At 43.2% G+C, this 118,795-nt stretch overlaps 1 protein-coding gene across 1 annotated transcript; it reads left to right on the top strand.

Annotated features, from left to right (window-relative positions):
• The first annotated feature begins 18,471 nt into the window (after positions 1–18,471).
• Positions 18,472–114,624, top strand: KIF26A (kinesin family member 26A). Its single transcript, XM_039712879.1, has 14 exons — positions 18,472–18,710; positions 48,482–48,982; positions 67,314–67,474; positions 85,968–86,151; positions 98,311–98,520; positions 100,530–100,623; positions 101,116–101,378; positions 101,629–101,812; positions 102,107–102,266; positions 103,945–104,107; positions 104,663–108,050; positions 111,441–111,631; positions 112,506–112,656; positions 113,154–114,624. Exons 2-14 carry the CDS (start codon positions 48,617–48,619, stop codon positions 113,327–113,329), a joined length of 5,691 nt encoding a protein of 1,896 aa, XP_039568813.1. The 5' UTR covers positions 18,472–18,710; positions 48,482–48,616; the 3' UTR covers positions 113,330–114,624.
• The last annotated feature ends 4,171 nt before the right edge of the window (positions 114,625–118,795 follow it).

The raw sequence follows: 118,795 nt of genomic DNA, 5'->3' as shown, positions 1-118,795 counted from the left end.
TTGACCCAGTGTTTTTTCCCTCCTGCCTATCTGCAGTTGATAAGTCTGATCCTCTCAACTGGCTCTGTCCAAGTTGTCCACTGGCTTCAGCAGGAGTACTAGCCATACAAAGTAGAATTTTCTATTTCAAGGGAATCCTCATTGCTCTTAGCACAGCTCAACCATGATTCAAGATTTTTTTTCTCCCTGTGTCTGAGTGCAGTGTGCCCTGGAAAAGTTTGGAAGAAACCTGTTTGATTAAAGGAAAGAGTTTTGTTTTTTTAAGGATATTGTTAATCATGCAAACCTGTGGGGGAGGTTTTGCTTGCACAAAGATCTTAATGTCTTGTACTGGGCTGTCCATGTCAAGACAAACCTCTCCTGAATGCTTACACAAACTGATGTTTCATTGTAGTCCATTGCTGAAACTGGGGAGTGTCAGAACATTACTGAAATGTCTCCTTTACGCATGTTTTATTCTGTGACATTTTTAAGGTATGGTTATCAGGTTGACTTCTGACCATTGTTTTCCCTCTCTCAGACTGGGTGAACTCCTGATGACAGGCTTGTAGTTTTCATAAGCTGGCAGTAAGCCATGTGGATGAACAAACAAACAAACAAAAATCCCCAACAAATTCGCAATGAAAACCTCTGGGCAAACAGCCCTTCCTTGTGATATTGTCTAAGCTAAGCAGAAGCCTGAGGGGATGAAGGGAGGAGACTTTTCTGCCAAACTTAGTAAAATGTTGCCCCGCAGTTACAGAGCATGCTCTTAGCTCTTACTATTAAAGTCCCAGACAATATTTCAGTTACTTATCACTGAAATCTTGGCCTTTGGATAATAACATTTAATTTTTTTACTCCCTTTTAAAATGACTAGCAAAGGTATTACGACCAGACTGGAAGGATAGGTGGATTAAACCTTCTGGTTTTGGACTAAGCTCTGGACTAAGGATGTCTTTTTTACTGTCTGCTCTACCCAAGAAGAGGAAGTAGAAGCACATTCCTCCCTCCCCACCCTTTTCTGTAGGCTGCTTAATGCTTTGGCAGCATCCAGGAGTTTCAGTGCACACACAAATAATTGGGTGGGATGCTGATTGGTCAGAGAGTCAGGTAGCAACACCGAGTGAAGCACACATTCAAATCAAATGCACATTTGAATTAAGAAAGAGCAACCCAGAACACACCTTCCTTGGTAATCTACTGAATAATGCCCTTGTGCACAGAAGCAGTGTAGATACTGGTGCTGCTAGCTGTTGAGTAATGCAGTAATCAGGGCATCCTGGGCACCATGCTTAGGCATCATACTTACATTCTTGAACAAGAAGAGTTGTAGTAGGTAGAAGAAGGTAGTTGCATTTCTAGAACCCTTTAAGAATAACAGTAAAATAAAAATAATAGTAAAAGTTTTATGAAAAACTAATACCAAATAAACAGTATGTATAGATATCAGTAGTAAGCATTCACGGTATGGGGGAGTTTATACTTCTGGGATTGTACTTGCAGTGTTGTTTGCACAGTAATTTTCATGCAGAGAGACCACACATCTACTACTTTTAAGTATCAAAAATTCTTAGGCCTGATCTTACCATTTGCTTTATTATCTGAGGGACACAAAAGACTCACTCACTGCTGGAAGCTTCCAATCCTCTAGGCATGAATTAATGACCATTCTTTTAGCCTGTATAAATTGGTGTATGATCTTCTGTTTCTGTTTAGCTGTAACAGCTTACCCCAATTCAGGTGCAGGTCTTGAAATTATTTCTCCCTGTGACTAATTTGCTACTCAAAACTGATGATGGAAAATGTAGATAATTTTTGAAAAATGTATTTTCCAAATACAGTTAATTGCCCATATCAACACTAATAGCATCCCCATAAGATAAATGGGGTGACAAAGTCTGTGCTTGGTAACAATGAAGGCATGAATTCTTTGCTAACTGGTTTGGTTTTGGTTCTTTAACTAAAAAACTGACAACCTGTGATTTAGAATTCACATGTTGCTCATTTAAAGGCTATTCATGGTATCCAGAAATTTCTGAGTATAAAATTTTTCAGTTGCTGCAGTGTTTGTGGGAGTCCAGGTTGAGAGTGGTGGTGCTGGGTTAGCAGTTGACTTAATGGCCTCAAAGTCTTTTCCATCCTAAACAATTCTGTGATGTTGTGATCATCTCACTGACAGAGACCAGTGATTTACATCTCCCTTTACCTTACATGGGTTTGTATCATCTCTTTTATGTCTTAGATAGATCCAGCTCCCAGACAATGGTTTTTGGTTGGTTTTTTTTTTTTTTGTGGGTTTTTTTTTTTGTTTGTTTGTTTTTGGGTTTTTTTATTATTATTTTATGGTATTTGGGAATACCAAGGAACCAAAGAAGGGACAGGAAATGGCTTTTGAGAGCACTAATTTCTGCCAAACATATTGGCAGGGTATAATATCTACTGTTTGAAATTGTTTTCTTCCCCTCTTTTTTTGGTGACATACTTGAGTCCCATGAGGTGGAGGTGTAGATATATTTGTAGCTGGAGTGGTGTTCTTCCAATTTATCTATCATTGGACACTTGAATAATATCTGAAAAAGAAAGTAAATAAAATTTTTCGTTGCCCTAACGAATTACATGGTTGGTGCAGACAAATGGCTGTTCTCAGGTGTGATTCAACCCACCATCTTAAGCTGGGTGGCTGAACTAAGGGAGTCTCATTCTGCCCTAGAAGTACCTGTTTCTCTTAGTTTGCCAGAAAGTGGGGCAGCATCACTAAATCTGTTACGAGATTTGCACACTGGGGGCCGTGGCAGCTTAAACCCCCTGAGAGTCCCTCCTCAGCCTTAGTCCAGTATGAGCCCTGTAGCTGCTCTGCTCCATCAGTTATGCCCATCTAGTTCCTCAGCTGCCTAGGTTTATGTGAATCACCTTTTTTCTTGCTTCTTGGAGTGCAGCAGGAAGCAATTTTTAGAACAACGGGCACTAAAATTAGAAATAATTCAGTGACACTTTTATAGTAGCCACATGCAGGAGTACTTGTTCTGTAGTAGTTTAACCTTCACAGTATCATAAAACAGCTGTAGAGCTGGCTTTGGTGTCAAGATGACATAAATTTATAATAATGTTTGGTTACCACATTTCGAGAGCCTTACACAGAGGTATTCCTGCCAGTAGCTTTTTTTCTGACTCCATTAGATATCTAGACTGGGAGAGCTGGCATAAAAACAAAGCCCAAACTGGTTTTTTGGGGGTGGGTTTTGTCTGATAATTTTTTTCCTCTGGGAACATTGTCCATAGTTGATCTGGGTTAATATCCAAAATGTAGTTGGCCCTTTTTTCACTTCAGGCATTTTAAATCTGTTCTAGCAAATATCATCTTTTCTGGGTTTTGCAGCACAGCCAACCTTATGAACCTGTTCAATGTTGATGGTTCATTAATTGCTCTGATATTTTCATCCCAACCACCTTCTTAGCTTATTTTGTTAGGTTTTTTTTCCCCAAAGGCTGCAGCTTCATGATTTGTGTGATTTAAAGACAATGAGAATCTTTATTTAAGACAGTTCCTAGCTCCCATTGTGGCAGAAGAGTCTGAAATAGTAATCTGACGACACAGAAATGCTCAGAAACTGGTAAACAAATGGAATTAAAGCCATTTTTACTCTCGTGATTTTTGTTGAAGGGTGGGGATGAATGATTCATGATGTCCTCTTTTTTTCTTTCATTTTCCTAACACTTGGAATCGGCAATATTGCATTGTAACAAGCCTCTAAAGATGTTCTCTATTAATATTATGACATCCAAACAGAAAGCCAAATCTTTTCTCTTTCACATGGGCTTAAACCCAGAAAAACACCAGTTATTTGTATACACTGATGGAACAGAATAAACAGACACAAGATGCTAAAAGTGCTACAGTGATCTGAGGATTTGTCCTTTCAGGTAAAACCAGGGAGCCCAATCCCAAATTTTGTCTTGCCCAGTCTGTGTTTTGCTGATCTATTCCCAGGTCAGAAGGCTTGTGAAGCTCAATTGACACATGGAAAAATTACTTTTGGTGAGCTATTGAGAAAGGCAGTGTAAATTCTGGCAGCAAGAGATGTGAAAAGGGGTTCCCTGGATGACTCTGTTGCCTGGGGACAGAATTCATAAGCACCTGGCTCCAGGTAAAGGTGGATTTGTAGCAGGAATAAGTGGCTCTGTGTGCCACAGCCTTTCTCTTTCCAATGTCTAGAGCTTCCTTCTGGATTTTCTTCCCTGAAGATCAGCTTCTTCAGGTGTATGATGACTTTTGTGAGTCATGTTCCCTTTAGTCTTCCCAATAGATGGGTAAGATCTAAAAGGTGATTTAGAATTAAGAGGAGGTCAGACAGGATTTTTATTTCAGTTTGATCCTTGCCCCCTCACTGCAGCCTGTATGTAAACCTGCCTCACCAGGCCATACTCTGCTGTGCCACATTCACACACAGGTTTCTTTGGGACCACTTTTGGCTTTGTACCTGAGCAGCACAGTGCCAAGTACTAAAGGTCAAAGTGGTGGCATCCCAGGCTCCCCCTAACCAGATTCAGATGCAGAATTGTAAAAGGCTGTTTTGTGCTCATGTCAAATTAAAGAATAGTGTTTTATTGTTTTCATAGACTCAAAGTTTGTAAGGCCAGAAGAGGATAGTCACATGACACCAATTTTAGATGGCATGTGTGAGAGGCTTATCTTCCCAGACATCTCCAAAGCGAGGACAGAGGGCCTGTAGGAAGGCTCCTGGACAGAATCTCCTTTGCTATGGAGGGAGTGTAGAAGATCTGCTTACATCGAATGCATGTCAGGAGGCAGTGGGAATGCTTTCCATTGGGATAATCTAGTTCCTCCTCTTTCATAACACTGCTAATAGGATGCCCTTGGAATATTTATGGTTTAGGGTGGAACACATCTTTAACAAGGACATGTGGTCCAATTGAAAAAATGAGGCAATTTCCAGACTCTCTAAAATAAACAGGAGATTCATCACATATAATAATGTTGTTCACGTCTTCCCTCTCTATTTTTCTTTCCCTAGTAAATACAAACATATTTTTCCTGGCTCTTCTTATGCATTCCATTTGGTAATGAGGGTTTAAAGAAAAAAACAGAGTGACCACACTACTTTGAAGACAAGCACTGGATTTTAATGTTTGTGCAGACTGTGTATTAAGGACCTAATATTCCAAGGAGAGGCCAGCCTCCTGCAAAGTCATGCCTTTCCAGACCCAAAGACTAAACTAAGCTCCAAAATTAATATTTAGACTTAATTTTAAGTGGTCTAGAAAGTCAACATGGAAGATACTGCATCTTTCAGCCTCCAGGAGCTGATGTCAGCATCCGGGAACACAGGCATTTCCAGTATTCATGGGCTGTCCAATACTCATCACATCTGGGCTGAAGTCAGTCTGAACCACGCAACTGTGACTTTAGATGCTGTTTAGTGATGCTTTATCACTATATATACTTATATATACATATAAAATACATTAAATATATATTAATATATATTTAGTGATCAGTGAACAGTGTTTCTATCACACTGCCTGTGGACTTGGCTCCATGAAGTTATTTATTATTATTAATTATTTATTAATAAATAGAAACAAATCCAGAATGTGTTTGAATAAAACTGTATTTTTTGACAGAGAGAACTAACTTGGCTTCAGGTGGCTTTCTACTGGGAGCACCTATCTATAGTCTTCCATGTACCATAAGTTCCAAAAAAAGCAAAATTATTATAGTCAGCTTTTTATTTACTGTCTCTTGAGAGACTTTCTGAATATTATGGTATTAAGTTGCTGCCCATCTTCCTTTAAGAGCTGACTTTTCAGCGTGGCTGAGCATCGTGCATACACTTTGCTGCTGGTAGCAGCTGCTCTGTCCTGGGACAGAAGTTCACTCACAGACAAGGGGAGACACCTGTGGGCCCTGTGTCCCTGTCGCTCCTTTGCCACACTCAGCTGTACCAGCAGTCATATAACTGAGGCACTTAAGGGGAAAGAAAAAAACCAGACTATGAGCTGAATTGTAATGGCAAACCATCCACTCCTGTGCCTCTCCTCATATGTGGGTTGTTAGTTAAACAAGGAAGTAGCAAAGGGCTGTTTGATGGTAGCATGTGCTGGGTCACCCTATTTGTTCAAGCTGGAGAGAAGATGGAACCATTGAAGTCCCAGTGCTGTAGGCTCTAATCTGAATGCCTGAGATCTTTCAGTTGAGTGCTTTCAGTCATGACTTTTGGGTCACTGATGTTGATAAAATGGAAACTGTCATCATCTTTGCCCAGGTAGGTAAGCAGTACAACCAAAGACTTTACTGTTGTCACCATCCCAATAGGTGTGAATGGCTGGGAGTCTGGGAGAATATGTTCAGCCTTGTGTAAACTGGGGTTGTTCCTGACTGTGTACTGGAAATTGAGCAAGATCTATTAAGGAGCTGCAAATAATAGGTTATTGTGGGGCCAGGAGAGCTGCTGTGTTGCCAGAGCAGCTGACAGCTCTTGCTGTTTGTAGAGCAGATAAATGGTGGCCTGGCAGTGGGAGGATGGGTATCTCACTGCAGGATTGGTGTGGGGAGGTGCTGGCCTAGGAAAGCAGCCAGGCAATGTGTTTGTTGTGCTGCACTCAGCTCGTGTTTGATAAGAGAGGTTAAAGGAAGGCAAGAAGGGGATGGATGCCCTGGTAGGGGATTTAGGATGAATCTGTTAGCAAAGGGGTAGAAAAGAAAGTGTCTTGGGTATTCATTTATTTTGGGGTCTTTTCAACAAAGATTTATCTCTCTTCCCCAGTGGGAATGCTAACTTTTGTGCTTCATCTTTGCTTGCTTTCTGTTTCTTTCTCTTTCCCTCTTGTCTCCTTTCATCTTCATGCCTCTTCCTCCTGTGACTGTATTCCCCAAATCCCATCCCACTCTAACCTCTTCCTCCACTCCTACCTGCCAGAAGGATCACCAGAGGAGAAGGCAACCTTTGTTGCTCAAATCTCTTGCTAGATTTTCCAGGTTAGACACAGTTATGGTTTAGTTAGAAGAATCAGTGAACCAGGGAGATTGCCTCTCCCAGTTATTGTTTTGGTCTTTTGGAGATGTGTCTGAATCCTGTCCTTCCCCACTGGAAACAAACTTTTCCTTTGTTTGAATGATCAATTTGCATCTGTTATGTGATGGACTGTTTTGTTTCGATGTGTTTAGCAGAGCTGGCTATGCGGGAAAAAGAACCAAAATTTGACACATAAAAAAGGGTATTGGCCAGGTGTCTTCTGCAATAGGAAAGAAAAATACTGGAGTGGAGATTCTGGCTTGGTATCCCTATAGTTGTGGTGGAAATGTGCCTGTATGAGGGCCAAAAAGATCTTCCCTTTTTCCACAGCAGGGTCCTTACCTTCTGGCCTGGTTTTGTAGAGCTTTGGCAAAGGGAATAGAGGCTCTGGAGCTCGTGGTCATTTGGTTGCCTGCTGCTCTAGACAACTGCTTGCTTTGTCAGTGGCTGTAGCTGGTCCTGCTCTTCATTTCCCCCTGTATGTTGACTCCTGGCTCAGATGGCCCAGAGGTACATTGGTAAGGTGTAGGAGCCTCTTGTGCCAGTAGAGTATTTCTAACCTGAAAATGTCTGGGTGAGAATGGGTACAGAGGGAGAGCTTTTCCAGTTTAGGGAACCATTTGTAGTTTGAACTGTCATATTTTGCAAGAACCTGTCATCACTTTTTGTGTCATAGGCTCTCCAGCAATGTTTTCCATGTGCAAGACTGATTCTCTCACACCCCCTTTCTGCCTTGTTTCACAGAAAACTCCATCAATTCTCCTTTTCTTCCTCGGGCTGTCAGCACCCAGACAGTGATTCAGGTCTTCACCCTTTATATCCTAGGACAGAAAAAAGACAATATACAGCCAAAAATTCAGTGCCAAAGATTAATAACTAGGAAAAGAAGTTTTTTTTTTCTGAAGAAGATAAATCAATTAATTGATTAATTAATTAATCTAGCCACTTGATTTTAAAACTTCCTTTGTAAAGCACCTTCATGCAGAATGGGGTGGGGTGAGGTGGGGAGGGAAAGAACTATTGATGATCAGCTGTTTATTTATTGTGCCATTGTGGATTGAGAACTGGCTGAATGGCAGGTCTCAGAGGATTGTGATCAGTGGCACAGAATGTGATCAGCAGCACAGAATCTGCTGCTGTGTCCAGCTCTGGGTTCCTCATGGGGGAGCCGTGGAGCTCCTGGATTGAATCCAATGGAGGGCAATGACAATATTTAAAGGACTGGAGCATCTCTCTTATGAGGAAAGCCTGAGGGAACTGGGCTTGTTCTGCTTCAAAACAGAATGACTGAGAGGACACCTCACCAATGTAAGTATCTGACAGGAGGGTATCAAGAGGATGTAGCCAGGCTGTTCTTGGTACTGCTGAGCCATAGGATGAGGTGCAGTGGGCAGAAACTGGAACACGGGAACTGCCACCTGAACTTGAGGAATAATATCCTTACTGAGCAAGTGACTGACCACTGGAACAGGCTTCTCAGAAAGGCTGTGGAATCCCCCTCACTGGAAATATTCAAAAGCTGTCTGGACAGAATTTGGAGTAACTTGCTGCAAGGAACCCTGCCTGATCTGGGAGGTTGGACCAGATGGCCTCCAGTGGCCGCTTCCAACCCAAACCGTGCTGTGATTCTGCGAAATGTGCTTTTTGTGAGGACCTTTTCTAACGTGCAGAGCGCGGGGCTGCGCTCCCGCGGTGCCGTGCCGGCATTCCCGGTGTCCCTCGGGCCGTGTCCCGGAGCCCGCTCGGCGCCGCCCGGCCGTTCCTGGCGGGGCAGCGCCACCTGCCGGGAGCACCGCGGGGAGGGATGGGATGGGATGGGATGGGATGGGATGGGATGGGATGGGATGGGATGGGATGGGATGGGATGGATACTCACTCTCTGGTATGTGTCTTTCCCAGGCTTGGGAATCCAGCGCCTCCATGTAGTTCTCAGGATCACCACTGTCTTTCAATCCAAAAGTTCCTGCCTGTTGCAGCAAGTGGTGTCTGCTCTGAAGAGCCACTCAGTTGGTGAAATATAATCGCCTGCCGTGTTCTGTGCCTCTCACTGGCAAACCAGCCTCTTTTCATCTGAGAGACACAATTTTCTCTTTTCAAATAAATATATTTTAAATTTTTATTTGGGAAATTGAGTCTCTCTGCTTGGTTAAATTAATTAATTAGGTGCTTGACTTTGGTTGGGGCCGTTAGAAAAATGCATTCAAGACTTGATGGGGTGTAGAAAGTAAAACCAGCAATTTCTCCAGTAAGTAAGCTCCATTAATGTGACCTGAGAAAAGATACAAGATGAGGCCACACCGAGCTCTCTGTAGCACTTTTTTTAACTTTGTTGCTTGGGATATAATCTTCATTGTGTAGGAGAGGGTAAGGAAGGGAAAGAAACTTCACTTCCAGGCTATGCATGGCCAGCAAAGCTAAATGTCTCTGCTGTAGCTCCTTGGATATACTCATGTTTGTTGTGATGCTATTTTACCTTTGATGGAAATATGATTGTGCAGATGCTTACTTATAACGGGAGTCTTTTGTCACCAAGCAGACTGTCCTGGGAATGCCTCTGTGTGCCCTACTGGGGAGATGGGGAACTCTTTGATTAAGGCCAGAAGTCAGCGCTGGTTTGTTCCTTTTTTCTTTGCCCTCCCCCCTGCGTGAAGTCTTCCCTGGTTCCCGTTTGCTGCCCGGGATTCTCACGGCCCCACAGGAGAGTCTCCCGGCCATGCAGGATCACTCTGCTAATGTGAGGAGGAGGAAGAGGAGGACACTTGGTCAATGCCAGTTCACAGCCCTGCAGCAAAGCCGAGTTAGCCCGTGGCACCCTGGAGCTGGGCAGCGCGGGGCTGCTTCCTTGTTTAAGGAACAGGTGATTTCCCTCGCTTCTCTCGCTGTTGGTGTGGCAAACCTGTCACGGGACAGAGCAGAACAATCCTCTGACCTCCACTTCTGTCCGTCACCACCAATCCCTCGCAGCCCCGCGATCCCTCTGCCAAAGCCACAAGGACACTGAGCCACAGCGCCCAGCTGCTGTCAAAACCTCTTTTCTCTTTGTCATCCGTCCCTCACCGAGGCCGAGGGGAGCGGGCACCTCCCCGGCTCCCCGCGGGGGGAGCGGGGCCGCTCTCCAGGGTGCTGAACCCGCCCGCTCCAGCCCCCGGAGGCGCCGCGGGATTCCTGTCCCTGAATTCCCGGCAGCACGGAAAGGGGACCAGCCCTTGTGGTCACCCCCCGTACTGCACAGCCGTGCCGGGGACTCCCCTTGAGTGTCCCGCACCCCGGGGAAAGGCGGTTCTAAAGTGGCAGGCAGAGCACGGAAAAAGTAATTCTCCCTCCTACCATCCCTTTTAGAAACCACCCAACCAAACATTGAAAAGGAGGCAGTTGTGGGCTTTGGGATTTTTCGTTTTGTTTGTTGCTTTGTTTTCCACTCTTCTTACGGGCTGTGGCATCTGGGAAGAAGTCATTGGAACAGTATTAGAACCCCAAATCTACAGTGCAAGCTGGACACTACTAATGTGCCTGGGCAGGCTGTTTCACAGAGGAGATGGCAGCTAGGGCTGAGCATAACAAACACGTAGGCAAGCAATTGAGGGTTAAACTGGCATGATTAGGGTGACAAGAAATTAAACGTGAGACCACGGACCAGATACTGTCTCTCTTTATGACTTGCAAATTAGAATGGAAATTAAAAAGCTTGAACACAGAGATCCCCACGCCTCCCAGACACGGACAACTGAGCAAAAGATTGTCTGTAACTGTCTTTCATTAAGTGGTGTCAGGCATTCCTTCCCCTGACCTTCACCAGTTGTTTACAGGAGGGTTTTCCATCTCCTGTTGGAGATGGGTTATGAAGAGGCAAGAGAGCAAGACAGAGCAGACCCGAGATGGGCTCTGAGCTGCCAAGCCCAGGCAGGGACAGGAGAGCCCTTGCACCAAGCTGTTTTACCCAGCCCTCCCTACAACCCAGGTCATGACCTGGGGCTTACTAAAGCCCCTGCTTTGCTCCGGACTTGTGAGATCCACGTTGTGGCCTGCATTGCCCTAAGCACAGGTGGGACATGGTCTTGGCATGGCAGGGAGCCCCTTACTGTGGTGGGAACTGAGAAGGGGTTCTGTCGGCTGGGCTGGGCCCTGCAGGACAACAGGTGTGGTGAGGAAGCACTGCTGAGCAGTGATGAGCAGATGGGCAGAGCTCCACAAAGAGGCACCCAAGCGCAGAGCTGGAAGAAGAGCTACCCAGAGGCAGGATGGAGTTGGCTAGCCTGACTCACCTCGGGGACAGAGAGGAAATCTGCCTCTGGGGGTGCATTTAGCCGCTCTTCTCCGTGTGTTCCCCCCGCCCCTTCTGGTGCAGGCACATCCCTCCTGCGGAGTCACTGCTGAGCCATTGCAGAGTCACCCGGAGCTGGTACTGGCATGCTCCTCACTGGTGACCGGGAGAGGGCCGGGGGCTTCCCCAAACACCCTCCCGGGCCCCAGGGGTGTCCCAGCCCTGCAGCTTCAGCCGAGCATCCCCAGCTCCTCCGGGCACGAGGTGCCCACACGCTCGGGGGAAGGCGGGGGCTGTGTGTGCCTCTCACGCCGGTTTCACCGATACCATCGCTACTTTCTCCGCAGTCTGCAAGAGCTGAAGTTTCCCTTGATGGTCTCGGCTGCCCGCCCCGCAGATCAATTAAACCCAGAGCCGGCCTGATCAACATAAAGGGGAGGCCACACAGCAAACAAACAAAGCAACCCAAAACAAACGGGCGCCCCCGCGGCTCCCGGGGCCCCCCCGCGCCCCCCGGGCAGCCCGCGGTGCAGAGCGCCCGGGAACGCCCCGAAACCTGCAGCGCCCCACGGGGAAACAGCTCCCCTGCACCCGCAGGGAGCGGGTCCCGACACCCCCGGAACCCCCGGCTGCCCCAGGGGCCCCGGGATGCCCGAGAGGAACGGGGGAAGCCGCCGAGGGGTCCCCGAGGGGTCCCGCTGCCCCCTCTAAATTCCGGGCTCCGCTTGGTTTGCCTCGGGGCCGGCTTTGAATCGGGCTGTGCCCGCCTCCCCTGGCCACCGTCCCAGCCCGCTTCGCCATGGCTCTCCTTAAAGAACCACTCATTTACCGTGTTTTCCTAATGATGTTTTATTTAGCTATTCATGAGCTATTTGGTGTTACACTGGCTAGGGTTATTCCTGCTCTGCTTTCCTTTCCCTCCTCCTCTTCCCTCGCTTTGATGTCCTCTTGCATATTATACAAACAAGATCAAAAGCTACTTTTACCACCTCCGCCCACCTCATACAATATTTGTTACGGGAGAAAGTGTGTTTCGGGTCAAAACGCTGGCTTGTTAGAGAGAGGTACTACCCAGCTGAAACCGGGGGAGGGAGGGGAGAACGGGAAGGGGGGGGCACAACATCAAGTACATGAACTTTAAAGTGAGCCCTATTACCACGTTATTTAAAGGTCTGATCGTGTCAGGCATAATACTGAAGAAAAATGTTATGTTGGACAAAATGCTTATATTTTCCTGCTGTATTAATGAGAAGCTTGCCCTGGGCTATTTCCCCATCTCAGAGGGCAGCAGATGCAGAAAGTCCTTGGGGAGTAGATCTTTGAAATTTCATCAGCATTCATGGGTGACCTAGCCTTTTCAAGCACAATGATAGACATGATAAATCATCTTTGCAAGGAATTCTAATTATCCTTTATATGGCCAGGTTGCCTCTCAAAAAGCAGATATCTAACATTTTTCCATATTGCTTCCAGATTTCAGTGAGGGTGTCAAAAGTCTTCTGCAATCCTTCTTCCCTGCTGCTGACCATGTTTTGTGACATCAGCCCTAAACCCCAGTGTGTGCTGGAGTCAAACTACTCTATTAAGTTACACGCTTGCCTGTATTGAACTAAATTTAATTCCTTTCCTCTCTTACCCAATGAAATTATGTGGTGCAGTGTAAGATAGGATTAGAAGTATATCATTATAGCAATTAATACTATAATGCCTCCATGATTAGTGTGCTACATTGAATTTCATGGATTTTTGCTCACTCTTGCCTAGATTTCCCTTGGGTCCTCTAGCCCAAACCATTGTATTCTTAGTAAATTAAATGTGAAATCACAGCAATATACTTAATAAATCCACTATCACCTGTATGGTGCATTAATAAAGGGGTCCAGTGCAACCTGTACAGCGTCACCTTGCAGCCTGGGATGCAGACACTGGGAAAGCTGTTTCCCTGGAGGTGGGAGCTGCCTGCCACATCCCTCCTCTCCTGCCCAACTTTCTCTCTGCTTGCAGAGCAGGCCCAGGGGAACAGAACTGTGGGAGCCCAGCACTGCTCACCCCAAAGCAGGGCACAAGGATTTAGGCTTGTGGCTAGCAGGCAGAATGCCTTGCTCCATGGTTATTTGTGGAAGGGAATGCATTGCAATGCAGTAACCCCACACCGTGCTTGGGGACTTGGATGAAATCCCCCGCCCAGGGAGGTTCAAGCCTTTTCCCAGCTCCCCTGGGGGAAGAGGTGGGGGTCTTTAAAGAGAAGCCTGTTTGAAGTGGCCCTGCTGGAAATGGGGTTATTTCAGAGGTACAGTAATGGCTGTCTGGTTATCTGCAGCCAGGGCTCTGTGGCGGGGAGATAAGATATTTATTAAGAGACCTGTTTTAATGCTCAGGGATCGCTTTCAGAGGGCCCAAGAAAAATGGACTTTATCTAGTATATTATTATGTACAGTCACCCTGTTGATGTTTTACTTTAGTTTAGACACCATGAATAAAAGGTAATAACTTTCCCTTCAGCTTGTTTATCGGCAAGACACCTGAGGGCAGTGAGGTGGGGAGAGATTTGCTTTAATAGGGGTGATTAAAGGGAGACTCTCCAGGATTAGGGGAGAGGGTGGGGTTGCACAGGACCCTCAGTGCCTGACATTCAGGGCATATTTTAGACCCAGACCTTCCTAGGAACTTTGCCAAGAGTCAGGGAAGGGGGATAAACTGTGTTGGGGAGGGAAGTCATGGTGGGCTGTAGGTGGCATGAGGACAGGGAAGGCCTGGGCTATCTTTGAGCATGGTGTGAGTGCTTAAATTTGGTTGGTGTGAAAATGTGGGGGGTGGAGACAGGTGCCTCAGGCCTTCTCCAGAGCAGGCAAAAAGCCTTCTTGACCCGACTGAGTTTTTTCCCTGCTATTAAATGTTTCCAAGCCAAGGTGGGAAAGACTCCAGTGAAATGACATTTCATGCTTCTGGTTTTCTGGTTCTGGTGATGGACAGTGTTCTACCTCATGCTGAACAACTGAACTGAGTGCCTGGGAGGGGACGCTTTTTACCTGGACTCTTGATGTCCATACCACCATTTTGCTTGAATAGTTTTTCCTTCTGCACTCCTCTTCACCCACTTATTCCTACTCCCTTGGTAATGAGAGACCTTCCAAGCATGGGGATCTTCTGTGGCTGGGGAAAATCCCACTTGGCAGGGGAGGGTGGTGAAAGACTTTGAATGCATAGTGGTGCACAGCAAGACAGGAGGCTGAGACAGGGTTGGTGGGGGGTGAGAGGGTGAGTTTGGGCAAGGTGTCCCAGGGATTGAGTCCCTGCAGACACCATTCCCAGATGGGTTCAGGGACCAGCTAACACATTGGCATGTCTCCACATGATAGCTGGATGAGGAGCCAAACAAATCCTTGCACCTTTGCTGTAAGCATCTCACCACTCCCACCTTCCTCCCTCCCAGCACTGCTTTAGTGCCTGCCTGTTACATCGGTACACCTCCATCCTACAGAGACACCCACTAACCCACTTTCTTCATCTAACGCACAGACTCATCATGAGCTGGGAAGCCCAGAACAGACAACTGAGTAAATTCAGAAAAAAGTACAGTGTTCTTTTATGGCCATAGAGACTTAAGACTTCTTTTGTCTCTTCCTCTATTTCCTCTTCCTCCCTTCTCCTCACTTCCCTCAATTCCCCTTCCTCTTAATTTCCATCCCTCCTTTCCTCCTTCCCTCCCCGCTCCCCAGCAGCCGCCACCGTCCCGCAGCTCCCTCCCGACGTGCCGGGCTGCGGTCGGGGCCAGGTTTCGGGGCCGGACCTCAGCCCTGCCCCGGCCGCAGCTGCGGTGGGAGCAGCGGGCCCGGCTGCGCCCTGCCCGCAGCACCCGCTGTCCGGGCGGGGCGGACCGGGATAAATGGATTATTCACCTCCCTTTCACTGCGGGCCATATGAAGCGGGATAATGCTTTTGTCAGGGGGAGGATTATTTGTTTAGCGGGAAAGTTCGCGGGAAGGGATTAGCGCTTTGCCCGGAGCCCCCTCCCCGCTTCCATGCATCCCGCCCGCCCGACGGGATGGGCCGCGAGCCCTGCCCGGCCCCAGGCCGGGACACGCAGGGAGGCCGGGCCGGAGGGGCGGCCTGCAGGGAGGGCTGCCCGGTCCGGGAGCAGCCATCGGGCACCTGTGTCTCGGCCCCTCGATGAGGAGGAGCTCGCTCCCTCCCGCCGTCCGCACGCACTGCAAATACAATTAAGCAGTGGGGAGAAAAGAGGGGAAAGCTTTTTGGAGGAGTGAGAGACCGCGTCCCTTCCGAAAAGTGCTTTACTCTGCTCCCTTTTTTTTTTTTTACCTCCCCCTATTTTTTTCCCTTTATTTTTGCGCGCGTCTTTCTTCCCTCCTAAACTGACTTCCACTGGCAGCTTTTCCCTCCTTGCGCTCACCCCGGAGGAGGAGGAGGAGGATCAGGAGGAGGGAAAAAAACAACCCACCAACCCAGGCACTCAACCCACCCCGCAGTGGATGGGGGGAGGCAGGAGGCTCGCAGCGCGGGTTCCTGGCCAGCGGGCGGTGGGAGCCCCGTGGCTCGGCGAGCTGATGGCCGGCGGCGGGGGAGCAGGGCGCTGCGGGCCCCGCGCACCCGGCGCAGCGCCGGCCCCGGCCGCGGCCGCGGCGCCTGTGGGGCGCTGAGGGCTCCGCGCTCGCTGCTCAGGCAAGGTGCGCTGACAGGGGGAGAAAACGGGAGGAGGGAGAGCGGCGGAGAGCGGCAGAGAGGCAGAGACTGGCGGGTCTGCCCCGGCTGCTGGCTACCGGCTACCTCACCCCGGCGGCGCATCCTGGCAGATGACGGAGTAACTCACCCGCGCCTGGCTTTTTTTTTTTTTTCTTTTTAATTTTTAAGGGGTGGGAGGTGTTTGCTATTTTATCCTATTTTTTTCCCTCTGTGCGCGTGTGTGTATACAAATACATCGCCTCCGCTCAGGGAGCAGGATATTTCAAACCCCAAACTATGGCTTTTCAAAAATCGCCCGATGCCTCCAACGCCACGAGGAAAAATCCCAGCCTCCTGGAGATAGGAGCCTTGTGCTTGGACTCGGAGATCATCTTCGGCTTCACCAGCCACCTCCTGCGGAGGAAAGCCAGGGTAAGGGGATCTTGCCAGCAGGGGCCCGGGAGGGGGTCGGGGGCCGGCTCCCGGGCAGGGGGTGTCGAACTTGGCGATGCGAAGTTGCGGGCGGCGGTGTGGGGCAGGTTTCAGCACCACGAACAGTCCTGTTGGCTCCGCGGAGCGGCAGAGCCGCGCTGCCGGAGCGCTGCCGGGGCTTCCCCGCGGGGACCGCGGCTCCCTATGTGACCCCGGCTCCCTGTGTGACCCCGGTTTCACATGGCGAGCGGTGGCACCGCGTCCCGCTGTTTCTGGGAGGGCTTTGTACTCACTAAGAACGGGAGGTTGCTCAGCCCCGCAGCGCGGCTCAGCCCAGCGTCGGCCGGGGAGCCCACCCCTTTACCCCCCGCCCCGTCCAACCCGAGCCGCGGAGCCGCGGGAGGGTTTTCCAGGCGTTGTTTGGGCACGGGAAATTTCGGAACGACTTCCCGGAGAGCAGCATTACCCCGAGCAGGCGGGAGAGGGGAGCCGGGGCGCGGCACCCTGGTGCCCTGTCCGTGCCAGTCCCGGCTGCCCCAAGAGGGACACACGGGGTACCAGCCCGTGTCCCCGGTGTCTCCGCTTTACTCCCAACTTTTCCGGGCGGTGCGGGCAGGCGGGGGGAGCGATCACAGCGCAGGGGGGCTCTCTGCCCGTGGTGCGGGGCGCGCCTCAGCGCTGGGCTCGTCGCCCAGGGCATGCACCCTTAGGGGTGGGGCGCTTCACACACGTGCCGGGAGAGCCGGAAAAGTTTAAGCGGTGGCGGAAAGGTGCCGCATGGGGCGGGATTATTCCCCCCCCCCGCCATATATGTTTTCCCACTCTTTGTGCTGGGCGATGCCCTCTTCACCACAGACGCTGCCCCACGCGCCACCAGCACCCGCTCGCGCGGTGGCGGGGAAGGGGCCCAGCAGCCGCGTTGGCACCCGCGGGGAAGCGGCGGCCGTCACCCGGCGCGGGGCCCGGGCCCGGCGCACGTGCCGGCCCCGCCACTGCGCCCGCGCGGGCCCGGCCCGGGGCAGGCAGCGGCGCGCGCCCCGCTCTCTGGGGGGAGGAAAAAAACCTAAAAACAGGAGAAAAGTGCTAAATGTACGACCCGCGGCGGCAGCCAAGTAGGCAATTAGCTGCGAACGTTAATTTCTCCATCTGTCAGGTCAATTCTCGCGTGTGGGAGCATCCCGTCGCGCCCGCCGAGCGGCGGGACAGTCGGCCCCGCGGGGCCTGTGCCCCCCGGCACCGCATCCCAGCCCGCGGGGCGGAGCGGGGGAGCGGAGCCCGGCCGGACCCCTGGCCCCCGCACCCCCAGCGCCGCTCCTGTGGCTGCGCACCCTGCGGCGGGACCGCACCCCGCGCCCGCTTTTTTCCCGACTCCCGAGGAGCCTGGCTGTTAAGAGTGTGAAGGAAGGAACGACTTAAGTCACACTGATTTTGTCACTGCCCCGGAGGGTCACTATGAAATGGCATCTTTCTCCCCCCGCCGCTATCCCAAACCTAAACCCGAACCTCAGCCCGCCCCGCTCACCGCACCCCGCCCAGCCCAGCCCAGTCCGGTCCCTCCTCCCCTGCCCTCGGAGCACTTTCCCAGCTTTTTTTGCCGACGTGCTCCGGTGCTCTGGGTCCTTCCCCGTGCCGCCGTGGGGAGCTCACTCCTCCCTCTCCCATCCCAAACTTCGTTCCCGTCTCAATATGGGAGGTAACATCACCTAGAGCGGCAGCCCGGGCGGCGGGGACCCGATCACTGTTGGCAGCCCTGACCCCCGCCCCGCTATGGGCGCCCCGGGCCGGCCGCGCCGCCGGGCTCCGCGCCGCCCGCACTAGCGGGGCTGGGCAGCATCCCCCGCTACCATGATCGCGGCCGCCGGCAGGAAGGCTCTGGGACTCGATCCCCGGGCGCCGGGGGTAAGTTCCTACAACACTCATCTCCTCCCCGCGGTTGAGCTTTTCCTTAGTTTTTTCCTTTTTTTTTTTTTTTTTTTTTTAAATCTTCCTCACTTTTTTTTTTTTTCCCCTCGCGAGGAGGGTGGGAGCAGCGTTGCCTGCGCGCCCCGCGTTGCTGAGCTGTGCTGTCTCTCCGCAGGTGGCGGAGGGGAGCGGGGTGCGGGAGCTCTCCCCGCGGAAGAGGCCGCCGGCCGCCGCCGAGGAGGAGCGCTGCGCCAGCCGCCCGCCGCCCGAGGGAGCGGGAGCCGCCGCGGGCAGCGCTTCGGCCGCTGGAGCGGGCGGCGGCCGGGGGCTGGTGCCGCAGCTGCCAGGCGCAGCTGGCCGAGCTGAGGAGGCAGGCGGCCCGGCTGGCTGCCGGCGGCTGCCCGCCCAACGCCCCGCCGGTAAGTGCAGCGCCCAGCCCCGCCGCGGGATCGCGGGGGAACGGTGGGGGGATGGAGGGCTGGAGCCTGGCCCCGGCCCGCGCGGGGTCACAGGTACATCCCCAAAGGATTTGGGAGGGGAGCGTGACGGCAAAGCCGGTGGTTTCCAACCCTGGAGGGTTCTTCAGAAGTTCAAGGATTTCCCGTCCCGGACTTTTATCAAAAAGCGAAACTGAGCGGCTGGACGCTCAGCCGCTGCTGCAGCCACCGGCTGCCAGAAACAGTTAAAAATAAAACAGGGGGTTTGGGAACAGGAGAGAAAGAGCCGAGGCGCGGCTGTGCAGGTGCCCAGAGCCCGGGTGCCGGGGGAACTCCCCGTGTGCCCCCGCGGGACCCGGGGCTGCCCAGCCCTGCTGACACCGCCCCGGGGATGCTGCTCCGTGTTGCGACTGGGATTTGGCTTCATCCTTACTAAGAGAAGCTGCCGGTGGCAGGCGTTCAGCTCCTCCTTCCGAGAAGCCCATAAAGTGCAGCTGAGAATCAAACAGTTGTGTCTGTGGCGCTGGAGGAAACTTTGAGTAGGATGGATGATTTTTGAGTGGGCTGTGCTTTTGCCCTCTGGGTGCTTGAACGTGCCTGCCTGGCTGATGCGCTTACTCCTGTCCTTAATGTCCCTCGGGCAAGCACTGGCTGTGTCATTTTCCTCCAGTTTGTGCTTGCACGGTGGCACTTAATGCCTGGTAGGGAATGGAAAGTGCATGAGGATGCCAAGAGTTTCCCTCTTACACAGGTGCAGCTTTATTAGCATGTATTGTAATTGTCTGCACGCTTTTTCCTTTCCGTGTTTTTTTGTTTGTTTGTTTTTGGTTTTGGTTTTTTTTTTATCAAAGGCTTTTATTATCCGTGTTGCTTTTCCTTTGTCAGAGCAGGTAGAGCAAAGATTTTGAAAAGTGAAAAAAGACAGTCTTGATACAGAGTCTTGCCTAGACGTCTGAAGAGATCCTGAGAATTAGCTGATAGGGCAAAATGCAACAGAAGGCCCTGAGATTCTGTTTCAGGACACACAAAACCTGTGTTGGGGTTTTGATAACATTTGGAAGTAATGTATTGTTTTCTAAACAATGCTTATCTGGATGTTTGCAAGAATGGGGGGGAGGGTCTGAAGAGGAAGCCAAACCCTACTGACCTTCGTTTTCATTCAAAGAGTTCCTGTATGATCTACAGAATTCCCATTGAATCTAAATATAGTTTTGTTTGGAAGTGCATTGTGGAGCAGTGTCCGAATGCGCAGTGAGGTTTGCATTTTCAGGCCAGATCCAAAGGCTTTTGAAATCGACAGGAGTCTCTCTTTTGGCTTGCTGGGCTAGGAGTGGGCTCTCATTTCGGTGGTGTAAAAGGTCACATATCTTACCTCATGGGATTCAGGACCGTTGGACCTTTTGTTTTTTGGATTGCCGCAGATGGTGGAAAGAAGTTCAATTTCCCTTGTGAAGTGCCTGAGATAGGCTGCTTCAATGAGGGGCACAGAAAGCCCTGTTCCTGTGTTGGGGTGGGCCTCTGCCATAAAGAATTGGGTCCTATCTGTGAGCGGATCTCTGCCATGGGAAAAAAAATTCCCAGTGTAGGAGAGTCAGGGGCCTCGGCCAGGTGTTCAGGCGAGGAGCCCTGTGAGCAAAGGCCTGTTTGTGTGGTCTCCTTCCCGCAGGTCTCGGGGGACTTCCTTGATAAGCACTCGATGATGGGTAAATGAATCCCCCTTTTCTGCAGGGTTTCAAGGCATGCCCAGGAAGGTAATGAAATAGGAGTTATCATGGTGTCAGACCCTGGGCAGCCCCGAGCACGGAGTGACAGGTACCCGGAGTTCACCGGCTGTGCAGCATGCACTAAGGCTTGCTGGTTGAAATGTCTTGAAACCTGCATTCTGTGACGCTTGTGAGACCCAACTGCAAGCTCGGATTCCCTCTAATCCTGGTGTGGCGGCTCCTCAGGAAGGAAGATGCAATAAACAGTTGTCCTTACTGCCTTGTGAGTGTGAAGTAGGCTAGCGGGAGATAGCAGGCAGGGGTTCGGCTCCTCAGCTGCTGTGAATTGGCCGTGCAGTGGGAATCTGATGCAATATGCTGGCAGGGTGAGCACTGTGTAATGTTTGTGCCAAAAAGGCAGCTTGCTCGATCCCCCCCCACCCCCCCTTCTTGTTTAATTATATAACAAGACATCTGAAAAAGCAGCTCCTCTCCGTTAAGAGTTTCATGCCCATACAATGCAAGTCCCAAGTTTCCTACGAGCTCTTCTGATGCTCTGTCAAACTAAGCAACTACTGGATGAGTAAACACCAGAAGGCTACTGCTTGGAGCATGCTGCTCTCAAAGGATTTACCTCCTTTGCCATAATAATTAAGAGATCTTTCAGCACAGATTCAGAAAGGCTTCCACACCTGGCTGCAAACCCTTTGGAAAGGTGGGTGGGTGCCTCGGAGATGAAAGAAGGGCTAGTTTCCTGCTGTTGATATCTTTCCTGATGAAAGAGTGGAGGTGTATTCTCATGCGTGGGGCAGCTGACAAGGGGTTGAATTCACATTAGAATAGAAAACCAACGTATGTTTGCAGTCTGCAGGGATAACAAATCTAATTACTTGAGAGGGCTATGATTCATACAGTTTGTGTTGTTATCCTTTCAATTAGACGTATTTAAAATATATAAATAATTTAAAGTTTCAGTGCTCAGATGATGTGCATTGATTACAGAATACTGTTAGTTGTTTGTGTTTCTTCAAAGTCCTCCAAATCTCTGTGGACAGCTGATAAAAAGATACACCTCTTTGCTTGTGTTAAAACTCTTTAAACAGTCTCCCAAACACAAGATTTACTGCATCCTACACTCTCAGTTCCCTGCAGTTTACTGCTGCTGCCTTTACAGTTTTCTACCACAGTGAGGCCTGTGTGTGAATCAAAATGTGATTTTCATTAAGTGTGGATGGGGCCAAGTGAAGTTTAATCTGAAATTATCCCAGATTAACATTTAGGTATTGCAATGTTGGCATCAGTTACTGGGTCATGTACTGAACTAATGTAGGAGGGAAAAACAAGGTGTCTTGGTTTATCCCTAATTGAAAGTTTTGCAGGCTGTGTCCTTGGAGAGTTGGTAATGGGATACAGCATCTTCTACTGCCAGAGTTCTGGCTGGAGTGGAGGGCAGGTTGTTGCTGTTGGCAGCTGTGGGACAATCCATGGGAAATGAGTTGGTGGTCTGTGTTTCACTCCCAGTTGGCAAATAGCCTTGTCACAAACCACAATTACCACTAATTGGCATCATTGTTGGCAGTTTCAGGGAGACACTGAGGGCTGAATGGGATGTAAATTAAATTAGTAATAATATTTCTTAGCACCTAAATTCTTCATTGTGTTTCACAAATGCTAATTAATCAATTTGTGTGACTGCCCCTGTTAGGTAAAACCCAAACATGCTGTCATTTCTGCAGAGGTGTATGTCAGACTGAGGTGTGTGTCTGCACAAGGAAGGGGAGAGGCAGGGACTGTTCAATATGAGAGATGTGCTCCTGTAGCTGCATTTCTGGAGGTAAACTCTGTGCTGCCTCTGGCACAGGCAATAGCCTTAAGGATATACAGCTACTATAAAATGGTTTTAGGTAATCCCTTATGAGCAGAGGAAAAAAGCTCTCCTGCTGTTAGGAATACGCATACGGATGCAACTACATCCACAAAAGGAATTTATACTGGTGTAAATACTTTAGTTGTAGAAAAGCAATGCTTGTGCCCAGGTATACTGTATTGGAAGAATTTTTTATTGGTACTCAAAGGAGGCCTAGACCAGCAGAAGTTCACTTTGAAAAGGGTTAGCTTTGATCCTCAGCCCAGGGGTTCAGACACCGCATTTCACTTGTCCCCATCCACCTTCTCCCCAGACACCCCCAGTCTGAGCAGTTTATACTGTACCTACTGCCAGTGCAGGCAGGTGCTAGAGGCAATATTAGCAGAAACATTAATTTTGTGTTATAGCTTGAGTTCAGGAAGTTCTTGCTGTCTTAGTTTTTAAGAGCTTCTTTTCTTCCCCATTCTGTTTTGTTTTAAATTTTTACCCCTGTTGCATTATCTGCACTGTGTGTTACATGGGGCACACCACTGAACAGCTTCCAAGGGCCTGAAGGACAAAGAAGAGAGAGCGTGGCTGAATTGCTGGTGTAGATGGCAATTTTTTGTTCCTTAATACCTAAAAAGTCCTGTATTCCCAGCTGCCCAGGTGAACTGCAGTTGTGTACGAAGTAACACGCTGCCAGCTCTGAGTATGGCAGCTCAGTGACCAGGACAGCTTATGCCTTTGTTGCTGATGAGCCATGAATCATTTGAGGGAGCTAAGCAAGTCCCAGCCTGCTGTATCCATGTCACGGCTCAGTGTTACACCAGCCAGAGTTGGAGGAAGAGCTTTTCCAAGAGCTGCTGCTCTTGGTAAGGGAAGATGACAGTGGCTTTAGATGTGCTGTTTACATGTGCAGATGCCAGGCAGTGCTGGACTGAACTCCCATCACTCCTCCTTCTGCTCAAAGTGATGGTCTGGTGGTGGCACGCCTGTGTGTGCTGCTGATTGCATCACCTGAAGGGGAGATGAAGAACAGTGTTTTGGGATGGGCAGGCTCTTTCCTGTGTACTAAATAACTCCCCCCTGTTCCCACCAGCAGCAGAATGAGGGAAGGAGGGTTTGGTAGGATGGATGTTGACTGCATTTGTTCTCCCTATCCTTCTGCATTAATCCCAGCTGTTCCCTCCTTGTCCCAGATGACTCCATAAGAGGCAGCATCTTCTCTGTAGCTGCACACATTGTTTGCTTGACAGTAAGCTTGGACATCTGGTTTCTGCCAAGCTACTAACAACACGTGGGTGATAGTGCCCAATTTCTCTCATAGTTTGTGGAAGTTGTAGGAACTTGTTCTGAGCCTTCTGCCTCAATTTTAGATCATTTGACAGGTTCAAAAGCTGTTTAGAAGGGCTGTAACTATGAAGACTGGAAAGAAGGACTGTGCAGTAGTTCTTAGTGCTTTGGAAAACCAGGCTGAGAGGATAGGCATGGGATTGAGGACTGTAGCCTTGATGTGTGAGAGTCAGGGATGCTTTGTAATTCCCACCATGGCCACTCTGATGGCCTGCTATCAGCAGGGATTGAGGCAAGGAGAGCTCATGTGATCCCTGGCTGCAGTAGCTGTCTCCTCACTGTGCACTGCTGGGTGCTCCAGGAGCCTGTGCTGCATGTGGAATACCCTGGGAGAGGGCTCTGTGTCCTCAGTGTTTGCCTGCAGGGCTGTGCTTTCCCTGAAAGAACAAGGATTCAGAGCATATGGGGGCTTCTTGCAACACTCGAGGTGCATGTGGAATTGGTCTAAGCTTTTAGGAGCAGTCCCTGCTGAGTTTTCCTGCCTGTGCCCATTGTTTCCTGTTAGTGTGTCAACCCTTACTACTGGGGTAGCCCTTACTGCCTGGAATTTGGGAGTCACAATGGTGACACAGCTGAGTCTTGGCTATGTTTGGGGTCCTCTGTTATTTAGGGGCTCTTTTATTTTCATTGGAGGCCTCTCTCCATCTGGGTTGATATGGATAAGGGGAATTGAGTGGGAGAGTTGTCTTTTAAAGATTGCTCTCTAGAGGAATCAAATTTTCATGGCTCTTCACAAGCACTAAATGCACCTTAAAATGTTCTATATTTAACATTTCAAAAACGTGTAAGTCGAAAAGTAATGTCTTAGTTAATAAATATGAAACTACGGGGCATTTTTTTTAAGATGCACATTTAATATTTAATTTTGAGAGAGAGACTCTTGCAGAGACTTGGCTGTGGAGTGCTGCAGGCAATGAGCTCAGATGTGGATTTCAGGTACGTGTGCAGTCTAATAACAGGGTTAGTGACAGCACTGTGTCAGATGTGTTGACACGAGCAGTTCCTTCTTTGACGTGGCGCAGTCGTTCCCTGTGTGACAGGACAGGCTGCGGAAACTAATTGTAATGAGCTTGCTTTAGACACTTAGGATTTTCAAGCATGCCCTTTTAAAATACAGGTGAGAGGGATTATCTTGCAGTTTGGATGCTGGAGGCAAGAGACCTTCTCTCTGGGGGATCTGGAGTGGGGGAGTGGGGATTGCACAATTAGCTGAAGGTGCTGTGGTCTCCCGGGTAGCTGAGGGTAATTAGTGTTTCTCTGGCTCTTTCTCTGGCTAATTCCTTCAGCACCCTGCCCTATTAGGGGAAAGGGAGGAAACACATAAACCATTTCAAAATCCCAGGGGGTGGAAAAGAGCATCTGCTGCTAACATCTGAGGTTACTTTGAACCTGTTGAAATATGTAGTAGCTGCTTTATTGTTTTTGCCAAGAGTTTCCACCTACAGTGATCCCAACCTCTGACTTGTTAACAGTGAGGTTGTTGGAGGCAGTAGTCATCCTCCTCCTCATCCCTGGCTCACAGCAGCTGATAGTGGCTGCTGCTGTGGACCTGGCACTGCAGGGTATAGGAGTGGGGATGACTGAAACCACCGGGATTTTCCTTCTTTTTTTTTCCCCCCCTATGACCAGGATTATCCACAATGTTCACAGTTGCTGCATGTATCTCCTGCTGCTCAGGTACCCCAGACTAGCTGCACTCTTTGGGCCTGAGTTGTCCTTGCCACAATGAAGATGCTGATGTAGGGAACAGCCAATTAGTCCCTGGGTTTTCAGCTGGCAGATGGACATTTTGTCATGAAAAGTGAGTAGAGATTTTGCTTCACCCTGCTTAGACAGGGAGAACCTCTCTGAAAGCGTTTGCATGTCTTATGGAATATTTTTCCATGCCAGTGCTGTTTCCTTTCTCAGCATTGGATTACCTTCAGGAACTAGATCTGTTTGGATATTGGTCACACTGAGTATGGCAGACAGCTGTCCAGTTGGAAGTACTGTATCTGTTCTTTATTATTTACTGGAAATCAGTGGAATTTGACTTGTCTGGATTTGTCTCCTTGTCCTCTGACCGCAAACCTGCAGCACTGGAATAGTTATTTTGTATTTACGTGTCCAGTACATCCCCAGGTGGAAGGCATCATTAAGAAGGTGGGAATCTTGTCTATTGCTGGCTGTGCTTCTGATTGGGACCTGCCTGGCTTCTTTTATAAGTGTCTACTAATTTTGTATAGTGACTCAAGGGAGAAAACTTGGGCCTTTCTTCAAGGAGAATCATACCTCCTGCTGCCTCTATTAACAGGAATTGTTCCACTGCAGGGATGCAAAATCTGAATTAACCCTTGGATTTGTCACTGAGTTTGTGAATTTGGGCAAGCAGTTTAAAGGGCTTAATTTCTCCTTTGCTCAGCAAAGAGAAAATGCTTCCATCTTTTGTTCATTTGCAGTAAAAACTTTTTTTGTGGTGGGGACTCTCTCTTGCCTGCATGGCATTAAGTATCATCAACTGCTGTTAGTAGAGCTGACTGCTCCTGAAATGTGCATAACAAGAATATATAGCACAGGGATGCAGAAAATAGTGAACTCTGTGACTTCCAACTGAGCTATGAGGTCAGGTGTTGGGGAGGGGTTTCTGGGGCTGGGGTCACTGCAACAGCAGAAGGAGCTAAAAAATCTGGGGTCTTCAGGTTAACTGTAAAGGTAGTAACAGGTAGTCCTGAAAATCTGCTGGTTCACCAGGAGAGGGGTGGTGAGGCTGTGGAAGGACACTGAAGGTCTGTGGTGTGTGTTTAGTTCAGTGGAGCTTCAGCAAGCAGCAGGTGTCAGATCAGCTCTGGGAGCAGGGGTTAGAGCTGTGCTGACAGTACCCAGAAGGGTTTTATCTGCATACTGCACAATGCTTCCCTGTGATGGAACTGGAAAGCTGCCTTGTGGAAATGTGATGTGGCCTTGTTAACTGGGGGCTCTCAGTGGCTTCAGTCCCTCCTTCTGCTGTTGAAGTTTATGCCAAGGTGTATTAATTATTAGTTTTTCATTAAGCATGTTTTCTAGAGGAACTCAAGAGCAAAGCTTCAAATTATTATTGCTATTATTTGAAATATAGTGGGGATATGTCACTTAGCAGAAGTAATATATTCTTCTCAAGGATATGCTAAAGGGAATGTAAATCTTTGGCATATAGTTCTTTGGACTGACTTTGCTTTGAAGCTCCTTGAACCTTTAAGACATAGCTGGCAGATGTTCATTCTCATGCTGGACAAAAAAATGTTTGATATAAATATATCCACCTAATTTAGGCAGCATAATGCCATTGTTGGGTGCTTGTTTTATTACCAAGAGTCTGACTGCTGTGTACATTACCCTAATGTACAATGAATCAGAGAAATCTCAGCTCTTGCTCACAAAAAGAGGCTTAGGTGAGTACAACCTCCTTCTTTGAGTCAAGTCTTAAAATTTGTCCTTGATCAGCGTTCCTGGAATTTGCAAGCTGCTCAAGAGTTTTGGCTGGGGCTGGGCTGCTATTACCAAACATCAATACCTGTGCAGGACTGACTGGAACACTGGACAGACAGCTGTGGGAAGATGATAAATTTTCATTTTGCTCTTAACAAATCTTCCCCTGATGGTGCTGAGGGATTTTACACTGCTGGGTGAATGGGATGGGAGGCCTTCTGTACAAAACTGAAATGTGACACTTCTTGCTAGGCTGGGCATTAATGGGGCTTTCAGCATGAAAGGTGAAAGAGAAGCATTAGTCCTGGTTCTCACAGCATTTAAAATGTTATGTTTAAATGTGTTTCCTGTTTTATTGCAATGTATAATTTGTTACAATACGGTTTGTGTTACTGTCTGTGTGTATAAATTTATCAGTGCTGGTTATGCTGTAAGAGGGGGCAGCATTTGGCTTTGTGTTTGAACTCATTTGGGATGTTAAATATACTCAGTTTGTATTGTATTCTGGTTTTATTACCTTATGTTGTTCTCACTGTATGTTATGTTGTAGCACATATTTACTCCTTTTGGCATTGCTGCTGTTCTCCTAGATCTCAGACTAGAGCAGTTTCTTACATACGGCTATATCAAGTAAAAATTTCTTTTTAGGAGTTGCCTGGTGCTTTTGCATGGCTGTTACATGGCTCCTGAGGAGTTCAGGGATGGTGTCTCTGCCCAGGGTACATCACATGTCCTTCAGCAGAGTGGTGCTGCTGAGTGGTTTGGAGGAGGTGGGACTGCTGGAGTGGTTGAGATCAGTGGCACTATGCCAGCCTGGTGGCACGTGTCCAATTCCCACCCTAAAACAGGGCAGCAGGACCTGTCTCCAGAGACTCTGTGTAATGTGACAGTCTTTACAATTGTCAGAAACTTGAGGACTAACAAGTGGTTTGTGTGATCAGGAAATCTGGCCATCCTTGTTTGAATCCCTCTACTCCTGTTGGGTCACCCGTGGTGTTCCCATAGTACTGCATGGCCCTGGGAAACCTGGTTCCAAGGTAACTCTCGTTAATGATGACAGACAAATTTGCTCTACCAAATTCAGCCTTTGAAGGATGGAGGTGAGGGACAAATGTCTTTGCCACTGTCATTTCTGGGCAATACTTGGTGCCACTTCTCTGGTCAGTGAGCAGAAGATGAAAGGGCTGGTTTGTCCCAAATACCCTTTCTAGAAGCTGTTCCTTAGCTGTAGTATTATCTACAGGTACTGCAGAGCTTTTGTATGATATTTGAAAACTATGCTGTGGGCCAAACATGGGGCAGGATTTGGCCTACAACTATTTTGCCTGTAGCTTAAAATTCAAAGTTAAACCCAGAATCTGTAGTTAAAATGTTCAGGTGTTAGTGTAACTTGTGTAACTGTGAACTATTTGTCTTTCTCTGGAGATTTTGTTATGAAGGCAGGCAAATACATTTGACATTCCTCCAACAAGCTCTTACAAGGGTAATTTTGTGTGAATGATTGAGTGGCATGGAAACACGGTGAGATACCATCCTTTTGTGGGTTTTGTAAAGAGGAGATACAGCTGAAATAATTCATAATATGCACAGAATCTCAGCAGACTGCTGAGATAGCTTCTTTCAGCAATTACCTGTAAGAATAAAGTAAAAAGCATTTATTATTGATACTCACTTTTTACATATTAAGAAATATTTCTTCTGATACTTCTAATTTTTTTATTTGTAGGCTCCAAACGAGTGTAGAGTAAGACAAATGTGTTCAAGAAGAAAAATATATGAGTTAATACATTAAGTTTACATATTTCTCGTTTGATGGATTTATGGTTTTTAATTACATCTTCATGTCTTGCATTGGGACCCCTGGGGGCCCTTTCTGAATTTCATACTTGTACACATGAGATGCTTTAACCTGCCACCTCGTGCAGTCTTACTGCTGCTTGACTGACCTCTGCTGAAGTTGCTTGTTATTCAAGTTTAAAATCTGAGACATCCACAAAGAGCTAAAGATGAGAAGAATATTTGTGTGGTTGAGAGAGTTTCTCATGGTGACATGTTGTGAAACACAGGCTGTGAATGGGTTTCTCTGATTTTTGTGTGGAAGGTGGAGTTTGTGCTCAGCGTTTGCTCAGTTGATCATGAGGAGCAACACCCTGGCTGAGTCTTGCTGGCTCCCTGAGGGCAGTTTGGCAGTGGGAAGTAGTCATGTCTTTGGTAACAACCCTTTGGGGAGCCGTAGCTGGTTTCAGGGATGAGTATTTTCAGCAATACATCGTCCTGAATGTAGATCTCCCTACTTCTGTCTCCGCTTACATGCGGCACTGGATTTTCATTTCATAGCAGTTTGCATTGTGGTTCTTTTATTGACAGTGGAATCAATAACCTGTGTTAACAGGTGGAAAATGAAGCCTGTTTGCTCTGTGCAGTTCCAGTTGATTTACATGGGTGAATTGCAGAGGAAGCCAGACTGCAGAACTGGTCAATGTCTGTGCTCCAAATCCATCTCTCTGTGTTGGTGTCATTACCTCTGTCTGCTTTTCTCCAGCACGTCCTCTTCATTTTTCTGTTCAGTGGGAACATAATTGCCTGTTTATGTGTATGTGTGTGGAAATAGTGCCAGGATCTATTTGTTATAACTATGATATAGCTTACTGAAGAGGCAAAAAACCCTGGCTGACAATATTCAGGCTTTCCAAAAGAAACTTGCTTTTGGGACTGACAGGGAGTGTGAACAACATTCAGGCACAACTTAAGCTCCTGTTCACAGATTTGTGCTGTGTATTCTTTTATTATTCTGGTCATGGTTGCTCATAAGCACATGCAGCTCAAAAGCAAAGTAGCTCTGTGCTGTAAGAATTTAGCTGGGTTTAAGCTTCTTATTGCCAAGTCTTTTGATGACACCAAAGATGTGTTATATGCAGGGTTGGCTTTCCTGACTCACCCCGAGTTCTTCAATGAGTGTTTTATTCCTGTGGGAGGGTTTGGCTCCTGGAAGATTGGGTGCAGTGAGAAGGGGGGAGTAGATAGTTAAAGAACTGAACTGCATAACACTTAACCCTGGGAAGTGAACACAAGTGAGAACACAAAGTCCTCTGAGGTGATTCATTGGAAGTCCCTACTTTTTTGTTTTATTTTTATGATTTTTATTTTAATTTCTTGTGCTAGGATCATAGAATATCCTGAGTTGGAACCCACAAGTCCAACTCCTGGCCCTGGACAGGAGCAGTCCAAGAATCATTCCACACTGGTCCAGGCTCAATCTGATTTTACCTTCTTGGGACTGGAGCAACAGTCCTGTTTGGTAGTGTTAGAAAATTGTACATGGCCTTCTGCTCTTCCAAGAGGCTGTGCTTGTGCTTGCTTTGGGAAAGCTGTGTCACCAAGCACAATGGTAAGAAATGGTCCACCTGCTGCTAAGGAAGTGAGCCGAAAAATATCTGGTTATTCAACGAGAAAAAAGCAAATTCACTGAGTGAAAAACATACTTATTTCTGTACCTGGACAGGATTTCTGAAGTCTGTGCAACAACGGAGAGTTAAGGTAATCCTGATTTTACAGAGTGACTTAACCCAGGAGTGGTTCTTGGAGTGGTCTGTCCAGTGAGTTAACCCAGGAGTTTTGTAGCTCAGCTGAGTACAGTGCAGCAGTGACATCAGAGAGAGATTAGAATACACTTTGTTATCTTCAAAGGCTGTTTACTTAGCGGCTGGGGAATCGCTGTGTTTGTAGGCAGAGGTAGGAAATGTCCTGGGGCAGGTGGGAGCTGACAACATTGCAGAGAGCCCATAGTGTTTCTCTCTTGCATCCCTGCATTGCCTCCCAACCTGCTGGCTGCCACTGCTTTTGTGTACTCCACCCATACAGAGGTCTTTAAGAGATTGCCAAGGTTTTTGGCATTTTGGAAGCTAAACACTGAACCCAAGCAGTATCCTTAATTTCTGTGAATCCTGGAACAGTGTCACTTGCATTTTTCTTACACATACATATCTCTAAATTTTCCTTAAAAGAATGGTTATAGGTACTTGAAAAACCTCAGAGACCTCAGTTGAGTTCTGAGGATAGTTACCTACCCTGGGGTGTTTCAGCTATTGCTTGTTATCCCATGGAAGACAATTTGGATTTAGGTTTTTAGAGGATTCTTGGCCATCTCTTGGGTCTTTTCTGCAGAATTCCTTTTGACAGCAGTTAAGTTACATCTGATCTCCAGAAAGAGGACAACCTGATTTGCAGATTTATGTATAAAAACTGCTATAAACTTAATTTGGAGCCCGTTGGGATACATGTCTCACATGCAAGTGTTTTGCAAGTCCTTTTTTTCTCAGGGTGGTCTTGAAAGTGAATTTTCACCTCATTGGCATTTTTCAAAAGACAAAACACAGATGTGGTGTTCCAGCAGATATATTTTTGTTCCCAGCTGTTTTGAATGCTCATTTGATGTTAAGTCTTTGTTCAATCCAGTCCTGTGTCATTAATGACTCCGGAGTAAGTAGGTATGCAGAGCTGGAGGAAATCCTGTTTTATGCGTTCCTATTCTAGGAGAGCCTCAGAAAGACTAACAATAATGCAGCTCAGTGAGGTAATGGGTCAACATAGTGAGAAATAAAACGTGCTTGTTCCTTACTGAAGCAGAAAAATAGCTTATGAAGCATAATGTTGTCTTTGATAAGTGTAGATAATGTGACCTGCTTCAGTCTGCGGATTAAGACATTAACTGGGGAAGGTGAAACGGCTCCTGGTAAAGAACCTGTCCCTCTGGTTGGGAAGGAGGTGTCAGCAAATGCTAAGGAGGAAAAAGGAGGAGCAGGAGCCCAGCCATAACCCAGCAGGGTCACATGAAAGGCTCGCCCTGCCCTCGGTGCTCAGTGAGGGTTGTGCTGTGCATTCAGCCTTACCCTGACTCCCAGCTTCCAGTGCAAAGCTGGGTGATGCAAAGCAGAGTCTGGTGGAGCTTGGGTCTGCACGTGTCCTCTTTATGGTCCTCCCAAGATGCTGTGGGAAGGAGAAAACGGGAGCATCCTTCAGCTGTTCCTTCCCTCTGCTGAGTGAAGTTTAGAAGTGTTTGTTTCCAAGAGGAACCAGGGTTCTTGTAGGAATTTCTTCATAAAGTTCTTGAGGAAGTTAAGACTGAATTTAGAGCTTTTGATCCTGGTCAGTGGATGAATAGCAGGTTAAAAAAAAAAAATCCAACAAAAAAAGAGGATGAAATTTTGTGGACTGCTTTTTTGAGAAGAAAATGTGAAATTGTGTGGTTTTTCCATCATCCAGCTTCCACAGCAGCATGTGTGAATACGGCAAAACATTTGAGCTCTAGCCCACTCACACTGTGCTGCAGGCCTCCCTAGGGGGCCAGGGCAATTCAGCTAGCATTACATTTTTAGATAAGCCTACCCCATTTAGCACATGCATTTTGATCAGCCTGTGATTAGACTTGTATGCATGTGTACCAGAGACCTGGTGTTGGTGTTCCTTAGACATGCACGGGTTTTATGATCATTAATCTGGTGTGTGCACTTCAAGCCTATTTCGAGTCCCTCTCTACTTTCAATTTTTGGCTGCAAAACAGCAGAGATCCCTTTTATTTGAGTGAGTAGGCAGAATCATACTTGTGACATATTTTAAGACTGCTCAGAAGATATAAACTTACTTAAGTGCTTGTGATTTATCTGGTTTTGCGTTATTTGATTCCTTAAATGTCAGCCACTCTGAACGGTTCTAGGATTTTCCTCCTTTATTTGGGAAGTGTCAGTTGATGAGAAGGCAGCTGATGTGCTGAAAGCATCACTCCCTTAGGAATTCGGTGTGTGAAGTGTTTAGCTGGGAAGAAAGCCCTGTGACAATTACCCTTTTGTTTTTGTTTTCTTTGCTTCCCCCCCAACCCCCCGAAAAGCTTCGGGTTTTGCCCTGCTGGTTTAATGGTTAAAGAATGCTGCAGCTCAGCTGTGCAGCGCCTTTCAGGTGAGAGGTATCCGAGGAATGAGAGGGATCCCATGGGAATGGCTGGCTGGCACTTGGTTGACCTAATCTGACGGGTCTATTCATAGTCCCGGTGCCTGCCAAGAGAGCATCTGATGCAGCAGCAGCAGCTGCTGGGGCTGTGACCCCTTCTGGTGGGTGTGTGCCTCCCTACCTGTCTGCTGGGCGAGGCTGCCTCCAGCACTTCTGTGCTCCTGGAGAAGACAGCCCCTTCAGGAGACCTTGGCCTGGGTGGAAGGAGCTGTTGGAGCAGGAGGGAGCTGGGACACCTGAGCCCATCTTCTGTGGAGGAGCAGCTGGTCTGGCTCCCTTAGGCACACTGCTTCTTGGTGCAGTGTTTAGGGGAAGGGGTGGAAATGCATTTGGCATCACGAGCTTGTGGAAAGTGCAAGGTGGGAGGTGGCTTGAAGCATCTCCCTCTCCCAGACCCCACTGGCTGTGTACTGGCTCCAAGAAGGGCTGCAGGAAGGATGGAAACCATCCAACTGCTGCTGCTTTTCAGAAACACTTGAGATCAGAGTCTTATGAGTATGTATCACCTCTCATGTATCTCGCTTGTTTCAGGTTATGTTGTGATGGCAGTCCTGATCATTATCTCATTTTAATTTTCAAGAGCATGATGTATGTGGATACACCTACTGCGCTCAGAGATTTCACTGTGAGATTAGAGACGTGTTTAGGAAATTAGTAATGAGAGAAAAACACGTAATTAAAAATGATATCAGTTTGGAAGCTCATCCATCTTCAGCCAGCTTGCTGGAAGAGAAAGGAGTCTTACACAATGCCTACTGGTGGGAAAATGCATTTGGCTCTCCACATTTTAAACAGGAAGGAACTATTTAAATGACAGACTTACAATAGTAATTGGGGCATTCACTTGTGAACACTGGATAACATATTGTAGCTGAATAATATTGCAGTAATTCTGTACAAAGTTAAGGCAGCTCGTGTTGTATTTGTTTACTTTGACTGATGCCTTCACATAATTTTTTAAAACTTACTTGGAGCCTTTCTAGAACAATTGGGTAATTGTACTGAAAATAGCATTCATATTTTGAGGTAGTCATATTTACATATGCCAAGTATTGTCTGCAACATTATGAGGATGCACACTTGACAATTAATTTGTTTCCTGAGATATGCAATTTTATGTGAAATGTCTTAAATTCAAAATCTGCAACAGAATTCTAGCTCTTCATCCCCGATGAGCATTATAAAGTTGCCATATGTCTTAAAATGTGCTCAGCACAACTGCAATTGTTCAGACTGTGAATTTTGTCTCATTTTATGATGAAATCCTTAGTTTAGAATAATTTTATTCTTTAGTAGGAGAAACACCATTTGGTCATATATGGTTCATTATAAAATGTGTTAACTTTTGAGCATTTCAAACACTACATGTGCTTCATTTGAGGTTTTTATGCCGTTTTTCATGAACAATTAGCAGTACCTTGTTGTCATTTTGGTCATGAAAAGCCCATAAACTCAATTATCTTCCTGTTTGGTCCCACTTACAAACGCACAGAAAACCTAAGCAGATGTCAGAGCAATAACCAGGTGTATGTTGTAGTACTTTGCAAACTTTTAATTGCTGCAGGGATGTTTCCTAGTTAATGGCTGTGTTTATTAAGTGCTCCTATCTGTTGTGCCTTGTTCAGGAGTGTACCTTACATGTGGTATGCTCAGGCTGGTTTATCCAGTGACAGCCTTGGAGTAACCTTGCAGAGGGATGTGCTTTTTCAGTTGTGTTGTTTGAGGTGCAGTTAGCAAACCTGCTGAATTGCTCGTGGTGTAGGGTCCTGTGTAATCAGGTACTCTGATCTTTGGCTGGGTGCTTGTGGTGGCTGTTGACTGTCCACCTCCTTGAGAGATGGTGAGTGTTGTTATCTGGGAGGATGTGCAGTGAGGATGAGGATGGTGTGGCCAAAATGACTCACCAAAGGTCAGCAGTTTCTGATGGTGCTTGGAGCAGGGAGCCCTTAGTTGGTGGCTGAGGGACCCTTTTGTGGCTCAGAGCTGGAGGTCAGCAGCTGTGGTGGAGAGACACATTCCCTTGGCATTCCCTGTTGTGCTTACCCTTGGAGAACTGGCCTTGCTGGAGGGGTGTGAGGGGAAGCAGAGTCTTTCTTTCTTTGGGGTCTGTGCTGTTGTGCATGAATGAGGAGATGGAGATATGGACCGAGGATGTGTCCAGTTGCTCTGTGTCCACTGCCCAGAAGCAATGGCAGTGCAGGAAAAGGAGACCCTTGATTCATGACCCTGTGCAGTCCTGCAGATTTGTACCCAGACCAGGCCAGAGTGCCAGGATTGGTTCTGAGATATATTATGTGTTGATGAAACAACAAGAGAGATCATCTTTTCCCAGGAATTAAATAATTGCTTCCTGGATGAAAGGACACAACATCTGGCTCTTGGGTTTAATGTATTTTATCATGTAGATGTAACTGTTTGCTTTGTTCCTGCAGTAATGTTAACCTCCTAATGTATGAAGCTGTTTCAGGTCAGTGAAAACCTGCATATAAATCTTTATTACATGTACTTGATTGTCTTTAACTCTTTATAAGATATAATTAGCACCCAGTAATCATATTGTGGTGCTGTTTCTGTGATTACCCTGGTAGTTAGTGTGCAGTGCAATCCTGCTTTTATAGACTGGAGCTAATGCTAACTTGATTGGAATAAAGGACAAAGAGTGGCCTGTGCTGCTGGCCGGGCAATTCTGTCACCTTTCTGCTGCCCAGTTCCATTGCCTCCTGCAGTTCTGAGATGTGGCTTCTGATCCAAAAGCTGTGATCTTCAGAATGTGCTGCTTCAGGGTGGAGTGGGGCCGCTTCCAGCAATGGTGTCTGTGATGGGAGGGAGGAGGAGGAGGATTGTGGCAGGCCTTCAAGGCTGGTAACTTGGCGAAGCACTAGTGCCTAGAAATGTTTTGATCCTATTGTAATGAATAGCTGCTAGTTCCTGTTGTTGTTTCTGTTTTGATTGAGTGCCCAGCTGGTGTGTGGTGCAGATAGGATGTTGGGGCAGGGAAAGGAAGTAACTGTCGAAAGTGCATCTCCCTCAGGAAAGCAAGAATGTGGAGGCATGGTAGGATTGGGGTTTAAATAGCACTTATTTTTCCTTGGTTTTCATAGTGCACTGACCATATGCAATTTTCCACATGCTGGGTAATGGAAAATTGGCCCCAGAGGAAGTCACTTTGTAAATCAAGTTTGGGATTATAAAATCAATCACTCTTGGGTCACTAATTGATGTGGAAGATAGGCATTTCCCATACAGTATGATAAGTTCATTGGTTTTCTGGCAGGGTGTGTACGCTGCACTGTTTAGCCAACGATATTCTTTCCTGATTCTGTTGTGAACTCAGGAAAAGCATCAGGTCATTTACAGCTACACCCAAATTGTGGGTGTGTTTCTGAGTAGTAAGGGGAGGGTGGAGGGAGTTGCTCATGTAGGATCTACATGTGCTTTATGAAGTTTGTTTTCATCTCTTTGTGGCATAGTAGCAAAGCTTGGCAGTCGTGTGGGAATCATCAAGATTGATTGCTCTTGGTGTTAAACATCTTGTATCTCTGAGTTTATATCAACACTACCCTTCTTCCAGCAGCAGCATCTGGCTCATTGGCAAGCTCTGTGGACAGTTGTTTTTACCACTCTGGAGATGCCTCTGGCTGTCATGTGGCTGCTGCCTTGGCTGTGCTGCTTTGTTATTCTAGCTGGTCCCATTTCCATTTATTTAGTTTTTGGCTTACCTTTGATTCTGATCAATTGCTCTAGAGACTGTAGTCTTGAATAAATCTTGCCTAACACTCTCATGCAGGAACTTCTATGAAGTGCTGATGTTAATTTATTTCAGGGACTGTTTGCTGATGGAGCTTGGAGCAGTAACATCCCAGCCTGTGCCTTCTGTGCAGGTTTTCCCTGTGAATCGCAGCATCAGACATGTGGAGTAAAACACACATCTTTGAGCATATCCTGCATAATGGCTTTCTCTGAGACTGGAGCTGCAAGCATACATCAAATATTAACAGTGCACAGTCAGTGCCTGGAATGGTGCTGAGTGTCCTGGAATCAGCCACTTGGATTTTTCAAGTTGACCATTGGGAGCAGGGTTTCTGGCCTTACTGATGGAAACTGTCACAGGAGCAAAGAGTAGTGTGTGTCAGTTCTGGATTTATGTCCTCAATTGCTCTCCCTACCTGCTTGATTGTGTTTTTTATTCATATACTGTGTACTTTAAAAACATTATTTTTTTCAGAAGTACTGTGGGTCTGGAAGACACATGGGCTTAAAATAAAAGTGTTTCTTAAAATATTAAAGTATCTATTTTCATTAAAGAATCCTGTCAGGTTCACTACTTCTCATGATTGAAATTAGCAGTGCTGTGATGTGCAGGAGGTGGGACAAGGTACTTATCTTCACTGCCCTTTAGCTCTGATAATCTCTAGAACTGCTTCAGTGCTGTCCACAAAGGGGGATATTTGACAAACTGAGATTGTATAAGGATGTTGGCAAGGATTGCACAACTGGTTTTAAATGTGTATTTACATCTGTAATGATAATGCTAAGGCAACTTGGATGTCAGGGTTTTTTTAAATGATTCATTGCAAATTTGCCACATAATGCTGAAAAACCTTGTTTTGAAAAGAATGGGGAAGTTTTCACACCAAGATTTAGCTTAAATCATCACCCAACAACTATAAACATGCATTTCATGGGCATTTAATGAAATAGAGAGGCAGGCTGGTGAAAGAGGTCACTGCTAATTTGAAATTAGGAACAGGGATGTTTCAATTTAGAGGGAGATATAATGACTTTGCATTCAGTGTGAATGTTGCCATGGATTTCTTTAGGGCCCAGGTCTCACTCTGGGGCTATAATTTCTGTTCTTAAAAGAACCCTTTCTTCTCTGTACTTGGCCTTTTCCAGCAGGTGATGAGGCAGCTTCTTTTCCAAGGTCCCAGAACACAAATTAAAATAAAAACATCCTTTTATGTAGTACCTTCAATTGAACGGAAACATAAATGTATCCTATGATGTTAGGCATTGTCTACAGTTGTGGAATTTCTATAGAGGTAACGTAAGATACAGTAAATGTTTAAGAGCCTTGTTAAGTGTGACTGGTAGGAGAGCTAGTGCCTTTCATCTCTTAGCTGCAGGTTTTAATAGGATCTGGCTTGAAGGGTTTTGGAAGTTGTTGCCAGGTATTTGATTGCTTTTGTGTCTCAGGAGACAAGGCATGTTTTGTGTGCGTGTGAGGAGCCTGAGAGAGTTTGCAGAGGTATTTTTGCCAATCATCTGTGGGCATGTCTACGTGTGCCTGTGTTATAGGCAGACATAAGCTCACTTTGCCCATGGGTTTAATATGTTTATATCCTGTGCCTTAGCAGAGTTTATAAACCCTATTAACAAGGCTTTTGAGGTGCTTTGAGCATGGGCAGAGTGGGTTTTTGTCTGCCTGCGGGCATAGCCCCATGGATTTATGTTTGTAAAATACAGACCTTGGGCAAAGGGAGCTGCTCCTCTTTGATTACACCAGTCCTTTGCATGCTGAGAGGTTGCACATCTTGCAGTTTTCACAGGACTACTGCAGGGCTTCCTAACAAGAGGGTTACAGGTGGATATTGATCACCAGACTGTTGTCATTCCACTCATGTGAGCATGATTTGTTGGGCTGATAAAGGCAATTCTTACCCAAGCCCTTCTTCTGAGAGCTGCTCTCAGTCTGTTCATCCCCAGCCTGGATTGGTGCTGGGGCTTGTCCTGACCCAGGTGCAGCACCAGCACTTGGTCTTGTTAAATCTCATGAGCTTCCCATCGAATTGTGCAGCTTTCTCTGGATGGTATCCCATCCTTCAGGTGTGTCAGCTGCACCACTCAGCTTCGTGTCATCTGCAAATCTGCTGAGGCTGCCCTCGATCAGCCTTTATGAAGATGATAAATAACACCGGTCCCAGTACGGACCCTGAAGGACACACTTGTACCTGATGTCCATTGAGGTGTCATCTGCAAATCTGCTGAGGCTGCCCTCGACCAGCCTCTATGAAGATGTTAAATTACACCGATCCCAATACGGACCCTGAAGGACACCACTGATGTCCATTGAAATGGACAGAAGGGAGTAGCTGGATTTTGCACCTTCTAATTTAGGCATCTCATTTGGATTCCTAAAGAGCTGGTCACTGAAGTTCTAGGGAACAAAATGTAGCAATATTTTGAAATTGAATAAATGTAGTTTCTATACTTAGTATCTGTAAAGGAGGCTTGAAAGTGATACATAACATGTAGCATAATTAATGCTGAAAGTTAGTTTGGGGTGTGGTGATGATGGGCTGTATTTGACAGAAGAATTTTTCAAAGTGTATAGAGGGTCACAACTAGGACAAGAGGTATGAAATTAATTTAGGAATGATGCAAGTTGGGAAACTTGCTGTGAGCGAGATAGCATAGGTTACTAATAGTAACTAATAGTCATCTAAGTAGAGCAGTGTTGTGAAGTCCGCGGCACTTGGACCCAAGCAGCAAGTCTGTGCACAGGTATGTTACCTATTGTTACCCATCTTTCCAAAACTAAAATCATAAGGCTGGGGAATGAACTTCAGATCTTTAAAAAGTAGTCCAGCTTTCTCCACTGGAATGGGTTCATCTGTCTCTTGATCACCTCCTACAGATGTTTTTCACCTGCTCTTCAGAAATTCTCAGAAGATTTCTCAACAATACCATTCTGTAGCAGTTGCTCATGCGCACTCACCTTTGATAGATTTTCTTGAGTTACCTTTGCTTAAAAGTAGAATGATTTCCTATTTTTCTTACCCAAGTGGATCTAGAAGGCAATTTTTTACCAGTCTCTTTGTAACCACTTTTTGTACTAAAGGACTCTGGTTTATTTAGCTAAGAAGAGTGAAAAGTAATCAAACTCCTTTAACATCCTAAAACATTCTTGTTTTTTAACTGCTGTTTGTCCTGTAGACACTCCTCAAATGGTCTGTCTCCAGCTGTTTTATCTGGCTGGGGTCATATTTCACCTAATGAGACTCCATAGGAAGATCACTCAATTCTTTGGGCAATGTCCTTCACCTACAGAAATTGCTTGGGATCTGAATATTTATCTTTTCTTTCTAAGCTGGGGTGAGCAGAATGAGATAAATTACTTCTGTGCCCTGGCATCCTATCTGAAACTGCGGGACACCAATGGACTTTACTTCCATCCTAATCCAGAGATCCTGAAGACACAGGACCAACGGGTAGCTGGCAGCAGATTTGTGAATTTACTTGCTGAAGTTGTGCTGCTGAAGAGCAGTATTTAAAAAAGCCATCCAAGAATCCACTTAAAAAAGCTGCTGGATAAACAGCTTGGAGAGGGAGGTGGTGTCTCATACATGCCACCTAGTAAGCAAAGGAGCTGAAGCAGACTCTTCAGGCAGAGTGTGGCCAGGCCAACTTGTGGTTGAGGAGTTACAGATCCTCTTCATCATTCCTGGACTATTCATCCTTTTTAGGGTTTTTTTCCCCTTTTTTTTTTTTTTCTTGCTGAAGTCCAGGCAAGGAGAAAAAGTTAAAACTCAATTCCACTACAGTACTTCCTAAATTCAGATGTAAACCCAAAAATTTTCAGCCAACAAGATATTTTTTTTTTGTGAAGCAGTCAAACTGATGCAGTGGAACCTAATTAAGATGAAGAATAAGTGCAATCCAGTGTTGTAATAATAAAAACTGTGCGGTGTGCTAACTGTGCACTGTATGCAGTAATTTGTAGCTTGCAAGGAGTGCACAATGGACAGCCTTTTGGTTGTGAAGGCTAAATCGTTTCTGTGTGGTTTTCAAGTATTCATTTACCAAATAATTGATAAAATGAGCAAGTGAATGAGACACTAAGAGAGTGTGGTCCAATGCCAAGTGCTGGTTTCCATAGTTGATTTTAAATCTACATTATGCTAATGATGTTCATTTGGAAAATGTGTCCACTCCCTAACTTCTGCCACTCAGTGTTCTCTTAATTGGATTCAGATGGTCGGAGTGAAGCAGTGGTAGGGTTCATATACAGAGGAGTGTTCCAAGCAATTTTTTTTTTCCTATGCAGTCTTTCTAAGTTGGAGTTGTTTTCATTGTGGCTGGTGTCCAGCTGTTCTTAAACTCCCTTGTCAGAGGTCTGTCTGATACAAATGGGCACGGTTCTGCTGGGACAGATGAAGTTATGATCACTTAAACGTGCTGAAGAGCTCATCTGGGGCGTGACTCCTCTCCCAGTCCATTGGGCTGGGTTGCTGGTCAGAGTTCATCAGTGGGGGAGTCCTTTTCACCAGGCTCACAGTGCAATTTGTAATTTTGGAAACACAGGCTGTCGACTGAATTCTAATAGTGGGAACAGCCTTTTGTTTCCCGTAAAATGATATTAAGACTTGGTGTTTCCAAGGCATTTTGACAAGGCAGCATGTTTCTGTGCAGTGGTGCTGTGCTCTGATTTTCATCCCTATGCTGAAATTCAGAGCTATTCTATTATCTGGGCAGCCTCACTGAACTCAGACTGCTTGTGGAGTTGGTGGCATTCAATGTGATAAAATCACACAGCATCATTTTCCCAAGTAGCTGTTCTGACCCATGAGCTCTTGGTTGCTTTGAAGAGAAAAGAGAAGTTGTGACGTTTTATGCAGTTGTGACTGTAATAGGCAGAGTTTTTATAATCTGATTTACTGTGCTCATAGGCTAACCAAAATTTATTCCCTGGTTTCAAAGAAAAAATAATTAGGGATGGAAAGCTCTTTATCTTTTAAACAAAAGTGTCTAATTTCTGTAAGAGGATTTTGTCTGCATTTCTGAAAGTCAGCTTCATCCAAGTGGCTATTTCTGAAAGTAAAATCAAACGAAGGCTTTTCAGACACCAAGTATTGTGTGGTGATAGATATGCAACTATTTTTACACATACTTGCTGCTGTTCCAAGTGATAATATTTTTCTGAAGGTTTATAAAAGAAATAAAAGGGAAATTAAAAAAGACACAACGTGCGCTGGAAGATGGTGTTTTCAAATCAGTACTGAATTTACATTGTGAAGTTATAGTAAGCTTCAGAGCCAAGAGGGAAAATTAAAAGATTACTTAAAACCAACAATAAACATGCAAATTAAAAGTCATAAATTTTAAATGAAGTCATACACTATTAAAAATAAGCATAAAATTGCATACTAGTTTGGATGTGTAGTTTATAGAACACACCAAATGTTAAAATTGGATGAAATTAAGAAAAACATTTTGCAAAGGCAAGTAAAATATCTGTTTAATTAGATTGTAAAGAAAGAAGATTAAAAGTAATATTTTGTGAAACAGTAATTACTGTTTTTCAGAAGTAGTCAGGTTCCTGTGTGTTGATCTAAATTTACCGGTGATAGCAGATCTCTTTGGGGTCTTTTGTTTTGCTCGTGTCTTTTAATTAATTTAAATGGCAACCACTACCTTTATTTTGTTTTCTTTGCACTGAACACACTGCATGGCTGTTTGCTCCAGTACTCTGCCAGCTCATGAAAGCAGATCTGGGAGATCAGCTCATCTCCTCTGGTTCTGAGAGGTTAAAAGCCAACTCATTGCAGGGGACTATACAGCAAGATAACAGGAAAGGCAGCTGAAGCCATTGGGAGGTGGGCTGAGGTGCTGATGGGAGCCTGAGATGTAAATAAACCAGATTGCTCTCATTTCCTCTTTCCACTGTATTATGCATTCCAATAGCACCATTCATCTTTATGACAGACACCTATTGCTTTAACTTTACTGCAGGCCACTGAAGTACATTAAAGTGGGCAGGAAATGGAAATAAATAGAGTTCAGTGGAGCTGCCGAATAACTAAACACGGCGCGTGATTTTTAGTGCGGGGTCACGCGGTTTGGAGCGGATTTATCGTATTGCCTGGCTTTTGTTAGAAAGATGGGCCCTGTTTAAAAGAGATACTGCGTCATTTTTTATAGAAGTAAGAAAATGTGCTTGGATTTTTTTTTTTCAAACTCTTTGGGATGCCAGAGATGAAAAGAAATTGGGTTGAGTCTCATTGGGTAGAGTGAGGGCGATATGTCTGTGTGCACTACATCAGGCTGTGGATGGAAACAGAATAATGGGATTGGAGATGTGAAGAAATCCAGCTAGGAGATAGAATGGGAGGAGGGCCACAGTCCGTTGGCTTAAATTAACCTTCCACCTAAAGGTAGTGAGACATTACTGTAAAGAGGCCGAATGGAATTAGGCCTTAAAAATGTATCTACTTTTTCCCTAATGCCTGCACATATTGCTCACTTTGGAAATGTGGATTGCTTTCCTGCTTGTTTAGAGGAATGTTTTCAAGGGCAGTTCCAGTTACCCTTAACAAGCAGGAGATGAGACTTCAGGTGAATTTTGTTTTTGTGAAAGCTTCATGTGTTTGTTTTTCCTTGATTGTTTATATTCTGATAAGATGAGGTCAGTGACTGAATGAATTCACAACATGGGTTACTTGAAGACTTAAAGCTCATATTTTCACTCCCTTGAGATTAGTCAGATAGTTGGAAACTTCTCTTAAAAAAATCATTAGCATTGTTGGTTTTTTTTTTCCCTTGATTGCATTGAACACTCTCTGGGTTTGCTGAATATAGTGCTTGCTTTTTTTTTGTTTGTTTGTTTTCACAGTGACTACTATATAATTGAAAGCAGGCATCAGCCTTCAAGGTATTTGTCAATATAGAAGATACTTGCAAATATTTCACAATGTCTTGTAAGATAAAAACTAATTTGTAAGCAGTGTGGTAGAGATCTGGAAGGACAATTAAGACAAAAAATCATTAATATTGATTCTTGTGCACTGGGATAATACATTTCTTTCTCCAAAAGCATCTTTTTAAAATGTTGTTCACCTTAATCTGTATTTAATTATATATTTCATTGTGACATTCAGTAACTCTTCTTTCTCTTAAATTATATTTATATCAAGAGCTTAATTCAATTCAGAATACTGCTCTGGATACACTCTCACTGCAGAAACCAGTGCCAGGCAAAATTGTGGGTAATTACTGAGGATGGTTGTTGGCAATTTGACTTTTCATCATTTGTTCGTCATCGTTTGTTCACACTCTGTGCACAGTTCCTCGCTGCAAGGATTAGGTTACAGATGGGTGGGTATTACTTCAGGGACTTCTTAAGTGAGAATCCAGATGCTGTGCTGCCTCCTCTTCTCTTGCTTAGTTTGGGAGTAAGAAGTCAGTAGCTGCAGGTAAGATTCAAAGCTTGTATCTTTGCTTCTCTTTTTTCAGTGGAAAAAACCTCTTTATTCTTTCTTGTTAGTTGAACAGAAAATCTAACTGCTAACTCTAAGTACATGGGAAATTACAGATTGAGCTATAATTTCAAAATAATTTAAGTGCAGTTATGACTGACAGACTGTTTCAAGTTCTCAGAATAGTTCAGGTCCAGGGAGGTAATTTGGTGTTTCATGCTTTGAAAACCTGGCTGTGGCTTTGGTGTCTAAGCTGTAGCAGGGATTTTTGGTGATAGTGGCCTTTGGCCATGTCCCAGTTGCTTTGAGTTATGTCTGTAGTTTCAAGGGCAGTGGTCACAGCTGTATTTTACAGCTGTGAAGTGTGGGTTTGGTTTGTGTGCCCCACATGCAGCACATGCTGTTACCCCAAAGCTGAGACCCTCTGGTCCTCACTTGTTTCGTGTGGAGGCGCAGAGCTGAGCTCTTGATCAGAGAGGGAAGCCTCAATTACAGAGACTGTTTCCTTCTCGCTGGTGCAAGAAGCGACTTTTGATATGCTTTCAACTCTGTGCTCCTTTTCCCTATTCCTGGTTTCAGAGGTAAAGCCTGAAGGCAGGCTTCAGGCTAAATGCTGCAGTGCTGAAGGGAGTGTGTGTTCTGCCGTGTGTTCTGGCGGGAGCACAGCCCTGCTTTCCCAAGTTTGCCATCCTGCCCAGCTGAACTTGCAGACCATTGCTGTGAGCTCCTCTCATGCAGGCAGTTTGCATGCGAGTGTCTAAGCTCCCAGCAGCAGCTTGTGTCTGTAGGAACTGCTTGCTGAAAAGCAGTGGCAAATTCAGGCATTCAGGAAATTTGTCCTCGTATAAGAACATGCAATTATCTCATGCCCTGACCTTGCTGGGGGCTGGTGGGCTCCTCAGTTCCTAGTGGGACCATTTATTTTACAATTCTAACAGTCTGTGATGTTTGAATATCTAAAATTTGTATGCAAAAGTTAAGATCCTGAGTCTGAAATTAGGGTTTTGGTTTCTGCAGTGGGAGGGAGAGCTGTAAATGATGCAGCATCACAGTATTCTGCTTATCCTGCTTGTTCAGGAGGAAAGAAGAGCATTTGGAAAGTAGGTGTGACAAAGACAGCATAGTTTGTTTATGCTAGGAAGGAACAAAAGAGTCATGTTCTTTGTAGCACAGCAGACTAAAGAAGTTTTGGAGCACTGTTTGGAGCAGAGGCTTGTGTTTTGTATGTTTAATTTTTGTGCCATTGCCCTCAGCGATTTGCACACCCCCTTTGTTTGGCTCCCCTGTCTGCTGCTGGAGCTGTAGCAAGGATGGCTCTGGCTGCTTCACCCCTCCCACGTGTGTGACACACATTTGGTCACTCAGGTTTTATTTCTTCCCTCTGTTAAACACGAGAGTGTAACTCCCCCCCAGCCTTGTCAGGGTGTGAGCTGCCCAAGCAGGGGCTCCCCAGGACCAGGCATTGTCACCGGGCAGGAAAACCTCTTTAATGGGGCTGGCTAAACTTTTAAGTTATGGTTAATGTTTTTAACAGTAACTTGTGTTTCCTCTGGCCTTGACGCCCAACCATTAGCCAGGTGTTTTTGTCTCCGAGTGGAAAAATAAAAGTAATCTAACTGTCCAGCTGGGCTCTAACTGAGGTGCTGGGGAAGGTTGGCCACAATGCCAACTGGGGGTGACAGAGGCTGGATGTGTGGGTTAAGAGGCTCCTTGTAAAGTTTCCAAAACATAAGCATTGGAAATGAGATGCCTTTTACTATAAAAAACTTACGAGGTTTAAACTTTTAAACTTGGCATGCTATGTGCCTATAAGCTTTGGTCTGTGTAGTTTTCTAAATACATGTATTTTTAAAATTTATTTTTGTTCCCCCCTTTAATATGACATTGACTTGATTTCTTTGTAACTGCGAGACAGGCCTGACTCTGATCTGCCTTATGCTGTAAACTGTGTTTATGGAGCTAGAATTGGGGTCATTAATTTTCTTTACATCAAAAGAAGTAATTTCTTTTAAATGAGAAGCCTGTTTCACCTAGTAATTCGCTTTAATTGCTTATTTGAAACTTTTGACATTTGATAGCAATTTAAACATTGCCAGATGAGGCTCGTGCAGTTGGGACGTGCAGGTGCTTCCTTGTGTGCCCAGCTTGGATCAAAGCAGTGAGCCCAGGGATGTGCCTGGTGCACAGGGGGTACACAGTGCTGGAAGCTGCTGTGTTTTGGGGCTCTTTGAATAGATTTTGTGTGTCAGCCTCAGCAAGTATTTGCTCAGAGGGCTCTCCCTTGGAGGAGTTTCTGAGGAGCACTGAGCATGGTGCTGTTTGTTTTTCTTGGGAGATATTCTGCATGGCCTTTGTTTTACCCGAGGCTAAATAAAGCTTGCAGCATTGAGTCTCTGTGTTTTTTTTTAAAGTCTAACCAATACCACTTTCTGCTGAAGGGATAGAAAAAAGTTTCTAAAATATTAATTACTTTTTTTCCCCTAATACCTCTTAATTTAGTATTGCCATCTTCTGGGAGGTTTGGTGGGAAAGAATTTTCTTCCTCATGAGGGCAAGCAAATGGTGCAACTTCAAAGGCATTTTTAGCAGGATCTGAACCTCAATAAAAAGAAGAGACAAAAATGAAAGTGTCTTTCACTTAACTTTTTATGCTGGTTCACTATTGTGAATCAATTTATTGTTCAGCCAGTGGCAGGAGAAGCTTTTCTTAGCCTGAGAAGTATTTTTTATTTTAAGTCAATACACAATAATTTAGATTATTGCAGAAAGAGCAACTTTGGTTAATGGCTTTTGGCTGTGGAATAATGTGATGCTAGATATACTTACAGTGGTTTCTATCAACACTCTGCTGTGTCTCGTAAGAGATTAAAACTATTGCAGGAGTAGTCCAACAGCTGAACATGAGATAAATTCTGTGCTGCTGCTGCAGAAGTTAAGCAGTATTTTAGTACTTTCTGAATTCAGAGCAAAGCCAAAGTACCAGTGCCAAGACTTCTTTAAAGAGTTTTATTGATGTGCATTGTAATTAAAACCAGAATGAGTTTTCTAATAGGACATTCATTTCCTAGAGAGCAATTGCAGCTTGGCATAAAGTAATACATTTTTAAAAACAAGTGCCAATCTGGGGATATCCCCAGCATATGTTGGATGGCTGATTTACCAGTTATGTGTGTCCTAGTTATTAACAAGAAAATTAAATATTTTCATTTAAAATAATTATACAAATAAACCTTTGGCTGTGCTGTGATTTCATTAAAACCTTAATTGTTTAGAGAGCTCTGTGAGGGTGTGTGAAGTTGGGTCAGTTTTACTGCCTGGTGTTAGTCTCGATAGCAGATTTACGACAGGGCTGGATTTAATCTCTTGACTAATCTTTACAGTAGCAGGCCTGAGATGGGAGGGTGTTTGTGTGCTTCAGGAGATAGGTAACTCTATCTCTGAAGTGGAAACACGGTGCTGGGTTTTAAAATGTTAGCAGCCTTAAAATGAACTAGCCAAGGGCTGGTGGGGAATTGCTCTGTGGACACAAAATAGGTGTTGCTTTTAAATCAGCGTCTTAGTGTGCACATTGTCACACCTTCCCACATGGCTGTAGGCTCAAATCTATTTGTCATTAAAGCAGCTGTAGCAGAAGGGAATATTGCAACCATCTGGGTTGCAGAGATCACAAATAACAGTCCTGTGGGCAGCACCATGTAGACTGGCTTTTATGCCACTTGAGTCATCATTTCTGAGGGTAAGGGCAGCAAGATGTTTACCAGGTCACACATTAATTTTACAAAATACTTTCAAGTCTAATTTTCCTTGGTTTCTGGTGGTGGTATGCCTTTGAATCAAGTTATGATATTTGTAGATTCAGCATCTCAGCTAACATTGTTCCTGAGCATGGGAAACACGGGCGCTGTAGATGTCTCCAAAGGAGAGTTAATTAGAAGAATGAGCAGTTATCAAGAACACCACAGCTCCACTGTTTAATTCTGATGGTAATTTTCATGCTGGGTCTAATACAAATGAATTCACTTATGGTTTATTAATCCACTGCGGGCCTGTTAGGGTGTTTAGCAGGAAAAATGCTGAGAGTTACCAGAACAGATTTAAAGTACTTCCGTGAGTGGAGAGCAAATCAGAGAACTTTATTTCTTCCTCTCCTTTTTATCTTTCTGCTTTAACTGACTATGTTTCCCCCCACTTTCTTCACTTCTTTAGGACCCACGATTATCAGCTTTAATTTTTGACAAGCTTCAAGTGCCTGACTATTTGCAGAAAAACAGGAATGAAGGAGAGAGCAGATGTGAGACTTGTGCCACTCACTTGAATCAGCTGAAGCAGGAAGCCATTCAGATGATGCACACCCTCAGCCAGACCAGCTACCCAGAGATGCCCGACCTCCCGCCCGGCGCCGGGGCAGTGACCAGCATGGTACCCAGGATGGTCACTGTCTCTTCCCAGAGGGACCTGCCACTCATTGCTGGGCAGGTGGGCAGGCAGCCTGGAAAGCCTCCCAGTCTCTTCTCTGCAGCAGAGAGGAAGAAAGGACTCGGATGGTCTCAAGGTGTGGGCAGCTTTCCCAACTCCAGCGTTCAAGTGACGGTGGCCCCCAGCGGTCTCAGTGGTGCCCTGAGCTCTGTCACCATCCAAGCTCAGCAGTACCTCGAGGGCATGTGGAGTATCTCCAGAGTGAACAGCTTCCTGCCTCAGGCTTGTCTAGTAAGTAGTAATAATTCAGCTGCTTCAGTTTTGTTTGCATGTGTGTGGACATACAGAGAGATACAGATAAAATTTGAGATCTATACATATTTATCTTTGTGGGGATCGGCTAATGGTATTCTAAGCCATGTTTCAAGAGCTGAAGAGTTAAAGAGCTTTGGAAGATGTTCTATCAGATGTCACAAGGAATTTGCTTTCTTATCTCACATGGTGAGATCCTTTCCTCAGATCTTTGCACTTATTTTAACTTCATGTATGCAGGTGATGTTATTTGTCTGTCACATACCTGGTAACTTCTTTAGAAAAACACAAAAGGCCAAGTTTGTCACACATGAAGCTCTGGGAGCTTCATGGGATTATATCAAAGGTGAACTTGACCCTCAAGTCTAGTGCTGAGCTTCTAACACTGTGTGCAGTTCAGCAGTTGCTGTTGATGGATTGTGATGCACAGCATTAATCTGCAGCTTAGATGTGTTGCAAAACAGTTTGCTGCTGAGGAAGGGGCTCAGGAGGTTGCTTCAGAGCCACATGTCTGTAAATGTCACTGCACTTGGATTTTCAGCCTTGATGTTGTTTTCCTGTATTCTGTGTGCATTGTGAGAACCCTTGTGGGAAATGGAAAAGCTTTGTAGAGGTGCACGTTACCTTTAAAAGCAAATGCATTATGTGGCTATCTGTGGAAGTGTGCTAAGAAGCAGCATACAGTATGTGACTGGTTTTGACTGAGATTCATTCCTGACCAGTTTTCAGGTAGTGAATGGGGGAGTGTATGTGATAATGAAGTGTGTACAATTTGAAGTAATGGTTTTCACTTACAAAGATGACATAACAGATCTTGTGGGATCTGGTATTTTGGTGCCAAGCAGCTTTAAATTTAACATGATGCCTTATGTGCTGTTGTATGTAAACACTACCTAATATTGCGTGGTAGCTTCAGCTGGTTGAGCTCCAAGATCATCAAAGATAAATATTTGAGTGCTGCTGTGTAACATTACTTTTTCAGGCTGACTTGTGTTTCCTTCCAGAAAAGGCTTGGAGGCTTGATTCCTCCCTCCCATACTTTTCTCTCTTAAGGAAATTTGTGAATTCACATACCTTCCACCTCTGAGGGATTTAAATCCAGTGAATCTCTGTTGACATCAGGTCACTCACTAAGAAAAGGGAAAATGGCCCATTCAGCTCTTCGTAGTTTATAAGGAACTTCTGCTAGGAGAGCTTTTCTCTAAAATGTTGCTCCATGAATTAGGGATCAATTTGGCCTTGTATGGTATATGATGTTACTTTTAAATTGCCTTCTAAGTTCTTTGCATATCACAGAAATAGAGAAGGAAAAATGGGAGAGCTGCTGGGCTAAGAAGCCTGCACTCTGAAAGCAGAAGTATTTCCATTTGTCTGCTCATTCTTTGTCTGCCCTTATTCTTGTCCTAAATAATTCAGTAACAGCCAGCTGCAGATTTCTTCCTGCTTAACCATGCTGATTGATACATGTGGCCTTCCCTAACCACTACACTATTCTAAGATAAAACTGTTGCCTCATTTAACCCCTGTGAAGGAAAAATGTGTATAATGCAGCAGAGCTTAAGTGTGATTTAGAAATGTGCAAAGAAACTCAGTAGCCTGGAAAACAGTGACCTTTAACGAAAGGACAAACACTGTGAGTGTTGGAGGCAGCTTGGATGTGATCCAGTCATCTGCAAGGATCGTTTAGATTTATAAGCAGTTTTTGGAGGGAAGCTAGTCTTCAGTTGTTTGATCTCTCCTCTCTCTTTATTTATTTTATTCATCTAAACCCAAATGTAGTTACTGAAGTCTGTGAGTGCATCTCTTTCCAGATGGTGCTTCTTGTGTCTGTCGGAATTCTTCCACTGCCTTTTGTATTGTTAAGAGCCTTGTGTCTGATGAAGTTGTTTGGGTGGGTGAGGCAGAAAGTGCTTCCCCTACGCTCTTCCCCTGAGGAATCACAGGTGTTGAAGGAAATAGGATTGGAGAGATTTCAGGAAACAGCTAGTCTAGCCCTTGTCTAGGACAGTATCCACTGCAGGACATTCTTGTCCAATGCTTATCTTGCATCATTTTAAAACTTTTCAAAGATGGGGATTTTCCAAGTTCTGTTGATTCTCACATCTGAGCTTCCTTCCCTATTAGAAAAGTTTATTTGATTTATTTACTTTTTTTTTTTATTGGTTAGGGAGATAATTTTGTCTTTTCTTTGCTGAAGTTAGAGACAGGGTTTAGGTTTCAGATTAACCCAGAAGAGAATTGTTCATATAGGTACTTTTAGTGATGTCTGTCTTTAGTAATACTTCCTGTCTTGTGGAGCAAAGCTGGTCTGGCTAGAGGAATTCTGGAGCAAGACTACTGCAGTAGAAAGAACAGCATCGAATGTACTATTTATTAAGTGTGACTGGATTTTGAAAACTTCAGCCCTCATTTAGGCAACATACTGCACAAATGCAGAAGTAAAAGATGGCTCTTTTCCCAGGGAGTTTCCACTCTTGGTTGTGACACCAGTTATTTTGATCATCGTGTAAATACTCCTGTTTCACTGGGGATCTGTGCTTAGTTACACCTTTTTTCATTACCAAAGAGTGCTTGAAACAGGTGCTGAACTCCCTGGTGGGAGGCTTTTCCCCAGTGCCTGCCCTCCCAGTGATTTAACTCACTGCTGCATATGGAGTGGGCATGATTAATTTTAGAAATTTGGGAAGACAGAGGTAAAGGCTGGGTTTCATCTCAAGTATTTTTAATTGTCAAAACCCCAGGTATTTATTATAACATAATTACTGGGCTTCCTTTGTGGCTGTGGAAGACCAAGAGGCACATCAAAGAGATGCTTTGTCCTTCTCATTTTGGGTGTCTGTCTTGGCCTGCCTTGTCCACCAAGGGTGCCTATGGCTTCCAGCTGGTGCTGGTAGAGCCCAGGTAGGTCATATGGGGCAAATCCTTTTTTTGCATGCAGCCTACTGTGTCCCCAGTGCCTTCTGGGTGTGAAAACACACCCCGGTGTACATGTGCCAAACCTCAGGAGACCTTGCAGCCACACACATTTCTCCAGGATCTGTATTTTTTATTCACGGTTAGTTCTAATAGTGGCAGTAGAGGAATTGTCTGTGGAGAGGAAAAAAAAAAGATTTGATTCCTGCTGCTCTCATCTCCCTCCCCAAATTCACATGTATTACCTTGTTATGTCACAGTTGTGAAAACACTTCTGGGCTGAACGTTGGGGGTCAGAAGTGCAGGACGTCATAAATTTTTAATATGTGTTTGGAGTTCAAGTGTGAAAAATCCATTACATAGATTATAAATTTTTTGAACAGGAACGTGTGTTTGAAGCGTAGTGTGGGTGCTGCTCAAATGAAAATAATAACCATGGGCTTTGGGAGCTGTAAAGAGGAACAGTAATTAAGGATCTGGAGGAAGGTTCAGGGAGGGGAAGACTAAGATTGCAACCAAGGTGCAAAAGGTGAAGATGCAATCAGCTGCTTTACCCAAGTGGCCGGGTATGAAAAATTACAAATAATAATCACCAGTAGCAGTGATGAGTTGTCTGAGCAGACAGTGAACACAGTGGAGGGGAGGGAGCTGGTATAACTGGGTAAAGCAGCTGATTTGTGCTGGGCACCTGACAACTGTAATTAATAAATAGTTTTGTATTGATGTTTTCAGTTCTTGACCTGACAAGTGACTATAAGTGAATGGAAAAAAACCCATTAGCAGTGCTCAGCAGTGCCACCGAGTTTAATGCAAAAGGAGAGGACTGAGGGGAATTTGGGCTTCCCAGATGTGTTGGAATCTGGCTGAGAAGTAGAACATTAAAACCACTGAAAATACCTTGTATGCCTATTAGAAATATCTGCATTTATTGTGTACTGTAGAAAGAAAGAGGTCTTACTGTGTATTTGAAATTGACTGTGTTATTATGCAGTGTTATGTACTGCATAAAAGTGCTAAAGTAGCCATGCCATGTGCTATAAAGACATCTCAGTGAAATAGAGCTTATTTGCAAATTGCTTTTCCTTTCATCTTACACAAAATGAACTCCTTGTCACACTGTATTTCTTACTTGAATATATACAGTTGGTACTGGTTATAAGGCAAAGTGTTGTGGCTCCTTGAACACTTACCAGTTTGTAAGTGGGTTTAAAATATTAAAAACGCACCATTAAGAAATTGAAAAAGTTGGAGAACTGAAAAATTCGAAGTGCCTTAAGTAAATCTTTTAAAGCCCATACATGCAAAATTGTAAAATTATCAAATGTGTGTTTCTGAGAGTATTCACAAATTTAAATTTAGGTATGAGCTTATTGCGTGGGTCTGTGAAGTTCAGAGTGGAAGGATTCACCCAACAGCACGTGTTGTAGATGGGTGCATAGAGTCTAAAGTTAAAGAAGTTATGTTTATTTGTCTTATGTGAAAAATCTATGAGTTATTTTAGTCACAATTCAAGCTTTCCTGTTGTTTGAGTAAGTCTTCTGCTTACCTTAATCTAAACCAGATGGTTTTGTCTGAGAGTAGTTCAGCCTCTGTTGACTTTCCTTAAAGCCCCTTTGTTTGTTTATAACAAGGGTGACTTACATTTTGTTTAAAAGATGTAATAAAAAGCTGACTGTGGAAAACAGAACAATGACAAGATTTACTTTCCAGCATTTACTTTTTTTTGCTTTGATAAATGTCATGCCAAATGGATTTTTAAATTAATTTTTAAAACCCTACTTGATAGCTTTCTCAGTGACCTTTTATTAATACAATGTGGGAAATATATGTTGTAATGAAACAATTAAAATACAGTGCATTGACCATAAATCTTGTCCGTGAGACATATGGATGTCTCTGAGCTTTGGGACATTTCTCAGACTCCACGTATAACATCTTGATCCTCAAGAAGTCAATGTTAGACAGATGGTGGGGCAGGGACTGCACAGAGGCTCTTCTGTTTTCTCTTCAGCTCCAGTAGTGTTGGTGTCACTGCTTTTTTAGAGGAAGCACATAAAGGAAAAGGGGGTGGCAAAAAATACTAATTTTGAGGTTAGTGTTGGTCACCCTCCATAACAAGTCTCAACAGCAGAAGGAAACCTTTTGGTCCAGGTTACTAAATGCTTTCTCATATTAATGTTCCCATGGGGAAAAGACCTTTGCTGTGGCTGCTGCATGTCAGCTGGGCAGTCATGCCTTGCTCTGGGCTTTGCTGCCTTGGCACATGCAGAGGGAGGGCTGTGATGTGGGAGGACAACACTGCCACTGTCACTGAGACCCTGCCCCAGGGGACCTGTCACTGAGACCCTGTCCCAGCAGCCAGGGAACAGACTGGCTTGGAAAGAGTGGGTTGGGAATTCAGCCTTAAACGTGCAGCTGGAAGCATAGCCCTCTGCTTTGTGTAGGTAATGGGACCTTTGTGCTCTCCTATTCTTGATTGTCCCCTGTGCAGGGTGCTGAAGGTGAAAATGAGGTTACTTTTTAACGTGTTTCCAGGTATCAGAGTGATACAGGAAAAATATTAAGAGTTAACAGAAAAGTTATTGGCTACAAGATGGAAATGAGCCTTTTCTTGGGTGAGGGTGTGGATTGCATTTCTTTTTATTGTGTCTGACACTTCCACCATAGTGTTGGTTTTACAGTTGTGGGACGGGATAACTGTTTGAGGACTCAGACCCTCTTGTGGCTCACATTACCACCTGAAACCAGTTCTTTTGATCTTTCACCCCTCCAGGCTAAGCAGTTGTTATTACAGCTCTCATGAGGAAACAAGTCCATACTTGCCTCTGTTGACAATTGAAGTCAGCAGGCAATAATAAGGAATGTTTGCCCAGACTTCACCTGTAACTCGTCAGAGATACATTTAAGACAAGCAGATTTTAGAGATTATGTGGAAATGATAATCCACTGAATTTACCTTTGGCCCACAGTGCATTCTCTCACCTGGCAAATGTATCATAAGCTACACTAAATACCCCAAATACTTAAATTTTCTACTCTTGCCTTTCAACTTGTTGCTTTGGCCTTTTTGTTCACTTTGCTCTCTTTAGCTTCTCTTGCTTCCTGCTGGTCCATTTATACTCTGAATTTGCTCCACTGTGAGTCCTCTGGTGAGCTGATAATCAGTACATCTCATGCCACCCCACACTAGAAGTCACCATACAAGGAAGGTTCATACTTTTTGGCTGAAGCTCAGAAGTGGTGTCATGCAAGATTTGAGAAAGAACAGCTTTTACAAGGCTACTGTTGCATGGGCTGCATGGGTTACGGGTGGGCTGCAGATGAATAATGCCCTTTGGCCTCAGAAGTTAATGCAGCAGAGAAACCAAATAAATTCAGGCTGAGCTCAGACCTGAGTCGTGTGCAGGCTGGTGGAGGGGAAAGTCTTGCAGTGGTGTCTGTGTAGTACATGAAAGGAACTGATTTGTGCAGCTGTGTGCAGGTAGGATTGCCCAGTTGTCCTGCTTGTGTAGAACAGTATTTGAACATGCTGTTTACTGGAATGATGCCATGTCTTCAGATGGTTGAGCTGTGCACAGTACGAGCATTGGTGAAAGCATCTCCTGATGTTTTGTGGCACCAGTGGCTGAGCATGGGGCAAAAATGGGTGCTCTTTGTTACTTGCAGCTAGTCAGTGAAGTGCCCTGCCTGGTAGCCTCTGACAGGAGGTTTAAAAAGCATAAATAGAAAATGATGTATCTATTTTTGTGTTTCAGCACTTAGGAGAGAATTTATGATGTATGGATAGAGTTCATAGATATTTCAAGCATTTCATATGTGTGTGTTTAATGGAATGGATTGCCACTTTAGTGAACATAGCATCAAATCAGCTCTGTTAATTGAAAAAGATTTTTCACATTATTGCTAATGATGTGACACAGTTTTGTTAGAGATGGTGCATAAAATAGCACTACTTCAAGTGACATTAATGTATGCATTTAAATTCCTTTTTTCCCATTTACGTGCATTATTGATTTTATTTCATTGTTGAGCAGCTAATGGATTTATAATTTGAATACAGTCACTGTAATCAATGATGGGATTACTAGACTTATAAATAGAACTTTAAAACTATGATGAGATAATTTCACATGACATTATAGAGAGTGGGCTGCCCAACCAGGAAGGCTTGAGTGTATGAGTTCCTCCACAGACAGATAAGAACAACCTCAGGTTTAGAAGTCCTGGTCATCATGAGGGACAACACAGGGCATAAGCAATGTAGGAGGTTGCTGGAATGTGTTAATGATAATTTTCTTCTCCAAATGACAGAAGAGCCAGTGAGGAGAGGTGCTATGCTGGACCTTGGTTGTGATCAGTGATGCAGAGTCTACTTGGAGCCCTGCAGCCAGTGGTGTTCCCTGGGGATCTGTGCTGATTCCAGTTTAGTTCATTGTAGTCGTCAGTGCCCTGGATGGAGGGACACTGCACAGCCTTGGGAAGTTTGCTGAGGAGGAGGGAGGGCTGTGATGTGGGAGGACAACACTGCCACTGTCACTGAGACCCTGCCCCAGGGGACCTGTCACTGAGACCCTGTCCCAGCAGCCAGGGAACAGACTGGCTTGGAAAGAGTGGGTTGGGAATTCAGCCTTAAACGTGCAGCTGGAAGCATAGCCCTCTGCTTTGTGTAGGTAATGGGACCTTTGTGCTCTCCTATTCTTGATTGTCCCCTGTGCAGGGTGCTGAAGGTGAAAATGAGGTTACTTTTTAACGTGTTTCCAGGTATCAGAGTGATACAGGAAAAATATTAAGAGTTAACAGAAAAGTTATTGGCTACAAGATGGAAATGAGCCTTTTCTTGGGTGAGGGTGTGGATTGCATTTCTTTTTATTGTGTCTGACACTTCCACCATAGTGTTGGTTTTACAGTTGTGGGACGGGATAACTGTTTGAGGACTCAGACCCTCTTGTGGCTCACATTACCACCTGAAACCAGTTCTTTTGATCTTTCACCCCTCCAGGCTAAGCAGTTGTTATTACAGCTCTCATGAGGAAACAAGTCCATACTTGCCTCTGTTGACAATTGAAGTCAGCAGGCAATAATAAGGAATGTTTGCCCAGACTTCACCTGTAACTCGTCAGAGATACATTTAAGACAAGCAGATTTTAGAGATTATGTGGAAATGATAATCCACTGAATTTACCTTTGGCCCACAGTGCATTCTCTCACCTGGCAAATGTATCATAAGCTACACTAAATACCCCAAATACTTAAATTTTCTACTCTTGCCTTTCAACTTGTTGCTTTGGCCTTTTTGTTCACTTTGCTCTCTTTAGCTTCTCTTGCTTCCTGCTGGTCCATTTATACTCTGAATTTGCTCCACTGTGAGTCCTCTGGTGAGCTGATAATACTGATCCCCATGCCATCCCTGCACTAGAAGTCACCATACAAGGAAGGTTCATACTTTTTGGCTGAAGCTCAGAAGTGGTGTCATGCAAGATTTGAGAAAGAACAGCTTTTACAAGGCTACTGTTGCATGGGCTGCATGGGTTACGGGTGGGCTGCAGATGAATAATGCCCTTTGGCCTCAGAAGTTAATGCAGCAGAGAAACCAAATAAATTCAGGCTGAGCTCAGACCTGAGTCGTGTGCAGGCTGGTGGAGGGGAAAGTCTTGCAGTGGTGTCTGTGTAGTACATGAAAGGAACTGATTTGTGCAGCTGTGTGCAGGTAGGATTGCCCAGTTGTCCTGCTTGTGTAGAACAGTATTTGAACATGCTGTTTACTGGAATGATGGCATGTCTTCAGATGGTTGAGCTGTGCACAGTACGAGCATTGGTGAAAGCATCTCCTGATGTTTTGTGGCACCAGTGGCTGAGCATGGGGCAAAAATGGGTGCTCTTTGTTACTTGCAGCTAGTCAGTGAAGTGCCCTGCCTGGTAGCCTCTGACAGGAGGTTTAAAAAGCATAAATAGAAAATGATGTATCTATTTTTGTGTTTCAGCACTTAGGAGAGAATTTATGATGTATGGATAGAGTTCATAGATATTTCAAGCATTTCATATGTGTGTGTTTAATGGAATGGATTGCCACTTTAGTGAACATAGCATCAAATCAGCTCTGTTAATTGAAAAAGATTTTTCACATTATTGCTAATGATGTGACACAGTTTTGTTAGAGATGGTGCATAAAATAGCACTACTTCAAGTGACATTAATGTATGCATTTAAATTCCTTTTTTCCCATTTACGTGCATTATTGATTTTATTTCATTGTTGAGCAGCTAATGGATTTATAATTTGAATACAGTCACTGTAATCAATGATGGGATTACTAGACTTATAAATAGAACTTTAAAACTATGATGAGATAATTTCACATGACATTATAGAGAGTGGGCTGCCCAACCAGGAAGGCTTGAGTGTATGAGTTCCTCCACAGACAGATAAGAACAACCTCAGGTTTAGAAGTCCCGGTCATCATGAGGGACAACACAGCAGGGCGTAAGCAATGTAGGAGGTTGCTGGAATGTGTTAATGATAATTTTCTTCTCCAAATGACAGAAGAGCCAGTGAGGAGAGGTGCTATGCTGGACCTTGGTTGTGATCAGTGATGCAGAGTCTACTTGGAGCCCTGCAGCCAGTGGTGTTCCCTGGGGATCTGTGCTGATTCCAGTTTAGTTCATTGTAGTCGTCAATGCCCTGGATGGAGGGACACTGCACAGCCTTGGGAAGTTTGCTGAGGAGGAATGGCTGGTACCACAAAGTGCTGTGCCATCCAGCAAGTCCTGGACAGGCTGGAGATGTGGATAGAGAGGAACATAATGAAACTCAGCCAAAGCAAGTGCAGGGTTCTGCAGCTGGGGAGGTTTAACCCCGTGTACCAGTGCAGACTGGGGGCTGACCTAAAGGAAAACAGCTCTGGGAGTCCTGGTACACAACAAGTTAACCACGAGCCAGCACTGCCCTTGTGAGCAGGAAGGCCAGGGGTATTGAGGACTGCATCAGGAAGAGCACTGCCAGCAGGTCAAGGGGGGTGATCCTGCACCTCTGCTCAGCCCTGGTTGGGACCACACCTGGAGTGCTGTGTCCACTTCTGAGCTTCTTTGTTCAAGAAAGACACAGAGCTCCTGGAGAGTGTCCCATGGAGGGGCTGTGAAGATGGTGAGGGGACTCTCTCTTAAGAGAAAAGGCTGAGGGAGCTGGGTCTGTTAGCCTGGAAAAGAGACAATGAGCTAATTCTTCTGAATTTGCATGGCTGCTACTATTTCAAATCTGGATGAGTTTGTTCTTTTGTGATACCTTATGCAAAGGAAGAATTTAAAAGGTGCTGCAGACATGAGTCTGTTGCTGTGTTGTTGGGCAAAGATAATGGATCTGCCATTCAGAACTGCCTCTGTTGTGTGATGAAGTTGTGTAAGGTGATGAAATTGTACAAGGCTGTTTTAGGGTTCAGGTGGCAGTGTAAGGATGAAGAATGGGAGAGTGGCCCTTGTGATGCCTGGCTTGGGAAAGGTCTAGGTTTAGTTTGTTAATGCAAGGTAGCTGTGTGGACATCCCCTTGAGTCCTGTCAGCCTCTCCCTATGACTCTGAAGTACTGATGGGGGATACGGGAATAGCACAACCTCCTGTTGCTAGTTATGCTGAGATTCTCTTGAAAAGATTGAATGGGAATGATAAGAATATTAGTGGTATCCTGCTGAGTCTCAGCTGCAGCCTGTAGCCCAGGGCTGTCTCCAGCAGTGAAGCTGGAAATGGTATTTAGGGAGAGCTGTGGAGCCTGGCTGCTTTCTGCAGTCTGCTCATACTCACCAGCATGCCCAGTTGGAGAATTCACAGGGACACATACCTGTCTGTTCCCTGTAGGATCTGTTTAGGGACCTGCTGTGCAGGAATTTATCCAAACCCTCTCTGACCCTGAAACACTCTCTAACTCCACAACCTTCTGTATGCCAGCAGGTTCCATGAGTTCACTACCCCAGTGCAAAGAAGCATTCACTTTCATTCCATTTATTCAGTGCCTCCATGACTTTGTAAACCTCAGTCAGGCTGTCCTCAATCTTCCCTTCTCCAAGCAAGAGAAGGCTCCCAGCCTCTTTTATCTCTGCTCCTGGGGCAGCTGCTATGCACAGTCACACTTGGGAATTTCTTCTGGAATTCCTTATTTTTGGCATTTTGTTACTTGAAAGAGCTTTGGGACATCTGCAGGCTTGCAGATTTCACTCTAGTCATGGTGAATCATGTCTGGGTTACATGGCCCCAACACTCGAAGCAAACAGTGGGGTCAGCAGGAGCACCCACAAGAAAACAGTGTCATCTGCACAGCTCTATCCCTAATTTGGGACCTCTGTGTCATTCAGCAATGATCCCAATGATGACAGCTGTCCTTGTCTTAGCAAACTTAATGCCCTTTCATGAGTTTGTCTGTAACTGAACCCTGGTCTCTAAATATGGGTGTAACAAAGAGCCAGTTTCCCCTTCAGATAATGAGGGCTTGTACCTCTTCAAGAGAGCTGCTAGTCAGTGGGTGCCTTCCATGTGGTGGCTGTCAGGCAAATTGATCCCAAGGGATGTTCTCTTTAAAGCAGCTACATCTAATATGTAAGCAGTTCAAGTGTGATTGAGATAGAAATTAGGTATGACAATCTCCGTCCACCTTTGCTATATTTGATGACATTGTATGTCAATCATTATAACAATACAGTGATTTTAATGAAATTGGGAACATGCTAATTTCTTTTACTGAATAGAGAGTAATCAAGATATGGTGAGATTTTTGTTGAGCTGCCCAAATCATTGAGAAATGCTGTTGGAGAGTCTGGAAGGTGAAACAAGTTCTCCCACTTCAAAGCTCTGCATGTCTTCTGTGTTTAGTGACTGTTAGAAACACATCTGGCCCATGGAAGTCAGTCCTAATGGAAAAGCATTTGTCTTGTTGTAGGAAACTCAATCCTAAAATGACAGAAATTTGCATTATTATGAACCTATTAATGAATTCCTTTGCTTGCTCTTATCAGCCTTTGACAAAAAGCAGGGATTTTTACTGTATGTTTGTCCATTTGTATCAATACCCAGGGAAGTACACAGCTAGATTTTTTTGGCTTTGGAGGCTGTAGCTATTGCAATAGAAGTCAACAGGGAGGGCTCTGGGCAACACTTTCTGATGCTTGCCTAGAGGCATTAGAAGAAACAGTTCCTCTAGCCTGGCTGTTTTAAATGCACTGCACATGAAAAGTCCTGATTTGAGAGTGTTAATGTGCAGCAGGATCTGTGTCCTTGCTGGTAGCTCATTTCATGACCTCCTGACTTTCCCAGTGGTGGGTTTGCATGTGCAGATTGGAGGGTGTTCATGTGACTGCTGGTCAGGTTGCTGTGAAAAGTGAAACAAAAATGAGCATTTCTTGCTGTGTCTTTTGGTTTGGGTGTCCTGAATGGCTGAAATGTGAAGGAATTGTTCTGTCACTGCCTGCTGACATCTTTGCACTACCAGAGCCCTGCCTGCAGGGATTGCCCACATTCTCAACCTGAAGGAAGGAAAGAATGATGTTTCCTTTTGTAGATTGAGGCCTGCCCACAACTCTAATAAATTCTTCAAGGCCCAAGTAGCATGGTTTAGGAGAGATCTGGGTCAGATTGAAATCAAAAGCCCTTAGTCAAAAGGGAGGATTCTCCATCCTGGTACTGCCAAGGATGTCTGTGCTGGATGTAGCTGGCTGTGTGCCCTGCCCAAAAAGCTGAGGTCCTTTCTGCATGGAGCACAGACTGCTAAGGATTTTTGGTGGTAAAGATCCAAACCTTAAACCTGCTTTAATTATTTCACAAATCAAGTGCTCTGAGGTTGCCTTTGGATTGCCTATATTACTTTCCAGTCTGTGACAGCAGATGGGCCTCCTATTTCTATTTAATTCTACTTCTCTATAATTTTTCTCCTTCTGCCTCATCTTCAGAGATTGATCATAAGCCAGGCATTAGCAACTCTTGTAGCTGAAAAACCTTCTTTGAGAGAAGGGACATTATGCTCTGCATTTGATTTACTCTGAACACGAGATGCATATAAAAGTCTGAAACTACAGGTTTAGGCATTCCTGTTACCACATCGCAGCTGCAGGTTATAAATGACAACAGTAGTGTGTTGTAGTTATAAAATGCCCTACTTATTTTATAATGAGCCCTGGCAGAAACAATGCCAAGTGGCAGTAAAAAGTTTATCCAGAACACGTTTCACTTCAGCCTGGCATATGCTGCCCTGTTAACTTTATGTAGTCAGTCAGGAGGAGACGTTTCTCACAGGAGGTGCATGCAGGACTTACCCACGCTTATGGGAAAGAAGGGTTTATAAGTGTGAGCATTATCCAGCTCGAGATTTACGTCACATTTGTTCCAGTTGGTGGTAGTAGGTCGTAAGAGCCTTTGCATGAATCATTTAGGTGGAAAATTATTGTTTTATCGTATATAAACAGTAGGGTTAATATTTTGCAAAATCATTACATCAAGCAGTTTTTACAGTTTAATTGACTGTGACTTTCTAGTCAGAATGGGGAAAATAGTAAGTTAGAGCAAATTCTCAAAATCCTCTGTCTGGCTGCTAGTCAAAAAGGGATAAAAAAGTTTGAAAAAATTAGTTAGGGGAAAAAAAAACTCCAGTACAGACTCAGGCTGTCCCAGAGCACTTAGTGCTTCAGCTGCACTGCCCTGTTAAGTGCTTTCATTATGGGGCCAATTTTTTGAAGTAAAATAAATTACATTGAATTGTGATTGTGATAAACAGATGTGTGTCAGATTTGTAGAGGCTCTTATAATTTTCTTCATTCCCTCATTAGTGATTCTGTTCTCAATACTCCTTTGCAGCTCTATCCAATCTTCTGGTTTTCTTCTGCCATGACAGTGTTATCCTGGGACTGATCTATTTTTATAGGTTTTTATAGTCCTGTGTTTTTCTTTCCTGTTGCCAGATACATATTTTGCATGGATTTCAGAGACCATGTGGCATGACCTCGTTTGGCTTTTTTGGATTCCTGGATATTCTCTGGACAAAGGTCAATGTGCAGAGAATGGAAATACTCAGAAAACTGGAAACACTATGGCTTAGTTTTTGGCTCTGCACTTCAAATGTGTAAAGAGCTTGTTAGAATTGTAATTGTCCTTTGGATGGTAATGGCCAGACAAAGTCCTGTGGATCTGGAAATTTTATCTAGGGCCAACTTCTTTATAGTGTAATTTTGGACTAGTCTGACTTGCTTAAGCCTGGGCAGATGTTTCCTGCCTTCTAGTCAGAGCAGTGAGCTCGTGTGCTGGGAATCAGGGACAGGACAGGGGGTGCCCCTGTTCTGCCCAGGACACTTCCACCTCCATAGCCTGAGGATGTCAGGTCACCTCCATCTCATCCTGCCCTTTCCCCCAGCCTTTGGCCCTCTCAGCTGGGCACAACTCATGCTGTAACTGCTTGTTGTGGCCCTGCCAGCTTCAGCTGGGTGTGTGGACGCTGCCAGCTGGGAATGCAGTGTGGCTGACTTGCCCCCATGTGTGTCCTCAGGATGGGTGCTGGGACCTGGTCCCAAAACTCTCCTGTCCAAGGCACAGGCTCTGACATTGCTCATTCCTGCACGTGCAAAATGCTTGGTGTGACATTTTCAAATGTCATCCTTGCTGTGCTCTTACTGGTGCCAATTTTCATGTGGTTTTGGAGAGAGTAGAGGGAAGGGATCCTATAGAGCAGTTTTGGAAAGTCTTGCTTTGAGGTTTAGCATCTTTCCAAAGGGTTTTTGGTTTTTTCCAATGGCTTTTGTCCAGCAAATATTTTCTGAGAAAATTGAAACAAACATTACTCTCTGGATGTGGAGCCCTGTGACATTTTAAATATTCAGTGCAGTCAGTAAGACTTTATAGTGACAAGGTTGTACTTTCTGCATTTGATCATTAATGATTTATGAAAATTCATTAAACGGAGAAGCACAGTTCCCTCTCAACTGCAGTCTGGAGCCTTCTCTCTGTGCAGACTCATACACTCAGAAAAGTCAAAAGTTGTTCAAATTCCTCTAAAGAATTCTGTTTTCCACACATAGTCCTCAGAAAAATATTTGTTGAGATAAGGGAGGTGTATTTAGTTTAACAAAAAAAATCCCCTTTCTTTTTCTGTGGTGTGGCAAACTGGAGTGTCCAGGCCCAGGAGGGTCCCATTACTTGCCTTTAGTTTTCTTGCCTCGGGGTAAATGACCTGGACCTGACAAATTTCCTCACAGCTGAGCCTTTCTCATCACCTGAGAGATGTAGCTTCTCAGGGAGAGCTGCATTTGGCTGTGCTGGAAAATCCTGTCACCTTTGGATGGTGCAAACAGTCCTTGAAATTAATCCTAGAATTGGAAGAACTTTTGTTGTTTTTCAGCCTCTCATCCTGCAGCAAAACTGATGTTACTGTGTTTGATATTAATTGGGTAGTTGAAGACAATAAAGATTATATGGCTTGTCTTCTGCCATAGTCTTCTGATGATTTTGTCTTGTATACCTTCACTTTTTGTTCCTGTACAAGAATCAGTGCCTTCTTATTGGCTTCCCCTCATCCTCTTTTTATGTTCACACAAAACTGAGAATAAAACTTACAGAAAAAGAAATTACAGTTTGAGTTTTCAAATGTGTTTCATGTGGGAATAGCCACATTTATCCAAATTAGATACATTGATTTGGAAAGCATATTAACCATCTGCCATCTGAAATATCAGGTTTGATTTGGGTATTTCAAGTTTCATGCCTGATATGTCCACAATCTCCTAGAAATGTAGGATTTTAACTTCTCATAGAAATAAAAAAGTGGTGTAAAAGGAATGTGTGTTACACATGGCTTATATTTTTAAGTGTGAATAGCTTTTACAGGAATTAATCTATTAACAGATTCCAGTCAGTTCTAACAAGTTTGTTACAGTTTGCTGTAAAATGCAATGACGTTTTGTGCTAAATCTAAAGATTTCATATTTAGCTTTAGATCATGCCATCATTTAGAGTGTGCATTAATTAGTGTGATTGGTTAGAAACATGTTGCTGTTCCTGTCTTTTTTTCAAAATGTTGCTTGAACACAATTCTCTTTGTGTCAAGGTCTCTCATCTAGTATAGCCCCTGTTGAATGTGAGTGAAGAAATATGTCTTAGCAATTTGACTTGAGCCTGTAATTTTGAATCTGAGACAGCAGCCTCTGTGGCAGAGGGTTATGGCTGTCTCCCTGACAGAACATGGGGACTTTTCAGACACAGATGTCATCCTGCCAGGGGTTGCAGGTTGGGTCCTCTTCTTGCTAGCCACCATGCCACTGCTGCTGAGCTTGGCAGTCCCTGCTGTGCCACTCTGTAGGCTCCATGTGCTGGCTCCAGAGGTTGTGGTGTTGATTTTTTTTTTGTTTGTAAATTGCTGAATCCCTGCAAACTCCACTTGCTGTCAGCGCTTTGTGTCAGTTCATGTAACTCCGAATTTCAGATGTCACACTGGATTTTACCCACCTGCATGTTGCTCCACATGCCATATTCTTTCTGTGACTGGTACAGGTCAAGACCACACATTTGTTGCTTCAGTGCATTAATGATCAAATACCTGCTTTATTGACCCCCTCGAGGTTCATTACTCCATCACTTAGTTATAAGCAATTAACCACGTGAGTGGATCTGATCCTTTTCCAAGCTTCTCTGTTCTGGCTGCCATTGCCAGTAGATCATGGATGAGATGGACAAACTCCCGTTTTAAAGTACTTTTTCCTTCCACACAATTTCTTTGTGCCTGTCTTGATCTCTAGCAGTGCTTGGTCGTTCTGTTTTCATCACAGAGAAATTGATCTCATGAGATTCCTGCATTACCAAGTGAAGGGTTTTGCAGAGGGTTTTTCAAAGTTTCCAGGCTGGCTTCTAGTGTGAGTAGCTTCAGTAGGATTAAGTTAATCTGCATGAATGAATTTTGTGTCTCAGACTCAGATCTCTTTGGTCAGCTCTATAAAAGTACTTTTTTTGTGTAGCACTCTATGCTAAAGCATTACTCAGCCACTCCATAATACTGATAATAGTACTAGTCTTGAAAGAGCAGACCTTCAAAAGAGCTGGGTGCACTTTTTTCTTGTTGACTTTTTTGGGAACTGGGACTACAGCACTCAGCCTATAGGATTGAGTCCAGATGAAACTCCAGACAGGCTTTCATGCACCAGTTGAGCACTACTTGGTTGGCAATTTTTTTTTTCCTTGTACCTAATAACTGGGTTGCCTCAGTTCTCATGAGAAAATCTCTATTTGTGTTGTCAGTGTATGAGAAAATTGAGGGTGTGGGTGTAACTGGGAGTGCCCTATTGCCATGTCTGTATATCTGTAGTTGTAAAACATGATCTATGGCAGCTCGAAATTTAAAATTTGGTGGCATCCTAGGAAGCACCTAATTGTGCTTGTGCTTCATTACAAGGCTGTCTCCTTTCCTGGAATCTATTTTAGCTAATTAGTTGGAAATGTCAAAGTAGTATTTCAGATGACAGAAACATCATATATTATCATACATGAAGCAATTAACTCTTTTGACAAATATTTATTGTGGTGTCATCTTTAATTAAATCTTCAGGACTCCCAGACAGAGAGCAGGTTCTTCCAAAAGAGAAGAGGCTTCCCAGCACTGTCAATGAGTACTTGACTGATGGGGCTTAATTGAGTTCAGTACTTGAAAGAGTTGGTGGCCTAAACATAAAGATATAGACCTGACACAATTTCACAATACAGATGTCTAAAATTTTGTCAAAATCTCAAAACAATTACCCCTTTCCAAACTGTGTCTCAGACACTGCAAATGCTTTATGCTGGAGAAGATGTATCTCCAGTCTCTCCTGTTCTTCCACTGGAATGGTTTGCAGGAGAAAAGTGTTGTATGCTTGTGCTGCTAAGAAAAATAATACTGAAAAACAGGGCTGTATATATTTTTCCAAAAAAAATCAATTTTCTTTTATTTAGTTCTTGGGGTTATTCATGTGGAAACATATTACAAGTGTGACTGTTTGGTTAGTTCCTCTTAAACAGATAGGTCTTGTAGGTGATGTGCCACTGAGAAATAATTCTTGACAGTCATAACTGAACCAGATAAACAGTTCTGCCAGCTCCCAAATAACACTGTAAAACAAAAGGGTTCTGCTTATCGTTTTCCATTTCTTCATGCCTGTCAAACTATTTAACTGTGCATCACTCCTCACAAAGGTTCTCTGTGTTTTTCTGCTCCTCCCTGCCGTCATGGTTTTGACTTTCTCTGTTGCTGAACCTACTGTGGGACACTTGTCTGCCTGTATCACTCCTCACCCGCCGCTGATCTTCGCCTTCACCCTTGCAAAGAGTGGCTTTGGAAGTGCTGTGTGACATTTTTCCCTGTCAGGCCATGTATTAAAGTGTACTAACCTGTACATATGTTTTTATTTTTAGCAGGGGGAGGCAGCACCCGAAAGCAGCCGAGATGTTGCCAGTGCTCAGATCGGCTCAGGGCAGCCCAGCTCGGACCCCACGGGCACGGCCGCGCCCCAGAGCGTGGTGGCTCCAGCCGGGGTCTCGGCAGGCACCTCGGCTGCAGCTTCCTTCTTCATAAGGTACCTTCTCTTTTTCTGGTTTCCATCACTGCTCGTGGGTCTTCAGACAGTTGGGAAATGGTATTCAGTCTTTGCCAAGGTGCTGGTTGCTGAGGGATGGAGGTGGTCACCTGTGGCTTTCTGCTGCCGCTGGAGAGCAGGGATGGGATGGGGACACCCTGATCCTCTGTCTGGGGACCTGGAACCTCTGTTGACCAAAAACCCAAGGAAACCTGTGTTGGGCTTTGTCTAATCCTTAATGGCCATCTTCACCACAAGTCTGCTATTCTGTAGGTTTCCTTGGAGCAAAAGCTGAAGTAACAAGTCTTTGTCTCTCAGATCTAGATTAAAAAAAAGATTTTTTTATACAGTAGCATGGCCTATGTGTCCAAATAAAAGTTTTTCCATGGCTGGTTGAAACAGTTAAAACAGTTTGACATTCTTCTTTTAGCAATAGCCCACAACAGTCTTTTTTTTCCCCCCATTCTGGTGTCTTATAACAAGAATATGTTAGTTTTGTTTGGATGTTTGTTGTAATTAGCAATGTTGATTAAATGTAATACACTGTCAAGCAGATGGTACTTAAAACAACAAAACTCAGGGCTTTGTACTTGCATTCCAACTCCTTTTTTAATTCTGAACTGAACATATTTTGAGACAATATTGAAAAGCGTATGTCTGTGAATGGCACTAAAGTAAAATTTATACAGAGAATCCCTCGCAGAATGTAATCACAATGGTAATTGTATTGTTTCCTTTTCATTGGTCTTTAAGATGTTTTGTACCATTAAATAAATGATGTTTACTGCAAGTTACAATCTGACCTCGGAAAGATCTTGACTTTCCAAGTTGTTTTTTTTTAAAAGAACATAGTACAATGATTTGGAGTGTCAAATGCCTGTGTGTCACAGTCTGTCTGTACACTGGGGCTGGGAAATAACTGCCCCAAGAGCACTGTATGTAAGTCAGGGGATTGTCTCTGTGCTGTGGGTTTAAATCAACACAGAGAAACCATGGCCTGCAGGGGATGATTTGTTTCATTCAAAGATAGGTATCTGAAATAATCAGTGGGAATGGAAAAGAAAGGTTAAGGTAGAAGCTCAGACATCTCTTTTCTTGTTCAGTTACCTAAGCAAGGACAATGCATCCTTTCAAAAAATATTTAGATAGGACTGCAGCACAGCTTTTGTTACTGTGTTTCATATTGTGGGTATGATTTTAGCTTAATCTACTTTGGATTTATTTCAGTGTTAATTCGTATGTCATAAGAAAATTTTTGGAGGCAAAGATTTTTCCCTTTCACTGGGGAAGCCAGAAAATAAAATACCTTCCTTGAAACTGAGAGAAAGAAATCAGTTCCTAATAGTATAAAACAAGAACCAAAATATTTTCTCTCAGTGATGCTTTTGTCACAGGTCAGCAAAACTCAGTTCTGTTTTTATTGTGAAGTGAGTGTCATTGACTTAATTCAAAGATTCTTGAAGTCAGCAGCAAGACTGCAAATGACATCATTGTATGTTGGATCAGGCCCTAATTGCTTCTCATGAATCTGTCTTTGCCTTGAGTGAATCAGAATTTTATAGCTTTAGCAGCTCTGTGCTGGCTAAAACATTTAAAAACCCCATTAGTACGTTGCTTATTCCCTACCCATGTTCCTATATTCAGAATTGATTCTCTTGAATTTTTTAACTGATGGAAAATGGAAACAGCTGATGGAAATTTTTGTGCACAAAGCACTTTTGTTTCTTATCCTGTTGTTGCTGAAACACAAGAAAAAAATGTCACGAAGATTTTGTGGGGGAGGGATATCCATCATTGATCCCTGGCGCTTGTAAATAAGTTGAGCAGATTCTCAGATGGGTACAAGGGCATGGCCAGGCTGTTCCCCCAGCTTTGCCAATAACCTCAGGAGAGGTTCCCACTGTTCTTCTCTTTTGACTCTTCTGCCATCCATTGGAACCTTAGGATCAACGTTTCCATGCTGAGTCCTCCACCCTCAACCCATGCAGTCCTCTCAGCAAGAGGGGAAAGGAAGAGGAGGAAATCCTCAAGGATGAGTGAGAGATGACACAGATACTGGCAGAAATGGCTTATCCAGGAACCACAGATATTAGGATGTCATCAGTCTCTGGGGGGTTTTGTTTAGTAAATGGGCTCTCAGGCTTCTTTGCTTCAACTCTTCCACTCCTGTCTCCTTCCCTTTGCACCATCCAGCCTTGAACTTGTTGATGAAGAAGGTCATCCCTGCCTTGACTCTTTTGCAGCAGCATTCACTTGTCTCTCCTGCATCTCTCTGGCAGCTAATCCTCTCTCAAGAAGCACCTGGAGATGAAAGAAGAGTCATGGCTGCAGTGTCATTCTGTAGTCCCCATTCATTGTATTTGCTGGGTTTTTTTTCCATACTGGAACTCCTCAGCCACTTGAAATGTGAACTTCATAGCAAGGCCAGTGTGTTACTCACATTATGCAGAGCCTGGCAGATTTTGTTCTTGTTCTCTACCGGAATAAATGCAGTTAACATATTGACAATCACAGAAACATATATTTATATTTTTGCAAATCATTGGCTTTTCTTTGACCAAGTCTACTGAGGACCTTCAGCTGTTTACATCCTCCTTTTGTAAGAGGAGCAGTGGTTGAAACTTTGGCTTGTTAAAAGGGCTGTTTTGCCTTGGGAATAAAGTTGCTAGGCAAAAATATGCCTATATGTTAATGTACACAGTATTTGGGTGCAGGATTAGTTACTTTGGAAGGCAAACTTCATAGGGTGCTTGTGGAAACCGCATCTGTGATTTCCTGAGCCACAGCAAGACTAGATACATTTTTTTTTTTCCACATGAATAAAGTATTCCAATCTTATTTTTCATAAAACAGCATTCACTGTGTTTGTACAGGTCCTAGCACAACTAGCTTTTGGGTTGTGACATGGTTTCCACATGGTTGCCACATATAAATGCTATTTTCACATTAAAACTGGAGTTTCTGTTTGCAGAAATAACACCCTTACACTCTTGCTTTTGGACTGTTTTGTGCCTGGGAAGGGAGATCCATGCTGGATTTATTTGGTTAGTTGTTTGTTTGGTTTTTTTTACTCGAGTTTGCTCCTTGATGAGAATCAGCTTTGTGTTTGTAAGGTTTGTAACTCTGAAGACAGGACAGAGAGTTCATGTCGTCACCTGGAAAACAATAGCTAAGAGATGCAACAAAAAGGATACCTGGTCATAAGAGGTCCCCATGGTTAAAATTAGTATCTTTAAGATATTCTTTGCAGGGAATGCACTGGTTTTTTTAAGCATACGTGCAGCCCAAATCTGCATATTCATCCAAAGCTCTTTCTCATTTGAATGTCATATTTAATTTCTTCAAGCTTAATTATGTTCTGCTCTAAAAAAAAAAGTATTTTATTCATTACCAAGAAATGCAGAGAAGCGCTAAGTATTCGAAATCAAAGCCAAATATTAAAGACGGCAGACAGAAGCGTATTAAGAAATTAAATCAGTTTTAAGCTTTTTTCTTCACTGTGATCTGTCACCGAAGGAGGAAGGCTTTGATTAACATCTGACTGTGTCACGCAAGCAAATTGCCAGACATTACTCAGTGGTTGTGTTACCAGAGGATTTAGCAGAAAATGGAGCTTCTCAGTAGGTCACTGGCAGAATGAGAAAGCCAGGGCACAAAGTAAATCTTAAGTTCATGGATGACTGTGAAGAGACTCCCAGTTCACCCTTACATTTCAAGAGAAGTTTATTCTTGCATTCTTCAGATTTAAGAAGAATGCAGCTGGCTTTGTCCCTTGGTATGGCATGAGCTGTGCCTTGCCTAGTGCTCCACACTTTACACCTGTTTCCAGGTGGGTTTTTTTGTATAAGGAACCTGAACAAACTTTATATTACTAAGGGGAAATATGTGAGACAGTTGTAGGACCCTTCTGTGGGCTATGCTTGCAGCTAAGTAAATATTGGCATATTTTGTTATAAAGCTGTAATAAGCTTTATAGCCCATTTGGGTTTTCTTGTCACGCGAACAGCGGGGAAGAGAGGAAATGGTGTGTCCAAGATCAGGCAGGAGAAGGGCAGCAAGGAGGAGAATGGGCATGCACTTGGGAAGAGGTTAATGGGCTCTCTGACAAAAAAGAAAATACCACTCCCTTGGGAGAAGAATCAAGACCCCCAGCAAATGGAAGCTGTCACCATTAAGGTGCCATTTCTGCCGGCTGGTGGCTGGTGACAGTGGTGGCAGCAGTGGCTGTGCAGCTGGGGGTTGTGGTGTTTGGACAGCAGGGATACCTGCCCTCAGTGCACCAGCTGGAAGGAAGGTTTGAGCAGTGACAGGGCAGCGAGGAGGAATCAAAACTGTTTAGAAGGAAATATGTATCTAAGCAAGCAGCACTGAGCAGCACTGAGCAGAAGACAAACTGCATTAAGTCCCTCTTCTAAAATTCTCACCTTGTTTGATGTTGATCTTTTCAAACTGGTTTGCTGACAGGGTTGCATTCTCTGCTTTGGGACTGGTGCCTTTGAAGGGGGAAATAACTGTATATTTGCAACTCCTTTCCCTTGTATCCACCTGCTTTTGTTTGAAAAATTAATCTTCCAAACATAGCACTGACTAGTTCTCAGGTTTCTAGTTATTTGCGATGTTGCTGGGCTTTGCTAGATTAAAACTATTTAAGATAATAAATCCAGAGAATCACAGTGGTGAATCACACCCATTATCTTTCCTCTCTCATCATCCTCCTGCATGTTTGGAAAAGCTGTGTCAATTTAGGCATGATATAAAACATTGCACATGATATGCTTTTTGAAAGCAGATTTTCTTAACAAAATATACAATCTCTGAGTAATGTAATTGAACATCTGAAGAGTTAAAATAAGCGTAGTTGTCTTTTACTGGAGTCAGGATATTCCATCATATTTTAATGCCTGTGAATTTGGATTAAAGAATCTAATTATTCACTAATGAGCAGTAATGGTACATATAAACTAAGGGTCACTATCCTATTACAGGCACCTGATGGTTCACTGATAAGCATTTGGTCATTAGATTGACCATAAAATACAGTCAATAATTGAGGTTACTCATAGAGCAGACACCTTATCAGCTTTAGGCATGGTGGGACAGCTTGTCAGTACTCTGTGTCCTGATTGTGCTGTGACTGAGCATATGATTAGGGTATTGAAGCAGTTTGTATCTAATGAAACTGCAGGAAAGGCATAGCAATATTAGCACAACCACTAAATGACTAATGTGTTTTTGTTCCAAGCCTTAGACACTTCAATTAGTTCCAATAAACTCTGATCTAGTGTAGTGGTAGGCAGAGAATTTAGATATTTTATGTACAAGCTTTCATTATACTAGTCAAAATTTGTAACATTTAGGGGACGGATGAAATCTGTGTAGCTTTGAATAAGAAATGGTGGAAATAATAAAGCTTGTCATTATTGGTTTTACTTCAAATTTTTCAGTTTTATTTTTGCATCTTTTAAATGTAGTATACTGAGACAATGCCTCAGTGCCTGATTTAAAAGATGAAGCTGCTGGCAGCAAATTAGATGTCCACATTTTCCTTTAAAGTCCATTCATGCAGTTCATGTAGGCTTGTGCATATAGATCTAAACTTAGAATGTGTTCTTTAGGATTTTGTACCATATGGAACATTAGTCAAATAGTCTCATCTTGAAAGCTTTTGTAGAGATTGATTTTGCTGTGCTTCAAACTGTTGCAAAGAAAATAACCTCAGAACCTATTCTTTTATGATTTTTTTTCCTTGAGGATGTCTTAACTTTCATAAATTATTTAATATGGTGAAAGATGCAAAATGCCTTTTGTCTTTCTGAACTGCTGTTCAGGCTTCTCTGATGCGACCTTGGAAAGTAACCATAGAAACATGTTAAAAGCATCAACTGAAAATCAGTAGTTCAGTTTGACAGTGATGCAAATTCTGTGAAAGAAGATTATGATGTATTAGGAACACTTGAAGCATATATTACTGCTAACCTGTTAAACCTGATTATTCCATGACTATCAGTACTTTCAGAATTTAATACAGGGAAAAAAAGAAAAAAAAATATGAACATATTTTTTTTAATAAGTTGCCATGTTTAAGATGTTTCTAGGTAAATCACTTCAGCCTGTCATTCTCTGTCCTGTTAAAAGCAAGAATTACATTTCTGCTAAGCTCATAATGTATGCTGTATTTAACAGCTGTAAACTTCTGCTCAGTACCCTGCTGGGGTGCATAGGTATGCTGGCTTTGTGCAGAGCTGGCACAAATTAAATCTCTTTGACAGATAATAACTGGGTTATGAATAAGTAGCAGTTCATCAAAAGGTGAAGAAAATCTGTGATTCATTGGATCCTGAGTTAGAGATTTTTGTGCTGACCTGTGGTAGTTAAGCTAGTCTGTGAGGCTGAACAGAAATCCCCTGCTGTAGTTGCAGGTAACCACAGTAAATTCTTGATGAATCATGGGTAAAGAGAAGAAGCAGAGTCACTTGTTAAAGCTTCCTCAGTAAGCATAACCCCGGCCCAAGAAATCCTGTGTTGATGTCATGTGGGAAAATTTCATTTGAACTAGTTACCTCAGAAAGTGGGGTGTGAGCCCTTCCTGACTGGGGCTGCTTTGCTGGCAGATACACTCACAACACCCCTTGCATGGTTTGTCCCTGTTTCACAGTGCCATAGCGGTATGATGGGAGCTGCAGGGCTCCTCAGGGATGTGATGGCATTAGTGCAGCCCAGCAACCCCTCAGGGCACCATCCCTTCTTGGTTAAATGCCCCAAAAGCTCCCCAAGTGGAGCATCCAGCTGTTTTAGGGGCAGCCAGATACATAATTAATGTTTCCTCCTTAATGAGTCCCTACTCTGGATTTAGAGTTGAGGACTGGAGCAGCCTGATCCCTGCAGGGGGATGTGTGGGGCTGGAGAGGGGATGCCCTCCTGTCCCCCTTTTCCGCTCTGCATGGAGAGCAAGATGTGCAGATGTGCAAATGGAGAGGGAGCAGGTGTCACCAGGGGCTGGCCTTGTCTCTCCATGCCATGCCACGCTGCTGGAATGTGGTTCCTCCCTGTCCCCAGAGAGCAAATGTGACCTGCAGGTCTCACAGTGTGGGGACAGGGGATAGGGCAGGGTGTGAGGCTTTGTGCAGTATCTTGTGTCACTTAGGGCAGCTTAAGCTTTCCTAGTTGCTGTGGCAGCATAATACTGCCTATAATTAAGGACAAACAAAGCGTGTATGCTTTAGGTATATCCCGTTTCATGTTAGCCCGTGAGGAGGATAAATTAGGAGATAAGCCTGAATTTATTAGGCTTTGTTCTTGGAAGCACAAATGACTCTCAGGACAGTGTGTTTAGCAGCAGAACATCATTACTGGTATCACTGCTAATACAACATCATGCATTTACACACTGCATTACTGGCGTGTGGTGAGCCAGGCTCCCTGCTAGGAACAGCTCATCTGTGACACTGTGAGCTGGCAGGGCAGAGATGAGACCCTGAGCTGTGGTTCAGCAAAGGGAGAGGTGAGGAACCTGGAGGAGCTGAGAGAAGAGGGAAAGTGGAGTTTGGAAATGAATAGTGCTGAGTTAGAACACTGAACAAAGCATGAAAAGGTCCCAAAGGGCAGCAGCTCTGGGGTCAGGGTGTGCCTGTTGGTTTAGAGGGGTGAGGCACTGAATGATCAGCCAAGGTGGAGAGCCCATGGTGAGGGTCTGACAGAGTCTCAGAGGGACCTGGGTGGTGAGCAGGAATGGGCTTCTATGAGTTATTGCCTTGGAAGATGAAGCTCCTGTATGGATCCTATGAAGCTCCTGTTAGGGATCTTGGGAGAGATCATGCAAGACAGCAGTGTCAGGGAGATATTTGGAAGGAGAAACCTCTGTTGGATAGCGCAGGCTCTAGGAATTGTGTGGGAGCAGGTTGGACTGTGCAGGAGGCGGCGGAATAAAGCAAGGAGGGAACCTGGTGCCAACCAGATTGGCAAGAAATATGAAAAGGAAGAGGCAGAAAAGAGAGGGAAAAATGGATCTAGTAATGTGGAGACCACGTGATGAGGTCAGGATTTTGGAGCGGCTGTTCTAGGACTTAATTTCATCTTGAGAGCAGAAGCAGAATTGGGGCACAACAAAGCACTTCCAGTGTTTTTTGCTGACCAAATACCTTAAACATCTTCATAATTTGAGGCCACACCTGAGGAAGCCTGATTTTTGTCAGCCCTGAGTGCCTTGATGAATGATAATACAAGAGGTTCTGGAGCAGCAGAGGCAGCCCTCCCAGGAGATGTGGTGACTTTTTGAGCTGCTGTAAGTGGTTCAGTGCAGACAGTGGTTGCAGCAGTTGGGTCTTGGATTATCTCTATATACTGAGGCATTCTTGATGCCCAAGAGGAAGAGAAAAGAAGAATAATTTAAAACAGATGTGCTCACAAGTAGGGGAGAATCTGTGCCTTCAGAGCTACTAAGGTTTGCATTTATTTATGGGTGTAAATGGTGGTCAGTGGATTTTAAACTAGGAACTGATCTGAAGTACTTGACTGGAGTCGTGCAGGTATTTCTTCTTACTTTGTCCTCTCTTGGATCTTCTGCTCACCTGGACTTAATATTTTCTCCCTTAATTTTAGTTGTTTTTTGGGTTTGTTTTTTTTTTCTATATGACCCTTTATTTTCTCCTTCCTCCCTGTCTGAATGCACTTGATTATTCTGTTTTCCTGAGTGTATGGAATCTCGCTGCTGCCTAGCTACCAGCATCTCTCTTTCCCCTTGGATTTTTCCTTTCTTTCTGCCCTTCCTAGCTTGTCAAGAGGAGCACTTTTCCTGCCTTCCCCTCAGGCCAGCCCTCCCAGTCTGCCTGCTTTTTTGGTTCCTGGACTCCTGAACACCAGCTCTGACTCCGTTATTTGGGGCTCCTCAGCTTGGCAGCAGTGGCAGCTGCACTGGTGGTTTTTCTGCAGTGGGAACGGAGCATTCCATAGGTAAAATGATAATGGTGACTTTCCTGTGGGGATGTAATTTGACAGTTTGCACCTGTTTTTACAACTTTATTAGTGACTTTCAATCTCTTCCAGTAACATATTTAACTATTTTAATACCATTGTTAAGACAGAGAGACTTAGCAGGTGAAATAGTTTTAAATCAGACTGATTGTTAAATGAGTATTTAGTTTTTGTGGCTAACTTGGAGTCACTTTAACATTCAGTTTATGGTGTGCAGGATGTGGTTTGCAGGGCAGATGGACTTTGAAGTGTCACTGTCTCTTTTCAGAGCTAAACTGCTTTGCTTGCTTGTGCTTGTCGCAAAACAAGACATCCCACGTTATCATTTATTACAAAAACAAAATGTCAAGCCAAAACAATGCACCAGCACTATGGCTGCAGTGCTTGATCAACTGCAAGATTACTCTGATGCTACTTTTTAATTCTCTATGAAATATTGAATTTTGGCTTTCTAAAACTTTCTTTCATCCTTCCTGCTGGAGTATGGAAGCTGTTTCTTTTGGCAGGACATTTCAGAAAGCTTAGCCAGTATCTCGCTCATCATTAGTTAGTGCTGCTGTTGCGTTTGCTTTCTGCTTTGTTTGGCTTTTTGTGTCCTCAGTGTTGCAGCTCACTTATTAAGAAGCACTTGCCCTCTGGAGGAGAGGACTCAATGGATGTTAATCAGCATATAATAAATCTAATCTAAATGTTACTAGTGAAGCTTTCTGGACTTCAGGGCAAGCTTCAGAATATTGTTTGATAATGTGTCTCAAGCAGGTCTTCAGGAGTTGCTCATTTTTACTGAAATTTGAAGTTACCATCTTTGGGTCAGAAATAGTCAGATCCTTCCATCTGCAGTGATGGAAAAACACGCATCTCAAATTTTCCTGCTAAGTGCTATTTTAAAGGGCGATCCTGCAGTATCAGCCTGTTATACCTCTGAGAAGTATCACTTCAGAACTGATGTCACTTAAATAAATCATAGTAACCCTGGGCTTAGAAGCCCATGTGTCCCTCCTCTGTTTAAAAATACTCATTGTGCAGGCATACCACTTCTGTACTTGGATGATTTCTACTGCATCATTTAGTGCTGTCAGTGACCATTTAACTCACTAACAGTAGGAATAAGTAAATGCCCCCCTGAGAAGTTATTTGCTTGGCAGTATAGGTGTCAAGCCTTTGACTAAGCATCTGAAATAAAACCCAGCTGAAGTGGGAATGGATCCTCTGTGGATTTTTTAGATGTGCAATAAAATATGGAACTGAGGGATCTGGAATTGATGAGAACGGTATATCTGTGGGGATGGTATGTTGGGTCAAAGGAAGCTAACAGGAAAATGTAACCCACCTCAGAGCTTTTATTGTAAAGAAGGCATTGTATTCACAGATGGTAACTTGTATTCAGACTGTATATATGCAACCAGGAACATGGAGATACAGAATTTTCCCCTTTGTATTCACAGATGGTAACTTGTATTCAGACTGTATATATGCAACCAGGAACATGGAGATTTTCCCCACTTTTGGTCCTTCTCTTTCCTGTCAGATATTTGTCTGAATTTGGTGTTTGAGATGAGCCTTCATTAGCCATGTCATGTATTTTGTCTCTCATCTTTTCCACTCGCAAATACATTTACCTCTTCCCTGGAGCAGCCTGAATGAGCAGAGTGATTTTTGTACACCAGGAGCTGATACTGCAATGCAAAATTAAGTAATCAATTTAAGTCTTATTTCAATAGTGAAGGGCTAGTTAGCACCGTTGTTTCAGGTGCATTACTTTGTAGTTTTAAAAATGTCTTTCTTACTTTTTCTTGACAGAATACAAATGAGACTAGAATTCTATTTTGCTCAACCTGACTATTTCATGCATCTGTGTCTTGCTGGCAAATAAGTCCAACTTTTTTTTGCCTAAGGAGTGGGCTTAGATTGATGTGGCTCTGGCTGCTTTAGCTCAGTTGGCTCATGAAACAGAGTGGGGAAATATTGCTGACATTCAGGTAGCTGTATTTTCAGTGCACAGCTATCCATGCAGTGTGCAGCCCGGGAACTGACGTATTTCTGTATTAAGTGTTGACAGTCTTGCTTACTTAAAGATTAACCTACACAGGTTTTCAGCAGTTTGTCATATGGTAGAGTTGTAAACAGCGAGTGTGGAAGTGCAGCAATATGTTCTTCTGCTCTTGCTTTGTTTAACATCCTTAGTGAGCAGAGCTGGAAATGGTATGTGGCAGGCTGCTGTGACTAGCTGTTATTCTGATATATTTAGATATATATATGTATATATATATATAAAAGTCAGTTCCTGAACACTGATTCTGGCTGCTAAAGCAATGCTCTTTGGCCAGAAAAGTGTCTTAAATCTACAATCTGAAGAGAACATGGAAATGACAATTTTGTAGCAGCAACCTCAGAAGCTGCTGGTTTGGGAGAGCAGGAAAAATGGCTGGAGTGCAATTGTCAGTGCTCGTGACAATTTGCCCTTTGGTGTTTCTTAAGCTGGGGGAAAAATTACAGAGAAACAGGGTGAAAATTTCTTCTTGGATACCTGTATGCAAATTGCTTGAAGGCTTGAAGATGGGCTAGATTGGTTGCTTCTGATAAGTTAATAAACAGCTGAGTGGAGGGACCACCTCTTGGGTCTCCACAGCATGAGGGAGCACTTCTGGTGTCAGCAGTACCTTGCAGGTTTGTTTTAGCTTCTCATCTTCTGGAGATGGTTTTGAGTTTATCCAAAAGTGGCTTTCCTGGTCTGTACTGTGCCTGAATTCAGGTGAGCCTTGATTATACTAATGCACAAAGCCTTTATTCCATACTTCATGAAGTTGTGAATAGAGTTGGAGACAAGCAACAAGGATGTCAGAAATCAAGGAAATCTGACCTGTTGGAAGGATTGGGACTTCTTAATTTGAAAAGAGAAGACTGACTTCAGTGTGCTAGTGGTTCTCATCCAGGTAACAGCTGCTGCAGGAGATGGAAATAAGCCCCTCTGCATGCCTGGTGAAGTCAGGGGAAAAATAAGGAATGGGAGACACGAGATGTGAATTTTCGAAGAGTAAGAGTAGTTAAAAACTGTCTAGTAAAAAACTGTGAGACATTGATGTTCCTAATATGTCAACACTGCTGATTTTTATTTCTGCCTTGCTGATTTTAATAAGAGATAGTAAGAGAAAATTACAAGGTCAAAATGAGAGGCTGAAATTCAAGTCTGAATTGCAAGATTATGCTATGTGCACGAGGCAAGGCATGAACTTTGTCTCGAATTAGAGATACTTGCTCTCACACTGTTAGTGAGGTAACATCCTCAAAATATTAAATATGGTTTGACATTTTGGAATGTTTCAGGATAATGGGTTTCTATTGAAACTTTATTACCCTCACCCATTATAAAAATGCCATTGTTTGAGGCTGTGCATTGTGATCCAGATGAACTAATTATTTATTGAGGAAGTCAAAACACAGAAATAAGGAACATTAATTGTTTGTTCTTCCTGGCAGTGCTTCTCAGCAACATTGCTGGGACAGCTAAGCAAACAAAGGTTTGGTGTAGAACTTGTGTAATGATATGAAGTGGGGAAAGTGTTGTGTCCTCCAGAAGTTGTACATCCATCACAGGAACCTAGTAAGCTTGGGAGAGGAAAAGACCCTACCCTCAAAGTTTATCATATGTTTTATAAGTGGCTTCTTGGACAAAATTTACTCTAGAAATACAGATGGTGCCTGTCCTTTCCAAACCTTCATTATGTATTTATACATTCCTGGTTTTCTCTTTAAAATTATATTTTTTAGATCACATTATGTTTTCCAAGGTGAATGCTGTTAGTGAAAACAGATACCTTGTTGGTTTTTAATTTTGCTTGTGGTTTTGGGTAGCAATGACTTTCTTATTTTTTTTAAATTGTGCTACCTTTATAATTTTTGAACTGCAAAGCAAACAGCAATAGCAATAATAAAAATAATAATGCCAACCAATGTCCTGTGAGTTGTGGAAGGCTTGGGAGAGGGTGCTGGAGGATGTATTGTAGGACATCCGTCTATTTGTTGCCTGTTTTGATGAGTGATTAAGGAAACAATAACTGGAACTGCAGATAGGATGACAGGCTGTGACTTTCCCACTGCTTCCTTTGGAACTAGCTGGCAGCAGGAAAAGATTGGGATATTGGTTATGTGAGGGGGTTTATCCCTTGTTGAGCTGAGAACTGGGAAAGTTTTGGAAAGCTTTGCTAAAGTCAACTGGTTCTCAGTGTAAGCCTGTATCCATAATTTTCCAAACTTAGGAGACAGCTCAGAATCAGGATAAAAATCACTTCCATGATGTCTGTCAAGGTCAAACCAAAAGTCTTGAGTAAGCACACTCTTGTGTAAAGTCCAGAGTTCAGGATATTTAAGGCTTGGACTGTACACTTGTTTGGCCTTGACCCTTTCAGTGAAGCCCTTCAGCATTTTCACAATGTGAATAATGATAGTGATCTCTGAAAGATAAGACTGGCCAAGAACACTAAAACTGTTAATATTTAATGAGTCACGTTGAAATGAATGTACAGAAGTTTTCTTTTATTATTCTTGTCAGTGGAGCTTAATAATGGGAAGCAGGAGTTGCAGATCTGTTTCTGACTTGTGGCAGAAAATGTACTTTTGTCCATAAATGTACTGTGTCCATTAAGTCCTCTGACTTTATCTCAGTTGACTCATTTGTAGTACATGTCCCAAAGTATATTTCATAGCTCTTTTCCTTCTGAAGGTAAAGAAAATTCACAAAGTTTTAAGAAAAATTTTTATCACTTTGCATAGTTATGAAAGTTTCAAATCTAATTTTATTTTTTTTTTTGTGGAGAAATTATGCTCAGAAGGAGTGCTTTAGGGATTTAAACTGTGCTGTTTACTTTCACAGCTATAATGTGCAGAATGTGTGCAGGGAGTGTAAGCTAGCAGCAGCTTGCTGTACATCAGAATATCTGAAATGTCATGCTAACAACATAGGCAGAATTTAAAATTAAAAATGGCATTTCATCTAGCAGGCTTTGTAGCTGCTGTTGTTGCACAGTCTTGTTCCCTAGGTGTTGAGCATTATGTAATTGATCTGGCTGTGGTTTTCCTCGCTGGTCTCATCCATGCATAGCAGAAAACCTAGTAATCTGTAAATCGTGTGGGGGAAAGAGCAGGTTAGAGACTGTCCCTTGTCATTTGGTATTTGAGTGCCCCTGCATGTGCCATATATTAGTTTTATTTTCTACCGTGACGCCTTGCTATGAGGAAAGAACTCTCCAGAGTGTCTTTAAAGACATCTTCTATTAAAGAGGGAAAGAGTTAAGCAAAATGCAGACAGTAGATCTCACAGCTGGAGGTAAAAGCAATATCCCTGGATGTCTCTCATGCTTTAATTGGAAGAGAAGCGTGAGAGTGTAGGGCTTAGTTTCCCTTGTGAGAGTGTTTTGTAGAAGAGTGGTTGTGAAGGCTGAATGGGGAAGGAGAAGATAGGTGGAAAGTGTAAAACTCTAACAGAGCTATGACAAATGTTTGGCACATGCCAAATGACTGTAATGCTTACATTTTGTGTAGAATTCCCTAAAGGTCATAATTTTCCCTGAGGAAACAGAAGTTGATACTGAACAAGGTCAGGCAGCCCATTGTGGTGCTGAAAGTGTGTGTGAGGGCCTCCTGTGCAAGATTAAATTTGAGAAAAAGAAGTAGGTCAGGCAATGGAAATGGCACCAAATTAGGCTCCCTTCAGACAGTGGTCTGGTGTGAGCTCGAGTTCTTTCTGGTGCTAGGCAAAAAGGGCCCAGTTCAGGAGAGCTTTGACAACATCTCCATGGAACAAATTCCCCCTGAGAAAAGGAATTCTGGAGAAAAGACACAACTGAAAACTTAAGTGTAAATTCAGGAATGTGTTGTTGGATAGGGACTGCAGAAGGTCTGGCACTCTGGAGTGTCTCAGGACTGGCTCCATGGAAATGCATCCTCTCATGGATTTTACTGAAGTAAAGAGGTTTGTGAAGTTAGGTTTTGCTTGGTTTATTTGGGCCCATGTCCAGACCAGCTTGGCCTATATTTTGGCCTAATGAGTAGGTGGCTGGCATGCCACCAAGTGTATTGTTTGTTCTGCAAGAAGTCCATAGGGATTGATGAGTGTTTGTGTTGTGCTCTTTGCCTGGACCTGTCCAGGAGCCCAAGCAGAGCATGTGAAAGAGGCTGCCCAACTGGCTTTCTGTTAAAGAACTGACTGTGCTTTTTATAGGAGCTGAGGATGACTATTACTTGAATTCATACTCATAGTCTACAGTTTGATAGTGATGTGTTGTTTTGCCTAAATTGCCCTATGCTTTCAATTAGATCCTTAGCCTTTCCCTTTTAGAAAAGAAACCCAAAACAACAAACAAAATCAAACCCAGCAAGCTGTTTGATACTGCTTTTGCAAGTTGTCCGTGGTGTTCCAACTCCAGAAATAACCTTGTTTTAATGTCAGACAAAGCAATTCTTGCATTCAAGCACAGAGAGGTTGTAATTAAGCTTTGTGCACTTTTACCTGACAAGAGATGCTTTTTAACTGTGAACCACACACATCATTATTAGTGCAGTTGGCTGGTTGCCCATCAAAGCACTGATTATTTTCTACAACAGCTACTCCAGTTCCTCTCCTTTCAGTTTCCTGTTATCTCACATGGACATCAACAGTCCCTTTGCCAAATTTCTTAGTAAAATCATCGCCCTCCAGACTCACAGGAAGAGGATTTATCAGCACTACAGCAGTTAATTGCTTTTGGTAGCATATGCCACTGTCCTTTGAACAGTGGAGGTACAGGAAGGTTACACACACCATCATAGTGAAACTGGTTTGAAAGGGTTCTGTCTTGGTGCAGAAGTTAAGGCAATTAGTAACAGATTCAGTATCTTGGATCTGCTTATCAAAATGTCCCACAAATGTGCTACCGAGGTGTTTTGAGAAATGCTGTACTTCTAAAAAGTGGCATTTTCTGTTCATTTTTTATATGCCTTGCTTAGCTTGGCCTTTTTGGGTGCAGTTACTCATTGAGTGTAGTGCTTAGCTGCTTGAACACACAATTCCTGAGTAAATTTGTTCTTTGTATCTCATTCTCTTTCATGTATGTTTCCCAAAGGAGCTCCTTCAGCCAGATCTGTTACAGGAGTAATTATTTCATCAGGATTTAATGTATATCTTGATTGCACTTTGAAGACATTCTCTTGAGGAGTTTTTATAATTTCAACAAGGGATCATAGCATGTAAACAAGAAAATAAACATTATCTTTCATATTAATCAACAAGACAATTAAATAATAAGCAGGATTGTTAATTGGTACTTGGAGATAGATGCTAATGACTGTCTTGAGTTCCACAATGACAGTACCAACAGGTAGAGACTCTTTTCTGCACAGTAAAGCTGCATATAATTTAGCAGGCATTATGGTTTTAATGTGCAGCTGCAACCACAGTGAAGCTGTGCAACTGTGTTCCTGGTGTCCTATTTCAGCATATGTTTTCCTACTGAATGAAGTATTAGCAAGGGGGTTTGAGATTCAGGCAGTTAAATCAGTTCTCATTGCCACCAGACTCTTGAGGTTCTGTATAAACCCATGCTTGTGGTATTTTGCTTCACTGTGGGTTGTAGTTCCTGCTGGTTTCAGGATGCAGTAGGAGTCAAAAGCTTCTTCTTTCCTCAAAGGCAGAAGTCCAACTTGCTCCTCAAAAGACAGTGCCTTTGGGCTCCCTCTGAGTTTGGAATTAGAGCCTCATTTTTTCATCACATGAATCTTTGTATTCTTCTAAATACTGCAGTGTTTATAGAGGGAGAAGGAAGCATGTAGGGGGTCTGCATCTCTGGAAGTTGAAATAAAAAGGTTCAGGAGTTTAACACACACAAGTTTTGGAATATAGAGAAAAGGACTGGGAATTTTGGAGATCTGTATTGAGAGTCCTGCTGTTGTACTAACTAGCTAATTTTAACTCAAGTGTCCAGTTTTGCTCCTCAGACACAGCCAGTTCTTTGTACTGCTGCTCATTTGAAGTCAATAGTGCAGCTGGGAGAAACCGTGCAGCCCTTCTGCTTTTGGTGCTAATTTTTATTTCTAACTCAGAATGAATATAAGCAAAGGAGCAGTTTCCCTCTCTGATCAGTTTACTAAGCTGATTAAGCCCGAGGCTGCCTGACAATGCTGACAAGATGCATGGCAAGGTTGGGGTTCTAGATTTACTCTTAATTTGTTATGACAGCAAAACGCTGCCTTGGTTTGTCCATGGGTCTGTTGCTTATAATACTTCACAGATGCTAGTGCCAGTTTGATCTCACTGAAAAGTACTTGGAGATCTTGGGCTGAAAGACATGATGAAAACAAAGTCATTTTACAAAGATACTAATTTGTTCAAAGTGACAAGCCCTTACATTGCAAGCATGGAGCAGAATGGCAGTTTGTCCCCAAAAGACCTGCTGGCATCAGCAGTGTGGTCTCAGCATGTCCCCAGATGCTGGCAGTGGGGCACCTTGTGCCTTTGCTGCCCTAACAGTCATTCAAAGGAGTGCCAGAAGGTAACAATTTGGATGCTTTTGTGATATTTATCTGTGGATGGACTGTCTACTGACGGTGTCAGGGTCAGAGCACAAGTGTCTTTTTCAGGTGGTAAAGCTCTCGTTGACTTCAAGAGAGCTGAGATTTCACCCTCATTGCCATGCCCAGTTGCCCAGCATGTGCTTGCCAACATATATTTTATTCTGCTTAAAATAATCACTCTGCAGGATTAATTTTATTTTGTCCTGTAGGGAAGAGTTTCTGTTTTGGTTTCTTGCCTATATTGTTTGGTGCTGTTCATGGGGAATAGCAGAAAAAACAGATTATGTTCCTATTTTTACGCACAAGGAAGAATGTTACAATTTTAATTGTATGTTCTAATTTTTGCTCCTTCTTCATCTTTTATGTTTTGAAATTCTACATTTCAAAAGCAGGATCATTATCATTCAGCAGATTAAAGCGTGTCTTTTTAATAGCTTTCCATTTTAATGCAAAAGAATGGAATTGGGGAGGCAAAACCAATTGGTCTTGAAGGAAATTTCCTATTATCCAAGGATTTTCTGTGCAGCCAACAGGAGAGGATCTTGAGCTCGGCTGACTTGGAGTGCTGTCCTCTGCCTTGAGTAACTTGTAGAGTACAAAGAACCACTTTCATAATGTTATCACCAGCAAAGTCCATCTGGTTCTGCCAGTGACAAGGGGATTTTTTAGTTTTTTATTACATCTGTGAGATGTTAGTTTTTTAGGATTCAGATGTCAGGCTGTTGGGGGAAAGAAAGACAAGTTAGATTATAATTGAAATTTTGTTGGTGGAGAAATTAACTGAATATTTTGCCAGTAGTTTTTCTACCCATATTTCCTTTATTAGTATCCTGATGGCTTGTTCTTATGAAATCAGATTAGAATGCAATGTCTTGATTTGTTAAGCAGGCAGTGATGACAATGAGCATCTGTTTGTCTGGTTCAGTTTCCTTTTACCACCTAAGTAACATTGTCCTTTCTTGCTATTACTTTTATACAGAGCAGCACAGAAGCTTAACCTGTCTTCGAAGAGAAAGAAATGCCATCCACCCCTGCCACACACACACGACTTCTCTATTTATGCTACTAACTTCAGTGGCATCCTGCAGCTCTGTCCTCCCCCAGCACCACCATGCCTTCTGAGAGCTGTGTCCAAAATCAAGGACAACCCTGGCATTGGAAAGGTAACTTTGGATTTCAATATTTTAAAATATTTTTCTGGACAATTTTTAACTGGGCTGGAAGCTTCTGGCCTAGAACAGAGCTGGATTGACTCAGGAAAAGGGTCTTGGGATAGAGAAAGAGCCACATCCACTTGAATGTGCCTGAGTGCTGTTACCTCCTGTGGACTTGGCAGAGTAAGAGAAAATTTCCTTTGGCATCCAAACCCAGTGGTCCAAACCCTGTGCCCACACAGGCTTCAGCTGTGGAACAATTAGTCTCTGTGTTGCCAGCAGGACTCAGGCACTGGTGCTGTCTCTCTGCTGAGGTTAAGGAGATGTGCTGATGGGCTTTGTTTCCCTCTGCTTCACTTGTCATTGTAAGCGTATGGAAATGGAGTAGCAGTCTCACCAACTGCAGGAAATACAGCACCTTTGAAATGAAAAATTTGGGCTAAGTTTATCTAAAATTAATTAAAATACAACCCAATTACTTGGAGCTTTAGTCATATTTATAGCTGTTTAATCTCCCACACAACAGAGTCTGAATACTTATTTACATAGGGTACAAGAGATTAGTGTTTGAAGATAGAATTGAAGTATGTAATGTGCACAGGAGAGCTAAAATATGCACCTGGAGTAACTATACAAATCTGCATTAACATAAAGAATTTGTCAGCCTGAATACCTGGAGCTGACACTTGCTCACAGAGAATACTCCGTATTTCCTAACTGAGTTTGTGTTTAATGGAAAATAAAGGGGAAATTTGGGCTGTTTTAAGAAGGTGAAAAGTCACAGAGGAAATGGATTGGTTTTTTGTTCCTGCTTTTCCAGTGTCTTAGAAAAGAGGATGTAATGATGGAATGCAGTAAACCTGGCACAGTAATTTAGACATGCCCAGGTAGAGTAAGGTTTGCTAAGGAAGATCCTTTCTATGTGTGAGTTTTAACAAAACCCTTTTTTTGTGCCTGTTTTCTTTTTTTACTGTTTGACTCAGTACATGGCTGTGGCCTCAGGAATAACAGGGAGCACTGGCATTTCTGAGGCACTTTGCCTTGGGAGACCTTTAAAGTATGACTGTATATCCTTGTGCCTACAGCCCAATAAAACTGTCTCTGCCCTTGTGTGCCTGCAGCTGTGTGTAGCCAGGAGACTGCAGCCTTTTCCCTGTGCTTTGAGGGCAGCTGGAACTTCCCAGCATGACTTGTTCCTCATGGAAAGCTCTGGTTTATCTGGTGTCTTCAAACAGATTAACTGGGTCTGTGATTAAGTGCGTGATTCCAGAGGGCAGGAGATAATATGCCTTGGGTGATGTGATCTCCCTGCTGTTTTCATTAGTGAGTAGAATGGAGAACTTTCCAAGAGAAAAGCTCCACCAGAATTCCAAGGATGTGGCAGGAGCCTGATCAGCTCAGCTGTGGGAGCTGCTCCTCCAGCACAGGATATGTCTGTCTGTTGACCCTCAAAATGTCTGTTATTTAGCTCTTGGCTGAAAACATGAAAAACATAGAATTGCAGAATATCCTGAGTTGGAAGGAACCTACAAGGATCATAGAGCATTGAAGGTTCTGTTTGTTGTGATTCTTGGGCATGGTCCTATGCCGGGCCAGGAGCTGCACTCAATGATCCTTGTGAGTCCCTTCCAACTCAGTCCCTTCATATTCTGTGAATCTGTGAGGGGACTCAATGATCCTTGTGAGTCCCTTCCAACTCAGCATATTCTGTGAATCTGTGAGGCTTCCAGCTGTGTCCTTCTCACCAAGTACTTTTTGACCACAATTTGGAAGAATCCTGTGCTTTGCTGGAGAGGATGAGAGCTCTCTGTTAATTGAATCAGCCCTTTAGTTCTTGAGTTGAGATTTAGAGCATCCAAATGGTGATGGGATAGGCTAGTTACCAGTTTTAAAGCTCCTCAAAACCCAAAGTTTCCATCTCTGAAACACAATGTAAGATGTGCAGTACCTACTAAATGTCTCTTAACACATTCCTCTTTTGCAACTTTATAAATATCAGTGTTTGCCTTTAAAAAACCCTCCAGCAATACAGCTTTTTTCTAAAAATTATCAGTCAGCTCAGATGTGTCTAAATTCTTAGAACTTTTGATCCCAGAAGAAGTGTCACTCCTCTATAGGTGTTCTTTAGTACTAAAAATTCATAGTTTCACCTTTTCTGAACAATGCCAAACAGCTTTTGGTGGCATTTAGCTCACTGTGCATTAACACTCCATTATTCTCTTAACACATTCCTCTTTTGCAACTTTATAAATATCAGTGTTTGCCTTAAAAAAAACCCTCCAGCAATACAGCTTTTTCTAAAAATTATGAGTCAGCACAGATGTGTCTGAATTCTTAGAACTTTTGATCCAAGAAGAAGTGTCACTCCTCTATAGGTGTTCTTTAGTACTAAAAATTCATAGTTTCACCTTTTCTGAACAATGCCAGACAGCTTTTGGTGGCATTTAGCTCACTATGCATTAACAATCCATTAATTCCTACTCATTGGCTTCTGCTGATCAAGTTTTACTCAGCTGGTGTCTCATGATGAGGGTGACAGGAATAAAGTAATTACTTTTCTTCCTCACTGCTTTAAGTATCGCAGCAGTGGAGAGAACAATCAGTAAACACTGGAAGTTGTGCTGTGGTCCTCTGTTAACATCAGTCTCTCTTCTAACAGCTTTTTACTTTACATTCCTCCTGGTTATCATTTTCCTCACCTTCTTTGTGCAGCCTGTCCAATAATGAATATAAGATACCCATATATGGAACAGAATCAGTGATGAATTCTGTAGTCACTTTTTCCTACCACAGCATCTGTGGCTGTGGTTGGTACTCTGTTGTGGTTTGGGTGATCATTCCCCTGTCATCAGTGTCCCTCACTGTCACTGTGTGGTTGCAGTGGGTTAAACAGCTGGTGGGGCAGCCTTTTGCTCCCTCATCTCTGAGGAGAAGTTGTTGTGCAAGAATGAAAAATAGAGGAACAGACTGGAAACCCTTGCAGTGTCCAGGATGCTTCAGTGAGAGGAATGTGCCTCCCTTTATGAAGAAATGAGGAGATGAATGATATGCCAACTGTGCCAAAATACTATTTATTCTACATGAGTAGTGCCTGAATACTACAGTGACTAATTATTGTTTGTACTGACACATTCTGTGCAGTCCCATTTCTTGCAAATACACTGGAAGCTTAGAGTAAAGTACATGTTGAAGCATTTACAATGGCAAATATGACTGGCTTTCTGTATTGTCTCTGCAGTAGTAATTCTTAACATTCTTTCCATCCACTGATACTGAAGGTTGGTTCAATACATTGTAAAGAGATACAGAAGCAACATGGAAAATGTGATATAGTTTTTGGGGCCAACAGAAAAGTTGTTCTGAACTGGGTGATGGGACAGTTGAATCTAAGGAACTGATTGAAAGTAGCATCTGGACTATCTTGTGTTCTTCTGGGGTGTCAATAACTGAACAGGTCCTGCCAATGGTTGTGGGACCTTGTCTTGAACATTTGAGCACACATTTGGGGAAAGGAAGAGGCTTGAGTTCTTGCTTTTCATAAGCTACATGGCTGCAGCAAGTGCAGTTACTGTGCATTTTGAGCACTGCTGGGCAAGGCAGGAATGTGGAGATATTGTGATGGCCAGTTCTTGCACTTGCACTCAGTTATTGATTATTTGAGCCCAAGATCTAAATTTATTCTTAATTTCACATCATCATCTCCATGCTTATCATCCAGTTCTTCTGTGGTAAAATTGCTATAGAGCTTTTATGGTTGAATAGATTTGTTATTAGAGACTTACTGCAACAGAGAGCCCTTAAATATCTTTTGCAATTTATATTTATAATTTCTCACTGTTTCAAGTAGTCTTCTGGAAGGTGGAAAATAAATGTCTTATTAATTTCTTTTACATTTCAGAAATACCAATTTTTTCTGCTTATAATAATTTCAGCAGCAGTGTGTGGACTTGTCCTGTGATACAAATCTTTAATTAAGCCTTTTGCTTAATTTTCTTTAGTAAGATTGCAAAATGTTATACACTCTCACAGGTGCTTGTGGGGTTGTTAACACACGGGAATTCCAAGCAGGGAAAAGTTGAAAAAGGCGCAACAATTTAGAACAGCAGGCCTGCCTTGGACCTGTGTTTCATATAATCAACAGAAATCAAACTCCTGCACAAAGGAAGATCCCTTCAAAAGGGATCAATTCAAACTGGATACTGAAAGGAATTTTGCACACCAGCTGATAAATGTTACATAGCAAAATTCATGCCTTTCTCTTGAATGTGCCAAAAGCATCAGAGTCCAAACCATTTAGTTGAATCCTACTTAAAAGGCAATGATCCAGTGCACTATGATTCTTGTAACTGAATCATTTTTGTGGTCTCTCTGGGTGTTATTAAATTTAATGTCAGAATAGTAGGAAAGACGTCTGAAAGCCATTTAATATTGTCACTGGAAAGAAGTTAGATTATACTCAATTTCTGACATTAATGTGCTACTTAAGATAATTTATCATATTGTGGTATTAAGAAAGACATCCTTTTTACAGTGGCTGCTGTATAGCATTCTAATGGGCTATTTTTCTTTAGCATGGTGTGAAGCCTTTTTCATGCAAAATGTTATTTTCTGGGGTTCTATTCAGCTCATTCTTTATAATACTGCATCACTTACAACAGCAACTTTAAGTGCTTGTCTCTTCCAAGGATTCTGTCAATTTTTTTAATGTTAGAATGACAGAATGCTCCTATGTGAGACAATTGAAGTGGAGCATTTAAAGAGAGCCTGAATTGTCAGACATGTTTCTTGGACAGGTATATGCATACTGCTCTCCATTTATGAGTTTAAGACATTTATTTCCATTTATGTTTTACTAAGCCATAGCTAAGGTACTGCTGATATGATTTACTGATCATGCAGGGCTGTCTTAAGTGTGCTGTGTGTCCCATTCACTGATTCTTATGGTGGTTTGATGACGGATAACAAATGGGTACTTAATTTTGTCATCTTTACTGCTCCTCGTTCCCTAATGACTGAAGCGTTATTTCTGATATAAGTCATGTTTCACAGTAAGCACTCTCCTATCAATGTAGGTACCACTGTATCATCCAAGCTACTTGCATCCCTGCCAAAACACCTTGAACTGCTTAAACAAAAATGTGAAAAAGTGAGATAAAAATACATAAGTTCTTGTACTTTGTTTTCACCTTGAAAAAATGAAATAGTTTTCTTTCATGTTTTCTGAGAGTACAGAATCAATTCTTTTTTAGCATAGTACTACATAGAAGTGATTTTTTTTTAAAAAAAATTGTTTTAGGTTCTCCCAGGGGAGCTAGATGCTCTATGCTAGTGTGGCAATTTCGCATATAAATTTGTCATCCATTGGTAGTGGCAGTATATGAAAGGCTTGTAAGAACCACCCACGGTAAAACAATTTAGCAAGGGTTATATATCTGTCAGTTACAATTAAATCCATGAAAAATATTGGCTCTGAACTAGGACTTTTGTAATTTGATTTACACTGTAGTTGAAAAATAAGTGATTTCATTGGAAAATGGTCTTTATTCAATGGAATCTGAATTCCTTGTAATTTCTTGGTGAGAAATCTTAATTCAGAATGGTGGGTGTCTTAACGTAGTTATTTAATTAACCTGCTGTTATACGCCATTTTGTGAACATTGGACAAAATTAACTTCCTGGCTGCACAATGCCTGTCAAGGATACGTGTTTCTAGGGAATATTTAGTGTCCATTCAAATTTGTTATAATGACATTTATTGCTAAAGACCAAATTGCTTGTTCATTTAGGGATTATGATACCACTGTAATGCAGAATATGACCAGCATTTTTAAAATGGATTCCAGTATAGTGCCAGCACCTTCCAAAAATACAGAGTTCATTTTAGTAAAAACGGCTTGAGCACATGTATTTTAAAATTTTACATGCTTTTTAATCCATTCCTTTTCATTTTTTTCCTTCTCATTATGTCTAATATGAAACTTGACAACTATATAAGCATCAGATGCTAACAAAGCATCACTACAAAAACATAAACACTGCACATCCTTTGATTTCGAAGGAGGTACCATATGTTGCAGTTATGCCTGTGCTAACATACTTGGCTGGGTCAGGACCCTAATTTCCTCAACATTCAAAAAGCCATGGAATCTACTCATTACCTAGTGAATTAGTGGAGTCTTCTCTGTCTACATGTCTGTCCCTAATTAAACTGTGTAGGGTGTTGGACACCCTCCACCGAAAGATGAATGACCAATTTTCTAAGATATATATACAATTTTTTTTTATTTGTTGCCTAAAACATGTTGTAGAGGTCCATGATAGTCTTAGGAGCAGAATTCAAATAATCTGGTTCTTTAACTGTGAGATGGTCCTTCCCCTTTCTCTGGTCTTAAGAGTTTAAAATCTTTCCATCTCTTTTGCCTATGGGGTAATAATCTATGAGAACCTGATTGTCAATCTCCTGTCTGTTTCTGTCTAGAATTATGTGGGATTGTGTCATTCTCTCTGTTGATCGGTGGCTCTTTTCTCTGCAAATTCAGGCTTGGACATGATTTCTTCTGGTACAACACATGCCTCACTGGTTTTGGAGTTTTGTATTCTTTGATGTGTGGCTTTGCGATAGCTCCATTCAGTTCAGATCCAAAATATATGGGCCTTACTAGATAAAATTGCTATCTTGCCTTTGAGCATCCATCTCACCTTCGACTTTCAGTTGCTTCAAATTTTGGGTTTCACAGGTTTTTGGTCTGTCTCTTCCTTTTTCCAGACCTGCTTTCCAGCACTGACATACTCTTGATGCTCTGCACTTTGACGAGTCCTGAAGCCAGCCCATTATTTTGGTTGGTGTGACTCCCCTGTCCTGTTCTCCTCCACCCAGGCTGGTTCAGTGTGTTGGGGAGATCTGGAAGTTATGAGCCCACACCAATGGGTCACGTGGCAGTGCTGGAGAAGGTCACAGCATGGGAACAGTGACTCCACATGACAGTGGGGCAGAAGGTCCCTCCTTGTGACCTTCTGGTGTGAAATGGAGTAGTCAGTGTCAAAGGAGGAGGAGTGCTGCAAGGGGAGGAAGGGCTGGTGCCAGCCAGGATGTACATCCCTCAGTTTCTGAGATATTGTGGTATTCAGGTGAAAACTGTTAAATATCCATCTAGATTTGACTTTCATAAAGGTTAAATATCTCAAGGTCTGGAGTTTTGTCTCCAGACTCCAACGGGTTACTGACATTTGAGTGGATCTGTGATTCTCTAGTGATCTCATAATCTAAAACTTTATGGGGCTTTGCCCCAGAGTCCTCCACATAGCCTTGTCTTCCACACAGAAGACTTTTCTTTCTTCCTGCCCCCCCCCCCACTTTTTTTTTATCCACCCTTTTGCTGATTTGTCTCCTTAAAATCCCATATGTTTGCATAAAACTGGTGATTTTTGTTCTTATGCTTCAGCATCCATCCCTTAGGTTTGCCCTTGCATAGCTGGAGCAAATGAATTCTAGTAGCTGTTTTCTTTTGTCACCTTTCTTTGCCATGACTTCCACTGTAGGCTGACAGATAAACTTAAAAAAAAAATAGTTCTTTGATTGCTTGGAACCTGTCTCTCACCCTTGCCAGTAAAGGTTAAAATGACACCAATTGTTGTGCTGGGTGAGGAGCCTCTGACCTTATGCCACCCATTTCTAGAGCTTTTCCAAATTAGATCCTAGTTTATTTATTTTTTTGAATTCTTTATCTTGTAATGACATATTCAAGATATAGTTACCATCTTTTTTTCCCAAGTACTTTTGATTTTAATAAGATTTCCTTAAGCAATTCTGCTGACCTCCTGGTTTCTGCATATACAGGAATTTGGAAAAGTTCAGTAATGGAATGTGAACCCCCAGTGTACAAACCCCACCAGATTAGAGCCAGTTAATTAATGAGATACTTCAGTTGTTTCCATGACTTAGGCTGTCTTCAGGCACTGAGAAAAATGTTAATAATGTGCAAATATTGTGATATTTATGTTTCTTTTATTTTTATTTACAGAAATTGAACTCAAATACAAACCGAGCCTATTTTTCCATCAACATCCTCATTATTATTAACATACTATCCAGTATTCAGTGCCTGCATGAATGTCTATGTACAAAGTCTTATATACTTCATATTTATAAACTTTCACTTGTAATTATTTTTTACTTTGTGTCGTTCTGTGCATTGAAGAAGAAACAACAAAAGCAGGGGAAAAAGGTAGTAATAATACCAACTTTTAGCAAAAAGGGTCATTCCCATCACAGGATGGATGTCTGGGTTAGCTCTCCTTAAGGAATATAAAAGTTGCGGGGTGCCCTGTGCCTGAGATGACTTTTCTGAAATCACCAAATTTGTATATTTTCCTTCTTTATGTTGTCTCTCTCTCCCCTCACCCCCAATCCTTTTAGCTCTCTTTGATTCCCACCCCCCTTACCTGTTCTTTTTCCTTTAGACCTGTCTTGTTCTTCCATTGCTTGAGTCATTCTCCTCTAAATCCCTTTTCTTGTGTTTCTTTGCTTTGTACAAATGTAAGCAGTCACTGGTACCACTGCAGTTGGAGATGACCCCAGAAACCTGAACATACTGCCAAATAATTGCCACAAAAGGTGGGATCTTGAGTGGGCCGGAAATTAATTGCACTCAATTCCGTTAATTCATTTTCTTAAGCAAATAAAAGCATTAGAGTGCAGTCACTGCTGATTTGCTCCCTAGTTATGGGCCAAAGCTACTTTCAAGTTTATAGTCCCTGTGTTATCCTGAATCCTCCCCTCCCTGCAAGCCCTTGTTTCTGGATGGACCACATATTGCTGTCTCTACAGGTGAGCATGCCTTTGTATGAGAAGCAGATAAAGAGACCCAGGAGAAGCTGCAGTTAAACTGCTCCTTCAGGCAAGAGCCAAGCTGGCTCTGTAGTACTCACACTGTACTGTTTTCCTGCAGTATTAACTCCAGAAGAATACTGGGATGAGCTTCGGAGCTGAGAGTGTAAACCTGTCACTTAAGATTGGTCCTCAACCACAGGCATGCAGGAAGTGTGAGAAGAATAAACAGTATTACATCAAACCTTTCCTTTCTACACACAGAAGCATGTGCATGGACCTGGGATCTGCTTGCTCTCAGTTTTTGCTCTTGTGAAGGGATATGTTTGAGTAATCTTTGTGCTTGATGGTACTTCCATGAGCATTTCTGCTTTATTTCTGAGTGAAATCAGCCTGGCTCAGCATCATGAATGAGTGTGGCACATTATAACTCTGCAATTGCTGATAGATATCACTTACAGATATATTTAGTGGGCAGGAAAACTGAATATGAAATCTGTTTTTCTATTCTGAAAACCAGCTTTTAAACACAAAACACTAAAAGGGGAGGTCCCTCAGGCTGCTTTTCTCTCTCCCCTCACATTTGTCTTGAAAGCTCACTTCTATTGTAAACATGGAGATGACCCTTGAGACCTGTTAAGTTTGGGATTGGATCCATTATGGGAAGCTATTTTAGTATCTTTCTGATTCAGAGAGGTGGTCTTAAAAAGCTAATTTGTCACACAAGGATTTTCTGTGGCTGAAGCCATCATTGTGTTTAGGGGGAGCAATGCTCTGATGGAGGTAACTTGCTGTTTAGGTCAGGAGCAAGCCAATTTTCCTCTTATCCAAGCTCTGGCTGCTATAATCTAATAATAGATGGAAGAGAGAACAGAAAGGACTGTTTAGATAAGTGCTTCAAAAACAGCATATATTTTAAAATTCATTTTAATCAAGTGACCCTGAAGTGGGCATTTATACTTACATATATTTATATATTTATGTTTTGTTTCTTTTTTTTTTTGCCCTGAGGGAGGTTATTTTTTATGAGCACCTTGGTAGCATGTCAAGGTTGAGCTAGCAGGCTAATACACAAAGCTGGCTTCATGCAGCTTTTATGGGGAAACAGCCTTGAGTGTGTCACCTCTGATGCACTTTGCTTTTGAGGCAGCTGTTTCATTTATTCTAAGGTTTGCTTGTTTTCTGGGACTGTATTTTCATATTTGTATTACTGTGAAAGGTGAAAGAAAAAGTGTTGAATCAGGGGACAGCTTAGTCAATAGGTAGAAGAATTTGCTGCTATGTTTGATGGAGCCTCCTGCAGTGTTTATGGGAAGGGTTGGTTGTTTCTTAACCTCTTTGTTTGGAAGAAATGTTGGGGAAAAGCTCTTAGAGCTGCTTTGTGGAAAATATTTCCTTTGAGAGTGCTTGAGGAATTGTGTAGGGATGCCTGTGTGCAGCTTAGCCCCCATAGAGAGAAGGAGATGGAAGAATGGGACAGTTGAGAACTTAAATATTTGAATTTCCTGCCTCCCCAGCTGGTAAAGGCAGGGACAGTTCAGCATGGTGCTTCCTGCTGCTCCCACATCTGCTGTGGATCACCCTGGCTTGGCCACTGCATTTCACTGCACACACTGGGTGCAGATGTGTCTGCTGTCAGCTTTTCATCTTGTCTGGTACGAGCGTCCCTCAGTCCCTGAGGGTGGCTCAGCCTGCTCTGGTCTCTGCTTGTTGCCTGCATTTCACATGCTGTGCTTTGTTGAAGTAGATTTTCAGCTTTGGTTCTTCCTTTGCCAGTATCTCTGTGGACACAGAAGTGAAGGGGAAGTGCTGACTGTAAAGCCCATTTTTTGATACAAAGAATGTGTTCATGGAGTAAGTGCACACCATTTTAATGGCATAATGTTCTTGAAACGAAGTAGGAGTCGAGTTATTCTGGCATATTTGAGGTTACATTTAGTAAAAACCTTACTGAAATGGAGAATCATTCTTCATGAGAGACAAGTGCTTTTGAACCCATGTAATATCCAGCTGAGCCTGACTCATAGAACCATAGAATTGTCTAGGTTGGAAAGGATCTTCCAGACCAAGTCTAGCTGTTAGCCCGGCACTTCCAGGCCCACCACTAACCCATGTGCTTTAACAGGAATGGTGTTCCCTGGCTCAGTAGCCGTGTTGCAGAAGATGAAGGTGCTGATGGGTGCTGTGGACAGTGCATATGTAAATTGTTCCAGCTGTGGTACATTGCAGCCATGGAGGCTCTTCAGCCACCTGGTTAACTCTGGTGCTGTGAGAGCTGTCTGGTAGTTGAATAAGGAGATTGTACTGTGGTTCAGCTTGTTACTGGAACGTTTCATACACCATGGAAAAAGTAATTCTCACTGAACATTGCTTTTCTCTGAAGTCTGATCTGCGGGGCAGTTCAGAGTTGAGGTTGCACCTGTAATAGTAATTTACTTCAGTGCAAGGTGTATAAAACTTGCTGACATGGGAGCATTTCATAAGGCTAGATGGTTGTAAGTGGGTGTGAGGCAGTATTTCACAGGTTTTTAAAGTAAGAGTATGATATCCAGGAAGCTTAAAAGAAGCAGGTGTGCAGCTGTTGCTGAATTTTCCTGAGACCCAGTCACTTGGCTCCCATAAGGTGCTTTGGAAATCACAGCCAACATGTTGGAGCTTTCTAAAGATACTGTCTTAAAAACCTCTGTGTAGGATATCATAATTTTTAGTGCTGCAATAGAAGTGTACTTTTGTGAGAGGTTTCTTTTCAAGCTTTTTGACCTTTTAGTGGTATGTGGTTTGATTTCTTTTCCTTTCTTTTTTCCCCCCCATTAAATCTGCAACTAAGCACTGGAGAGCCTAGCAATGACAGCATAAAGGCAACTGCCTGGGACAGTTGTAAGGGAGACACCTTTTTATTAGAATAATATGAATGAGAAATTGAAAGTTTCTAGACTTATTTCAAATGCAGTAGCTGTCTGAGCCTTGTGTTATTCAGACTGATTTTCAAAGTGTCCCTTCGGTCACATTGGGTACTTGAAAGGCAGGAGAATAGAATTTTCTTTTCTTTGTCATCGTGTTACACCTGCAGTGGATCATACTTGCAGATCAGACATTTATAAATTGAATTGGTAAAACTGGAACAGCGTCAACTGAAGAGACAAAGTGCACCTTTGAAATCGAATTATTTCAGTGAAGACCCCAGGCTGGAAAATCTGGCTCTGTTTTTGTCCCACGGTTGTTCTGACACACCTAAACATGACAAACAAACACATCATGGGAAGGGGAGTGGGTTTGGGAGGAATGCTTTGCATATGTTTAGCTGGGAACTCAAGTTGTTGCTTTCTTCTGAATCCTTGCAGGTGAAAGTGATGGTAAGGATTTGTTCCTCTCAAGGGACACATGAAACGTCTGAATCCATGTCCTTCCTAAAGGTAGACCCACGAAAAAAACAAATCACATTTTATGATCCAGCAGCAACTGGGCCTTCCAATGCAGGTCACAGAAGAGGTGTTGTTGCTGTCCCAAAGATGTTTGCCTTTGATGCAGTTTTCCCCCAGGATGCTTCACAGGTACTGGAGTCACTCGTGTAAACCTCTTGAGTCTTCTCTTGGCCATTGCATTTGGTTGCCTGAGGAGTTCCTTCTGTTCCTGGGGAATTTTATTTGAATGAGTTACCTTAATGCCTGAAAAGAACATGGTAATTAATAGACAAGTGGGTAAATTCTTACATCTTCTCTTTAGTTGAGATGTAAAATTAAGGAATAATAGCTGGGGAGATAGATTTGCTGAGAAAATTTACTTCTTGTGTATTCTCTTGTTAGAGAAAGGCACACAGTCAGCTTGAAATCCAGTTTCTATCCAGCTAGGTTTTAACTCATTTGATGGGACTGAAATAAAGTCCTTCCTCACAGCTTTCAATGGGAAATAAACATGTGCTTAATGTTAAACTAAATGCTGTTAGGAGGAAAGATAAAGCTAACCCCTTGGGATTGTTATACTGGAACAGGGAGCTTTTACATTATCTGCACCTTTTCCAGTTTATTTGTACTGTGATTTTGGCTGATTATTTTATGTTGATGGTTGTGCTGATGGTGGTGCATGTCTTTCTTTCGGCCTGCAAAAGGGAGCATTTATTCAGTAGTAGCCCCAAACCTGAAATTTGCTACACAGACAGGATGGCTGCTCTTTGAGAGGATTAGAGTCTGCTGTATATTCAGCGAGGTTGCCCTCATGGGCATCTGAAAATTCCTTCTATGAAAAATCTTTGGTTCAGAAAGTAAAATCCTAGGACAGCTTTAAAAGAGCTAATTCAACAGCATTTGAAGAACTACACCAAGTCTGGGCTGCTGGAAAAAAATCAGGCTGAAAAATAGTGCAAAGCATCCAAAGTGAAAATAGTCTATTAATGTTAAGAGAATATGACAAGGTTTAGTTCATAATCTGCTCTTCAGATCTTCTCCTAGGATTTTGTTTAATTTTTTGGATCCCAGACTGTAGATAAGAAAAACTCTATTGAGTCTAAATTCTAGACAAGCACTAAAGATGGGGAATAGCTTCTCCCACACATCAGTGCCCAAAGCACAGGTGGCCACAACCCAAAGCTGTTTTTAGACCCTGCATAAGTTCAAGCAGGGTCTTTGTGCAGAAGTATGCAGCAGGGATCCCAACATGAGTCCAGAACTGGAAGTGAGGTTTGCTTACCTGTGCTGCCAGCCCTGCTGCAAGGTGGCTGGTCACAGCCTGCGTGTCTGCTGGTTTTGGCACCAGTCCTTCAGGCTGTTGACCCCTGGTTTGGAATGGCTTTTCAGCTCCTTGTGGCAGGGCTGTTGGGTGGCCTGTTGTGATGTTTTTGGGTGATATTGGTGACTACTGGGTGATACAGTGACACAGAAGTACTACCACTCCTTCTGTGGAGGTGTTGTTGCTGGAGGGAAGCTTGCTGCCATGCACCTGCAAACAGAGCCTTATCATTTCACTGTAGTTACATATTTACAGCAGCCCCCTCCCCTGCCCCCCAGTTGCTGTACTTAATAGATCATCTTATTGTGTGTTTGAAACCTTCCCTGACGTGGATAAACTGGTTTTAGCACAATCAAGTATTTTAGCAAGGTTTCTTTATTGATGATGATGTTTCCACTGGAAGAGGAAAATGTGATACTATGAAATCTTATTCAGGGATCTTAATGCATTTTCTCCACTATGGATGTCTTTTTAATTCCTGTGAGCACTCCTGAGTAGCTTAATTTCAGTGGAGTTGCTACTATTACTAAATAGCCTTGGCTAAGCTATTATACCAGCAGGAAGCCTGGTTGGATAGAATTCAGTTTGCTACATTAGTCATAGAATCAATATTCCAAGAGAATAGGTTTAATAGAATTGAAAACTATTTTAGGCTGTAGTAGCATATTTTATTATTTTTTAAGATAGCATAGTTACTAAAATAATAGGACTGATGCCATAAAAATGGGGAGAGTATTGTGCCTCAAAAATATTGAATCATTCATTTCATTACAGAAGAATAGTAAAAACCACAGCAGTATATGCTCTTTCACTTACTTGTCTCCAATTTTTCTTTCAGGCTGAGGTATGCTCTGGAACAGTAGCAGAAGTAATCCAGTCTGTTGTGAATGGTGCAGATGGTTGCATATTTTGCTTTGGTCATGTCAAGCTTGGTGAGCTCCCAAATTCGTTACAGTTAATTACTATGTCAGTCTGGTAATTACATGCTGTCAGCTCCTGGAACAATAAACCTGGAGTATATGAATAGATTAGAATTTCTTTTTAATTAGCTTTGCAAACTTATCACGGTTTATTTCTACACTGTGATTGTAAGTTTTAATTTGAAAAGGTAAAATGTAGCATCAGATTAGCTTATTCAAGAGCAAGTTTATGTAGGTGCATTGTGATGAAAATCAAAAGATCAGAGATGTTTTTAACATTAATTTACTGTGGGTCTGGCTTATGAAACTTGCAAACCTAATTGAATAAATAGTCATGGGTTATTAATTAAATACTTTGAGTTTTTTTATCTGTTCTTTTTTCCCTTATCTGTGCAGCACATGGCATTACATGTAATGCACATGATGATATCAGGTGGCAATATGAAGACACACTGCCTTGTACAAGAAAGGTTAATTGTGTTTACGTTTGTCTTTTCATTCTAGGAAAATCTTTTACCATGATTGGGAAAGATAACTCCACACAAAGCCTTGGTATCATCCCCTGTGCAATTTCTTGGCTCTTCAAATTGATCAATGAACGTAAAGAAAAAACTGGAACTCGTTTCTCTATTAGAGTATCTGCTGTAGAGATCAGTGGCAAAGATGAAAACCTTAAGGATTTGTTAGCTGAAGTAGCCACTGGCAGCCTTCAGGATGGCCAGTCTCCTGGGGTTTATCTGAGAGAAGATCCAATATGTGGAACCCAGGTATAATGAATAGCACAGCATAGATTTTTCTGAGCCTGACTTTCTTCTACTTTTTATTTCCTTTTATCTGACAACAATTATGACAACTTTTAAGCCAGTAAAAAAAATTTATTGCTTTTAATTTATAAGCCCATCTCCCATGGTGTACATATTTGTTTCTCTTAGTGCCCTGGAGATTTAGCATGTTCAGCAAAAAAATAATAAAAAAATGCCCCTGTGCTAATTAGTCATGTTCTTGTTTATATTCAAGCTTCAAAACCAAAGTGAGCTAAGGGCCCCAACAGCAGAGAAAGCTGCCTTTTTCCTTGATGCTGCAATTGCTGCCAGAAGCACCAGCAAGCCTGAATGTGAGGAGGAAGATAGGAGGAATTCACACATGCTCTTTACTCTTCACATATACCAGTATCGCATGGAGAAGAGTGGCAAAGGAGGAAGTATGAATGTTCTTACCTTATTGTTTATTTTTAAATTATGTGGTCTTGCATTAGTTTTATAAATGATTTGCAATTAACTTAAAAAGAAAAAAATGAACTCTCAAGCCAGTTGAGTCACCTTTAACTTTCGTAGCTGTGACTAATATCTGGTTTCCTTACAATTAAACATTAATTTAGCCATTATCCCATGCTGTATTCATTATTCTCCTCATTTGAATGCATTTTGAATACCAGGTTTGGCTTGAGTCCATGCAAGAACGTGATGTACAACTGTTTTTCCCCTTTTTGTTGTAGTGTCTGGAGGACGTAGTCGCTTGCATCTCATTGATCTGGGGAGCTGTGAAAAAGTGCTGAGCAAGAGCCGAGATGGAGGAGGCTCTCTGTGTCTGTCTCTCTCTGCCCTGGGCAACGTAATTTTGGCCTTAATTAATGGTGCTAAGCATGTGCCATATAAGTAAGTGAATTCTAAGTCTGCATTATCTTAAATTTGTGGCTGGAGTTACCTGAGAAATGGATTGCATCAACAATTTACTCTTCACCTAATATGAAGTTAAAGGAAATGCAGTCAGAGAGGGGTCCGTCTTCTTTTAAGGTCACTCCTACAGATGCACGTATCTTTCATCTAATTGCCCATATTAATATGCACACAGGTTTTTAAATGTTCAGGTAACATGAAATTCTTAGTTAGATGGTTAAAACTGGTATATTGGTATACTGAATTTGGGTGAAGTGTTGGGGAGGGTTTGATTGTTGAAAAAAGTGAGGGGAAAATGGCTAAGATGTTTTCTTTCCTTCTCTCTTCTCTTTGTTTCCTGGATTTGGAATTTCTGGCTGATCTCAGCCAGCTGGACATTAGTGAATAATTTAATTCAAATTTCATAGGATTTTCTCTTCTTTTTGAAAATGTAAAAATTGTACTGAAATTTTGGAAAATAATTGAGTATTAATCAAGTGTGGTCATCAAAGGTTGTTATTTCTGTGTGTCTTCTTGGATGATACACCTTTTAAATTAAAAAAAAAAAAGACCACCTCGTTGCACATTAGTTTAGGAGAAGTGAATGTTTAGGTGTGTTACTTTGTAGAGTGTCTGTGACAACAATTTTGTGTCAAACCCACCTGTGGGGAGCCCGGCTTAAAGACAACAGCCACATTGTAAGCACCCTTACCAGAACTTGGCCTTCAGTCCTTAAATTTAATTGCTACTTGTCTTAACAACAGCACAAAGTTATAATGCATTATCAATCATGTCATTTCACATATTTATCTAGTGATGCATCTCAAACAGGTGGGTTTTTTTCTTTCTGTATTAAGCAGAGAGATATTTTCCTCAGGCTACTTTGCTAGGCTTGTGTATGGAGTAGAGGATGGATGGGTTAGAATAGGGAAGGGCAGATCCTCAATTTGGTCACCTACTGTGGTTTAGTGACCAGACATGACAGGAGTTCCCTCAGGTTTGACCTGCTCAGGGAGCAGGGAGCTTCCTACTCCAAGGAGCCATGGAGAAAGATGTCTTGAGGACCAGTGGAGGACAAAATGTCACTTGTCTTGTCAGCTTTGCTGTCCGCACTGGAGGCTTTACATCACCAGGAAAGCCTTCAGAGATAAGTTCTGCTTCTCTTTTTCTGTGTCAGAGCAGACCACAGGTGGCAGAATGGAAAGTAGATTAGCTGCAGTGACACTTGTATTTCTGGTATCTAACATTGTTATATCTCTTTAGAGATTTCTTACCATTTCTGTTGACTTCTTTTATTTCTTATTATTAAAAGTGTTTGCATAGAGCTCACGGAGGTACTAAGTCTGTGCAGCTGAAAATACAGCACTCATGACCTCTTTTGGGTAGTATGGTCTAGACCTGAGAAAAGTATTTATCAGTCCATTGGTTTACAATTTTCTAAGCAACAAAATTACTTACCATACTGTAAATATACAGGCAGATAAAATGTTGGTGGCTTTGTATGTGTGCATTTAGACACATTTTAAGTGTGGTCAGTAAAGGGTCAATAACAATATTTCTTATCTACATGTACCATGAGTACATGAGACTGAAAGCACAGCTTGTGGTGTAAAATTCTGAAAAAAAAAGGTGTGGGTTTCTTTAAATAATCCTAGTGTTTTCATTTTTTTTTGCACAGGGACAACAAGTTGACAATGTTGTTGAGGGAATCACTTGGAAACATCAACTGCAGGACTACTATGATTGCACACATTTCTGACTCCCCAGCCAATTATGCAGAGACTCTCACAACTGTTCAGCTCGCATCACGAATCCACCGCATGAGAAAGAAGAAATCCAAGGTTGGTTCACAAACAAGCAGAAATTAATTCATTTGAAAATGAGTTTTCCTAACCTCTCAGTAGGGGAACATGGGTTTTCTCGATGGTAGGAAGTAATACAAAATGCATAAAATCTCAGGAGAGGAACTGACAAATGACTTGGCACTGAGCCATCATTCTGCCCCCAGTCCTTATCCTGAAATTCCCTTCTTTTTGTTTCAAACACGTATTCTTTCTTTGCTTACATGTGGAACTATCTCAAAAGCCTCTATCAGTATTAATTAAAAATCAGTAGAAGAGGAACAGAAAACTATTGAAGAGAATGATAATGCAAAATATTTAATGGAAATTATTTGAAAAGGTGTGATTGTTACATTATTACTAATACAGTAAAATCTATGTAGCATGTTATTTTAATTTACCCTTCCCTCTAATATTTATCCACTAGATGTAGTTATGATACGATACACAAAGCACAGCTTTTATTGCAATCTGACCTTTTAATCACTTTCTGTGCATGTATATACTTATTTATCAATTACTACTAATAAATTTACTGTTACTTGTCATTTGCAGTATGCATCCAGCTCGTCTGGAGGAGAGAGTTCATGTGAGGAAGGACATGTCCGGAGACCGCCCCATTTGCGACCATTCCACCCTCGAACTGTTGCTCTTGACCCTGACCTTCCTGTCCTGAATATATCCAGTGATCCTGATTATTCCTCCAGCAGTGAACAGTCTTGTGATACTGTCATCTATGTTGGTCCCAATGGTGCAGCTTTGTCTGACAGGGAATTGACAGATAATGAAGGTCCACCAGAGTTTGTTCCCATTATCCCATCCCTAAATAAGAAGAGAAATAAAGATAATTCTGCTGTTAGTAGGAGTTCTGACAAGGACCATTTCAAATGCAACACTTTTGCTGAACTGCAGGAAAGGTTAGAGTGCATTGATGGAAGTGAGGAACCCATGAAATATGCTTGTGGAGAAATCTCTGTAGGGTCCAATTGTAGTCCTGTTCCTGGAAGTACAGAAAATGCACAGTCTAAGTTGATAAAGGAAAAAGTATCCTCTCCTTCTGGAGGACTTAAGAAACCGATTCTGCAAGAAACTGCATCTCCCAAAAAAGGATATAACCTTCCTTTCCAGTCTGTTGCACCAAGGGGTAGCAATGGCAACTGTCAAGAAAATAGCACATCTCACTTGAAAGCAGAGCTTTCCAAGCTGCAGAGCAGAGCTGACAACAAAATAATAGACTCTGTCCTAGAGGGGGAGAGAGAGACAATCACTGATTCCCTGCAGACTCCAAGGTGTAGCCCTTTGAGGAATCCAGAGCAGAATAAGGCCACAGCTGAGTGTGTCACTAAGGAAAAGTCCTTGTACATGAAGAGACCCTTGCCAAGCCCAGCGCCTCCCCCTCCACAGCAGAGAGAACACTCCCCAAGCTCCAAAGCTGAGAATTTGGAGCCTGACAACAGCAATGCAGTTCGGACTCCTCCTGTGGGAATGAGCAAACAGATGGGAAACAAACCTGAGCAAAACCCTTTAGGAGGAAGCACATTCCTTGTTGGTAGCAACACGCAGAGTCAGTCGGGTGCGATAGAGGTACACAGCTTCAGGTCAGCATTCAGAGGGAAGTGTTTTGATCGGGATATACTGACCACCACAGTGACTTTGCAGCAGCCTGTTGAGCTGAATGGAGAGGATGAGCTTGTTTTCACAGTGGTGGAAGAGCTCTCTATTAGTGGAGTTATGGATAATGGGAGACCTTCCAGTATCATTAGCTTTAACAGTGACTGCTCCCTTCAGGCCCTTGCATCGGGTTCGAGGCCGGTCAGTATTATCAGCAGCATAAATGATGAGTTTGATGCTTATACCTCACAGGAGACTTCTACTGGTGTAAATATTGATATTGTTGTGCCCTTTGCTAAGGATCCCTTTACCAGCAGCAGACGTTCCTCCATCAGTTCATGGCTTAGTGAAGTCAGCATTTGTACAATTGAAAGTGATGGAGCCCAGTCTAGTGACAGTTTTGTTGCACAGTCATCTTACAACTGTAATAAGTCTGAGGAACCCTTCAACTTGGACTCATCCCATTTATGTGTCCCCCTGAAAAGTGCTCTGAATGACAGTGGATTTTGCTTCTCTGAGCTGGAGAGTGAGAGCTTGAGTTCCAGCAAGCTTTCCTCAGGCATCAGTAAAAGCCCTCAAACCTCTGAAACTACCAAAGCATCTCAGATAAAAAGTGCTTTTTGTGTCACTGATCAGCCAGTAAAAATCAAATTTAGTAATTCTCGTGATGCGCCTGTGATAGAAACAATACATTCTAGTCTTCCTAGGAAAACAAAAACTACCTCTTCTCCAATCCACAATAATACTGTCCTCAGCTATAAAGAGCTGCAGAATCCACATGGTATATTTGAAGATCCTTGGCTGTTACGCACCGATTATCACTTGGAAGCAAAACCTGCAGAGTCGCTTCTGTCTCCAAAACCTCACACGTTTGGTACTGAGAAGCAGCCAGAAAAAGCTGCCCAGGGTTTTGGCACAGAGTCCAGGCCAACAAAGTCACAGACTATGCTTGGCTGTTCGCAGAGGGTTGTGGATGGTTGTGAAATGGCCTGCAAATCCTCCAGCGGAGCTGCCAAGAAGTCAGAAATTGCGATGAAGATGCCACAGCTGAAGAGAGGAGCCACCACACTGGGAGTGACGCCAGTGACACATGCTAACAGTACTTTGCCGGAGTGTGTGATCCGAGGGAATTCGGATGCTCCCCTGGCCACTGGCAGCTTGAAATCGTCCCTGGGAAAGAAGAACGCACCACAGAAATCAACCATGTTGCCCAGGCCAGGTGGGCCAACACCTCCAACACCTCCTGTACGTAAATCGAGCCTGGAGCAGAAACCTGTTGGTCTGGGCAATGGTGGGGGGAAAGCCTCTGGCCTGGACTTTGCCAGAGCTGCCACACCAAAGGCTGAAGACGAAGCAGATTTACGGTTGAAAGCTGGCTCTTACTTTAGTGAAAGTGCCAGCTACAAAATGAACTTGAAGGGTGACCACTCTTTGCCCAAGATGACGTCCAGCTTAAAGGTGAAGGCGTCAAAGAGTGAAAGTGTGCACCGATACGGGAGCCACATGTCTCTGGAGAGGTGTGACAGCCTGACATCAGTTGGATCCAAAGCAAGCATGGTGAGGGACAGCGGGAGCACTGGCAGCAGCCGTGCAGGGCGCTCTGTCCCCAGGCTGGGGGTCCCTCCTGTTGCTTCCAGTATGGGCTTACCGCTGCCCTTCACCACTCCTGCACCTGGTAAAAACAACCAGGCAAAACCCACAGCTAACCAGAAGGTGCAAGCCAATGGGAATAAAAACCGGGGCCTCTCTGCCAGTGGGTCAAAGTCTCTCAGCTCCTCTGTGAAGTCCCTGGCACAGCCTGCAGGGAAGGGCGCTGGCATGGCCCCTGCTGGGAAGGCAGCCCCCCGTTCTGTGCAGCCTGTCAGCAGCAAACCCGGCCGCGGGACCATCATGGGCACCAAGCAGGCCATGAGGGCAGCCAACAGCCGCGTGAACGAGCTGGTGTCGGGTGGCTCTGCCAAGGCGGGACACTTCCGAGGCTCCACCGACTCTGACAGCGGCAATGACAGCGGCATCAACCTCAGCGACGAGAAGTCACAGATGCCGGTGCTGCCGTCGCCCTACAGCAAGATCACAGCCCCGCGGCGGCCGCAGCGCTACAGCAGTGGGCATGGCAGTGACAACAGCAGCGTTCTGAGCGGGGAGCTGCCGCCAGCCATGGGCAGGACGGCTCTCTTCTACCACAGCGGGGGCAGCAGCGGCTATGAGAGCATGATTCGGGACAGCGAGGCCACTGGCAGTGCCTCCTCGGCACACGACTCCATGAGCGAGAGCGGGATGTCCTCGCCGGGTCGCATGAGGAGCCTTAAATCCCCCAAGAAACGGTCAACAGGTAGGACATGAAGGGGCAGGTGGCCATGTGTTTGCTGGTGCTCCACTGCACCCTGAGGATGGAGGCGTTTTGTGGCATCTCTGACAGTGAGGAGAGGAGGCTTGGAGGGAGCTAAAAGAAGGGAGGTGGACTGACTGCATGCACTTGTGTGTTCATGTGTATTGCTGTGACAGCAGCTACTTGTCATTTATTTTACTTCAAAGCTGCAGGTGTGACACAGGTGCTGTGGTGGAGAGGGCAGGAGAGGTGTGGGTGCCCCGGGGTGCCGGCAGCCTCCCTGTGAGGGAGGAGGCAGCAGGTGGCTGCCGGCAGGTGGGGGACATTCCTTCCTCCCTCAGCAGGGCCAGGGCCACGGTGGCCCACATAGGAGGGTGTTGTGGCTGGGTTGGGGTAAGTGAGGTGCTGGCTGAGTGCTGATGAGTTTTTGTGAGGATTTGAGTGAGTGATCCTGGAAGACTGGTGAGAGAAGGGCAGTGAGGAGAGGAGGAGCTCTGCTGCTAGGTGTCTGTGAGGGAATGCCAGAGAGGCAGGCCAGGACTCTAGTTAAGAAACAAAGGACTAGGCTGGGAGGGGAGAAGAGAGTTTGTGAATTAATGAGGATTGCTGAATGTGCATTAGATTACCCTAAGGTAAGGCCTAGAGCAGTAGGGCGTGTGTATAAGATGCAGTGACTCTTAGGTTAATGCTACTAGCTAATCACAACATTATTGTATTGCACTCTAATAGTATTTATATTAAGAAATTTTAGGCTGTGTGTGTGTATGCTATATGGAGTAGGAAACTGACTGTGAGAGTTGCTTGGAAGAGGCAACTCTGGCTCACTGTGTCTGACCATGCCAAGAAAAGGTGGGCGTGTGGGGGCCGGGTCCCCTTCCCTCTGGAGCCTTTTCTTATTGCTCTCACTGCTGGTGCTCATGTAAGTGCAGCTGCAGTCCAAGTGTATTTGTAGTCAGCTTCAAAATCTGGCTCATATGGTTGGTGTTACAGTGTTCATTTCTCAGATCTAGCTTGAGATGCTGTGGTATTGTAATGAACCGATGGCAACCAGTGCCATGTAGATCATGACCAGCAGCCTCCTTCAGCAACCTGGTGTACTGACTGCTGCAAATACACTAGGAACTAATATCAGCAATGTGCTGGGTCTGAACTTCTGACTGGAAAATGGCAATTACTGCAATCCCTGTAGATGCCCATGATGCTCAGTTCTGGCAGTAAAACCAAATGAATGAAGTTGATCTCATGGGGCTTTCTGGTCAAGGAAACTGAGTTGCTTCAGCAAGTGATAGATCATTTTGGAAACTTAGTATAATATTTGCTGCTCTTCTCTTTCCATAGCATATCTGCCTCTTAAACCTTTCCCACAAATCAATATTAACTGCTGTATAAGTTGCACACACATTGAGAAGGCATTACCCACAGATGGATTTGTATTTGTTTTTGCCCCAGGAAATACTTATAAGGTCTTTAAAAATGACAAACTATTTCTTTTTCCAGTTGTAATTGCTCTATATCAGTAAATTATGTATTACTTTTTTGGAGTGCTGTATACTTTGAGAAAATAATGTGTTTTATGCATGAAATGCGGTTTACCAGGAAGTGCATCAAATATTTCTTACAAGAAATGTTTGGTTCAGACCTATTATTGTTCGAAAATAATTGTAATCTTTGCACATCATTAGATATTCTTGGAGTGATTTATGTAACACCAGACTATGTTGGAGTCTCTGGATTTAAGGACACATCTTACTCCCGTGTACGTCACTGTAAACCTGTCTCCTTATCCTGTAAGGGAGAAATGATGTTGAACATGGCTTGTACAGCGGAAGGAGATGAAGTTTGCCTGCTTATTGCATGTGTTTGACCGTATCTGTTTGGTGTCCTCCTCAGAGGGATCTCCTGTCAGCAGTTTACAGGGTCAGGGTTACAGTGTGTGGCTGTGTCTGACAGGACAGTAGTGGTAATTCAGGCTGAATGGATTGGGCTTGTGAGAATGATTTTGTAGAAGTAGAATCAAGTCTTCCCCTTTTGAAAACATTCACATTTTGTTCTTGTTACTTAGAAATCAGCAAGGATACAATTAAGAATGAGAGATGCTTGTAGATAACTTTTGGGGTATCAGTGGAGGTGTTTTGCTATGAGAGTACCTGCTGGGATTTTATTTATTTATGTTGGAGTTCATGACTTACCTGACAGCCTTGGCTTGTGCTTACATCTCCTGTAGAGGTCTTAGCCCCGAAGTTATTTTGGCAGCATTGTCCTTTGAGCAGAGCTGCCTTGTCTGTTTGATGTGGTGCCTTTGGTAAGAGCAGAAGAAACAAGACTCTTCACCTCCGAGTTAGTTTTTAATAAGAAGAGGCAATTAAGTACTAAATTTATTGTCACCAGTCACCTAAAGCCAGCTTACACTTACTGCTACCTTGTGTCATTACAGCTTGTTTCTAGTGGCTTTCAGCCCTCCTCTTCTTAAGGATTGGGCTGCAGGCTTGTTAATATTGCCTGAACCAGCTCTATGCATGTAGTCAAGCTTGAGACATGTACTGTAAAGGTCCGCTTTTTAGAGAATGCTAAGAAACTTAATAATCACAAAAAAGCCGCTGGGAAACAGCGTGCCAGCTCTTGCATTTTTGAAGGATGTAAGTGAGTCTCTGCTTCATGAAGCTTGAATCTTAGCAGGATAATGGAGCAGTATAATTTTCTCAGAAAATCTGGAAGCATTGTGTTGAAGGCTCCCAGAACTGGTGAGTTTTGTCATGCACTGAGCATTCTGGGTGCTGGTGCAAATGTGTGAGATGTCTCAACATTAGAGGTGCTCAAGTTGTAGCTGGGTTGATGCCTTCTGAATGCCTCTCAATCCCACAAAATCACTGAAAACTGATGGTATTTAGCTCCCTAAAATAGCAGCAGTAGTTCTGGAGGGAACTGTTTGAGCTTTGCAAAGATGTAGTGCAGTGACAGGGATCTTAGATAGTCTTGCTTGGCTTTAACTGGGAGAGCAGAAGATTTCCAGATAAGTAAGTCATTATCAGTATTAGTTTTAGGTTATTCACTATCACACTGCCTTTGCAAGGTAATGAATACCATTGTAGTCCACCAAAGAAAAATCAATCCAGGCAAAATATTTCTGCAAGGAGAGAATAAAGAACTGATGTTCAGACATCTGCTTTGGGAGAGGAACTGCTGTTGCTCCCATCTGGGAACCAAGTGAAGCCTACTTTGTCAAGGCAGTAACTCAATTAGCAGCCTGAGGGTATTTTACTAAAAGGAAAAGATCAAGAAAAGCATTTCTTCCTAAGTATATTGAGAACCTAGATCTTTCTTTAATTCACTGTAGTATGTTCTGCAGTGTGTTAGTCTCTTAGAGCCTGAGGAATGTTTGTTTTTGTATTTTAGGTCTCCAGCGGCGCAGACTGATTCCTGCACCATTGCCAGATGCTGCCTCCTTAGGAAGAAAACCCAGTGTCACTGGCCAATGGGTTGATCTACCACCTTTGCCAGGCACTTTGAAAGAGCCATTTGAAATTAAAGTTTATGAGATTGATGATGTGGAACGATTACAGCGACACAGACAAGAGGAAACTGAGGTCAGGACATATTTTACAACTGTAGACAAATTACAATATACACACAAAGTCCTTGCTTGAATACCAAAATGTATGTGTTCAGGAAATTGAGTGCAATTAAAGTACTGTAATTATTAATTTTACAATTCATATGTTGGGGTACCCTTAACACAGAAAATGAAAATTATTACTGTCTAAAATTAATTGTGTCTAACATGACTGGTGGTGTAAAAGGAAGTTACCAATGAATACATTATGAGAAGACTTCATAATCCTGGCCTGGCTGGTGGAACCTTACAGCCTCCCTCAACGATAGGGTCATTAACTCTTTATGTAAATGACAGGATTCTATTAAATCAGGGATATACTGAGTTTGACTTACTTGTAATTGGAAAACACTTCAACTAATTCTATTTTAGAGACCAGAATTCTATGTTCTACTGATGCATTTTTCCCCTTTCTTTTGTAATAGCCTTTCCAGGATGTTGAGAAGGTAGGAATGCTTTTTAGAAAATAAGAATTCGTGTTTTAGTACTAACTAGAACTCTGACATTATCATTAGGCTGTGTTTATCATTTTCATTACTGGAAAAAAGAATTATTTACAAACAGTAGTAATTTCAGAATGTATGAAGAGATGTTTGCTAATTCAGAGAAGTGCAACAAATGCTCAAGTGATGTAGCTTGCAGTTGCTCTAGATTAGAATCCATTAATGTAAACTTCAAATAAAAAGGCCCCCTGAAAACCCATAAAAACCCCACCAACTCCACAACCAAATAAAACAACCCACCTGTTCATTCTTGCAAGTAGTGAGCTGGGAGCAATTTTTGTCAGACTGTTATAGGCTGGCTTGCAGCAGGAAAATTCATGGAATGGTCTTTCTGTGTCTTAAAAGGGTCTGATGTATTTCCATACCAAGCTGAAGATACTAGAGAGGCGCCAGCAGCGAATCAGGGAAATAAAGGCAAAGCACGAATTTCTGAAGGAAGAGTTAGAAGAGACAAAGTGCAGGTTGATGATGGATCCAAACAAGTGGAAGGAAGATTGTAAGTATTTTGCAAAAACAGCAGTATGATTAGCCTCTAACATAATTTCAGCATGTCAGCACTCCCACTGAAAAACTTAATCAATTGCTAAGATATTTTGCTGAATTGAGTCCTAAAATTCTCTGTGACTCAGTCTGTGTTTCTGTAATGTGCTATTTAAAAAAAAAAATGCAAACAAACCAGAAGAGAACATTAAAATGGTGCTGCTAATATTAAATGTGATTTTTATTAGTCTTTTATTATTCTTCTTTCCAAAGAAGGAAAAAATTGTTTCCATATATCCATGTTATAGCTGGGAAATTGAGGCATGAGATTTGTTCCCAGACTGAGTGTTGTGCATAACTGGAGCCTCAAGGCAGAGGTTTGTATCTGCTGAACAAAGAAGGAAGAAAGTCTTAGTTCAAGAAAAACTAAATTTTACCATGTTGGCTGCTTTGTGATAGAATAATGTTTTATGATAAGCTGCTTCTCTTACTCAGTACTTTCTTGTCTGACAGTTGAAGTGGATCCTGATCTGGATAAGGAGTCACAGGAGTACCTGGAGGCACTGGAACAAGTGACAGAGGAGCTGGAGCAGTGTGTTAATCTGTGCAAGTCACACATCATGATAGTGACGTGCTTCGATATCGGGATAAGCGATGCGCAGGACGGAGTGCGGGAGGTGGAGGTTTGAGGAGAGGTTTCTCAAGGGACTGGGCAAGTGAGGCTGGGTCGTCCAGCATGAAGAAGTAAACGGATAAAGTAGCTGGGAAGTGAAGGAGGAAAGGTGAAGACTAAAAAGCAACAATGAATGTTGTAAGAGAAAGAAACAGCTGAGGAGTGGGAATGTTCATAAATCATTTGGTGCCTCAACGTGACCTGAGCTGTACAAAGGTAAAAGTAGGAACAAGTATTGCTTCTACCAGAGGGAAGTGAAGCAATTTAGTACAAACCCTGATGTTAATTAACAAACAAACATGAAATGGAAGTGCCTTTAAAGTTCATTTGGTTTTCATTTTTGTATTTGGTGCTAGAATTAAAGCCAGCAAACCTAAGCAGACCACAAAATGTATTCCTACAAAATATTTTATACTGTATAGTGTATTTATGATTATATGTAAAAACAAACAACATTGTAGCAAAAGCAATAAGTAAATTATGTTTTCATACCTGAACTTGCCTTCTTGTTTCATAGAAAAGCTGTTTTATGTAGCAGAATTAAAATTGTATTATAATTGTTTTCTTGTTTAGGGTTCAAAATATTTTTATGAACATTTATCTATTGAGAAGGAGTATTATGGCATTTTGAGATGATTGTTTTACCTTCAGGTTTTGTATTATTCCTTTTTCAGATCAAAATAAATGTTTGTTTTCCATTTTATATATACATATATAGATATATATTAACTGCTTACCTACTTCCTTGGTTACTAACCTCACTTTTCATAGACCTGGTCTTTTTTGGAATCGTAAACTTTATGTGAGGAAGTCTACAAAGGGCACTGTGGTTTGTTTTGGTTTTCTTTTTTCCTCTCTGACTGCAGGAATTGAGAATTATGTTTATTACCAAAACCATAAAACAAGCAAAAAAAAAGGAGCAAAAAGTTTTTGTAAATGTTAAGTTAGGTCCATATTTTTATATAGTTTTGACTATAAATATAGCATTTGCATTTTGAACTTTTAAGACAAATAGTATATCTTTTTACAGTTTTTCTAAGGAAGGCAAACCCTCAGGATCAAGTTTATACATGCTGCATGAGATTTGTGCTTTTTTGAAGGAGGCCACTTAAGTGTGGAAACTATTGATAAATTGTTGCCAAACAAATACTTTTGAAAAGGTTTAATAGTGTATGTAATACCACATTTCATAACGAATCATATTTTCTAATCATCTTCCTTTTTATGGTTTTTTCAAATCCTTTGTATAAATATGTATTATAACAGCTTGCTTCAGTTTTTATCTGTGAATAAAAGATACATCTATTGTTACGAGTGCTTTTTGCTGTGTGATTTTGATATTCAGAAGAGGGAGGATGGTCTCTGGTACACGTGTTCAATGTCACATTGCATTGTCTTTTTGCCCAAGAGGTGTGTGACTGGGAACAGAGTTCTGACATTCGTCATCTTAAACCAATCAGGAAAGAGAGACAAAACACCAAAGGGTGAAATAAATAGCAGTGATAATACTTATATTCTCTTAGCACTTGATAGTTTACAGAACAAAGACCTGCAGCTCACATACTTGTTTTCCCTGATGAGAAAAAGCAATTAAAAAAGGGTCTGAAACCACAAGAAGACTAGGAAGAGGAATGAAGCCCTGGGCCCCACAGGTCCATCATGGAAACCTGCAACATCCATTTGTCTGTGGCACTTCTGTGTTTGCTCCAGGCTGGACAGCAGCTGTGCCTGGTCCTCAGCTCCTGGTGCTGGCTGAAGCCCCTCAGGCAGGGTTGATGTAAAGCTTGTGCTTCTAGTGACACCATCTCTGTTTTCCAGCCATTTGGCCAAAAGGCAGATCTGTGGGAAGTTTTCCCCTCCCTCTTCTTCTCTCCTTAGGTAGCCCTAACAGCATGGCATCCATGCACTGTTTGCTTACCCTCACAAGAAGCCTCTGAGGTGGGGTAAATTCCTTTCTCCTCATTCTGCAGCTGGAGAAGTGGGAGAGTCAGAGCAAGAGTTTATGCTTAAATAGCTTTTTGACTGCATGGATTACAAAGACTGCCCTTCTCTATCCCTCTGATTTATCCCTGGAAAAGGGTGCATCGTGTTTGTTTACTGATATTTGGCACTGTGTCTGGTTGTATGCAAGGGAATATGGCATCTAGAATTTCTGGAGCATCGCTTTGCTGATACCCTTGAATACCAGCTATATTTACTGACTTGTAAATTCCATCTAAATTTACTTTCTGTGTGCAGAAAGTCACGGTTCTTCAAATATAGAATCAAAACCATGTAGTGATTCAATACACTGTGGGCTTTTCAGAGCAAGGATTAGATAAATAAAACCAATCAAAATAAAGGCGCATCATGCCAAGGAACAAATATTTATTAGCAAAAGGGAAAACCTCCACAAACATGATGGCAAAAAGAGAATGTATTGATGAGGAGCTCTGCACTTGGTGTTTGGTTCTGCACTGGTGCCATTGCCCTGTCCTCTGGAGATGCACATCTCAGGGGTGCTGTGGCAGGATGAGGTGGGACCTCTGAGCCCTGGGCACACACTCTTCTTCAAGGTAGCCTCTAACACCATCTTGAATGGACCCAAGGGGTTTTATTTTTTATTTATTTGCTAGCCACCTCTCCTTGGAGGTCTTCATTGTTTCTCCCCCATCCTGGCAATATTACCATCCTCTGAAATAAAAATCAAGCTGCTAATCATCCATCCCAGTTTTGATAAACCTGATAATTAGTTTAAATATTCCCTGTATAGTGTTTGCTGATCAGACTTGCATCCTTTGGTATTTTCTCCTTTGTTTCTAACTATGGTTATGTTTACCACAAAGAAACAAATAAGACATTTCAGGGCTACTGAGTTTCACATCAACGTGGCAATAATATGCACATTAAATGCATTTAGCCTCTGGCTTGGTGCCACAAAGAAAGCCTGAGATGCAAAATAAGTTGAGGCACTGATGAACAAAATAGAGAGTTTTCCCTATGCAAATACTGTTCTTTATTGGTAGCTGGGGGTAGTAAATTATCTTTCATATCTCAAGACCCAGGATAATCTTTTAGCTTACTGTTTTAGCTGTTGCAGTTCCGTCCAGCTAAAAATTATACAAATAAATACGTAATTTATTGAGTCTATTTTACAGACTTAATTATATTAGATTAGAGAGAATAATTTCAAAATTAAACTGGATGCATTATTTCATTCCTTGTCTATTTAAAATTTGATGGTTTAAAATAGCCATTAAATTGCACACTTAAACACCTGATTGTACTGAGCTTGTTACAGTATCAAATAAAACTTAAGAAACCCACTGGCTTTGGAGAGCTGCCTGAAAACTTTTGGCAGGGATAGTTCATACTGGAATTCTTTCTCCTTTGCCTGCAGTTCTTCCCATGAGATCCCTCACCTTCTCTTTGCCAGGGCAACACTTTCTAGGTCCCTTCATGGCCCAGTTTATCAAGCTGCTCACATCACACCTATTCCTCAACAACAGGGGAAAAGGAGTATTGACAGCTGCTGGGTTTTTTGGAGCTAGTGCAATGGTGATTCAAAGCTTAAAGATTAAATTTCAGGGGCACAAATTCCCTTTTCCTCAAACTTCACATCTCACTAGGCTTCACAGGGAGGCCAGAGGTGAGCTTGCCTGTGTGTGAGGGACAAGGAGAGGAGAGGTCCCCACATGGTCAGGCCTATTTCAGGAGGAGATGAAGTATGGACTGGAACAGAAATCAAGTGAGAAGGCAGGACTCTCATCTGGTGGCCAGGAACTGGAGAAAGTAAGGAGGAACTTGCATTCTGACATGGCCTCCAGGCTTACTTTTGCCTTTTTCCGTTCAATGATCATGGTTCAATACATAAAACTGCTCCTGGGAGATGGGATTTCAGCTGGGGACATTGCTTCAAGTGTTTGGAATTGCAGTTAGTACAAACATAGATTCCCTACAGAGAAATAAGAGGCTCTGTAGACAAAAACTTGTTTAATGTATGTGTAAACCCTTTTCCCATGCAGTGCTTCTGGTCTAACCAGTTCCAGCTAAGGCAGTTCTAGGATACTGTAACTGCAAGATTGAAACATCGCTACTAAAAGAGAATGCAGTAGAAATATAAGATTGTGAGTTCTTTTCTCAGCATGCGGAAAATCTTTCATTTATTTCTATTTCAAGGTACCCTTGTATTCTCTTTCTAGTTATAAACCCACGTTTTCCAGTCATTTGCATTTTATTTTTACAGTTATGTGTGGAACATAACTCCACAGGCAGCTGTTCTATAGTATGGCTATAGGCAGGGTTTAAGACAAAAATGTTAGCTATAAGATGACCTCTGTATCAGATGTCCAAGCTGGCAGAAGTGGACATAAATAAAAAATGCTTTCATATTTGGGACCCAGTTCACTACAGCACTTAGGCACCTGTTTAAGCAAGCAAGTAAATTTGGTCTGTATCCAGCAAAACACTCCAATTTTGGCTTATATCCCATTGACTTGGATATTTTTTTGCTCCAGGGTTTCAGATGGTGTAAATTTCTTATCAGTGGTTCAGCAGGGCTACCCTGACTTTCACCAGATGAAAATCTTTCTAAAAACATTTTATTTATCAGTAGTATTTAGGAGAAAGGAAAGAAATTGATGATGTGCAATGATATCACAAGTGCAAATTAGAAAGCAGAAACTGCCTTCCAGGCTGCTCCTGTATGTAGCATCTCATGGCTTCATGCAGAATTTGACTTGCAGAAATATGCTTGTGGAATACACAGAATGAGACATAACCCCTGACAGTGTAAATGCTCAGAGATTTATTATCAGGCCTGAGGGGAACTGCTGGATGATGGGGTGTGTTTGGCATGACGGTGACCTTAGAGCAGCTTACAGGGAAGCCAATGGCTTCACTCCTTGCTTCCCTTCCCAGGAGCCTCCCCACGAGCAGAGAGTGGGTGGGACAGCTGGAGCACGGAGCCAAGAGGAGGGGAATATTTCAGAGCAACCCACAAAGGGACTCCAGGTGATGCACTCCCTCAGCAGCCTGTCTTTTACCTTGTTTATAGGTCTTTTGCTTCTGAATTTAGATTGAGACAGGTCATTCCTGGTTTTAGGATTTTCCTGGGACCCCCATATGAGACAGAAGAGCAGGTATCACTGGAGTGCATCTCATTGTGGGGTGGAGAGTAAAGGGGTGCTCTTACAGCAGACACAAATAACATTTCTGTCATCTCTCCACTGCATCAACCCTTCTTCAGTAGCATAATTCACTTGCTGCACTGTTGTGTTAATATTCCCTCTTGAGACTAGGACCTTTCAAATCTTGGTTATAAGGAGGTCTCTTAGACAGGTTTTGTTTGCTTTGTCCTCCAAATGGACAGCCCAGGCCCTGGCATGAACCAGTACAACTTCACTCTGCCAAGGTTTTGCTTCATTTATTTCTTTAATGTTAAAATTTCTTTGGGAGCTTCCTATCAGGTCTGGGAAAAGACAGCAGCAGCTCCTTTCCTGCT

The sequence above is a fragment of the Passer montanus genome, unplaced genomic scaffold (genome assembly GCF_014805655.1).
Source record: "Passer montanus isolate IOZ18808 unplaced genomic scaffold, ASM1480565v1 scaffold27, whole genome shotgun sequence".
Taxonomy (NCBI): domain Eukaryota; kingdom Metazoa; phylum Chordata; class Aves; order Passeriformes; family Passeridae; genus Passer; species Passer montanus.
The sequence above is the reverse complement of the archived record's forward strand: the minus strand, read 5'-3'. Positions and strand labels throughout refer to the sequence as shown.

Excerpts from the sequence above, each read along its gene's own strand:
- KIF26A (XM_039712879.1), top strand. The coding sequence starts at position 48,617 with ATGATGCACACCCTCAGCCAGACCAGCTACCCAGAGATGCCCGACCTC. Across the intron at positions 100,624-101,115 it reads CTTTGGTCATGTCAAGCTTG|GAAAATCTTTTACCATGATT; the intron begins GTGAGCTCCCAA and ends TTTTCATTCTAG. Across the intron at positions 108,051-111,440 it reads CCCCAAGAAACGGTCAACAG|GTCTCCAGCGGCGCAGACTG; the intron begins GTAGGACATGAA and ends TTTGTATTTTAG.